The sequence below is a fragment of the Colias philodice genome, chromosome 8, assembly GCF_061535455.1.
Source record: "Colias philodice isolate Cphi_HAF_F1 chromosome 8, ilColPhil1 Martin Lab GWU primary, whole genome shotgun sequence".
Lineage (NCBI taxonomy): Eukaryota > Metazoa > Arthropoda > Insecta > Lepidoptera > Pieridae > Colias > Colias philodice.
The window spans coordinates 3,557,502-3,701,680 of NC_143093.1; the positions used below are offsets into that span (position 1 = coordinate 3,557,502).

Genomic DNA, 144,179 nt, shown 5'->3' on the forward strand with positions numbered 1-144,179 from the left:
TCTACATAAGAGGAAGACCAGATGATTATCAAAAATGGGTAGAAGCTGGGAATCCTAGTTGGAGTTGGAACAATGTTACGAAATACTTTAGGAAAGCGGAAAGTTTACAATCGAAAAGACTAATAAATGATCATTTATCGAATGAAATCTACGGCCACCACGGACCACTTATAATAGATAATTATAATAGCACCTATCGGAAATATACAAACTGTGTACTGAACGCATTTGATGAGTTAGGAGTACGTAAAGTTAATGATATAAATACAGTGGGAGATGTTGAGGGTAAGGGATATGCCGGAATATACACTGCAACTGTCTCTAGCGGCCGCAGACAAAGCACTTACGAAACTTATTTAAAACCTGTTAGAGGCAGGGAAAACTTGAAAATTATCACAAATGCACTAGTAAATAGGATATTGATAAATGATAGTTCAGTAGCATACGGCGTAGAAGTAGAAATAAATGGAAAAATTACGACGTATTTAGCCTCAAAAGAAGTAATTGTCAGTACAGGTGCGATAAATACTCCAAAGTTGCTAATGCTATCTGGAATAGGCCCTCAGAAACATTTAACGTCAAAAGGGATTCTGTGCAGAAAAGATCTACCAGTTGGACAAAATTTACAAGACCACAATATGGTTCCTATTTTTATTTATGGGGATGAACCTGGAACAATAGACGAAGCACAAAGACGTTATGAAGAAATAAGATATCTTGTGGATGGCTCCGGTTATTTGGGTCAAGTCAGTTTTTCTGATATAACAGCATTCTTTTCTCGGTATGATAATATGTCCATGCCTGAATTTCAGAGCCATTTTGTGTTGCTTTTTAAAAATACATCGCAAAATGCAAATAAGCGCTTCATGTCATACAGTCTATCCGTACAGCGATCAATAATAGAATTTAATTCAAAAAAGGCAATGTACTTATTTACGGTGCACTTGTTACATCCATATTCGAAGGGATCAATTTATCTCAACACGAGTCACCCCAACTATGATCCTATTATAGATGCAAATTATTTTAATGATCCGCGAGATTTGCAAGCTATGGCAGATAGTATTCACATGTTAACAAAGATTATTAATTCGCAATACTTCCGATCGATAAACGCGTTCGTACACAAAATAAACTTGCCAGAGTGTGAGGAATTTGAATTTCAAAGTGATCCGTATTGGAAATGCTACGCGAATAGTATGTTGTTAACTTTGTACCATCCCGTGGGGACTGCAAAGATGGGACCAGATCCCTCTGATTCAGTTGTTGATAATTACCTGAGAGTGCATGGTGTGCGTGGTTTGCGTGTTATAGATGCTAGTGTGATGCCCAGTCTAACCAGTGGTAATACAAATGGTCCAACCATTATGATTGGAGAAATGGGAGCAGATATGATTAAAGCAGACTATCATAAAGATATCATTCGATGGTGAATTATTGAATAAGCCGTGGTGACAGACGTTGTCAGTATAAATAGAAGGCTATGTGTGTATTGTATATCTATAAGCCAGTTTCAGCCAAGTTCAGTTAACGTATTTCAACATACATACTTTCTTTTTAAAATTTATAAGATTTTTATTTCAAGGCAAATTACAATGTAAAAATATATTTCAAAATATTGTTAACGATTAGACTATAAGAATTTATTGCAGCCGAAAAAACGGCGCAGTTCAAGCAAAATTAGGGTCGAATAAAATATTATTAATAATTAACACAGTCTATTTTATTATAACTCCCTGTATCGAATGATATTTGCACAAATCGATTTCTATTGACCTGCTTTTTATTATTCATGGGATTTTCATTAGTTTTATTAATTAAACAGAGTTGTGATAAACTAAGAATAATTTAAGAATGTATTTGTACATAGCGTATTTACTTAATAGATTCTAATCATACAATGAATGGTTTTATTATGTTCATATTAATTTAACATTTTTATTATATTCTTATAATAAAAGTTAAATATTTAAAGAATGAAAAGAAACCAAGCCCATACAATAATTAAAGAAAAATAAAAGAGACATTTAAAAATTAACAAGGAAGTTATTAGACCCAAGTTTACGCTGAGCATACATATTGTGACGGCAAATTCTTTATTAATTCTCAGATTCATAATAAAATGAAAAGGATCCTAATGATATAAAGGCTATTATAGCCTTCCTCGATAAATGGGCTTTATACTGAAAGAATTTTTCAAATCGGACCAGTAGTTCCTGACATTAGCGCGTTCAAACAAACAAACATATAATAATTATAATAAGAGTATAGATTTAAGAGTCATGATTCTGTTATTTGAAAATATGTCTTGAAATAAATAAATCAGTCTTATTTTAATGATTAAAAGAAAATAGGTACATTTACCACCAAAAAATTAATGTGTATGAATTTATTTCATGCGTGATGATAAATTTGAACGTCAATAATATTCCATAAAACATACATTTTATTATAGAGTGAATCCCTCGTTAGCCTTAATGACGATGCCTTCAAAGTGTAACTTGAATGAAAACTTTTAAATTAAGACTTGGTCCCGCTCCATTTTATCGTGTCCTACAACCGTTGGAATAGTTCGATTCAATTGTATTAAGTAAAATGGTTAGACTGAAAAAATATGATCGCTCTCTAGTTCCGGTTAATTTAATGCCGTTTTCTGAGAAAAAAGGTCAAGAAGAATGTATAACAAAGTTTACGATCTGTAAAAATTATGAACAAATGTGGAAATCCTTTTATTTTATGCGTTACTAGCTGTGCTCCGCTCCTGTTGGTCATAGCGAGATGATATAAAGCCTATATATAGCCTTCCTCGATACATGGGCTATCTAACATCGAAATAATTTTTCAAATCGGATAAGTTCAAACAAACAAACTCTTCAGATTTATAATATTAGAATAGATTAGTTAGAATTTCATTAAATTTTATAAAATGTAATCAATCTAAAATCTCTACTTATCTACTGTCGTACATCCATCATCACTGCGCTGAAATAATGTGCTAAAATTGTTATTCTAATAAATTGGTTGGATTATCTTTGTTAAATTAAAATTAGCTTTTAAAAATAAATTTTTCGTTTTATTTTATCCCATTAATTGCAATTTTTGTACAAATACAGCCTGAAAGTTTTTTTGATATACTTATTTACTCTGGAAAATATAAATAAAATGTCAACTACCTAAATCTATTATCATACAAAGTTGTATAACTTTTACTATGGCAATAAAGATCCGAATTCAGTGTAATAAAACAATTCCTGAACTATAATAGAGTCTGTAATGGCTACTTCAGAGTTCCCTGTTACATAGTAATATATGTTGACCGTGCATTGTGTGAAGTAATGAATGAATATTCTTTATTATCTGTTGAAAAAGTCATTACGATAGCGTTGCAACATTATATTTAGTATTTTTTTTTTGTAATTTTGCGCGCGAAATACAGAAATAACGTTGTGAATCTTGAGTTTACTTTACCACATAGGTATTAAGTTTGTTTAAATATAATAGGACATAGGTATGTTATAACTTTTGTAAATTTACGAGTCGTGTTCCATCATGATAAATAAATAAATAAATAAATACACTTTATTCAGCACCATGTAAATACACGTAAAAAAAGAAACAGACAATATGATTATAAAGCTAAAAAGGCGGCCTTATCGCTACTAAGCGATTTCTACCAGGCAACCTATGGGTAGGATTGATGATTTTAAATTTAGATTTTTATCTTTATTATCATTTACTTAAATAAAAAGTGTTATTTATCATTAAATTATATTTATTTTTCGTTCTTCTTCACGTAATTTTATTTTATTGAATTCTTCTAGTGTCTGTTCAAATTTTAGTTAATTGTTTTTGGTTACTGTTTAAATGAATTTATCAAATTATATGATAGTGTAACAAACTTTCATTGCGAAGCATTTCATTAAATTGCATACAAAAATTATCTTTAAAAAATCTCACTGCCCTACTCACTACCCTCTTTTAATTGGTATTTTATTACCAAAATAACAAACTGCAGAAATAATAGTGTGGAAAAATATTTGTTTTTCATCGTATATTTGAATAATTAATATAAGCTTTTTAAGGATTCCCTTCTTTTAAAATATTATAGGAGAAATTTATAAGAAAAGCTCACTTATCTTTTGAGCACATAAACTATGATTACTATTCACTTAAACAAAGTTAGTGACGAAAAAAAAGGAAGCAATAATATTATAGTGCACTAATAAATGGGAACATTTTTTAATGTAGATTAATAAACCAGAACTTGTAACTGAAGGTTACATTCCAAAGAAGTATAACAGTTAATTTAGCAATTACCTACTCGTTCTACCTACCTACTATTTATTTATATCTAGAGATATTTTTTTACATGCGAAAATCTTCTGTAAGTAATAAGTATATACATGAAAGTGTATATTGTGTGCATCTTAGGTGTGCATGCAAGTGTACACTAAATATTTTTTTTATTACGAATTAAAAAATAATCAGCTATACCGAAACAAAGAGATTATTATAAACGGGTTTACATTAGATATCTTAAACTCCACAATTGACCGTAATTCGCAGTTCGCAATGCAATATAAACCCAATGTTATTTGAAGGACCACGAAACGTATCGTGGGATGTGAATTTAACTTGTTTGTCTTTAATTTACGCCCACGTTTCGTATCTGTTTTACAAATGGAATATCGACGAAAGTTTTCATAGAAATCGTCTGGAAATTGGACGTACGAGGTATCCCGAAATACTAAGAGGTATTAGACAAAATTGATTAATAACAAATAGTTAACGCCATCATCATCATCATCAGCCCATATACGTTCCCACTGCTGGGACACGGGTCTCCTATGAGGGTATAACAAGGTTGTAACGCCATGCTGCGTAATAAATATATAAAAATTGGAAAACCAAATTTCTTATACATAATATTATAGTATTACACATCATCTTATATTTATTAATTAACTTGAAAATCGTTCATTTTTTGTTCCACTTGTTTTTAATAACATGCAATGATAACATTAATTAAAATATTATTCATAAGGATGTTTTTATTTTATGGAAAACCCCTACACAATGAACCCTGGAGGCGATAAATTACATTAAAATATGCAAAATAATATAATATCTAATTTTAAAGTTCATTTTTAAGGCAAATAAAAATAATCTATCTTCATATTATAATAAAATACGATGTCTACGAATAAAATGCTCGTTTATTATAATGAATTTAAAAATAAATCTTAAAGTTTTTATAATAAACTATACTACCATCGCGGACTTTTCTGTAGACCTTTTCAATGTGTACAATACATAATGCAGTACATTATTTTGATAAAACTCGTAGGGTTCAGCCTGCGTTTGCAATGTAGGTAAGCGGAAAAAATGTAATTTTTTACGACATCACATTAGAAACCTCAAAAATAACAGTACTTCTCCACTATTTAATGGGTGTTATTATACATATCCTTCCTCTTGAATAAACCTTCCTCTTGAATCACTCTATCTATTAAAAAAAACCGCATCAAAATCCGTTGCGTAGTTTCAAAGATTTAAAATTTACAAAGGGACATAGGGACAGGGAAAGCGACTTTGTTTTATACTAAGTAGTGATCTGCTGTTGTGGAACGCTTTAGAAAGTGTAAGAAACCAAATAAGTATAATTACCTAATTATTTTAGATTCATAAATATTTTATCCTTGAATCCTTTTAATGTATGTTTGCTTCTCAACTACGCAACAGGGTCACGAGTGTGCATGCACCACGACGCATGGCGCGGTCTGAAACAACATGTGCTATAAATTTGGTGTTATCTGTATCGGGCTATGTGAATCGAAGCATAATAACTTTTTGTAATTCTTTTGCTCTACTTACTTTTTAACCCATTGAGCCCCGAACGGCCCGATCGGTCCACGAGTCACGACACAATAGATTTTCTATTTTGTCTGTGATTCCGGGGCCTGAGTTATTAAATGTATCTATTTATTAAAGTACTATTTTTTTTTCTTTCAACAACGACATTTCAACGTTCTTATAAAGTAAAAGCTATAAAAAGAAACATTTAAAAATAACCCAACAATTATTACACTCAACTTTGCACGGAGACCGTTTCGAATTAAATATTAATTAATAATGGAATGTAAAGGTAATATTTCGTATTTGACTTTATACAAAATGTCTTATTTTGAGTATTATTCATGTGGATTTGAATATAGTATCAATAAAAGAGAATTTATAGATATTGAGTGAATGATTTTAAATTAACTCTGCTGGTAATCATTGGTATACTAAAACACATTACAAGTTATTACCAATAGCAATTTACCATTGATAAACTCATTTTTCAATTTTATGTACAAGGTTTTGTTTTGTTCCTTAAGTAAATGGAAGAAATAAAAAGCAACAAAACACAATTTGTTTCATGGCAATACTACAATGTACTGACATAATTATTTAACATGTCCTTTTACGCCATTTCAATAAAACCTAGTTCCCTTAAATGGCTGCAACATGATCCAAAAGGTATTTAGTCGAGACTAGAATGTGTATTAGGATATAATTAGGGTATGTGGGCTTCTTTGGCATTAATCAGCATTAGCTTGTTTTATTTTTAGGACTTATGTTAGTTTGATCTTTTTCTGAATGATTAAGTATACCTACCGGTACCAAAGTTAAGGTAACGATTATATTATCTAAAGATTTATCTGTATAGATACTGTTCTACCTAATTAAGTCATATTATATTTATATGAATGTAATCCATATTAATATTATAAATGCGAAAGTAACTCTGTCTGTCTGTCTGTTACTCAATCACGCCTAAACTACTGAACCAATTTGCATGTTTGGTATGGAGATATTTTGATACCCGAGAAAGGACATAGGTTACTTTTTATCCCGGGAAAATGACACAATCCCGGAAATCCCTCGGGAACGGGAACTATGCGGGTTTTTTTTTGACTGCGCGGGCGAAGCCACGGGCGGAAACCTAGTAATATATAAATACGAATACAATAAATGATTAATTGAGCGCCACAAGTTTGATAAGTTGTTATCTCTATCTATACTATTATTATAAAGCTGAAGAGTTTGTTTGTTTGAACGCGCTAATCTCAAGAACTGGCCCAATTTGAAAAATTCTTTCGGTGTTTGATAGCCATTAGCATAGCGCAGCTAGTATGTATTGACTTGACATTATAATTTTAAAATACATATAAAAATAAGCAAAAATATTTTATTTAAAGCACATCAATTAAAACTTATAAAACCATAAAATAATCTGGTTAAATACACGACCACAATCACTTAGGAGGAGGTTATTACGTGTACGTAGTATCGCAAAAGGATCCGCTGTTATCTTAATAGGCTCCCCGTTCAGCCCGCGGTCAGCCTACTGCACTACATACGGTAATTATAAATGGTTAGCACAAATAAATACATGTGAAACGAGATTGAATTAAAAAAAGCTGTGTGTGTTACTGAAAATAATCGCTCTAAAGCGATAAGACCGCCAGTAGTACTTAGTTTAATCTATCTTTAAATTAAGTGTTTATATCCTTTTCTCTCTGTTCCAAGTGCATTCAAGGCTTAATAAATAAATAAGTCGTAATTCTACTATTGAGGAACGAATGCGTTTTCAAAATCAGGGTGCAAATATAATATACTAGGTTTCCGCCCGAGGCTTCGCCCGCGCAGTCAAAGAAAAACCCGCATAGTTCCCGTTCCCGTGGGAATTCCGGGATTGCGTAATTTTCCCGGGTTAAAAAGTAGCCTATGTCCTTTCTCGGGTATCAAAATATTTCCATACATTTCATGACAATTGGTCGAGTAGTTTATAGGCGTGATTGCGTAACAGACAGACAGACAGAGTTACTTTCACATTTATAATATTAGTATGGATTTGTACTACGAAAGCTTCGATACTTACCCCTAAGTCGATTTTGAAAATTATTTTGCCAACAGAGAGGTACATTTTTTTTTCTGGGTCAACCCGGGCGAAAACTGGACGCGTGGCTATTATGGTGTAAATAAGATACAGTAGCATTGCTCTTTAAAATAAATATAAAAACATTTTATACAAATAATATTATCTTGAAATTTTGAGATAATCCTATTATGAAACAACGGTTACAGCTGTTTTTGTAAGCTGTTGATTTTAACCAACCGTAAGTATTATAATACAATCTAGCTTTGTTAAAGTTTGATATTCTGTGTGGGTTTGGGTTTTTGTTTAATCTAAGTACAGCATAAGCTTAAACTATGCCTCTGAAATTTGACACCTACGCAGTTTCGAACTTTATGTAATAATGTGTATATTACATTATATGGTATTGTAGAATTGTGTAGAATATGAATTATTCATTAGGATAATTTCTTACATGATTTATGAATGTGTTCACTACGTAATAAAAAAAAAATACTACAACTGAGCAAGTACCGTAATCTTGGGAATATGGGAAATTGAATAAAAAACTAACAATGTTTTTGGCATTGAAATGAATGAAATAGGATATATGCTGTGGATATATGTATGTTTACCCATGATTCTTGGAAATACAATAAATTGTTATATTTACAATATAACTCACATTTTTTGTTCACAAAAGGACACAAAAATATTTTTTGAATATTTCTTGAAGTACGAATATGGTCCTAATCGAAAACGTCAACATGTACCACGGGCGAAGCCGGGCGGAACTCTAGTGATATAAAAAATTATAAATAGTAGACATCTCCTAGGGAAAAAGATAATATTAAGTCGTATCTTACAATCATTGATGACAAATTACATTTGCTAAAATGAGTACAAATTCTTGTACGCTTTTTTCTCCTTAAAAGTTTCTGTTGATAGGGAGGTGTAATGTCACCTCCCTATGGCAATGTCCACATAGAAGATGACTTCAGTCACCAGTTTAAACCACATTTAGTTGGCTCCATATCTCACAGCGTTACTATTAAATCAAGAACTAAGCCACCCACCAACTTTTACTATTATGTGCCACGATTGCCGCGGTCAGGCTTAAAGTTTATCTCAAGTTTAAACCACTTTGCCGGTTAGTTGAATCTAAGTATTGACGTTAAAAACTTAATTACGCTGTAACAATAAATTCCCCGGGTTTAGATGTTTAGTTTTAATCAGATCTTTGAACTATTTAAGGGTTACTTGCTTCCGCACTAATTTTAGCTCGCTAATATGCTTCCAAAAGTTTGGCATGGATGTGAAGATACATTATTAACGCAAAATCCTTTAAGAATTTACATGAAAATTGATATGCGGACAGATTATGGAAATGACATACAGGCTCTTAAATCAGATATCGTGCGAGTAAAAGCCTGCGGGCTGAAATTATATGTATAAATGTGAAAGTGTTTGTGTTAGTTTTTTAAACAGCTTCTTTGCAAAATTGCTCAGATTTATGATACAACCAACTTTTCGGCTTTCGCCCGAGGTTTCGCGCGCCGTGTCATCCGGGTAATTAATAATATTGTTTTTTGATTCAGAATAACAATTGTTTGCAAATATAATAGGTGATCATTCATACCTTTAATAAAAATAATACGATAGTCAACGGGTATAATCCAATAAAATATAAGTCGACCAAGTTTTCTGACAAACAATCGTAAAATAACTATAAAACCGAACTTCATCATAGACAAATAGGTAGGTGACTATAAAAACGAAAAAAATAGTCTGAGGTTTATGTAGTTTGATACCGGGGAATAAATGTTTGCTGTCTTATATTGGTTTCTTGAATTACCTGTTCTATGTACTTATAAAACAGTAATAGACGCAAAAATATTCATGTCAATGTAATTCGTAAATAATAATTGCAAGATCTTTGCAAGATATTAGAATAAATAAATAGGCAGATTCTAGATAAGCTGTTAATAATTTGTTATTCCATGTACCCAATATAATGATTTTAAAATAAGATAATACTAAAATTAGAGCAATAGATAGTGATGGGAATGTCCGAAAAAAGAATATGAAAAGATGACATTATTACCTATTTATATTTACATCGCGCATGCAAGTTACACATATTAACTACCCTTCTAGCTTTTTATAATTTTTATTTACAGTTGAAACTGATAAGCTCCCTAATAATTATGAAATTACAATTACATGAAAACAACGTTCCTATACACTTGCTATCATGATAACAACGTTCCTATACACTTGCTATCATGATAACAACGTTCCTATACACTTGCTATCATGGTACAATGTTTGATGAGATGACATTTGTAACAACCAACTCTGATGAATGGAGGATTTGATCCGCCTGTCATCACGCTTAGTCGATGCGGGGCCATGATTTGAATATTAATAACTTAAAGCTGAACATTCACTGTGCGTAGATTTTAACTCGGTTGGAGTTAAAATCTACGGACAGTGAATTAAAAACTACGGAAAAAACAATTTTGGGTGGATTTATAGACGCCTAGAGTATTCTAGGCATCACAGCCTAGATCAGCATGACCGCCTCCTTGGTACAGTGGTTGACGCGTGAGCCTGGAAAGAGTCCTGGGTTCGATTCCCGGTGGAGACGAAGGAAAAAAAACGATCAGTGAAACAGATATACCTATGCACAATGCATCTTCCCCTTACTCCACTTGGGGATACTTCACTTTTTTTAGGGTTCTGGAAAATTTGGTACAAAATATCTGATTTTATAAACTTTGAGGGTTTAGTAAACGCCTCAGCTGTTGGGAGAACTATTTCGTATACATATATCGAAATCAATAAAATTCACGTTACATTACATTTTTACCTTAGATGTAATCTAACGGACTGCATTTGTAGCGTTGTGAAGATTTTTTAAAATATTGTATTTCACATTCAGTTTAGGACTCTCAACTCCGTGTAGTTTGAGTGGAAATCGGAATTTGTTTTAAAAAATAGGAATATATTTACAACGAATTCTGTTTGTTTGTAACACGAGTATCTAAATTTTTAGTTTTTATCGTACATTTATTAAACAATACCTGAGAGTGTAGTACCGTTTAAATTTACAATGGTAACTAAAAGATGTCAAGTTCCCTTAAACATTTATGTTTGTAACGCCTTTTATGATATTTATTTTTCGGTTGAAAGAGTTCGTTATAGCATGTTTGATTTGTATCTTATATTGTTTCGTTAAAACCGCTCTTATCTCAAATAAATCCCGATTGAAATCACCCTTCTTGCAAAAAATTGAAACTCTTTAGGAAATAATAAGCGAGCGGAAAGCGAAGAATTAACCATTACATGAGATTTTTTCGACCTCAGAATATTCGAACGAGGAAAATTGTTTCTCTGTTTACTCTGTAACGATGTACGTTCTAATATTAGCATTTTATGAAAAAGTTACTTCATTCAAACAATTTTTGAATGGAAAGTTGAGCTGGCAATGATTAATTATTTTCTGGGAACATTAATGTAATCTAAAATTTTTGAATATTAAAATCCGGTCCGTGATATTGGGTTTTGCGACTTGCGTTCCGTTACTTAGCTAATTACAAATGTCTGGAATATACAAAGAGAATTAGTAAGGAGCTTATTAAATCAATATAATATTGTTTCTAATGTTTGCTGTCCCGAACATATAAATAACTACAAATGAACAACGAAAACAAGATATCTTTAAATGTTTGAATTTTCACTTTAATTCTTTGCTGAAATTTTCGAATCATAATTTTTTTATAAAAAACTTAAATACGTTTTTCCTGCGTATTTTTTCCAGTTTCTATTTTCCGCAGTTTATAAAGGTATACATATTACAGTTATTTCATATTATAGTTAACAGAAAGGTTTTTTGATACTGGTTAAAAAAGCTACTAGCAATAAAAACAACGTTGCAATTAAAAAACGTGTTCATTCAACAATTCTGACGAGAGCTGAATAACTAGTATAATTATACGATTTTATTCATCATATTTTAACAGTTTATTGCTCTTCAAAGTACTTATTCCATGTACTTACAATATAAATACATTTATCAATATGAAGTACACCGAAATATTATATTGAATATTTTACCGTCCATTGGCTCCGGGAATAAACGATTCTTCTAATCTCAGTTACGTCGTGTTTGAGCACGTTTTTGGATCCTAGATAAATAAATTATCACTGCTTTCTTATATTTTCCTATCGTTTAAGTGCTTTTGCTTTATGTGGAAAGATTATTTGAATGTATTTAGAATTAATTCGTTTATTTATGACGTAGAGTCTCTAAATACGCAGAGGTTGAGGACCTTTAGGAAGGTAATGTTTTTGTTAATTTTTACATCTGTATTATCATGTTTCATAGAATATTATGCTTACGTCCAATTTATTTGTTTGTTAATTTCTTACTTTCTACTAACATGATACTTATAAATTTTACAAAAAAATAAATAAAACACAAACTGCATTAAAAGATTGAATTGTATCTATATTCTATAACTCAAATCGTTTTACTGATTTTGATACATTTGATAATGGATATTTTTAGAACTTTTTCATCGACATCTAAATTTAAGTATATAGATAAAAATAAAACAAAAAGTATTCTGTATTCACCGATGCTATTCAGGTGAATTACCCACGGTTGCAGTGAGGAAGGAAACTTAGCTGTGCAATGCAATTTCACAGTATTTTAGGGCGTGAAAATCTAGGACTTATTGTTGCATTTTTACTTTCTTTACTTAGTTGTATTTAAAAAACAGAATGATTTGAAAACTTTTTGCAGACTTTCGCAACATTTTTTTGTGCAGTTTTTATGTTTGGTAAAAGGATCGCGTATATTTCGTAAATTGTCTTTTTCTAACTCCGAGTTTATCATAGATTTTCTAAACTTTTATCTGGAGTAAAATTTTAAATCTATTTGATCCAATGCTCTATGTAATGGGATAATGAATTGAATTCTGTGATTTACTCAATCTAGCATGGAAATAGCTTCGTTTCACATGCGACCTAGATTCGTTAACAATAAACAAGTTTTATTCCTCCGTATTATGTTAAGCTTCCGTGTCTATTGGTAATTGTTTTTTTATAAATCGACTGACATAAATTGGATTACGTAATGTTAAAGTTCGTTGATTCATTGTTCATTTGTTATTTTTGTAACTTATTTATTTATCTGTACTCAGCAAATACCAACGAGATTCAAAGTTATACGAGTTAATAATAACATTTATTTTTAATATATTTATTTAGATACAAAACCTATACATTGTCACATTAGGTATCTTCTGTTATAAAACTTCATCAAATCTTCTTTGAGTGCATGGGGAAAGATTTAATTTAAGAAAATGTAAAAAATGTGCCTTGTCTCTTATTAATACGAGCTCTATAGCATATTGTATGTATTGCAGGCTATATCATAAACCTAGTCTAGACTATAACCTAAACGTATGATTACTGAAGCAATCAAAAATTTACAATACACACAGGAAGATATTATATTAGCGAAGTAAGTTCAAATATAATAACTAAATACCTCAATGGAATGGCCGTTAACTTATTTTTATCAAGGGCTGTCGATATTTACAGGCCCATAAACTGAATTTGTGTGGCATAAAGTGCTGTGGGCATCTATTAAAGTGAATTTTGATTGCCTAAATGTAATTTTGACTTGTATTGCCTATAAAAGTTGTTTGGTTTTGGTACAGTTTAATGGGTGTTCATTGGCGGCTAAAATATCGTTAATCGTTTCAAAGATCTATTTACGTTGATTTTAAATTGGGACAGCTTGGATTTGGATCAGAATAGGGTTTGTTTTAATGATAGTATGAAATTCTTTAGGTATGTAAAATTATGTACCTATATCTGCAATTGAATGAAATAATATCACGATTACTATTGAATTTATTGTAGCGTAGATTGAAGCTATGCTTTTAAGTATTAATTAGGTACCTACTAGTAATTTTTTTGTTCTTAAATCATAACCGTTTTTTAAAAGCATGTGGTGTTAGCCTGTAATTAATTGTTGCATTTGATATGTTTAATTGTATTTTCGTTGTATGTCTATAATTAGTGTTAACAATTGTTGGCTATCCTTTTTTTTTAAATAAATAAATAAATAAATAAATACTCAATAGAAGAAAAAATATTTTGAAAATTATGCATTTGTTTCACGTGAATATTTTTACTTGCAATCATTTAGGAATTTTATTACTGAGATTGTTACTAAATAACGATAAATAATTTTAGGTATATATTTTGCCAGTAAATTACATCAAGGCGAAAAAGAAGAAATTAATGAAGCCTCCTTAATTTCCCAACCTTTCCTCTTAACTGATTAAACAAAGCATTGGAAAAATTTCGTTATTCCAATAATTTGGAGTAAAACGCAATTAGTAAGGGTTCATTTTTCTTTTATAGCTTCATTTTGTTCTTTAGAACAATGGCAGGGAAAATCTGAAGGAAAGGAGTGAATCTTTTATACTTTGCCCGTAATAGAGTAATTAAAATTTAACAGTTATTAATTGGTTTTCAGACGCTGACGTTACTCTAAAGTCTAAGCACTCGTTATAAACATTCCCTTTGTAAATGATTGAACAGGTCGCAAATTAAAGGAAGGTAATTAAGACGTTATGTTTTATGTATTTCGTTTTATAAATTCATAAATTTAATAAAAGACACCGACAATAAAATCATAATATTGTAACTCGGACATCAGCCTTATTACAGTCTATAATATTTTTATCTCAGAAATGCTTACTGAAAATTGTTATCATTACCTGATCAGTTCAAAAACAGGTTTCTACCAAACAACCTAATAAAACGATTAAATATCAAACAACCCACAACACAGTTCATCCATCTAATGAAAGCGATCGATTCCCACATCTCCAACATACTTACATTTCTCGCAGCAAATTGTCGTTCCGACTCATTATAAAATCGTATTTCCCTAGGCGTAGTACGTGCTGCAAATGTTGTTTTGTTTATTCAAACGGATCCGACACGGATCCAGTGTCGTGACGTCGGAAGTAATTAAAAATGAAACCGCGAAATAAAAAAAATATAAAACAAAACAGCTGGCGGAGTCGTGTATTTGCTTTCAGGAACATGGTTTAAAATTCTTAATGTACATTAAACTCAATGCGGTTTGAATTAAGATTATTTTGGTTTTGTTTCGGCGGCTGTGGAAGAGTTTTTGTAATATATATTAATGATTAGGACTGCGGTTATAAATTTGAATTATAACGATATAAGTATGTACTTTTAATAATTCACCCAAATCCAATTAGCAGTTACCTAGTTATAGCAGTCATATAAAAATAGAAAGGAATACCTTTCACACCAACTTATACTAATATTAGTACTTAGATACGGAATCTTAGTAGGTATGGGTAAATACAGATGCATAAATTTACATCATATCAATTAAATTTAATTCATCAATCTGCATATTTATGCTTATCCTTTGTGTGTAGGTAAGCGCATCTGCCTTACAATCAGAGGGCTATGATGTCTTCTAGCAGTATTATTATTTCCTGTGGGAGAGTGATGGCACTAGATAACCTACATACCTCTGTCATTTTTCCACACTGGAATAAATACTGCTTTAAAACATCATGGTAAGGCGCAGCTCCTACAAATAGCTTTCATAATATCTCTATCTATCTATCATAAATCTATAAAGTCGAGACAGACTGCGAATTGATTTGCTCAATTATTTTAAGAAAATAAAATATATATCCACTCGCCTACTAATAGAAAAATATGCTTAATTGCTTATATTTTTTATTTAGGCTTTAATTTTACTAACATATTCCGACGTGGAAGAAACATTTTTGTATCGAAAAAGGAAGCTCTTAAGACTAAAGAAAAAACGGCTTATTCAATGGTTTTTAGAATTTCTCGCTTCGCCTTATCAGCGTTAGATGAGAGATCAGATAATAATCTTTGCAAGACAAGCGATATAAGATAGGCAATTTCTTGTAAAATAACATGTTTTTACTGAACACTTTTAAAGGTATATAAAATGTTCACATATTGATTCAAAAATCTGTGTTGGGTAATTTGTGATACTATAATAATCATTTCAAAATTGTAAAAGGTGATGAAGTATCGAACTTTACTTACAATTTCATTACAATATTATGCATTATTATAGTAGAATTACAAAATATATTGATTCTAGTAGTACGATCAATGTTAAAATAGTCTTCAATACGGCATCTTATAATCAACTAGCCGCTCCGCGCGGTTTCACCCCCGTGGCTCCTCTCCTGTTAGACCGGGAGATACTGACACAAAATTTCGAGTCATTTGTAACAGGATGGCGGTTCTACAGGGGTCTTAGTATGCAATGACAAAAAGAAAAATGATGGTATGAACGCTGGTACCGGTGGGTTAGTCGCGTGGGCGTTAGTCGAACTCGTCGGAAAAATAGCGAAACTCAAACGATTTGTAACACAAAAATTTTAGAATTTACCGATAGCCCATAAAAAAGAAGTAGGCGGTAGTGTCATGCCATACTTTTCCGGTATGACTTACAGCCCGCCATACCGACGCGAATGTGTTGATTTAAAAAAAACAATTATTCAACCATTTGTACCAAGCTAACTTTTGCACAGGTAACCATCGTCGTGCAGCCATTTACGAAAATCGCCATGCCATACTTTTCGGACGATTCCAAATGGTCGCCATACCGCCGAAAATCTGCAATTTTTTTTTATTTCGCCTATCTTTTTGTACCAGTATTGCATTTGGCTTTTTGGAGAGTATTTGATAAAATGTGACCATTATTATATTTGCCATACTTCTAGTAGGGGGAAAAAGTGCTGTCATACTTGAAAAATTAATTTATTATTAATTTATATAAGTGAAGATTTCCAACACCTAGATCTTTGAAATTTTGTATTTATATTCGTTGATCCTCAAACTTACAGGAAAAATAAGTGCCATACTGTTACAAATCGTTTGACTTTCGCTATTTTCCGACGAGTTCGACTAACGCCCACGCGACTAAGCCGCCGGTACCAGCGTTCACACCATCATTTTTCTTTTTGTCATTGCGTACTAAGAACCCTGTAGAACCGCCATCCTGTTACAAATGACTCGAAATTTTGTGTCAGTATCTCCCGGTCTATGTTGGTCGTAGCGTGATGATATTATATAGCCTATAGCCTTCCTCGATAAATGAGCTATCTAACACCGAAAACAAAATCAGCCTCACCTCAAATCGGACCAGTAGTTCTCGAGATTAGCGCGTTCAAACGAACAAACAAACAAACTCTTCAGCTTTATAATATTAGTATAGATTATTATAAAAAATATGCCATACTTAATTACTTAAGTTATCTTACCACCTCTATCTAAAAGTATAATAAAAATATTTCGATCCAACATTTTTCCCTCAATTCGTATGACAGCATAAACGCTTCTTAAATAAAAAAATGTAAAAAACATTACCAAAATCACAATTGCAGTAGATATTGTTTCAACAAGCAGTTGGTTGAATAAACTTCAGCTTACACAGCAAAATGTGTATGATATTCAGTACATCGCCTGTAACATAGCTTTAAATAGATTTGCATTCCAACTCTAGGCGACAGAGCGTCTCGTTCCGTGCAACGTGCTAATTTTGACGTACGTGGAACAAATAGATAAGTTTTAATAGGAACTACATGTTCATATTTAGTATATTTTACAGCAGACAGAAGAATGCTAGAAGTGTAGCAATAAATCAGAACATTTTGCTGTTGGCGTATTCAATAGTGCTGTTGTGGTGAAATTTAAAAGAACCATTCAGCTACGGATTATTTACCCTTATTCACACAAATAGCGTTACACTATATAATATTGTTCTTAATGCAGCTTAGACTACTATTTTTGTAGATACCTATTATAGGAATTATTAAATAATTCATCGCCTGATCATGCCACGATCTTCTTTGGTGTCATATGGAAATAATATTATGTCTCGTGAATTTTTTTTCCGAAACTAGAAAGATCCATATTTATAAACTTGTAGACAATACATTTCTTGTTAAAGATAAAAGTCGTATATCATTTTAAATACCTATTCTTCTTTGTCAAATATCAATGAATCTATATTATTTTCGTGTACTTTATTATAATACTCAGTAGAGAAATTCTCAGGATTCCAATACTTAGTCGGGTTTTAATTTGAAATAAAACACATTCCTCGTTGCAATTGGCTTTGCTATTTACGTAAATAGAATAACGCATTTCACACATTGCTAGAATATTCTCTGGTTATTTAAGTGTTAAATTGTTGGACTAATTTTATATACCTACCTAGTTGCAATTATTAATATTTTTTGAAACAAATTGACGATACAAATTTAAATATGGTTAAGGAATTTCATAAAATAGTTATTTTGATAGTAACGTTTATTCAATATTCAGTTTTACCACTGAATCTATCACAAAAGTGTACAATCATTATATGTATATTTGGCTTTTATTCAAATAATATAAGACTAAGAATAAATAAATAAATTCTTTATTTTTTTCCTTCAGAACTTAGTACAACTGTATTGACTAAATAGCATTTTAGTTATGAAATAAGTCTGAGAATACGAGAAGAAAATATTATGTAGAAACGATTGAGATATTTCATACGTGCTACCATATCTGTATTTTACATGAATATAAGGTAGATAAGAACGCACAGACAATTTTCCAAAGCTTGATCCTTTATAATATGTTGAAAGGTGGTTTCATTATAATTTATATTAACAATGCTACGTTTTACAGCCACAAAAGATAAGACTCGTAGCTTTTGACTTCGACGTCTAGACATGTTAAAAGTCATTACTTTCATATCCATACTATTTATACATATATATATTATTATATAATATTATAAATGCGAAAGTAACTCTGTCTGTCTGTCTGTTACTCAATCACGCCTAAACTACTGAACCAATTTTCATGAAATTTGGTATGGAGATATTTTGATACCCGAGAAAGGACATAGGCTACTTTTTATCCCGGGAAAATGACGTAATCCCGGAAATCCCACGGGAACGGGAACTATACGGGTTTTTCTTTCACTGCGCGGGCGAAGCCGCGGGCGGAAACCTAGTATTATAATATAACATGATACGACTATATGAACTGTAATTTTAAGATGCTAATCTGAATCACAATGGAACAGAATTCGTGTAATGTGTGATATGTTTTAAGTCACGACGCAGATAAGTGCTTAGTCATATAATTTTGAACGCTATATGTGATCGTGTGTTTGTCTGTAGCTGTCTTCTGGGTCTTTTTCAGAAGTTGCAGCCTTGCAGGGGCCTTATTATGACCTCTTATTTCCAGATAGTTTACGCCGTGAATTGAACTGACTGAAAAATACATATCATGAACGTAATAACCAGCTGGCAGCTATGGTTAATTATTATACAGTTTTGTCTTTTAAAAGGAATTCATGATTATGTTAAGTGAGCATGATAATCATGGTTTTGCCAGGAGAGCTTTCAAATGAAAGATCATTTTGACTATAAAAAAATCTTGACTCTGCAATGAAGATCATCTGCATCAATTTGGGAAGACATTCATTTACTTGTCTCGCAAAAAAATCGAATCGGATTTGAAAGAAATTTCGTACAGCGTTCGATTACCGTCTGGAATACTGTATGAGAGAATGCAAACATCCAATCATGCTGTTTACTCTGACACAAAAATATATAAAAAAGTTTATCAAGCGTCCTACGTTCATTCGTTGAGGCCTTAATTTCAGGCCTATCTCAAAATGTCATTCACATTGTAACAAGCGGAGCGGCCTATCTCAAGCTGAATCTTTGCGGTACTTTAATCAAAGGCGGCTGAGGAATTACCCCGATTTGTTGCCGTCACGGTGACATGCGTACGAACTTTTTATTATTACCCGTTATTGGAGAAACAAAAACAATTCAACTTTGCCAAATTCAAAAACGATGTTCGGAAAGTTCGATTGATATGAATCGGCTTGCATTTTGTGGCTTAGAAGGTTTTGATATGTAATTAATGACTTGTATTTATTATAATTTTGAGTTATATTTAAAAGGGAGAAAATAAGGAAGAAAGATCTACATGTTAGCAGTACTGGTTCTCCAATTTTGTGCCACCATTAAGACATGTACCTAACATCAGTTTCTTTAAAAGTCTTTAATATCGATAAAAAACATTACTCCAAGTCGGTTATAAGTTGGAAAATATACAACATACAAATAATATATTTATGAACGATGAATTCTCCGAAAATAGTTTGACATAAAGAAGCACAAACAACTTGCGCAAATACCATTACGACGTGTCAATACTAAATGTTGCTATAGCAATTTCAATTTCACCGCAACTTTTCCCCGACTTTCTTTCCCTGACATATTGCAGGTGATTCCTTAAATTTCTGCCCGTTTCCGACGAATGGGGTAAATTTAACAAATTGCCCAAGATGAAAACATTTTTTCAAACGCTTAACATTTCAACAAATGGGCTATTTCGTGTTTCTTATTTATGCCGGTGTTTAGCGAACATTGAATTGTAGAAGTTGTTTTTATGATTTTAATATTTTTGTTTTGTATCCAGCTAATTTGAGTAACAAAAATTAATGTTACGATTACGACTTGTTTATTTTGTTGATTACTAAGCTTTGAAATAGAACTTGCGTCTATTATTATTTAGATATGGCCGAAGGATAAGAGCCGAAATTTATTTTTGTTTATCATAATTACCATTCTCATCATCAGTCTAATTCTATTCTCAGTACAGGGATGCGGTGTAGATCTTCTATGAAAGTTGTCTTTTTCTATGTTTCCAAGTGAAGGTTCTTAGAAGTCATATTATGCAGTTAATTTTTTTGGTTCTTGAACGTAGCAATAGGGCATACCATCACGATGTTTTCTACAGCGCTTTTAACAGTGCTTCCAGGACAGTGTTCATTAATTGAAATTCCAATTATTCCTTTACATTCACGCATAATTATCAGGGCAATGTAAATATATCTTTGAGTATAAAAATCAACAGCGGACCCTCATACACGTTCAATTACGTTGGACCACTTTTTTGTGCAAGTAATCCGATTAATGTGCTGATTGCTTACGGTACGTGATGTCTATTAATTAAATTATTTCACAGGTACATCACTAATTGGACAGCCTTTGATTTTTGATAAAAAAACATAAGCAGGAAAATATAAAACAAAATTTTAAATATTCTAACAAAAATATACTCATTTTTATAGTACATTTACATGATTTAATTAAGACGGGAAAATTTGATTTTAAAGCTAACTATACTGTTCCTCCACTTTCCTTATTAATTTAAAACCTTTTGGTGCCTAAACAACGTACTTGATAAGTCCCTTCTTCTAACTAAAATCAACGTCAGCACATAAAAATTTACATTAAGTTTTATAGAAAACCACACACAGCTCTTAACTACGCGTTCCGAGCAATTTATACCCGGCTGTATAAATTTCTCTTCGCATTGTTTTCTTGTTTAATTTTGACGTCTTTTCCCAGTATTTGTTTCACACTTCTACGGCAAGTTTTTAAATAAATGAGTGTTATTTTTCATATAATTTTTAACCTGCGTTTCTTACACCTTACAGTGTGCTCATGTTGCTATATAAATATTTTGAAAAATTAATTTAAACTGTTATAATATTACCTACCTATACATGTCGCATGAGTTGAACGACCATCTACAGAGGTACTTTTGTCTTAAAAATAATAAAGTTAATGACCTACATTTCTCCGAAAAACTTTCTCATTATACGCGGAAGGATTCACATCAATTCCAGTAATTAATAACCAATGAGACTTAATGTAAAACCGGAATCAAGCAGATAACACTCGAATCACGCAGGACAAATTCAAGATGAATGGAGTAATTCGAGCCGGCTGCGATCGCTGACAGCTGACGAGCGGCTGACAGTGACACGGGGCCATGTGTCCCATGTGGGAGCGAAACTTTAATTTTTGGTAACTAGTTTTTTATGTGTTGTGGGGTGTTGAGCATAGTGGGTTATTTATTGTAATAAGTACGTTACTAAATATAACTATAATCATCGGATAGCAAACGGCATATGCATTTTTGATTGCTGCATGCAGATTTAGCTGACTTTAAAAATTGTAATTTAGATTAAGGCATTTTGACAAACATAGGAAAATAGGTACGTCAATAGTTCGTTTTATTACCTTCAACCCGTAACTTGTTGAAGGTAACTGTTAAAAACATAGTGTTACTGTTAAGTCAGTCTTTAATCTATTTCTGTGCAAAAATCCATACGGAATATCCAATCTGTGCTTTTGGCGTGATAGAGGAACAAACTTTCATCCACCATCGCAAACTTTCGCGTTGGTAAAAGTAGGATTCTAGTCTCATTAAAATTAAAAATATCATTAGCAGACCCTCGCAATTTCATCAGCATATAATGATAAAAATTCTGTTTTTTTTTAAACTACACAGGAAGGTTATTGCTAAATAGTTCCAATATAATATTATTATGTATGCTTACCTAAGGATAACGCTCGTCACCTTTTAAAATTCGTTTTCACGGCTTAACTTGTATTATTTCGTATTCCCACTTTTCCTTGAAAAGATGTTCTTTCAGTCATACGTTGTCTGTTAGCCTTTGTGATAAAATCTTTATTTTGAGATCTTATGTTGAATTAAGGTATATTTCATTGTTTTGTTGTTAATCCAATTATTCTTTCATCTTTCAATTACTGATCTAACTAAGAACAAATATTTCTCGTCAAAACAAAATTAGGTACAAATTGAATAATCTTCTGTTTAATTTTCCGTCCCAGACTATAGCGTTAAATTAATTTGAGTAAATCTCTAATAAGCATCGTTCTAGAGCTCGCGAATGTAAATACACCGTTTTTAATTTAATCTCTAACTTTTATAACGGAATAAAAAGTTACGGAGTAGGATATTTATTAGTATGGATAACGTAAAGGTTTTATGGGCGTTGCTGAATAATACCCGTAATGGCACCTTCAGGCTGTGAAAAGAAAATTATTTCCAGAAATTCTTTGACCCTCCTAATGACGACATTTGCCTTTATCATTTTCATCTGTATAGAGGATGAGTCGTCATCGCTGTCTATTTCCTATAATAATGGCAGCCAGCCAAATAGGTTCGTTCTGCTGTAGACCGAGAGCTCAATTTATATTTTTTATCGTATTTGATATAAAAAAGTGAAATAATTAGATATTATGCTTATCCTTCTAAGTTACCTGATTTTAAATAAATTAAGCCTGACTTCAGAAGTTTCAGTTTATTTTGACTATTAATAATAATTATTATGTTTGTTTTTTTGTATGTAGATTTACAATTTTTTATTGAGGTGATACACATTGTACAATTTAACCCTTTGGTATTATATTTCTTCCTAAATATCTATGAAAATTTAAAAAAATAGAGACAGTTAATTCATTCCAAAATGCCCAGCTTTGTTATAGAAGATGATTTTATTTTACAGAGCGAGTTCGTGACATAGTCCTATGAAATGGACAACCAACACGGTGAAAGATGGCCCAGTGCTTCGTAGCTTTACGTGCTCTTCAAACCACGGTCACTTCCACTAGCTTACTACGATTTATCGATTAACTAAATCTCAAAGGAAGGATTAAGCATTGACTCTTACGCTATACGCTCTGTTAGGGGTGCTTAATTTTATCTTATGGTCTTACTATAATTATTCGGACATTGGCTTTAATGAAAATACTAGAATATACTACGTATATAACTCGCTTTTAAGTAAAAGACTTGATGACTCTACATAAAATTATTAAAGTGCTGAAATTAAGAGAGCATTCGAACAAGCACTAACATAGTACGTTCTTAGTACGTTACTTGTAATTATATATTGTATTTGTCGCAGAATGATTATCAAAATCTCATACGATAAAAACTTAGGTAACCGCGAGATTACAAACTGTCGGGAAATTGTGACCCGTAATATTTGCTTGCGAGTTAACTTTCTATGTTTTATTGCACGCCTCATAAGCGAAGCGTTGAGGTGGGTACTACTGTCACTTCGCGCAAAACATCTGATTTTTCAAACTTAAAATGTCTTTATGTGTCATACATTGCACTTGTAAGATAATACATACACACACATATTAAGAAAAAACACTATTTTTAACATTCATGATATTTTTGATGTCATTTTTGTTATTTAAACTAGTTAAAAAACAGTTTAAAAAAGTTCTGTCTTGGACGTCTGTCTGTATGTGCGGAGGATTTTCTTGTTAACACGATAGCGACCGAAATACTTTACTAATCGAGTCTTTTTTTTTTCTCTTACGCTTGATTATGCTCAGGAATAGAACCCTTTCATTTTTCAGGGTCTGATTCGATGTGGTTTAATTGTTATTAAATAAACAAAAATAATAATTAATAAATAATTATTAAAAAAAATTATGAGGCGTGCACTTTTGGATTTTCCAAATTATTTTGTAATATACATATACCTACATTATGTTGGGATTGCGAAATCTAAAAAGATATCCATGTTTTACTGATATCGCCCATAAAATATGTCCTTTTTATTATCTTCCTTATGCACATTAAAAAACATGAGCCCGCAATTATGCATACGTGTACCGGGTTCATAAATTAATGTCACCCATAGGCATTTCCCGGTGTCGTTTATAAAGTGGATCTGATTACGATGGTTCATACAATGGCTGATGCTGAAATAATGAAGCTTTGTTCCAAGCTAGATAGTTGAAAAGTTCCCTGATTTGAAATGAATGAGTAGGAGATAAAAGGTCCATAAATTTTGCGGGAATTCTTTACAATTGCATTGTCTTTTTTCTGTAACTTCATTTTATACTTAGATAAGATGTTAAATATTATTCGTTAGAGTATGTCGTGATATCCGTAGACATTAGATTCAGGAAATAAACCAACGAATTTATATTTAATAATATATTTATTATTCATGCCTTTTACCACACTGGTGCCTTACTAAGGCTTTGGGTTCGACACAAAGGTTAAGTATTATTGATTCTTTTAAAATAGAAATTCTATTTATATCAAATAAGACATTTATTGATAAAAATATGAGCTTAAAATGCGAAATTTTGAACCAGACTTTTCATAAATAGGTATATTAAATGCATAAGAGCTGGCCATTTTGATCTTCAAGAGGATATTACAGTGTGAACAAAATGTAAAAAAATATATTTGTGTTACTCATAATCCTATACACACGTTAAATATACTCTACTCACGATATAAACACGATTTTTCGTGAGGATGGATTAATTGGAAATGGATGAAATTTTGGACAAATGTACACTACAGTCTGGATTTTAATTTAATCCGGGTTCCAATTTGCACATATTTCAACATTCTAGCATAATCTTAACTAGTGTTAGGAACATGTTACTTAAATTGCCTACCAGTTATGAGAAACCTATTAGAAAATCGTTAATGAATGAATACAAAGTTAAGGGTGCGTATAAAGCAAAATTATTCTATAAGATGATACGTGTAATATTCAAGACCAAATCTAAAAAATAAAATATATATCAAACAAGATGATATGTTCAACGATTCTGTTCAATCAAAAACATAAAATATTAAAATTGACTCTATAAAAAAAATCACCAAGTTAGCTCTAATTTTCACACTTTTACGTTTTCTACTTGACATGGTAATACTTATTATGATTTTTTGATCATAAACAATTATATTAAAACATTTGCAAAATATTTGTCAGAGCATTTTGTGTAATTACTTTTAGTTTTGGTTTTATCTGCGATAAACCACTTTTATCGTGACAAAACCAAACGTTTATCTCGAGAAAAAAAGAGCGCCAAAAGTGGTTTATCGCAGGTAAAACCAAAACTAAAAGTAATTACACAAAATGCTCTGACAAATATCTTGCAAATGTTTTAATATAATTGTTTATGAAAAAAAAATCATAATAAGTATTACCATGTCAAGTAGAAAACGTAAAAGTGTGAAAATTAGAGCTAACTTGGTGATTTTTTTTATAGAGTCAATTTTAATATTTTATGTTTTGATTGAACAGAATCGTTGAACATATCATCTAGTTTGATATATATTTTATTTTTTAGATTTGGTCTTGAATATTACACGTAATATCATCTAATAGAAGATTGGTAATTTTGCTTTATACGCACCCTGATAACATCACGTTTGTTGACGAAGATAACCCATTTTATAACTTGTAAAACAAACTCCGTCACACGTGAAAACCGTAATCCACAGGGCCACCAAACAAACAATGCGATCGTTAATATGCTGTGGTTTTACTATTTCCTATTGCTACACAAAAACTAGCTTTAAAACTATAGCAAGAAAGCCTATATCTCCATGATGCGGAAATAATTTAATTTTATGTGAGGTTTATGTATTCTATGCTGGTCTCAGAAGGGGTTGATATATTGCAGCCAGGTGGTCAATGCTGACCTGCTTTGTGGATAGTTCGGAATTGGGTTTATCTTCCATTAAACGTTCGATGCAAAATAAATCATGTATTATTGATGTTTTTAAAACATGCATGAATTTAAAAGATTTTAATTTTGTAGCAAAATGAAATTATCCTTTGTATCTAGTTATACATATATGGCAAATTTCACAATAAACGCTTACCCAACTTCTTGGAATTGACAAAATCCAAAAGCCGTTAAATTTTTCTTATGAGTATGAATAAATTGCGTTTTATTAAAACCCCTAAAATATTTTAATTACCAAAGCTGTAAAACTCGCGTAAAAGCTAACATTGTTTTTCGTTTTTGTTTTAAAATTTTATTTCTGTTTACTGGTATTCGTACATTATTTTTTATTATGTATCTCTCGCTCATTAGCACAATGACCAAATCTTATTCCCTCGACGTCAAACCCCTTCAACAAAAACAAGCTCGAACTTACTGAAGATTAGAACAATCTTCAAGCTATAGTTAACCATACTTATAAGATCAAACGGCACTCTAATTGGTTATGAGATTTCCGCTCAATCATAATAATATTACGTCAAACTTGTTAAACAACAGGCTAAGCATTTACAGCGATAAATTGTAATTACAAAACTCATTTAAATTTGTGCCCTTAATCTCAAGAGCGAGTGCTTTAAATATTTTCTATAGCATTGCTTTACATCTTCGTTAAAAAAATTCATTTAAAGTCATAGAATATTTTTCTGGAACATTGTTTTCATACGTCGCTAAAAAGCGAACGGAGTGTGTAATGTTTAGGAATGTATTCAAATGTCCACAGTATTTAGAGATACGTTTAAATAGATCTTTATACAATATTCGATGCAAGGTTTCTCTTCAGCTTTAGCAGTTTTATTTCAGGTGTCGACTTACAGTTTTTAATTTGCGTCAACCTCAGTTGCGACTTAGTGAAGATCCATCTTTGTCGGTGTTTGTGAATCTCATTTGAAAATAACTGAAGGAATTTTATTTATGTCTAGACTCTGGGGATTTAGTTATTTTATCAAATTCAAATTGTCTTTGTTTGTGACATCGAATAATTTCGTTTGTTTATTAGTGTAAGGTATTTCATTATACGAGATATTGGTGAATATTAAGAGTTATAATCATAAAATAATAATACTTAGTCTTGTGTTATTAAATTGTTATTTACAACATGGTTTTAATTAAATGACTATATTTTTAAGGAAGAGGACGCCAAAAGTAATAATAATTATTAGTAAAGTTATAACAGTGAAAGGAAACGATATTATTATGATGTGATTAAGTCTTAAAATATGCACCTATTCAATTGCAACTAGCATCGCTATAAATCTTGCATTTTACTCAAACAAATTTACTAATTCATACAACTAGGTATATAGTTAAACCCATAAGTTTCACTAGTATGTCTTCCATATATAACGTATTACTAAAATATCTTACCCAAGCATAGTATATCGTTAGCCATGACACCTGCGCTCGGTTAACTTCCCCACAACACCTATTAACAAAGGTTTACTTAAACACTGATGAGTTACGGTACGAAGATACGAAATAATTCACTTAATCGATACAATCTATCGATAAGCGTACAACACTACGCTTGTTTTGTTATTTATGTGACCTCTAATAACAGCTGTGCTTTGTATAAAATAAATAAAGTAGAACGTTTAAGTAAAACTAAATAAAATGTATAGCTTTCAACGTCACTGGAATTGCAATTGCGTGGGACTTTTAATTAACTATTACCTCGTAAAATAGGTCACTTAATAAAACTTGTTCTTTATTTACATTATTGCTGTTTGCTTGCAAGTAATATCGATATCCTTTTTTACATAATATTAAACATAAATCTACAGGAACATGTTTATCGACATAATGAACATCACTATATTGTACAATTTGTATTAAGCTGTACTTGCCTATTCTGACATAAAAGCTCTTCCTCTTCAAGTTAATTAAGGAAAATAAAGAGCCTTAATAGGCAACATAATATATTTCCTTATAATTATACTGGTTTTCACAGCGCACGTCATCAAAGCTCCAGTTGGCTTAATTACTTGCGATTATTTTGTCATTCATCGTCAAATCCTTTAAATTTCATAACACCTTAAATAATTATACAGCTAATCCGTCCTGAACCTATTAAATAATATTATGTTTTGCATTTTATGACTTTATAGAGTTTACAAAAAACAGACAGGCGAGCCGCGAATGGTTTTATTTGTTTGATAATATTATACCTAGTTATAGGTAATATTATGTTTTATTGTTCGACGTTATGCGATATTCGAATCGATAGGTTGTCTAAAGCCATTAAAGGAGGCATATTACCTAGGAAGCGAATAAATATGGCCTGGTAATGATGAATATTACAAAAAAGTCTATTTCACTAGACAGCCAGTCGATTTTACATGCTTAAATTACTAACTGTTATAACTTTTATACACGCAGGCTTCCACAAACAAATCTCGTATCAAACCCATTTATCGTGCGAAAAACCAGTTATCGATATAACGTCCATCACTACAGTCTTGTTCTGTCGCGGGCTATTACTAGAGTCGTTCGTTTTATCGTGACACCTGCTCTTTGCGAGCATTTGGCTGGCTGCCTGCTCACCATTGTGTTAATGGTATGATATCTTTGAATGAAACTTGTTATAATATGATTTTTTAGGTAACGTCTGTAAGTTTATTTCGTAGATTACGATCGACGTAATTGTGAATAAAAAAAATCTGTAAATAAAACTCAACGAAGAAACATTGAATATCAGATAATATTATCGTGTTATTTTTAATAATCTTAGCAAAAATATTTTAATATTTTATGTGGATTTTGAGAAGCTTGTTATAAGCTGAATGCGTGGAATTAATTTAGTAATTTTATAATCTAAAAGAGTTTTATGAAACAAGCTCTAACTTGAATTCGCACTGTAGTAGTAATTAAATGTTAAGTGAAGGTTTCTAAACAATTTACACATTTGATTCCATTCGATCATTTTTGAGTTATTCGAGCATCTCAATACAATTACATTAATTATATTATTATTAGTTAACATTAGTTTTTATCTAATTAAGAAAAAGCATAATCTTTTACGATACGTTTTCTCTTTTTCATTATTAAAAAAGCAAGTCGTATATATTAGAAGCAATAAAATAAATTTTGAACCGTTAAAATATCTGGTGATTTTTACGGATTAGAATTTTTATTGAAAAATTCTAATAGATTATTCAATTATTGCTTTATTGAGAAAAAGATAAAGGCAATTTCAAAGGCCATGTGGTTAATAAATTTTAAGGTGTTTTATGTATTTTATTTTTCCAAGCAATTATGAGAAAATATAAAATCTTATAATATAGTCATTTTACTTCAAACGTCATGTGGCAAAATTAAAATTATAAAAATTTGCAAGTTAAATCTACAAAAAATAATATTTTAGAATTTATTGTAGATTCAAGTTGCAAAATAAAGTTTAATCTTAAATAATAATATACCTACTACATAGCAGCACGCAGTTAAATAATCCGGTACTGCCGACATCTTGCTCTTTTTATATCTTGAAGTTTACTCCGGAAGTTGTCTTAGAAGTCTCTAATAATGTTTATGTTTGAGAGAGATGTTGTTGTTGAAATGTTTCTACTAATATTGGGCTTTACCTCAACGAAAAGTCAGTAGATTGTTCTTACAGTTATTCTTAATTTAGAAGTCTAAAACATTTGTTTATGTACGGGATAATGAACATTTTCTAATGTACATATTAGGAGGATGTTAAAATAAAGCGCAAGTTATACGCCCCTTAATTGCCACTCAAAAAAATATTTTTTAGTACCGTGTTATCCCAGTCTTCCTATAAACTTTCTCGCATAATATTTGACTCTATACATTCCTTAATCAAAAAACTGATAAACAAGGTTTAGTATTTAAATATCTCCCTTAATACTATGGCTAAATAAATATAGCCTTTAAAATCGATCCGGGGTTCAGTGACTTCCAGTTGTAAGTTGATTTGTACCTACTTGCGTCCGTGCCAACCAATTTGCGAAAACAGCTTTGGTTCTTTGTCATCGTGTGAGTCAATTTAAATATTATTTTAAAGAAATTATGAATATACATTTCTAGTCACTCAATTTTGTATGCAAATCAACGGTTTGGTAAAAACTTTGTGTAATGTAGATTTAAAAATTTAATTAACTTTGTCCTCGAGGGCAGACGCTTTTATCAAGTAATATCGGGTTAAATAATACTATTCATAAGTATAATGAATTTATCGCTTTCAAATTAATCCCAAAGACTTGAAATAATAGCATTATTCGCGTAAAATTTGACGGTTGCTAAGAATGATAGAATAATATTTTATAATCCTTTTTACTTTGTGTTATTGTTTTATTAGTTGTTATTAAGATAGAGATATTGTATTGTGTCCAATATATGGACTAAGGGTAAAATAGGTAAGAATATACCTTATATGTGCCTTAGGAGAGGCCTATGTCCAACAGTGGACGGATAAAGGCTGAAGAGAGAGAGAGAGAGAGAGATACCTTATATTATTTACAATTCAAATAATATCAGCAAAGATATACATATCCCTCGGATAATTTTCCATAATAATAGGGATATGTAAGCATTGCGCTGAAATGTTAAGGGTCCAATACAACTGAACGCTCGCAGGTACATTTATCCGACCCTTCAAAAGGTCCTAATAAAAATCATTAAATTGTGGGTACTTTACCGGGTACCGCAATATAGTTGGGCTTACCTTCAACTATTACTAGGGTAAACACATATATCTCATTTTACGGGACATTTTCATACCAAACCAATGAAAATTAATCGACCCAACTCAGATCTGACACTTTGAATAATCCACATAAACAAAAGCTCTCCAAGTTTTTCAAACGTTCCAATTTCCGGACAACATTTTCCAACTTATTTGCATAGAACAATAGCCAATTCGGAGAAGCGAGTCTCAAGTGATGCGCTTGCTAACAAGCTATTTTTAATATATTTTTATATGGGAAAAACAATCTCCATTTTTTGCTTTTCCTCTACAAAGATAATTTCTCGACAATTGATGCCGTTTTTAGCTCTGGAAAATCGGTGCGAGATTAGAATATAGCTACTGAATGATAAAATACGGGACACTGTATTGTCTCGTATTGGTTCACTAAATTGCGGACTGCGGCCGCTATTCATGGCTGAAAAAAGCGTTGTCCCGTAAAATACGAGCCATCTGGACACCCTAGCTATAACGTTGATGTTTGACATTGCCTTCTCGTGTAACTACGTGTTGAGTGCAAATGGAAAATGTAAGTGGTTAATTCTTTGCATTATAGTTATAGCGGCACTAATATTATGAGTAGATTTTTTTACGTAACTCGTACCTACTGGTAATTATGTTTTAGATATCATTCATCAAATTAGCTTATAAGATAATAGATATTGTGGTTTGGTTTTGGAATTTGGCAGAGACAAAATCTACGTATCCGAAGTGATTATCTATACTATCTATACTAATATTATAAAGCTGAAGAGTTTGTTTGTTTGTTTGTTTGTTTGTTTGTTTGTTTGTTTGAACGCGCTAATCTCGGGAACTACTGGTCCGATTTGAAAAATTCTTTCGGTGTTAGATAGCTCATTTATCGAGGAAGGCTATAGGCTATAAACCATCACGCTACAACCAACAGGAGAGGAGCACGGGGGTGAACCGCGCGGAGCGGCTAGTATTTCTATAATGAAAAAGATTCACTTAAAAAAATAACGAAGCTAAAGAACACTGAAAACTGAAACGAACGAACAAAGATTGACCTTCTGTAAGTTTTATCTAGCAATCAATTAGCTACCCCACTGTGTTTATTACTAAACCTATGCTATTCAAGATATTATAGTGCATAAAAATTCCCGAACCATTATAATATTTTCTAGCGAATTGAGATCATACTAATTATAAATGGAGAATCTGCGAGTTTGGGTTATTAAGTTTTGATAACTGTTGAAAATTCAGTATATTTTACATCCAATTTTACATAAAACTACATTCGTAGTGCGGTTATGTTAATAATGTGATGTTTTCAGAACGCAAAAGCAATGTGTTCTATGCAATTTAAATTGCATCATCATTATACAAATGCATGTAATTTGGAGAATAGTATGAATTTCAATTTATTTGCGCCTGTTAATATGTTATAACATCACTGCTGGAACGGTGAAGTGAAACATCGTAAGGAAACCGACATGTCGAAGAATCAAAAGTTCAACGACATGACGACTATGATGATGACTACGCTGGCCAACTCTCACTTGGCCAGCGTGATCATGATGATGATGATGAATCTAATGTAACTGTAATGTTATACTTTGAGTAAGTGACAAATTGAAATAAAATCCGTAGTTTCAATTTTACGTTCGCGCTAAACTGTAATAAATCAAGAAGACGTCTCAAGTGATTTATGGCCGTTATCCGAGCATTAAAAATTAATACAAGGGATATTTTCAAGTGTTTAGACTTAATATATTGCATTTTTGTTCTCATAGTTAAATTTATTATCGAGAACAAGAACTCATTTTAGCTTTTGTTGCAACCCAAGTTGAAGAGCCTGGCTTAGCCTTATGAGCTAATCAAAGAATTAGGTTAGAAATGGCTTTAGACTTTCGAATAAATATATTATAAGACTAGTTCTAATATTAATTGTTCTAGTGTTCTCAGCTTTAAATTGCTTCAATATGGAATATTAAAGCTAGAGTAGATTTTATAAATTACACACCCTATTATAACATACAATTTCTAAATTATAAGACGAAATCAACATTAACAGTAGTTTAAGAAACGTCTAGAAACACAGATTTTAAATTTAAATCTAAAACAGCACTATATATTCATCAAGATAACTATTCTCCTAAGATTTAAATGGACGAGATTTCAGGAAGATGATTTGCATATCATATCCTGCCTTTTAAGATGGATTAAATTGGACTAGAACATTCCTTATCTTAAAATGTATTTAATCTGTATAAAGGGGTTTCTATTCCCTTTGAATATACTAAAATATTATCATAACTCATCTTTCATTTACTGAAACACAAAGGACATTTTTATCTGAAATAAAACTGATTCACGCTGCTTCACTTACTGTTCATTATTTTTTGTTGCCGTAACCTTACTGCTGTTTGTCTGCAAGAGCATTTTATTTATTCACAAAATAATTATCATTGTGACGAATATTAAAATGTTTATGCTTATGATATTTTAAAATAAAAACGTCGCATAACTCTCTTCTCAAAATTAAAAAGGCATTTTATTTGTTAACATTTTTATGAAAATAAAAGTAAAATTCACAAAATAAAATGAAGCGTACATATTATTATTTTCCGCTCTTTCAAACCAATTAACACTATAAAGTTAATGAGGTAATTGGTGACTGTTTGTAGTTACTATATAATATGATACCTACTTAGGTACAATATGTTATGATTTAGCTCCATCCGACTCGATTTTAATTGAATGTCACATTTTGAATACATTGCCTTGAAATTTATTAAAAAAATATTTAAAAAAAGTTTTTTTTCTTAAAATAAAATTTTCGTTTCTTTATTTTTGATTCACAACTTAGTACCTACTATTATACAATTGTTATGGGTAAGGAGCAATATCGTTGTGAACGGCTAGTGTCTGAGATAGTTATTTCTAAGACCTATGTCAGATACTAGCCACCCTCGCGAATAGCTCTACTAATATAGTTACAGTTAATTACAAACAATTTGCTTCACTACATTAAGTTCTGTCTTTTTAAAATGTGCTCAGTTATTTCAGTCGTGTTTGTTAATAAGTATGAAAACTAATTGCACACACTAAGTGGGTACAGTCTCGCACACAAGTCACGTAACTCGAGGGTACATTTATGTAGATAACCTCTTTGCTTTTAATTCTTCGAGGAAACAAGTTAATTACGAATGCCCATTATATACGAAGCTTTTCATCTATTTCATTTACGAGATAATGGATTACTTGTGTGTATGTGTGCTTTTATTGAGTTTTTTTGGCAATGGAAATCCCGATATATGTCATGGAGGAAGGTGATTTTGGAAGTTTCACTTTTGATATGTGTGCTCGGCACACACGTTCTTTTTTTATTGATATGGCTGTTGTGAGCTAGTAAGATATACAGGCATTATCAATGTCTGTGTATATCGTATCAATATAGAGATTTTTTTCAATACATTTTGTAAATAGGAAAACCGTAAAAAAGACCTAATAAATACATAGTTTAACGATCATTTTCATTTCATTCTTCATTCGAAATATTTGAAAGTCGAAATATTATTCGCTATACTGCAGTTTTATTGAAATTTGCTCGTCGATGTGGAAGTGGAGCTAAAATATATCTTTTAAAATTTATGTTCGAGTCGGGTTGGTTTGAATTCGCACATGTTTTGAGATGATACATATTTTGTATGTAAATGGCATAGTAATAGAAGACTTAGGTTGCTGTTTTTATCTTGCTACTTACCTTGGTGTAGTTTTTAATGACATAGGGAACTGTCATCGGAATAGGAGATATAATTGAAATAGGCGTTTAAAAAGTGCACATTCTTCTTGCGGTGACGGCATTTTCCTGACGGAGTGCAGCTATTGAGATTTTACAAAGTGATAGAATTTTGAGCCTGACCTTATACAGCAGTAAGATTAGAATGTATAATATAATATGTACAGCTGTACCTACTATGTACGTACTTAACTAAGTTCCTTTTTTCAAGTAAAATAAACTAGTTAAAAAGTTAAATGAATAAGTATTAATGACTTTAAATGTAATAAACACATTTTTAACAATTGGTCGAGTCATCTCGAACTAAAACAAGCTCTTATACTTAATGATAAATAACATAACAATAAATTAAGGATAAATTATCACATACTGATCCCAAAAAATACACTTAAATTCAATACAAATTCAATATTGGTAACGAGAAAAAATATTTTTATTCCTCTCATGGTTCCTATACTTACTACAATATCTATACACGATCTGTACGATGAAACATCGAGGAGCCTTGAATAATTTAAGATTTGAGTGAACGATCAAAATTTATTGCTTCACATGCGGGAACTTTCAGCATGGCGATTTTATCTTGTCGCATTGCGTATTGTTATTGTGATAAAATATGCATGGTAAAAACAGAAGGCTACTATATCAGTATGGGATTTCCTATATGAACTCATTATATATTTTAACATAGTATTATATTTAACTTTTGTAAGTTGTTATCTCTATACTAATAATATTATAAAGCTAAAGAGTTTATTTGTTTGAACGCGCTAATCTCAGTAACTACTGGTCTGATTTGAAAAATTCTTTCGGTGATAGATAGTCCATTTATCGAGGAAGGCTATGGCTATGTATTATCACGCTAAGACCAACAGGAGCGAAGCAATGCGGGTGAGACCGCGGAGCACTGCAGCTAGTCTCTGTATATAAAATAAATCCCTATTTCCCTTGGTCACGGCATCACGCGTGAACTGCTGAACCGATTTCGATAATTCTTATATTGATGTTTCCACGGTTTTGCATTCGTTGGAAAGGTCTCGGGCTCTGTGAGGTTTATAGCAAAGAAAAGTTGTATCTGGTGACGAAACGGAGTTCGCCCGGTTTGCTAGTTTAATAAAAAACATTCAACAAGTAATTTGCTTTATACATATTTTCAATAAACAATTAATGAACTTACATTTTTCGCTCGGTACCTATGTTTTTAATCATGTTATTAATTATCGAACCGCAACAACAATGTTTTAATTTATTTTATTTGAACAATAGCTTTTAGTCCTGGTATTTACGTTATATAGAAAGTAGTAAGAAAGATTAAAGAGTATTTCGTAGTTTCAAATATTCTAATATATAAATTGATAATCGTATTCAAATGTATATTCATGTCAAGCAATTAAATTGATATGTTTTGAAGATTTTGCTCTAAAAGAAAATCTATTTGCAGTTATAACATAATTTTGTGAAACGTTATTTAATACTAGCTGTGCCCGCGACTTCGTCCGCGTGGAATAGTGACTGCATAGTAAACTACTTAACACACAATTATTGAGTAAACACGTACTACCATAAACAATTAAATAATAAGCACTTGCAGATTATTTTACAGTTAAGAAATAAAATAAATTAAATAAATAACAACACAAAAGAACTGTTAGTAAAATTTATTACTAAACTGAGCTAAAAACTTAGGTACAAAAGAGTTCAAAATTTCCAGAGTATGGCTATTCTCCCGCTCCCATATCCTTCTACTTTCACAGACTTTCAACTTTTCCCTTTCACCCCTAGTAAATGGCAGAACCGATTTTGATGTAAACCATGTCTAATTGTACCTATATGTACACGTCATATCCTTTGATGCTTCATTTGGATTATTTATTTGAACTATATGTAACCTTAGGTGCACTATATGTAATAAGCGGATGAACCGATTTTGATAAAACCAGACTAATTGTAATTCACACGTCATGCCCTTTCATTTGATATGCCGCTTGAGTGTATTATTTGACCACATTCGATTATTCATTCCCACTTTTACTGCTATAATCCAATAAATGGATAAACCGATTTGGATAAAAATATGACTAATTGTACTTTCACACGTTATGCACTTTCATTTGATATGTCACTTGGGTATATTTGACAACATTCGTTTTTTAAATTCCCACTTTTAACCCTATTGTGAGAAATTACACGCGAGGCCGGGTTAAATATTAGTTTGAATGTAATAAGGATGTACTGCGATTCTACTCAGCTACCTAATTGATGCAGGTAGTTGATAAAAAATCGCAGCTAGCCAACGACTATTTACAAAGTGAGGGTAGTTGGGTCAAACGTCGTATAAACAACGTCCGAGCCCCTAGGTACGATTCGTACGAATGCGCCACGAGTCAAAGGAAAGCTTTTTATAGTACAGCTAATCATGTTCAGACATGAAATAATGACAACTACATTGACAATTATTCATCCACAAAAATTTTAAATCAAAAGTTACGTCTAACCCTATATAATAAATGGATGAACCGATTTTGATTAAATATGCCTGATTATACTTCACACGTCATGCCCTTTCATTTGATATGTCACTTATGTATATTTGACAAAATGCATTTTTTTATTCACACTTTTATACCTATATCCAATAAATGGATGAACCAATTTTGATAAAATATACCTAATTGTACTTTACACGTCATGCCTTTCATTAGATATGTCACTTGGGTAAATTTGATAAAATTCATTTTTTAATTCTCATTTTTACTCCTATATCAAATAAATGGATGAACCGATTTTGATAAATTTGACTAATTGTTCTGACAGGTCGTGTACTTTCATTTGATTTGTCACTTGGGTATAAATTACAACATTCGTTTTTTTCATTCCCACTTTTACCCCTATATATAATAAATGGATGAACAGATTTTGATAAACTGTATCTAAAAACCAGCGCGTCGGAAAATATTCCCCTTCACAAATACCGCATCTAATTCTTATTACTCGTTAGCGGGCTACGGTGGCACAGACAGACACACAAACACACGCGTTGGGGGTTAAAATATAATACCTACGACATAATTTAAAGGAAATTTTATGTAGAAAATTTAACTACCTAGAAGTAACTATAATGCAATTTGTGCAGGTTTTAGACTTAGCAATTTGTGCATGTTTTAGGCTTAGCAAAAATCTAAATAAAGGTCCTTTGAACTCCTCCCCCCCTACTGCACCCTCAGCTTACCCCGCCCCCCCCCTTGGGGACTTTCGATATGACAATCTGGACTTGTCAAGGAATAACTGTAGCGTATAACTTACGTAATAAATTTATTTATGTGTTTTTATCGTACACTGTACAGTGTATCAATAGAATGCCTTAGCAAATGTTCGCCGTGATTACTTAAATGGTCATAACTTTTTTATTTATTAACCGATTAACATGAAATAAACACTAAATGTTAAATGAAGCTTACCACAATATATTCGTGAAAACCGCATCTAAATCGGATAAGCCGTTTCTGAGATTAGCGTGCACGAACATACAGACAAACAGACAAACAGACAAAAAATTTTTTAACTACAGTTTTGGGTTCGGGATCGATTTACTAATAACACCTGCTAATTTTTTTTACATATTTTCATTGTACAGACATCACTTTTCTACAATTTTATTATATGTATTGATGAACAACCAATTAATCATTAAACAATAGAACAACACCAAGGCTTATAAAAATTGCAAACCTCTATTAGGATAAAATCCCGTTAATATGGTATGTAGGTTAGTAACAGAATAGTTCAGAATATAAAAGGCTATTTTTAGCATATGGGTTAGAAGCTATTCACGTCTATTTTACTGATCGATTGGCCATACGATCTAGTATCTATGACCTACTAGTTTCTATTGATAATTGAAACTAGGCACCAGTGTTCATAGTTACATCAAGGTTGATATCTACAAGTTAAGTACCTATTATGATGTGTGTTGTTCGTTTAATGTTTAGTTTATATACTTACGTGAACCATAGAGCCACTCGAAGATGTTGATTTGGTATGAAATTTCATCTGGAACCTAAAATCTTAATGCTTGCAATAACAAACTGCAAAAATGACTCGTGAAGTTTGGGGAATATATATTATTACATAAAATGTGACTCTTATCATTATTTTAGATGAATAGGATTTTTATAAGTGTTGTTAGAGAAGCGCCTGACCACAATCTGATGGAAAGCTAAGTGCTTACCATCAGGCGAGAGCGTGATTCTCTTTCCTTGAAGACCTCCATATTGTACTCGTCAAGGAAAACAGATTCAGGGAGCATGTTCCAGTCCCTCTCGGTTTTAATGAAAAAATGTAGAGACGAACCGCTTTGTACCTTTGCACATGGAACGTCCACCATAATATACGTAGGTAATTTTTTATACCACATTACATTTAGTTCCAATCAGATTCAACTGTTTTTTGTGAGGAAACAATATTTAAATAAACATATATTTAAAAACAGTTACCTATAGTCAAAACAAACAAAAAGTAAAAACGAAGTGAAAACCACCTTTTTATGTAGTTGATTAATAAAAACCGCCAGATTAACACTTAACAAAATAAAGGTGATTATTGAAATTGCATTTTAATACATCTCGGTTTGTATGTGGTTTTAAATAACACACGCACGTCAGTGAAAATCAATTTATTCTCTTCATAAATAATGAACATAGTGAATTTTAAGCATCTGCACGAAGTTAAATAATTATGTTCAACATTCAGTCATTTGCTAAACTAAAACATTGATACCTATATTTTTGTTTCATGCTCATTGAGCAAACGCGTTTCAGCTACTGCATGTTTTTGATTGGTTGAATAAATAATTAATATTATTTTAATCATAATATAATACAATATTAAGTTATTTGGTAAACTTAAGCCGTAAAAACATTAAATGTATAATTTCTGTTTACAAACCTATTAAACCTTTTCGATGTTTACTTAAAAATCGCTGTTCAAAGCTTTGTTGTGAAAAAATAATTGTATCATATAATAAAATAAATAAATTATGTTATATAATCACAAAGTTACTCAGTCAATATGACACAATAATGTTTACAGTACCGTATTCATACACCGTGAAATTGACCCATGGGAACTTGAGAGATAGTCAAGGTAATATTGGTGCTTATATTATTTTTTGTGATTAGTTGTGTTTTCATACATTACAAACAATAAATCAATCTTAATATAAATAACAAATACAAGTTGATTCGAAACAAGATAAATGGGGTTACAGACCAAGAGCCAATAATTCAATCATAATAGTTAAAACTTAAAAGTTAACACTTTATAAACAGTTTTAAGTAAAACAATATTATAGTATATTATTCGCGACTTTTAAATCCCTTTAGAATTCACATTGTATTGAAATACATGATTAATTCAATTGAATGTTCTCATCACAAAATAACACTATTAATATAAAATGTTAACATTAAATTATTGTATTTTAATTTACTAACAACATTTTATAAATTAAAACATCTTGTCAAGATTCATCCAAACTCCACAGGTATTTAATTATTAGGCATAATATTATATCTCACATAAACTTATAACATGCAGTAGCTGGAGTAAAAACGAAAACTATACAATACAGTATCTATAATCTAAAATTATCAAGTGATATAAACAAAGGCAGTCTAATTAATCATAATTCTACCTTACACAGTAACTTTTACACTTATATTTGTTCCCTAACTATAAGACACGAAAAAGGCACTGTGTTTTTTAATTAAAACCTATATTCTAGCACCTAGGTTTAAAAAAGTATAATCATAATAAACATGTATTATAATATATTTTATATGTAACAATAAAAACACTTTATGAAAGAGATTTTTTTCCTACAATTTTAATTACGTAAATTATATTAAGTAGTTAAAAAAATTTGAAAACTCTTAAAATTTTACTATTCCTATATAAATTTGTTTCCTTTCCTTAGGATGTTCCTATTCAAATTATCCACGATAAGTTCCCAACTGGATAAAGAAGAATTATAGAATTTATAAATATAACAAATACATAGATATCTCAAGCTATTAATCGTAAATTCTCTAAGAAAATATCCCATACTTAATGCACCCTTTAAAATAGACGTTTTACGTAAATTCAATATATAAGTAATATTATATAATAATTTATATGTAACACATAATATTTTGAAACTACCAGCTTACAATGTTTAAATTGAAAATGAAGTTAGCGAGATAGATAAATAATTTAATGTGCAACAAACAGTACAGAACTTTTCCGTGTCTTCAGTTGGAGAACAGCGCACAATAGGAAAGTTTCAATTAATATCACAGTTGTATTTAAAAGTAGGACAAGTTCTACACGATCTAGAAACAGTAAGTCCGCGATACATCCGAACACTGGCCACTGTCTTGATGTCACCCGAAGTAGTACTGCGCGTTCGAATATCGATATAAACTCCGCGCGTTAGGGTCGGTTTCGGCTTGCACTTGAACTCTGGGGAGAGTTTTGACCGCAACTCCACGACCTAATGTGCCATGCGGCATAGTCCTGAGGGGCATTTCTATAGGGAACTCGGCGACTTGACCATACATGTTGGTACTTACGTGCGGGTACGTGTTGGGAACTGGGCGCCCGACATATCTATTGATTTTGGGGCTGAGCGCAACGTTCGAGATTTGAATGTCCTGTTTCATGCCGTCCGTCATGTCGATGGGCCCGGAGAGGCTGGTTATGTTGATGTCGTTGTCCACTTCTGATATGCTGTCGTTGAAGCCGTTCGGAATATCAGTTGTGGCGGACACGTCTGGGCCTTTTGGTTGTTCTGTGTTTTGCTTTTGGAGCACGCAGCGTATGATGGCGATGATCATGCAGAGGAGGAGAACTGCAGCCACGCCAGCTATTATGTACACGTACATGATGTCGAATTGATCTGGAGACAAAATTTATTAATAGATTTTGCTATTAGTTCCGATGTCTGGCTCTACTTGATAATGCAAGGTAACTAATTTTTATTTAAATCTTTTGCTCAAGAAGTGCAGAAAACGTGCAAATTTTAAATTATAATGACCTGAACATTCATAATTAATATATAAGATAAAACAAGTTTTTAAAATATTTTGAAGTTAAAACATAAGGCATTGGTATATTTAAATGTTACTTTTCAAGAGAAAATACAGCTGCAGACAATCTTTAAAATAATAAAAGTATTAATAATATTATGGAATGTTATTCAAGATATTTCCAAGCAGCGGACTACTAAGACAGTAAAATATGTAGTATATTCCTCTCATAAGTATGCACCACTTGCAGATTTTGCCTGTATCTTATGAGATAAGTAATCTGAAATGGTATTGGATAAAGGAAGAGGTGTTAACTCTGACTTTTCCAATACTATTTAATATATCGATCGCATTTCCATGCATAAAATAACAAATAAAAAATAGATATTTTAGTTCCTCGTATGTGTTGATAAGGTTTTGATATAGGTACGTCTGAATTTCGAATTTAAATATGATTAAATTGATAACCTACGTTAAACAAAAAATAATAAAACAGAAGATATTTAATTAATTAGACGTAAATGTAGCGGCGCTTACAGCACAACCCTTTACATTAAATGAGTTTATTAAAATTGCCTCTCCTACAATAACACGTGTTTTTAAAAGGGTCGGAGTTATCTCGATCGATTTGGTAAAAGGCAAAATGAATAAATGTTTGACCCTTCCAACGTAGTTTGTCCAAAAATATGTAAACAAAAAGCGAATAAATTCAAGTCTGAATGTTGTTTAACGCCCCTTTGAAATTTAACAGGCACGATTGCGGTTTCGTTCGGGATCAGGTACACGATTTTATGCCCAAATTTCGAAACACATAAATATTATATGTCTTGATTAACGGCGGTAAAATTAGACTCGTATAATTATAATTAACATTGACGTATTTATAAATACTTATAAATTTATACACAATTTTATTTAAAGATTTTCTATAAATACCAAAATTAATTAGGCAAACCTACTCAGACAAACTATATTCTTGCTCCAGTATTGCTTTCTCCTGTGTTAACACACAATAACTAATTGCATTATCATTACCAAAAATTATTTTCATTAATCAACTTATTCTCTTACCATCTTTTGGCAGGTGATGCCGTGGAGGAGCTAGCGATGGTTCTTCCCTGGTGATGTTGATGGAGTGAGCTGGTCGCTGAGGTGGTACTGCAGCTACTGCTGGCGCTGGGGGTACTGCTGACTCCCCCCACCAGCGGTCGCTTGATTCATCTAGTATGAGAGAATTGTAGACTTGAGAAAGACGCCTTTTTTGTTGAGTTAGGAGTCGATACGATATAACATGAATCTAGAAGTGATTGTTCAGTATCCGGCACACTCAAAATAATGAGACATTGCCAATGTGGGCACCACATTTGAGATGCCTGTATCATTTGTGCCATTGAGTACAATTTGTCAATTAAACTGATCGATAAGCAAAACAGTATATATACATTTATATTATATATTATATTATGAGCCATGACTGTCCCACTGCTGAGCAAAGGCCTCTCTTCCCTCAACATATCCTTCCTATACATTTAGGAAGTTGAAAAACTGGCTATAGATAATGCAATAGTAAAAAATGTGGAGTTAATCTGACGTAAAAACACGTAAAATAAAATAAGGAAAGGTTATTTTTTAACTCACGCTACAAAAACCTCTTTCATATTTGACTTTGACAAGACTTTGAATTTTACGTACCCTCAAAGATCTTAAAAGGTATGCTTTTAGGACGAGATAAAGGTCGATTGTTTAACAACAATATATATTGAATATTATCTAAGAAACCTAAAACAGCGGCAAAGATTGAAATCTAATAAAGGCCAAATCCATGTACAAAATAAATACAGCAAATAACAGAGTGTTATATTCTGATCCAGTAATCCGTTTTCACACTGACGTAAGCCAAAGGAAGAAAGGCAAACAAATCTTCGAGACTACTGGAGATAAAATTATGAGCGGATTAAACGAACTCTTAGCTTAATTATATTTTATCGCGTTAGATAATTCTTGACAGGGTGAAGATACAATTTACAATTACTTTATCTACTCTTTATAAAATAATGTGCAATTTAAATACAAAACACGGTAATAGTGATTCCTGCTTTTAAAACTTATTTCTAATGCTTTACCTTTCATATAATCTATTCTATTTAGAGAATTCATGTTTATCAATTCATGCTTTTACACTATCCAAGTACCCTACTGTATTTGTAGAAATTGCAAAAAAAAATATATCACCTTTTCTTTTAAGGAGACAAATGTGTTAAGCAACTTTTCATGAACATTATTAAAATAAAGCGAATACCCTTGATTTTCTGAATATATTCATAAATGGTACAATATTAGGTACTCACAACTGAATATTACTATGCAAGAATATCATTAAATTTATCTTTAAAGCATTGAGTTGATGTATTATTAAAATGTTTCCTCCGAGATCTGAGAAGAATCACCTCTTCACCTCATTTATGAGGCGTTGCGTTGAATAAAAACATTCCCAGTTGTTTCTTCTTATCGGATTCTCGTTTGTATAATATTTTATGCCATTACAATTACAGATTTCGCTTATACTAGGAAGTCTTTAGGGTATGTAATGATGTTCAAAATGACTCGCAAACTATTGAACCAATAAACTGTATGTAGTCTTCTCTAAATCTATTTACAATAATAATAAGTAGGGTCGTTTTTCGCCGCGGTTTTGATAGAGGTTACAGGATTTTCTGGAAATCTTTTGCGTCAAAATAGTTTATCGGAGATAGGATTGCTTGAAGCCGGATACGTAGATAGCTTCAAGGAATCTTACCCGAGAGTGTTGTTATATAAAACGGGTTCTCTTAACCAAAACTGCTTGTGGGAAAAGGATGGTTATGGCATAGTAAATGAATGCAAAGATTATGTAGGAGAAATTGGGACTGATTATGATGGCAAATATTTTGAACGAATAAAACGTGTTATGCACTGAGAAGTAGTCATTGTCATGTTGTACAGTTTTCTTTTCTAGTAATAATTATAAAATCGAATAAAAAAATCTAGAAAATTATATAAATATTTTGTTGAATGATTACAACCAAATTTATCTGATGATTTCTATAATACTTCATAAGCACATCATGTGCACTTATTAGTTCGAGTACAAACAGAATTTCTAGAAAGAAAGAAAGAAAGAATAATTTATTTGCCAAAAGCCAACAACAGATATAATAAAAAGATTAAGAATTATTTATTATTTTCAAAGTTAATTTGAATTTTTTATTTCAAAGTTAATTTGAATAAAGGGCTTTTGGGTGTGTGATTTTTTGTCACCATATTTGGTGAATCTTGCAAAATTTTCAAAATTATTTAAAACATAGAACTTCATGTTATTTAAAGCAGACTGTCTCATGAAACAAACTCCTTTTAAACTTTCTAGCTGCATACGAGTAATTATATTCTGGAAACTCCAATCCTTCGTAATAATTTATTTCAATTTTTCATTTAGAATATACATATTATACTGTGAATATTCTCGAATACTTTAACATTTATGCGAAAAATTTCTTGGATTTGTTCGAGAAATTTTAATGAAACCAGAAAATGTAAAGTAGAGCTAAGATTTGTGAAATTTATGTTGAACCACCATTTAAATAGCTTTGAATGTAAAATAATTTTACAACAAATGTACGCTATACTGCAGCGTATATATTTTATCATGTCCACGTCCTAAATAGGTTTAATATTTAAATAATAATAAATAATTAGTTGTAGCCAGAAGCTCTTTCGAAATTCTATAATTATATGGTTGCATTTTATTTTTATACTTCACGGACTTCTTGGAGACCCATATTAAAAATATTAAAGCAGCATTTTCATTACTTTTAAAAGTCAAATAAAACATCAGGTGAAATTTTGGATTAAAATTAGCAATTCTCCGCTTGAAGAGTATTAATAATTTAGTCAAATTCTAAAACTCCACTGAATTTTAACTCGTTCCTGCTTAAGTTCTGCAGACTTTTGTCGCATTTTAAAGTACATGCATATTGCACGAGAAATCCGGTGAATTAAAAAATGTTCAAATGATTAGTTCGGATTTTATAATTTTATTTTGTCTCATTACCTAGTTAATTAACTTATGATGTAAACTTATGTACAGATATCGTACAACTAGTTATAATAATTCAGTATATTTCAACCAAAAAAGTGTAAATTTTGATAATTTGGCATAAGATAAACAGTCAACGAGTAGTTCAGTTTCTTCAACTAGGTCCTTATTAGGTTGATCTTTAGCTGATATGTTTTGTCTTATTATAAGCATACATCAATATGTTTAAAAATGAGCATATTCTACGCTATATTATTATTCAATTATATGATGCTAGAAGCTAAAGAAGTATGTCTAGCTCCTAGAATCGGTCACTAAATTATCAAACTTAAACATACTAGTTTTATCCTAAAACGTTCAAATGCAAGGCATGAATATCAGTTAACTCCAAAATATATGAATTCTGTGTAGCATGTTATATCATAAACTTTATAATTACTGTGAATTAAGCAACATTGCGGTTTTGATAATAATATTATGAGTCGGTATCGTGATATGAATTAAATATGAATGTTATTCATAGTTTATTTTAAAATAGATTTTTATAATAGTGTATTTTACACTGTCATTTGTAGGGTGCATTTTATAATGTGTAAAGATTAAAAGAAGCTTAACTAACGCGGAATTTAGTTATTTGAAAATTGTACTAGAATCTTTAGCTTTATTATTTTTCTTATTCGCATAGCAGTCGCATAGTCGAGATTAAATTAATAAAAAACTTCCATACTTCTATGGATTAATAAAAAATATGAAATATAATTTGGAAAATCCAAAAGTGCACGCCTCATAATTTTTTTTAATAAATATTTATTAATTATTATTTTTGTTTATTTAATAACAATTAAACCACATCGAATCAGACCCTGAAAAATGAAAGGGTTCTATTCCTGAGCATACTCAAGCGTAAGAGAAAAAAAAAGACTCGATTAGTAAAGTATTTCGGTCGCTATCGTGTTAACAAGAAAAAGGATCCGCACATACAGACACACGGACGTCCAAGACAGAACTTTTTTAAACTGTTTTTTAACTAGATTAAATAACAAAAATGACATCAAAAATATAATGAACGTTAAAAATAGTGTTTTTTCTTAATATGTGTGTGTATGTATTATCTTACAAGTGCAATGTATGATACATAAAGACATTTTAAGTTTGAAAAATCAGATGTTTTGCGCGAAGTGACAGTAGTACCCACCTCAACGCTTCGCTTATGAGGCGTGCAATATATTTGTACCTACCTACAGATTTAATTAACGTGACGTTGGCATAAAAGTTACATAGCATTAATTTAATTTCCATGTATGACATATCAGTATAGAGCAAACTGTACAGTTATTGTTAAACTCCTCATTTCCGCAGTCTTGTAACAAGATATTTGGTTGAATTAAGCACGCTTTTAGCGATGTTAAAATTTAAAAGCACTTACCGACATCTTCGTGTTCAAGATCAGACACATCGTGGGCTACCTCATCCTCTTCAGGGGCACTCTCGTACCGTTCCTTCAGGACTGTCCGAGGCACTGAAACGAAAATTTCAACTCAATACCCCAATAATAGAGTTCAAAATCAACTAAAACTACTCTCAAGTGTGCTGAGTCCTGCGCTATTAGAGGCAACAAAAAAGGGACGTTAATTTTAGATTTTGAGGGTGATTTGGGTTTAAGGGTATTCGTGTTTTAAGTGCCTTTTATTTTTACAGTATTAAGTGATGCTTGAAAGTACGTGACTTATCCGCTATCAGTTTCGATCTACGAAAAGTGGATTTGTTTTCAATTAAGATGTCCAAATTTTAGTTATTTAAACAATTACGACGTTTTTAAAAATAGTGGTTTTATCTTAGTAACTAAGGCGTGCTCTATTGTTAAAATATCTTTAAAATAAACGAAAGATCCAACGAGGATGCTACATTATATCTAATTTCATAGTAGCTATCACATATCCCATCATATTTTGATTTTTATACAGAAATCCCACGATGACGGGAACTATGCATTTTTCTTTGACTACATGGCCGAAGCTGCGAACGAAAAGCTTTCAACGAGGTTATATTATTTGCATCGATCTAACTACACAAATATGCAAAATCGAAAGCATATTAGTCTAGTACACCGTACATTTGTGAAATAATAGTCGTATATTATATTATTTGGTTCACTTAACACGTTCCCCGTGCAAGGGGCGCACGACGCTCGTGGAACAATAGTCAGTTAATTCTGGCTAACCAATCCTGTATAATTCGGCTGAAATACTACGAGGCATCTGTGTATTAAGGAATAATGCATTTGTATTTGCATATTATTAGGGTATTCGATGCAGTGAAAACATTAACATTTGTAGGTACGCTTTAATATAAACTAGCTTTCCGCCCGCGGCTTCGCCCGCTTAGTCTCAAACCTAATAAATTATATACTAAAACCTTCCTCTTGAATCACTCTATCTATTACAAAAAACCGCATCAAAATCCGTTGCGTAGTTTTAAAGATTTAAGCATACATAGGGACACAGGGACACAGGGACATAGGGACATAGGGACAGAAAAAGCGACTTTGTTTTATACTATGTAGTGATGATAAGACGATATTTGCATCTAAAAAATTCTTATAGACACATGAATATAATATTGACTTAAATCTAGCTGGTACTTGGCACAAATCACAAAAAAATTGAAGTTTAATAAAATGGAATGTTTACGGAACAAATCATACCTAGGTACACACAATAATCTGAATTGAAAATAAATTATTTTCCTGCGTTTAAACAAAATATGTAGATAAATTTTAACTAAAATTGTTTCTATTTTCACATCAAATTATTATTATAACAAAGAATTTTGAGTTATTGTTTATATTGATAGTTTTAGGTGGAACTGCAATTCATAAGAGCAAAAGATAAATGAAACCGTACTCAAACTCAAACCATTATTTCTACTTACTTTTATTTAGGTATATTAAAAATCCAGTTTCGATAGAGCCAACTCAAAATCACAGTTTATTGTCTGAACCTTGAAGATTTCTACCAAATACAAAATATTAGCGAATACTAATGTTCCCGCTAGACTAGATAATTTGTGTGAAGGTCAAGGCTTTACTATAACTCTATCATTATCCATCATACATAACACATGAGTGACACTGATCGATTTCTCTTCAAGCTAGTAAATTGTAGACCTTGTAACAAGTATTCAAGATTCTTCCTAATTAGTCTGGAAACGTCTGGAACTTGTCTGTTACTACTTATTATTAAAACTTCTTAAAAGCCCGTTATTTTAATGTTATTAACAATAATTTCAAGAACAAAACGACCGCACGGAATTCCTCTTACAATCTAAAGGAGTTGTCGTCGACTAATTTAAAATTAATTCTTGAATTTTGAAGACTGTTTTCAATTGACGAAAGTAGGTGTGAAACTGTGAATTACCTCATTTTGTAGATATAAGAAATATCAATTTATGATGTTATGTTTACGTCATGTACTTAACATTTACCTATATCGAATTTGCAACTTTCTATTAAATCGTATAGTATTCATACATACTATATACTATACTATAAACTGATACGTACACGAAGCATACACAATATAGTATTGAAATAAAAGTAAAATGTTCTTTTTTTTTCTATAAATCATAGTAGAATTTAAAAAAATGTTGTGTGGTTTTATGAAACCACGGTAAAAGTGAAACTGTTCGAACGGTTCCGAACACTGCTTTGTGTAGCGCATGTCGCGTGACGTTCGGCTGCCGTGTAGGTATACCTACTCGGCAGCCGCGGTACACGCGACATGCGCTACACAGACCAAAAAGTTTGAGACGATGTAATAAAAGTTTCACTTTAATAACTACATTGAATTTTAGACTAATTGCAAGTCAAAAGTGAAATGCCAAAGTGTAATTGGTTCTAATAAGTATAGATAACAATTTTAATTTATACGATTGATATCAAAGTGTTAACTAATGTGGGTTAATTGAATATGAATGAATACCTACTTGAACATGTTTTACACGAACAAAATACATAAGTATATACCTGATTCCAAATTCTTCAAAAATCAAACCTCCCTCTGTCTTGCTATAAAAACCTGTTCACTCATTGAAAACATAGCTATTAATTACTGAAGTTTGACCTATAAAGAACTATACACCATCATGTTCAAAATAATATTACCCCAGCATCTAACTGTCTAACTATGAACTTCACAAGTTTCAAAGTTCAATTAAATTGAACAGAAACCGTTTGGAGAACATTCTGGAAGTTTCGTTTCATTGAAATCGGATTGCAATGGATCAATGTTCAGTCATTTCGGAGAAGTGGCTAAATCGTTTGGCTAACAGACACTAGCCGCGTTGGCCGAATTAGTAAGTTGGAAGCTTTTGATTGTAATGCTTTGATGAGTTACCAAGAATTTACCGAGTTAAGTTATAATTATTAAATGATTCTTAAAAAATGTTTTTGTTCTTGCGTTGTGAGCCTCGCTAAAATTATAAAGAGTTTTATTTTAGAAATAACAAAAAAACAAACGAAATACACAATCACATTTTACAAAGTAATCGCATATTTAAAGAAATATAAATAATCATATTATTTACTTTTATTGGAAGTTAGAATATATTTTTCCATTATTTCTACGGGAAAAGTTGGCTTTCATTTATTTATGTAAATAATTAATTATGTGTTTACACAATAAAACAGATGTGACATTGACTAGAAATTACACTATTCATTTTGCTAATAAAATGTAACTTTTGGAGTGAGCATTTAGATGTTTTTGTATCAGCCAAGCGAAGATGCTTTATTAGCCCATTAATTTGGCTGATACTCGTTGATTAAACATAGTCTTTGTCACGGATAACTCTAATAATAAATATTATATTATATTATTTACATTAACAAGTTATGTTATTAATGATGGTACGGTTTTGCCAGTACCAGCTTCATTCAAATAATATTTCAGTGCGTATTAGTAGGCATTCAGGAAGTTTCATTTTCAATGTTGCTTTAAATCTCGTGAATCTTTATTTTGGTCACAATATGTGATATTTAATATTTATCCAAGTTCTAAGACTGTATTATTTGTTCATTCAAACTGAAGCTAAGAATATTTCGCTGTGAAAAGTCGGGGCACATAAAGTTTAATCTTTCGATTGTTTTGTGTTTGTTGGGCTTTGAGGAAAATCTTGTGGAATCGGTTATGTAAATTCTTTGTATGGTATTGACGTTATTTACACAATGACGTATTTATTTGTTATATTATATGTATAATAGTAACGAATGGTGCCCTGTAGCAAAGGTAAAAAATGTTCACAATGAATACCTATAGTCTAATTTCTAATTTGACAATTGGGAGGGTTTTGTTTCGCACAATAGGATAATTGGCAGTACAATTTGAAGACCAATGCTGGATCAATGTACAAAGTATAAGTGGACATTTTCAACGATCCGTTCGTTTACAACATGACCACAGCTTGAGCCGGTAATGAAAAGCCTGACATCAACCGCAGAATACCACAGCGTGACATTAATCAATCCACTCTAACTGGTGGTAATGACTCAAAACATAGCATTAGTACTGTTGTTAATTGATACATCGATTGGTACGTCGTACGTCGTACGTCGATAACGAACCTTTATAAACTAGAACACAAATATTTATTTATCACTACATAGTATAAAACAAAGTCGCTTTCCCTGTCCCTATGTCCCTATGTCCCTTTGTACGCTTAAATCTTTAAAACTACGCCACGGATTTTGATGCGGTTTTTTTAATAGATAGAGTGATTCAAGAGGAAGGTTTATATATGTATAATAACATCCATTAAATAGTGGAGAAGTACTCTTATTTTTGAGGTTTCTAATGTGATGTCGTAAAAAATTACACTTTTTCCGCTTACATTGCAAACGCAGGCTGAACCCTACGAGTTTTATCAAAATAATGTACTAAGTATTATACACATTGAAAAGGTCTACAGAAAAGTCCGCGATGGTATATGTCTATCTCTTATGGATAACCCACAATAACTTTTTTTTGTCATTTACTTTTTACGACAAATAATGGCTAATTTTCGATGCGATTTTAACCAATACAGCATTAATCCTTAACCAATTAAATACCTTGAATACATTGTTCATTTAATATAGATCTATATGGCCGTTTACACCGTATGATTAAAGTGAATATTTTCGAAGATATTACAGATTTAAAAATTGCGGGACGTAGCGTTTGCGGCGGCGGTACCGGCCGGCCGCTATCTATTTTATACCCGTACGAAGTCGGAGCGGGCCGCTATGTTTTTATATACAACGTTCACAGTTTTTCTGTAGTGTATTTAGTGGTATTTAGTATCAGCATTGCACCCGTGCGAAGCCGGGGCGGGTCGCTAGTTCTATCTATAGAAGCTCTTTGAAATAGTCATACCATACTTTAATCATATACCACCGGTTGAGAAAGCAGTTTCTACAGAGAAGAGTCGGCAAGAAACTTGGTAGTTGCTCTTTTATAAAGAGGATTTAAACATTAGTCTGATAGAAGCAAGAACCTAATACAAGAACATACTTTAAACATTCTATACTAACTTCGATAAATTCGAAGCGAGCAATCATGTCGGAGCGCAATAAGTTGGTAAATTTCCCAAAGCAAGTATGTGCTATAACTGTTGGCATCTTAACGTGTTCTTTGTGCATCGTGATTCATCAATGATTCAGAAGATAAATATAAGATGTATTTTAAACTCATTTGGTATTTCAATTTGTACAACAAATGTGTATGCAGAGCAGTAGACATTTCTGCATTTGATATTATTATGAATGGATAATCTGGATGAAATCTAAATAATAAATATCCAATTACAGAATACAATATATCATATATATTTGCGTCGTGAACAAGACCTAGCAATTGAACACAAGGATAACTAGAATATCTTCATCCAGAAAATGGCTTAATCATAGAAAACGGACATCGAAGACATTGCGTTGAAAAACACGAACAACTGAACAATAAAATGAGGATGCTCGACCCCGGGTGGCGATTCACATTTTTATATCCCATATGTATAAGTACGACGCCAGTCTGACTGGATACTCTATCTAGACAGCATGATATTATGTTTCCGTATAAATTTAGAGATCCGGCTATTTTGTAGCTTAGAAAAAACATGGAATTGAAAAAGAATAGCCTCGTTGTTTGATGTTTGGAGAGCATTGTGGCCGCTAGGTCAATGAAACTTCTGATTGTTTGGCGCACATTATATCTGGGATTCCATTTTGTTATCTGATATCATTTCATATTATAGTCATGAAAGTTATCAGAATATCATATTATGAATTATAAACACTAATTAATCCTCTGCATAATGATAATTGAATATAAAATGTCTAAACTGCAAAAGTTAGCTAAATAACGATAAAATGATTTTCTAATTTCACCACCAAATGTCGCAAAACAATTTTAAGGCTACATTATTTTGTTATTGCAGAATTAATTTGCCAATTACGTCAACAGGAAATGGGAAGTGATATTTTTATACAAAATATAGAAAATACTGGACTGACCTCGATAAAATGGGGACAATTTAACCAGTTATAATTTTTTAAAATAAATGTTTTTCTTGATGAGGAATAAAATGACAACTTTAACGAAAGTCGAAACCTACTAGTTTTCAATTACCTACTATATACTTTATTTATTGATTCAATCTTCAGTCTTGCCATACCACATCTCACGTAAACACAGTTAAAGTAAATAATACTAATAAGCCACAGTAAAGTATCAAAAGTACACACGAGTGATGTTGAAGTTTGAACCGATTGCACTTCAACAAGATACGTGCAATAAGAGCTTTGTCGATCAATACTTCACGTGCAAACTTTGAACATTTTTATATCGATATTGCAAATAAGCAAATACAGCTCGTATTATGATATAGGTAACGATGAATTGTATGAATAGGATATGAGGTTTCGAATGAAATCAGTGGGAGGTATAATTGGTTACCGACGGATATTCGTTTAATAATAATTTTATGCCTTCATAATACTGTTAAAAAATAATTTGGAAAATCCAAAAGTGCACGCCTCATAATTTTTTTTTAATAAATATTTATTAATTATTATTTTTGTTTATTTAATAACAATTAAACCACATCGAATCAGACCCTGAAAAATGAAAGGGTTCTATTCCTGAGCATACTCAAGCGTAAGAGAAAAAAAAAGACTCGATTAGTAAAGTATTTCGGTCGCTATCGTGTTAACAAGAAAAAGGATCCGCACATACAGACACACGGACGTCCAAGACAGAACTTTTTTAAACTGTTTTTTAACTAGTTTAAATAACAAAAATGACATCAAAAATATCATGAACGTTAAAAATAGTGTTTTTTCTTAATATGTGTGTGTATGTATTATCTTACAAGTGCAATGTATGATACATAAAGACATTTTAAGTTTGAAAAATCAGATGTTTTGCGCGAAGTGACAGTAGTACCCACCTCAACGCTTCGCTTATAAGGCGTGCAATACTACTAATATTTTTTTTTTCAATAAAAAAATTATATTGTATTAACTGTAATTGAATGATGAAAGATACTATTACAACGAAGTCTTCAATCAATCAAAATGTAAATTGGATAAAGGATTATAAAGTAAAGTAAAAGTAGGTACTTACTTTTCTGATATAATTCAAATTTTTATTAATAATTTACTTAGTTTTTTAACTTTCAGAAAGGGAATAATTTGAATACACCCACGACCTGTTAAGTATTATTACAAATTAAATTCAGTTATTTCAGGAATTATTTGAAACGTACTTTCCGTCAATCATTTGTTTTCAAAATAGAAGAGAAAAGGAAATGTTGGAATTATTGAAGATTTTCATTTCAAAGAACAAATCTTATTAAACGGTTTATTCCTACATAATGATTCTAGTCTAGACATTTAATTTGTTTGTAAGATTGGTTTTAATCAAATTAGGAATAGGTACGCAATAGGGAAATTTGTGACAAAATAGAAAACAGTATGATATTTTTAAGTAAGTCTTTTTCGAAATATTAATAAAGAAAATATTTTAGAAAGTTGCTTACATTAAAGGTAGGTAATTCACATTTGAAAATATTTAGACAGTTGATTACAAAAACCACTAAAGTTAATTCACATTTAAAAGTGATCGTTGATAAAAAAAGCTAGATCGTTCTTCTCTCAAGGCAATCCATTTTGATTTATCTCCGTTTATTTGGATCGTAAATAACTAACAGTAATTGTAAACGGTACAAAAGTTGTGTCAACAAGGATTTATTTCTTCAGTGTCCTTGAGGCTTCGGACACGTTTCAGGGTCCCCTTTAATATCCGGAGATAGCTACGGGCCAACGATACTAAAAATACAACGAACGAAATATTGCAATTAGAACTGTATAAACGGTTTTCGATTGTGGAACAACAAGCTGAAATGAACGTGAGCGAATGGTTCTTGTTGAAGGATTTTTTTGAATTTGTTGAAGTTAATGGTACTTAGACATTTTACGTTAACAATTCTTAGCAGAATATTTTTACTTGTGTGTGTTGGTTGTAGAGAAGAAGAAGATGAAATTTTTCAACTCACGCATTGTATTATATAGATACTTTTTTTAAAGTATAATGTGTTGAATTAATACCCACATATTTGTATTCCATATTGAATACTTGAATAAAATGGCTAAAAGCATTGATGTAATACTACATTAGATAAGGCACTTCACCCAAAAATGCACTTGAAACTTGTCACCTAATTGATGATACATGTACATTTTTAAAAGTATTTATCTACGAATAGTAATTTTAGTACCTGATAGCAGATAATTTTATAAAATTCAAGCTTGACTGTAAAAGATTTGGCAATTATATTTCTCGGGACACTTCAACCCTAACGTTATACTCAGCTTTATTTTCCAAATAGACAACGACAACAAAAATATACTCTACTAGCTTTCCACCCGCAGCTTCGCCCGCGCAGTCAAAGAAAACCCGTATAACCCGTTCCCATGGGATTTCCGGGATAAAACCTATCCTATTTCCCGGGGTAAAAAGTAGCCTATGTCCTTTCTCGGGTATCAAAATATCTATATACCAAATTTCATGCAAATTGGTTCAGTAGTTAAGGCGTGATTGAGTAACAGACAGACAGACAGAGTTACTTTCGCATTTATAATATTAGTATGGATTAAAACTACCAATAATGTCCACTTACCACACGTATACACGACTTTCAGGTACGTCCTGCTGCCGGAGCGACACGGCTTGCCGAACATCTTGCTGTCCGCTGACAGCACGCAGCGTCGCTTGCCGTGACACTCGCGCATTGCTGTTTCAGTTGCGTATGGTTCTAGACAAGCTGTAATGTAAATTTATATCAATACTCATGAAATTATTGTATTGTCACAAATCGTTGATAAGTATACAAAATTTGAATTAAATCTCTCGGTTTGAAGTGGGTTTATTTATTTTATTTTATTTATTGAAATTATTCTTACAAATTATTACAATAACTTAAGTCTAAGTCCCACAAAACTGCACATTTAATTTGTCTAAAGGAATATATACAAACATTTAAACGGACTACTAACAAGTTACAAGCACACAGGTGAAACTCATAATTAAAATATAATCGTGTAAAAAATAAACTTCTATAAACAAGTCTTACGTACCTACAGTACCTAATTATGTAAAACATTATTCATTGGCCTTTCACCGTTAAAATTACTTGAACATTTTAATGTAGATCAAATTTCAAAGCTCTTCACTTTTCCCAAAATAATATAATATTATAATTAAATCCTTATACTTGGAGATAAATTCATCAAAAGCGCCATTTAATGCCAAAGGTCCCTTCCTCGGCCGACTTAAACAAGTACATAATAAATAACGCAGCAAAAACTTTTGGGCTCATTACTTTAGCGTATTTTATAAAGCACTCAGAATAAATATGAAATAAACTGATCTTGGAAAAGAAACGTAATATTTTGTAAAGTGAATTTACCTTCGGATTACAGAATATATAATATTTTTGAATACAAAATTAATTTTCTGCCTAGTTTCTGACCTTCATTACAATTTCAAACTCAAAACTCAAACTCAAACTCAAACATTTATTTATTCAATTAGACTACTTTAAGTAGCACTTTCGAATCGTCATTACATAAGTATTTTTAACATTTACCACCGATTCGGAAAGCAGTATCTATGGAGAAGAACCGGCAAGAAACTCCATAGTTGCTCTTTTAAAATCATATTGTCAATATTACATAATCTGTAACTTAAATCTAACTACATAATATATCATAATATGCCAAAGAACTGTCCTGTGGTTCTTACGCGACAACCCTCCATGGATTTTCATCTTCCATATATTCCTTAATGCTATAATAGGCTCTCTGAACTAATATATTTTTTACATAAGTTTTAAATTTAGCACTACCAAACTCTTTAATATTATGAGGGATTCTATTGTAAAAGCGTATACCTTGACCCATAAATGAATTTTTAACTTTAGCTAATCGGAAAAATGGCATTTCAATTCTATTTCTGTTCCTTGTGCCATAACAGTGTCTATCTCCTACTCTTGTGTGTACGTCGGCATTTTTGTGTACATGCAAAATATTATTAAATATATACTGTGATGGTACAGTAAGGATACCAGTATTCTTAAAGAGATCTCTTAGTGAGTCCCGAGCACGTAAATTATATATAGAGCGAATGGCTCTTTTCTGTAAGATAAATATAGTTTCTATATCTGCTGCCCTGCCCCATAGTAGAATTCCATAGGACATAATACTATGAAAGTAGCTGAAATAAACCAATCTAGCTGTATCTTCATCGGTGAGATGCCTTACCTTTCGGACTGCATATGCTGCTGAACTGAGCTTACCTGCAGCGGTGTTGACATGGGCTCCCCACTGTAGTTTCTCGTCCAATGTTAACCCAAGAAATACAGTCGATTCTGTAGGGTGTAATACCTCCCCGTTCAAGGTAATATTTCTGCTCAACTTTTTAACGTTAGGTAGTAAAAATTCAACACAAGTTGTTTTTTTGGCATTTAATAATAAATTATTAGCAGTAAACCAGTCGGATATGTGTAAAAGAGTACTGTTCACTTCGTCAACATTTGGGTCATGCCTATCCACATTGAATATTAATGAGGTATCATCTGCAAACAGAACTATTTCACACCTATCCTGTAAATAATAAGGTAGATCATTGATATATACCAAGAACAAGAAGGGTCCTAAAATAGATCCTTGTGGAACACCAATGTTAATTGACGCACCGCTAGAACGTTCTCCATTAACAACTACAGTTTGTATCCTATCATGCAGGTATGAGGCTATGAGGTTCTGAGCTTGTCCTTTAATCCCATAGTGATTAAGTTTACGCAATAATGTACAATGTTCAACGCAGTCAAATGCCTTGGAGAGGTCACAAAATATCCCCAAAGCATTTTTTGAGTTTTCCCATGCCTTATATATATGTGTTAGTAGTGCAACTCCAGCATCTGTGGTTGAGCGCCCCTTTGTGAAACCAAACTGTTTGGTGTGCAGCAAATTATTAGAAGCAAAGTGACTAGTCAATTGGTTTAATATTAACTTTTCGAATACCTTACTTAATGTTGGTAAAATCGAGATAGGTCTATAGTTGTTACAGTCTTCTTGATCGCCTTTCTTAAATAGAGGTATAACTTTACTAAGCTTTAGTAAATTAGGAAATGTACCATAGTCACAACACTTATTAAATATGAAAGCTAAATTGTTTGCAATATTTTCTATTATATTATTAACTAAATTTACGGACATTCCCCAAAGATCACAAGTGTTTTTTAAATTAAGTGTCTTAAATGCTGTAACAATATCATTAGCAGTTACGTGACGCAATTGAAATAATGTACTGCACCCCGCAACATGGTCCCTCAAAAAGGTCTCTGCAAGTACTGAAGACGAGTTTAAATTATTAGTAATGCTAGCAGGGACACTACTAAAGAAATCTTCAAAAGCAAGCGCAACATCAGCATTTTTGTCAATAACCATGCCATTATGTACAAGTTTTATGGTATTACTTGATTTGCTTTTACCCATTTCACCATTAATAATAGACCAAACTGTTTTAACTTTATTATCCGAGTCGCGTATTTTATCTCTGATATACAAACGCTTCGCAGTAAAACAAACAATTTTAAAAGTTTTTGAGTAATTTCTAACATATCTAAGAAAAGATGGGTCTTTATTATATTGCTTCATACCATATAACTCATAAAGAACGATCCTACACCTATGTATGCTAGGTGTCGCCCATTTACTAAATGGTAAATCCTTGGTAATATTTAAAGATTTAACTTTAAATATTTTTTCAAATTCATTATGAACTAAATTAAAAAGATTTTTAAACATTTCACAAGGATTATTATGACAGGATTGATCATTCAGTACGGGCAGGTTTTTATTAATATTATCTCTAAATTTATTAATGCCTTTTTTAGTTATAGGCCTAACATTAATTCTTTTAAATTCAGGTAAGCAATCCCATTCAAAAACTACTTTCTGGCCACAGTGATCCGAAGTGAGTGTATTGAGAATATTTTTCTCTAAACAGATGCAGTCGCAGTATATATTATCAATACAGGTTGCAGAAGTAGGTGTAATTCGTGTGGGTTCATTAAAAAGTTTATACAGATTAAATGACTGAAACAAATTAACAATTCGTGTTGCCGTTTGTGTTTGTAAAAGTATATCAATATTAAAATCACCACATACTATAACTTTTTTTTTACTCCTACTTAAACGCTTTAATATTTCTTCCATGACTGTCTCAAACATATTATAGTCACTGGAAGGCGGTCTATAAACGCAAACAATAATGTAACGCTCCAGTTCAACACAGGACAGTTCAATGGTCCGTTCTACAGAAAGACTAACAATGTCAGTTCGTTCTTTGCATTTTACACTATTATGTACAAAAATAAGAGAACCTCCATGAATAGCATATGTCCTGAAGTATATACTTTTTAATTTATAATTATCAATATTTATTAACAACTGACATTGTTTAAGCCAATGTTCTGTTACACAAAAAACCTTAATACTATTATGATTTAAAAACAATTCTATTTCTAATAATTTGCTAGCCAAGCCTTGAATGTTTTGATGTACAATAGAAAAGGTCTGCTTAGCTGTTGTCTTATATACTAGTTTAAATCTAGCTTAGGGCTAGATTTTCTGTCAACACTAGGTTGGTGTATATAATTACTACTACATAAAATTATAGTAGATCCAGGGTCTGATACCGAACATGTACCAGACTGGTTAATATTATATGCTATTAACATAGCAAGTTCTCGCTTATATCTAGATGGCAGATACACTGTATTCTTTGTCAAAGTAAAAGATTTAATACACAAATTAATGTCAAAGTAAATAAATGCATCACGATGATGATTTGTTACATTATACAATTTTAAATTCATATTATGAATTAATCTATTTTGTTCTTGTGTCAAACCAGGTAGGTATGGCAATGTACACAACATAAATTTACATTTAGTCTTACTACTAATTTCCAACATTTTTTGAAATCCTACATCAATATCCTTATTTTTTACATTTAAACTATCTCCATATAGTATAATTACAATATTATTCTTATTAAAGCTGAAATGATCAAGTGATTTGATTATATAATTAAATGAACTGTTAGGAGTGCAAATATTAGTGACTTTAAGCCCTAAATTGTTGAGCATAGCGCCAAAACCCTGACCAATATTATCTGACAACACAAAAATTTCCTGCTCGGAAAGGTGTTTAGTTTTACTAGTTGAAATTGTTGTCACGGGTTTTACACTATGTATGTCTGTGCAGTCAAGCTTATGGGGCGACGTTTGCTCATTGTCACTTTTTGAACACTGACATACATATTTATTGGTCAGCGACTCAAAGCGATCCATATTTTCAGTACTCAACTTAATTAAGTCATCTGCCTGTTGTATATGCTCGTTTATTTGTATTTGAGCAGCAGAATATTTTTGGTTGACATCATTTAACATATGACTTAAAGAGTCTATCTTCTCCTTTAATTCATTTGTTTCTACATCATACAAAATTTTATAATATTCTAGATCCCTATGATATTTGTCTAACTCTTGAACCAGGTTTTTATTTTCTTTCTCTAATTGAACTACATTTTTTAAAGAACTCTTTCTAACAATTGATTGGGTACGCTTGATAAACTTACTTAATCTAAGGTATTTTTTCAACTTCTTATGTGAAGAGAAATTGATTTTTTTAAAGTTTACAGAGCCACTTAACTGTCCACATTCAACTAATTCATCATGAAGACTACTTGGTGTGTTGCATTGCCGCTTGGGATTGTCCTCTTGCACTTCCATTAAGCTACATTCCAACTCCGCGATACGGCTGAGAGCTATCTCATGGTCACTAGAGCACTGCTGGAAGCTGTCCACAACGTCTTGGAGGGCTTTGCACTTGTCTTCACTATAAATGTATTTCATGTGTAGTTCAGCCAGCTCGGCCTTTAGAAGAGAGTTCTTTTTAATTACTTCTTGAATTTCTAATTCACTATCATCCCGCTCTTGTATGAGTTTTTCACATAAAGATTGTGAAGCTTTCAAATCATGGAGTGTAGCTTTTAATTTGTTCTCCATGTCCTTAGCTACTGCCTTGCGGGTCAGCATGTTGTATTTTTTAGTTGCTGAAACAGATGAAAGAAAATGTATGAGATAATTATATTTGAATACTATTATGATAGTACTAAATGTTGATAAGTGTTTAACGGTATGATGTAGTAAAGAGTAAAGAATAATATTGTCTGGGGCGATAAGTTTTTGTCTTCTAAATTGCTTCCAACTTGTCAAGCAAAGTGAGACGGTAACTTTTGTGCCAATGTACAGGGTGTCTAGCAGCAGATTTCAATGTTTGAACGCTTCTAGTTTTAAAACGCGACGTGCGAGGGGGACGCGGGGGGTGTCATTCAGCGCGTGAGTTCTGCGGATTTTTTAGTCGCCATAGAGCAGTGGAGCGGAGAGCATCGCGCTTATGCTATTGAGGCATACTTTTCGGGTGATTTCGCTGGCAAAAACACGCCGTCGGTTTAATAACCATTATCAAATTCATCGTTTAAGAGATGGACCTTCGATAAATTTGATACAGTCGTGGCTAGCAAGGTTTAGGGCTACAGGTTCAGTCATTAATAACCCTAGGCCGAGACCAGCACCATCAGTATCCACGATAGAAAACATTAAACTTGTTATGAATTCTGTAATTGAAAATCCTCGTTTATCGCTTCGCACACGTTCGTCGATATTGGGAATTCCTAAATCGTTTTTCAGGTCATTATGTGAAAAAAGGTTAAGCTCCATCCATACTAAATTCAGATTATTCAAGATTTGCTACGGCTCATACTGCTAATGAGTCAATGAATTCAGTGCGGCAGTTATTTCCTGAAAAGCACATATCCCAAAACGGCAACATCCCGTGGCCACCCAGGTCACCAGACCTAAGTCCATGTGACTTTTTCTTGTAGGGCTATCTAAAAACTGTGGTTTACCAATCAAATCCAACAACCATAAGACAACTGAAGGAAAATATCCGGGCTGAAATAAACAGAATTCCCAGTTCCCTTTGCAAACAAGTTTTTCTCAACATGCGGAATAGATTGAGGAGTGTGTGAGAGTAGAAGGGCGGCATTTGGAAAATGTAATTTTCAGAAGATAAAATCCGCACTCGTCTTCTTTTGACTTTAATAAAAATATTTTGTTTAGAAATAATACTTCTTTTTTTACAAGCCCTCAAACATTGAAATCTGCCACTGGACACCCGTTATTTATTGTGACGTAGCTCATTAAATATGAGCGGTGTTGGTATAACAAATGAATGTAGGTGTTGTTTATAATTAAATATGAAATTATAAAACTAGTACTCCCCTGGTTTATGGAAGAAGTTTGAATTTGGATAACCGTTGACACGTTGACCTCCGCGTTATACAAAACGTTGCGTAGATCCCATAGAAGGTGTGTTTCACAATAATTTTCACTTGTACATCAATGTAATGGTTAATAATTACTAATATTTTCTATTTAAGTACTATACAATTCGTTTTAAATAATTTTATAATTTAAAATCTAACAGCTGATGTTAACTTTGCTGTTGACACCTGTCAAAGCTTGGGAAATTCAAATTGGGTGAGAGAGTAGGCTCCATTTTGTTACAACGTGTATTGTTTTAACGGATACGTTAAATGGAATTATATATTTGTTATTTGGATACGACTATTGTAATATTCAAGGTTTACTTAATAGAATTTTGGAATGAAATTAAAGTTTCTGGTTAGATTTAAACCCTAAAATATAAGAGATAAATAAAATAAGAAAACTACTTAGCCAGTCAAAGGTCCCATAAAATTTATTTATATTTTAATATTCAGATGGCTTAGGTATGCCTTTGAATTATCTTGATATTTTAACCGCAATCTACATTGTCTTTCTATATTGAATAATAATTCGATCGATATTAAAAAAAATACCAAAGAAAAACACATTTAAAAACGATAAAACAATATTTTAAACGACAATTTAACTTCTCCACAGTTCAATCGATCTTCCAAAATCACATACTATCAGACAGGCTATTATCACAATAAATAATACACTTACTTTCTTCCTTCATCCCCCGAGGCTGGGGACATTGTATCGAGTCATACTCCGTCCTGCCATACTGCGCCGAATATATAGCAACCCTTGAGTGCGGGTTACAGCTCAAATGAAGCACGTCGTTCTCACAGCCCACTTTACTCCGGAACTCGTCTGTGGGATTTGCGACTTTATCCTTGAGATGTAAGGGCTGGTATTGATCGAAGGGTGGTGTTTGATTTGAAAATACTTACGTGTAAATGTTTAATGAAAGTTGCGCTTGAAATAATTGTTTTTGTGATAGTCAATATTTTCATGTTACTTTATAAAATAAATGGTATTTATAAAGACTACAGCTCTAAGGTCACGTAAATGTTATCCAAAAGCTAGTGCATTTTTTAAATCAGTGAAGTAGTTTACAATATTATATAAGCACGTTCAAACAAACATACACGCTATTAGTATTATAGATAAGTATATACGTATTGGATATAAGCATACCTGTATATGTTTGCCTACATAATGTACAGGACTATGTTATACTGTATAATACGATATGCATTTCATGTGTAGATAATTCAAAATGTACAATAGAGTGTAGCTCATTGTACACTTACAGATAATTTACATGTTCACAGTATAGATGTTCATTAATCTTACTGAATAGGTATTGAGGCAACTATTGGGGCCAATAACATCAAATAACTCTGTATCGATATAATGAAATACTATTTTAAGAAAATAAGTAATATCTATGATGAATATTGGCATCGAACTCTATTAATTAAATCATAATCCCATTTTCCTTCAATACCTTCTTCCCACTATTCCAGGCATCAAATAAAAAGCTCGTTTTATTATGTTCTGTGAAATTGTATGAGTAAAAGTGTAATCTTACCATATTAAATTATACAAAGAGAAACAGCAATAAAGCTACCCTAGATATTTTAAATTAATAATTATGGGTAACCTATTAAAAACTCGAATTTCTATTACCCGAATCTTAAAACCCCGAAAACGGTTGTTAGAACTTTTAAAAGACAGATGTAATGAATGACAAATTTTTAAAATTCCTTTTTTAATTTCCCAGATGAATCAATTTCCAGATGCACCAAAACCAGATTTTTAAAAAGTATTTTTTTGTTTCCCGTATTCTCATAATACAGATCTCATTATACCAGATTCTCAGAATACTTTTTTTTGTTTCCCATCGTACCATTTTCCAAATAAACTATTGCCAAATTTTCATAATCTTTTTATTTGGTTCCCATATAATCGTATAACAGATAAACTATTGCCATATTTTCATAATCTTTTTATTTAATTTCCATACAATCGTGATTATACCTTTTCTATCGACTGAAAATAAACATTGTCAGTAAGTAAATTTATTGTTTTACTTGTCCATTACAGACCGGTTTTAGTGTCAAAGTCGACTCAGTAGGTTAGGTTTGAACTACGACCCCCACGCTACAACTGACTCGCTATTGTTTTACTTGCCTATTACAGAAAGGTTTAAGTATCAAATTCGACTCAGTAGGTTAGGTTAGGTTTGAACTGTGAACCCCCAGAACCGACTCGCTATTGTTTTACTTGACCATTACAGAAAGGTTTAAGTGTCAAATTCGACTCAGTAGGTTAGGTTAGGTTTGAACTGTGAGCCCCCATGCACGAGCCGAGCGAGCGAAGCGAGCGTGCCGCGGCAGCGGCCGGCGAGTGCCAGAACCGACTCGGTATTGTTTTACTTGCCCATTACAGAAAGGTTTAAGTGTCAAATTCGACTCAGTAGGTTAGGTTAGGTTTGAACTGTGAGCCCCTACGCACGAGCCGAGCGAGCGAAGCGAGCGTGCCGCGGCAGCGGCCGGCGAGTGCCAGAAGCGACTCGCTATTGTTTTATTTGCCCATTACAGAAAGGTTATAGTGTTAAAATCTATTTAGAAGGTTAGGTTAGCTTCGTGCTGCGTCCCCCTGGAAGGATTACGTTTTGCTGGATATCGTTTATTTGAATTTCAAAAATCTGGACATTGTTTGTCTGGATATCAATTAACTGTATTTCAAAAATTTGTGTTTTCAAAATCTGGCTTTCGTGCATATGGATTACGGTCATCTGGATTTTGTGCATTTAGATTTCGTATGTCTGGAACTCATTCGTCTGGATTGTAAAACGTCGTACAAATAAAGAAATGGGCAATTGAAATTCGGAGTTGCGATTATATGGCAAACAAAACTTCGAAATTTTAAAATTCGGGGTTATGAAAAAATGTCCAAACGTTTTCTGGATTATGATATTCGGAATATTAAAATTCGAGATTAAGATAGGTAACCATAATTACTATGAGTTCATGTAGTTGAGAATTTGTTTTAATTGTGAACTGTTCTGCTTATTAATAAAGGAAACAATTATTATAACACTACGATTTAAGAACACATTTGGTAAAGAAGGTTAAAATTAATCATTATAACAAGAACACCATTTTGGTAAAGTCGGTTAAAATTATTTCTTATAACTCACATGGACGGCACTTATAGGCGACTTCAACGAATCTTCTAGAACCGGGGCACGGGTCCACGCCAAATGCTTTGGGACTTGTGTGGAACTTACATTGGCGCTTCTTTTGACACGCTTCCACCACCGTCTGCAACAAGGAGTACTACATACATTAGTTAGTATGCCGATTCTTTTATAATAGTCTCGTTCTTTGTCTAGTGAAAATTACTTATATTTAAATGACATTTCTTTTAAAGAGGAACATCACACTTCGTATGATTAAGTAAATTAGTTAAATACAAACAAACAATTGCACTGTGTGATCTGAAATTACCTTGAGTAGATCTCCAGTGTAAACCCCTAAGAAACAACATTAAACACCTACAAGTTGTGTAAGATATAAACTAATAGCTAAACTCCAATATTACTCGAAAGAACTTCAACAATATGTTATCCATACACAAACACTGACTTGAAAAGATGTTGCTTCTCGGTTGATACAGTCAATTTAATCATACAAATATTTTATTCAAGTAAAAACTATGCTCAAAAAATATCTAAAACTATAATAGATTAATCACTAATCTTGTAACATTGAATACACAATACTTAATTAGTAAACACGTAATCCTGATCTCTAATAAACTTTACCTATTAAACGTAACCGCAAATATATCCATCCCATTACCTTTCATATAAATTTGGTGTTTCGCATCGTTGTGTGGTGAGAGCATAATGTCTGTTATTTCATATGAATCCACATTTCACTAAAATACCTACTGAATTGTTTTAACAAGCAACTAACGAATGTTGAATTGTTTTAATTGGTTACCAGGTAATCTCGATATCACAGTATACAGAATTTTTACCTATAAGAGTATTTTAGATTTTATTCCAAAAATGGAATCTCATCGTATTACTGAAGCAGAGATACTTTTCTTGAATTTTTAGCTGTGTTGAATAATAATTTATATATTTTATTCTTTTAAATGTGTAGGTACTTATCAATGCATAGGATGATGTAAATTAGTAAGCTAAATTAGTAAGGAAATTAATTCAGGTAAATTGGTTTGTTAGTACGAGTATTAGGTATAAATACATACAGTAGGAAGTACTGTTAAGTCTATATGTTTGGGTGTTTACAGCGCAATCAAGCACAAGCAACTGAACAAATTTGTTCGTTCTAGTATTGGAACTAGGTTAAAAAATCAAATGTTATTTATATCTCCGATACTCTGGCTAAAATTCCATCAGATGGCTAGCATAAAAGTTACTTAATTTGGTAAAGAAAAGCTCTATATAAACGCTAAATTCTGATTATTATTGACCATTCATATTAGAAACAACATTATTCGTCTCAAAAATCATAATAAAAAACAGATCTGATTATTATTGCTCATTTATATAAGAAACAACATTATTCATCCGTCATATTTCCTATTCTATAGTTTATGTCCTCATCTGACTTAACCATTCACCAGACCAAAACGATCATCTACCTACTACATAATATATAAAAAGGAATGTTCCAGAACAATGTCGTCACACCTGCAAAGCGCTGGGCCAACTGCAGCTCGTATCTCCCACCACTTCAACAGCCACTGGCTGGTACTCCGCCAGTTCTGGTGAGCAGGAGTTCTGTGACGCGGAGGCTCCGTACTGCGCCACTTGTATACTGATCGTGGTACCCCTTGGACATATGAGCGTGACCATTTCTTCGTCGCAAGCCGCCTTTTGGTGTGTACGGAGTGTGCCCAGGAGGAGTTCTGTAAATAAAATTAATGATTAGTTTGGATGTGATTGACTCTTATATTTTTTAGTTGTGACTCTTTAGAACTTAATTTCATGTTTAAGCTCATAACAGCGAACAAAGTACCTACTTTAGTAAATATCCTATTTTTTGTTTTATATCTTTAAAAGATATAATTAGTCTACGTGGAAACAAATTTTCTAATAAATCATCATAATAATAATATAATAATAAATTTATTTATTTCTTTCCAGAACTTACATGTACAGTATATAAATAACATCATAAAATAATCCCTGTCGTTCGAAATACAAATTTAACAGCTAATATTAATTCTCTATGCAGTACCATCATTAATAATGTTGAGAGAAACAAATCTGAAATAAGTTGAACGATAACTATTTATCATTTCTCTTAATACTCTTAATAATGTTAACCACTTTTATCAGTCCCCTCTAGAGATATAAGAGTAATTATTCTAGACCCAAAATGTGTTAATTACATTAAGATAAACTTTTAGTATTTGTGAAACGAAGGTACCTATGTCACATAAATAATCAATCGATTTCCTGTCCTTTTGTGAAAATAGAGCAGTGTATATTGTAATTTATTTTAGGACTAGCAATGCCCTGCGGTTTCACCCGCATAGATAGCGATATCTTTACAGTGAAAAGTCTACTATAGGTCGGACATGAAAATCACCTTTACCCCGTCCCGCACTACGGCCTTTTTTTTTTTTTTTGTTTTAGTGGGGAAATCTTTCATAGATACCCACGGCCTCCAGGGGAGGGGCTGTGGGTTATGTCGGATTCCTACCGACCAAAACCCCACTGTGTTCCGTCAAGACGCATATTGGTAGAATTCCTCCGTGACCCCCGCACTACGGCCTGCTCGAACAGTATACCTACTATTTTCTGTAGATTGACACTTTTAAATTCGTTATATCTTTTGAATGGAATATCCAATTCTTTTCATTTAAAAAGTATTTTGCTGGTATTGAAACAGTCTATAATAAAACATCATTTAATGGGATAAGGATTAATATATGTGTATGGATAACATGGTTTGATTACTGTCGGCACTTCTATTTACTTTGAAAACGTAAAAAAGTTGTTGTAGTAACATAACTACTGAAGATGGACATATGGTATCGCGGACTTTCATGTAGATATTGATCCATTCTATAATACTGTAGAACATTTTTTTGTTCTATCTTCAATAGATTCCGCAGCGCACGCGATGACAGAAGTTTTATTGAGGATTTTTTTACACCTTGGGTTACATTATTGCATTTTTGGTAAGGATCTCTAATTTTTTTGAAAATGCAATATAGCCTATGTTGCTCAGTAAACATGCAGCTTTCTAATGGTGAAAGAATTTTTGAAATCGGTCCAGTAGTTTTTGCGTGAAAACATACATACATACATACATACTTACATACATACTTACAAACTTTTCCTCTTTATAATATTAGTATAGATAAGTAAGTCTATTTTTTACATAAGTGGTAATATTTTCTGAAATGGAGAGCACATTTTCTTAATAATTCTCGGTGTGTCATATGCATTCTATGTGACAATTAATGGAAATCAGTTAAATTCCGATTGTTCTGGTACAAACTGATAATAAACTTAATTACTATTGGCAGACATTAACACAATTATCTTATTCGTACCGGCTATACGTCCAATTATGCAATGACAATCACTGATTTGTAGCATAATGCATAGTTCATAATAATGAAATAAGTACTTACATTAAATACCTTTGTAATTGCTTTAACCTTTTACATGAAAATAGAATGGAATTAAAAAAAGAAAACAAGAACATGAATATAACCTAATGGTAATATTCTTTCGTCACCCACTCAAAAATAAAAATACTACATAAATTTTCCTCTCTAATAAACATTATTATCGTATAGTTTGTGCACATTTTATCCTAAAATTCACAAGTCTAGAGTACACAAAGCTAATTAGGTGTCGTAAATGTACTAACACTATTTGTCTTCATTGATCAACCAACATTATACACAGTTTCGTAAGTTTACCCAACGCTAGCTTCTAGGTAATTGATTGGGTCCTATCTGAGCAAACAGCTTGCGAGGAGGTTAATACCGTCAATGCAAACTAATGATTATGCTATAATCGCGTACGTGCCGCCATGGACACGTACTTACTGGTATATTAGCGACCTAATAATGCATATTAATTACTTAGGTTAATCCGTTTCTGTACTAACGATAGGTACTCCAGTTCGACTGATTACGGCAATTGTTGAACTAGGCTGGCTTAACTTCAATGCTATCTAATGGTTATCGATAATTTGGGACGAAATTACGACATAATATTATAGGTACATTAATTTTAAGAAATATGAACAAGTTATCGTCAGATTAGACATTATTTAACTACCTATTAACATTTTTCTGATTTATTTAAATAAGATCTTACGTGATTTCATACGAATGTTGAGTGGAAATACGATCATAGATCGGCAGTCAGTACTTGCAGAAGATAAAGTTGTAACTGACAATTATTTAAAAAAATATCGCAACTTTGCTGTCTCAGTATTCATAATACTCTCGATTTGTTACGTTCAATGGACCAGTGATATAATAAATATGAAGAAAAATATACAAACAATTTATCACAACAAGATAACTCTGTTGAGATTTACGGTTTATCCATTAAATTTACGAGTTACCGGGACTTCCTTCTTCGAGAGTTATAGCCCTGAATGCGTCTAATCACATTTTTTATAAATTGAGAAATCGCGCGTAAGTAACGCATAAACATTCAGTTTATTATAAGCTACTAATACTTTAAAAGGAAAACAAATATGTAAACATGATTTGAATTACTGTGAAACCCAACATTCCATTGGTAGGTAGAGATGCTGAAAATTCTTCGAATGAACTCCCTAGTTCCATTTGAGTTATTTTGAATAGTTGTCGTCTAAGAAAATCAAAGGCAAGCAAATTTTATGATAACTGCAGTACAGAGTAAACTGTATATGTAACTAATATTGACCGTTTTATACCGTCGATTAAAACACGGAAGTTGGTGTCTAATGGTTCAATCGAAACTTTGTTCAAGTTTCAATCTTTTGCGAAAAAACAAGAACTGTATCTAAAGAAGAAAAATAAATAAAAATGAAAGAATCTTTACCCTGTCAATACAGAAAAAAATTAGAAAATGTTAAAAGCCAAGTTTTATTACATACTTTGTATTAATAACTTTGAATCCAGGATAAAATACAGTTATAAAATATGCGTATGCTCGTTTTCTTTGAACATTATAAGATTATTTCTGAAAGTAAAGCGTGTAATACTCCCATTACTGGCTCTTTAATGTAAAACATATATTATTTTACGTAAACCTAGTTCTCAAGAGTTCAACGCGGATTAACGGTAATTTTTCTACAAAATGTTTTAAATATTTGTACCAATTACTATACCAGTTTAAGTTGAACTCTATGTAACATATTATTATCAACATATATTTTGTAGTTGATGTCAAGTTGCAAGTCTATTTATTTGCAATTTAGATTTTGAGAGGTATAGTCCATTGAAATGTTACATTTTTTAGGCCTGACCTTGCGTCCTCTAAGAAACGCAACCCCAAATGTAACTTTTCAATGGACTAATAGTTACATATAGGTTTTTAGATTTTTGACGTTTTTAGAGAGAATCATGAAAACGAGAACAAAAACTGAGTAAAGTCTCGGTTATGAAGTGTAGATACATATGAAAATTATGAGTATATTCATCTCTCATTGTAGGTATGTATTTCAATAATTAAAATTCAATTTAAAAAAAAACGAGTAGATTTTCGAAAATGAAACCCTAATAACATTTGTTTCGAACATGTTCTAGCAATAAAATCAAAATATTACACACGAAACCTATAAAACAGGGCATAAAACACACCCTATCGCTTACGTATCCAATTAAACAATCGATATACAGATAAATCCAAATTGTAAACTAGTTTATACCCATCACGTCATGTGCATGACCACACAGTTCAGTAATAAAATCGGATAAAAATATTTACAAGAACCAACTGTTGAACCCTTAAGGGGCAAACAACGGGTCATTAAGGGGAAGTCGTTTATTTTTAGAAAGATGTATTTCATACGAAGAGAGGCGTAATAGACAGCACGTGGCACGCATCCCGGTATTGGTTGCAAGTTATGAGTTATGGCGAAGAATGAATGAGCATTTATTTCTCACTTTTGGTGTTCAATTTTTGAACGATATTTTTGAAATTCGTAATTTTTTTACAAGGTTTAAAACAACAATATTTTTCTTGCAATTTGTAGCTTGCAAATGGTAAAACCTGTTAAAAAACTGTTATCTTGTTTGATATGTACCTACATAATATATAAAGAATAATGATAATATAATGTAGCGACAATTTTAGGTATTATTCAAACGAAGAAACTGTCACGGAAGAAGAGCCTTCAATTTGCGCACCTAAAGATGAACAAATTGATGTTGAAACATACCTAACTAATAACCAAAAAATCCACACCCAATGCAAAATACGCAAATAGCACCACATTTTTCCAATACGCTCAGATTGGTTGTATACAAAAATAGCCGAGTCATCGCATTTATACTCGGGTAGCATGTGCGGTTAACATGCATCCTACTTGAGGGGAACGCTTTACAATAATTAAAGTCGAAACGACATAGTTAGCGCGTCATCTATCTCTGTCAACTCAAGTATGGCATAGAATTACAGACATGGATACGTAACAACTTTTATATATTTAAATTGTCGAGCTAATGCGTTGAGAATGCGATTCTTCCCTGGATTATTTATGTACTGTTTCTTTTAAATGAATCACGTAATACGGTACGACAGCTTATCCGAATGTGCCTGAATGTTTGGTATTTGTAATATGTCCAAATTCAATTTGAGTGTATATCGTAAATGTAGCAGACTGGGTAAATGAATTAATCCAAAATTATTTAAAACAAGATACAAGACTTACAGAAATTTTCATAAGACAAACCCGCAGATTTAATTTGGGTTTATTCCTTTTTTTATTATAGCTATTATAGATTCAATGTTCATTTACTTTTATATACAGTAGCGCTGATTTCAATTGATTGCACTTCTGAGTAATTACTAATTGTCATCTCATTTGTAATTATTTTTGGAAGTGGGGTTTTAATTAATTATTTTCATTGATAATATAAAAGCAATGCACTCAATTATTAACATTAATTAAAATACATTATATAAATTGTTTTATTGATCTTGACATAGCAAAACTTTTAGTGAAAGAAGATGAAAGTGTTTCAGTTACAAATATTTATAAAAATAACATTATTTGTAAACCAGGAGATCGTTTCACGCTAAGTTCATCCGCTCCATTCCTAACCAATGAACAATGTAACACTAAAGAGTATTAAAAGCACTTCGAGATCAAAGCGTAAAGATACCCATGAGAATGAAATGAACGCCACAAAAACATGTTTGAATAAACGAACAATACTTCGTTCGTTTGAAGTCAACCGTACTAAACCAAATTATTTATGTTCCCAGGAATCACTCAAAGAGAACGTTTTAGGCGCGGGTCAAACACAAGCGGTGCGGGCGCGGGCGTGCCATAAGCGCGCCTCTTCAATCTGTTTTGCACCACATCCTTCTTATACATTTTGTATGAAAGAATTTTGGACAGGCGTCGAGGCGGCACGCCACCGTTGCGCCGCGGGCGTACCGCAGGCGTACCGCAGGCGCGCTTCCCCCATCGCATCCAAATCGAGGTCAATTCACGGTCATACACAATCAAAAACAAATCGGGTGGTAGGAGACGGTAGCCTGTCAGTCAAAAATGTGTTTTCTCTTTGTGTGGAATTATATAGAGCTGCTATTACATACCCTTCTTCGTTTTGTTTTTAAAGGTGAATTGAATTAATCGATGAAATGATTTACACAGGTGATGGCAGTAGGGAAAGTGAAAATGAAGAAGAGCATAATGAAAGTTCCCATGTATTTACAATGTCAGAAATAAAGATAATCCTGATTTTGATTGTGTTTTTTATTTATTTGTAATTGTAATAATATTGTGGAATGATCAGTACTGTAAATACTTTTGAACTGAGATTTTAATGATAAGATTTATATGGTTTAAATGTAAACCTGTGTTTGAAAACCATATTTTATCTATACTAATATTATAAAGAGGAAAGGTTTGTATGTATGTATGTATGTATGTATGTATGTATGTATGTATGTATGTATGTATGTATGTATGTATGGTTTTCACGCATAAACTAGGTACTGGACCGATTTTGATGAAATTTGGCACAGATAATCTTTAGACCCTGAGAAAGAACATAGACTACCTTTTATTGCGAAATATGTACCACAGGCGAAGCCGGGGTGGACCGCTAGTACAATATAAATTTTGTGTTATTTTAACCTTCTTTTCTTCCATCATTACACCAGTACTACTTTAAAATTACTTTAAAAGTACTATAAAATTTTCCAAGTAAATTCCAACATTTTCAACAAAGATATATTTGCAATCGTGGGGTTATCCTCGCTATTTACTTACAAGGAATTATCAAACAAAATCGTTACTTTCAAATTAATGTTAATCTCTTTTAGCACAAAAAACATAATTTTACTAAATTATGCATGAAGAAAATGCATTTAACCACTCTATATAAATATCATTTTCGGACGCCAACAGCGCGCCCGATGCGCGCCGGCAGCGCGCCCGAGGCGCGCCGGCAGCGCGCCCGCGGCGCGCCGGCTGGCGCGCCCGCGGTGCGCCCGATGCGCGCCGCGCCGCTTGTATATGTCCCGCGCCTTACGGCCGTCGGGGAAAAAATCCTGGGGATCTCTGACTTTTATGGCGAGAGAACGCACTATGTTATCCATGATTAACGACTGCCATGTATGGTCAAACTGACGATTCAAACTAGCTGTAATGTAAACAGGAGACACATGTACTTTAATGACTTGTTTCGAGTAACAATGCTACTTTGTTCAATGTAAGGCTTCATTTAGTTGTAACCGCTTCGACTACGACGTAATTATTATGTTGCTGATGTATTATCTGAGTGAATTGCGACTTTAAATTATTTTTTAAGTAAGAAATTAATTTAAGTACACACTACACACATATAGGTACTTTCCATTTTTTGAGATATCAGTTCAACCACATACACCTATTGAGGTCTCTCGAAGTTACCTCATAATATTAACCTAATGTTTAAACTTCTGTGTAGCATTTGAGCTCTTTAAATAATTAAGCTTAATAGTTGACTGCACAAGAAGCAAAGTTTTCAGAACTTATTGACTGAATTCCGCTAGACGTGAAATATGTCCATCACATCCACACATTTGCTGGGAACTTTCTTAGCATTAGTTTAACAAACTCGTGTATAAGTGTTTGACGCAGAGACCCTTACGGCTAATTATGGCTTCTTCATATTCACACCGTGTGGACCCATAATTATGTTCAGCTTGAGTGGCCTCTCTGCTCGTTGTCTTTGAACCTGTATAGTGTATACAATATCTACGTACTTTAATAGAGCTTAGAATATTTCAGTAGTTAGTGATATGTTACCATGAGAGGATTATTTACATAGATATACAATACTAGACATCGCATAATCCTCTCTACACCTTTTATAGACTACTTCTATGACGTCATTCGAAACTCAGTTATATGTACATTCTTTATGCTCAACTTTACTTCCCATATTGTTTTACTATAAATAATAACTTCTACGACGCTTTGGCTGAGCCTATAGGCGGCACATTCGTAATCCCGCTTGTTCCTAGTGAAATATCTTACCCATTTTGTTCGGTCGAAATATTATCAAACTGCTATAACTGTTATTTATTTATATCAATGGCTTTAACATAACTATTCAGATAAGCAGTTTGGTAGTTCTATACACGAGTTGAGATATTGGGAGTTGTGTAGTGATCAATGCAATATAAAACACATACTTTAACAAAAACCGAAAGTAAAATAAAAAAAGTAAATAACATAGAAAATAAATCGCATTATTGAAAAAGGGATTTGAAAATTCACATTGGTTTAAAATGCTTATAGGTAATAGCCTAGTATATAATACCTATGTACTACATAAATTGCTTTGTGAAATACCTAACATGTGTTTGCAAAAAGGACCTTAATAACAACTACTGATAAAAGCAACAACAAACGTAGGTTGTCCGTTGATTATCTGATAAATCAGGCGAACCAAAATATATTCGATTCTTTTCCTTCAATTCACAAAACACTCAGAACTATTGAAAGGGCTCCATTGTTTATAAACGAGATCAAGTAGAGAACTTTTGTACATACTAAATAACATTTCGTCTAATCTACTGCTGAATACGCTTTCATTTTGATTGCTTTGTACTCTCTTTAGTAAATCACTACAATACAAAACAGTTCAACAGTGGCAACATCAATCTGAACTATTAGGTTAACTAAATTTTAGTAAGTGGAAATAATATATGCTCAGTTTAACTTTGAATTAGATTTTGTTGAAACTGCAAACACGTTTAATTAAAATGATTTGCTACGGGCCAAGAGAATGCAGGTTCGTCGATGTACAGGTCAAATTTTTGTTGAGTATTTTCCAAAATAATATATAAGCCCAATTGTTAAAATTTACGAAACATAAAAGATCAAATGGTGGTGATCAGGCCAAGATAAATAGAAGAACTATGTTATTGCGCTTCATATAAGTGCCTTTAGAAGAAATCTAATCAAGTAAATCTTTGAGTTTTAATAAATATCATCAAGGACAGAGTATCTCAATTTATCAAGGCATGTTATGGAAAAAACAAATATGCTACTATATTATATTTAAAATCACGTTTTCATACAAACGAAAGATAAAATAGTATTCCTAACTATATTTATATATATTTACACAACGTCACACTGAAGTTTTCACAGCAGATACATAATAAGCCAGCTCAGATGAAAAGAAAAATCCCCGAGGCGCTACACAAATATAAATGTACGTGACATGAAGTACTGGGTTAAAATGTAAAGGGTGGTTAGTAAGTCGCTTAGTCAACCCTCCCCTTGTATCAATATTTTCTTTGCTACGTGAATTTTTCTATTCATAGCTGGCGAAACCGTTTTACGCTGTATTTAGACTTAGTATTTCATGTATTCAATTTTGTAGAATTTATACTACGAACGTTTTGTTGGCTTTCACAAGTGAATAGAAAGTGTGTTTCGTCTCTAAGATTATGGGCATAATACAATGATATCATTTTACTTATATGGTCTAGCAGATAAATCTCCTTTTGATATAGTAGGAGAGCCCGTGGGAGATCGTCCTTCACCGATCTGATAACCAGATGAGACGTATTTTTTATTAAATATGTTTTATGTCTATAATTGCTTGCCTATCGAAAAGTGGTCATGGCTATTTTTAATTTAATTAACTTTTATCGATTTATTTCATCACCTACATACTTTTGATAACCAAATGAAATTTATTTGACTGAAAGTTTTTGATACACAGAATATGCCTAGGTATGCTACCTATAACTATCTGGCAACCAGTAATGAGCAAAAGCCAAATAAAACGTTAATAAACTCATCAATTTGAAGTTTCAAATAAGATAAAATCGACATTGCAGATTGCTACATTATTAAAAGTTTTCAATATAACAATGTCATATTTAATAATATTATACGATTACTATTAAATAATCCCGATGTGGTCCAATAATATTTAATTAATCGATTGCGAATAGCGATAATATTATAGATTTTAATGATATTGAAATGGGAATTTTTCGATAAGTTATGAAGCCGAGGTATAATGAGAACAAACACAATACCATGAAAATAATTCTGAAAATAACAATAGTTTATTTTTAACAAACAAATCTATTTTTGATGTTTTGTACAGTTTCATTCAATATAGTGGTTTATATCCAATTTCGCATTTTAGCTAACAACAAAATCAATGTTTCTATGGTAAAATATATTTTATGAAATGTTTTTGTGACAAAGGAAAGTTTTATACTACCTCTATATTAATTAATGGCTTACTTATAACATAAAATATGTAATAATATTATTGCAACAACCTTAAGCCATAATAATTATGATTTTGATATAAGAGAAAATAATGAGATGCGTAGGAAAAAGGTTGTTGTTGAGGTACAACAGGAGATGAAAATAATTATAGATATAATAAATAAAATATTAGGTAGGTATATAATCATTTAAAATTTTATTATGTTGTCTATGGACGGATATAAAACATAAAAAATCATAAATATATAACATTAGTTCATTCAGAAAGGTAATTTTCACACTACTACGCATAAAATTAAGAATCAGTGCATTTTCATTTTCCAAGTAATATTGGATTTTATAAACCATTCGAATCTAATCGAATTTATAACAAAATACATTGTGCCGCGTCATTTGAATACAAATAACAATTGCCGAGTTCCACTGAAGTGAACGTGTTTTGTGGAGTATGAAATTCATCTCAGTGAAGGCTTTATCGAATGAATTAAGTCCCCAAATGTATGGGAAATCGTCAATATTTCTGTGTCATATTGATTTGACGGTACAGAATTTTAACATTTTTACGTGTCTATTTGTTTTTTCCTTTAATAGCATCTTTAAAATTCGAAGTACCTATAATTGACTTATTTAGAGAAACATTTTATCCTACTATAGTATGAAGGCGATGAGTAATTAGGGATCAATAAAATAGTGATAGTAGTAATTACTAGTACAATAATGGTAATAGTAATGGCTCGATCCAAGCTCGTTCTAAAAAGCAGGCTCTTTCTAAATAGACATTTTAGACGTTTATTTTCTTTCATTATTCAAAATGTAACTACGGGTATATTATATATGTACTAGATTTCCGCCCGCGGCTTCGCCCGCGTTTGCAAAGGAAAACCCGCATAGTTCCCGTTTTCGTGGGATTTCCGGGATAAAAACTATCCTATGTGTTAATCCAAGTTACCCTCTATATGTGTGCTAAATTTCATTGTAATCGGTTCAGTAGTTTTTACGTGAAAGAGTAACAAACATCCATACATCCATACATCCTTACAAACTTTCGCCTTTATAATATATATTAGATATTAGATATTAGAATATTAGATTATATGTCCACTACTTCAGAAATTTACGTACCTACATAATATTATTTTAGGTAAAGGAAAACATCCCGATTTATTTTCGAAATAAAAACCTATAGGGGACGTATGGAATGCTTTAAGTTTATTCTGCTTGTGAGTAAGCAATATTTCACTTTGACAGATAGCAATATATAACTAAATTTTGTTTGATCGAAAGAATTTTAGGGGAAGTATAAACAAATGTGACCTACTTCCGATATTATTGAGAACATGAGAAATATCTTGATGAGATGTATCAGGGATGGCAAGAGATAAGACGTATACTGTAGCTAAGCAAGCGTAACAATTATTGTCCAAGGATGTGTAGACTAAAGGATTAATTAATTATTATTTACTAGCTTTCCGCCCCCGGCTTCGTCCGTTTTTTCTTAATAAATTATAAACTAAAACCTTCCTCGAGAATCACTCTATCTGTGGAAGAAAACCGTTTCAAAATCCGTTGCGTAGTTTTAAAGATTTAAGCATACATAGGGATATAAGGACAGAGTATCGACTTGTTTACTATGTAGTGATGATGATGATTATGCTAAGCTGTGTGTGTTCAGATGTACGTTTGTCTCATAATAAAGGCATAAACATAAATTCAAAGAAATTCAGAAACGTTCAAAATTTAGTTTAGATTTTATTTCAAATTTATTGCCGTATATTTCGATGGATAGATGTTTACGATACAACAAGCTTTATAGTCGATAAATAACAGAACCATCAACTTTCAATTTTAGTTCGGTTCGCGTATTTTTGTGCGAAATCTATATTAAAAAATAGTTGAGTTAATTCAAAAGCAAATAGCAACCTACATTCCGGTATTGTGTTTAGAACAATTCTCGTTTTTGAATGATTCCTTTTATTTTATGAGTGTATTCACGACAGTAAAGATTTCTGCAGCATTAAAGAGATGTTTCAAAGACTGTAGAATCATTAGTAGGTATGTTATATAAGAAAGTACATTGTTCGTCTGTCCGTTTTTCTGTTAATGATAGACTCAAAACTGCTTCACTTATTTTATTTCTGTTTTCACCATTGGATAGCGATTTGTTAAATTTTTAGATAATGTACGTGAGAAGATGCGGGTGCTATTTAAGTATAATGAAATTAAATAATTTTTCTTCTTATTTTTCACTCTCGCGTTATTTTTACAAGTGCAACTTTTTAATTTTGCTAAAAACCAGAGCCAAATAGGAGTAGTTGGAGCGGAACAAGAAATATATTGTAGTACGCGTTAGTCGGTGACAGAATTGTAAAGTGAGCATTGTTACGTAAATTGTTGAACATTTTCCGATACGGTTACGGTCGTGATTTGGTGCGAGATGCATAGTATTTTATTCTAAATAACGCTTGTTACTATTTCGATGAAAAATGTTCGAGATTTCTCCCTTTATTCTCATAATGGTTCGGACTTCAAATCCGCTTTACTACTATCGCGGTAGAGTTTTGTCATCATTTTGCAAAAATTGCATGCCATATTTGTAAAAAAGTACATAAAAAAATGATTATTGAAGTTCCTTCTGCGTTTATATTTGTAAAAATAGGTATATTAAAATATGAATATGCTAACATTCGCTATACCGAATAATTGTAACAACGTATTTTTGTTAGCAGTAGAGTCAAGAAACATGCTGAGTACCTACTTTAAAAATCATGCTACCTATAATCTCAATAACTTAAACCAGAATCTCTTTCGTTCAACGCATCTTATATCTTTACACAGCCCTAACCTAAAATAGAGTAAAAAAATAAAAATAGAAAACCTTCCTTTTCTCAGACCGCATCCAAGAAACCCAAAGCATTAGACCACAATATTCCCCAACAAATAGTGCATTATCTAGCCAGTCGATTACGTGGCCAGTCAGATAAATTCGCTCCATTATTCTGCCAAAAGGACGTTTGTTCTGAGGAGATTATACGCGCGTCTTGTCACGTACATGCCTTGCCCGGTGCCCGATTCCGTCCGGAAACATGTTACGAGAGGCTAAAAGTATTATTTCACACATGAAGAGGAATCTATAAGCCGAATGTCCATTTGAGGCAGTATTTGGGTCGTGTGCGGCATTTAAGTCTCTCTTTACGTCTTAAAACATTTCGTTTGAAGATCGATTTCGACTGATGTATTGTAATAGCGCGGTGTAGTGTGTTCTTATCACGGACATGTATCAAGATAGACTAAGCGAGTGTATGTACTTCCCGTGTCCAAACTAAGTTTGTGAAACTTAGTTGACGCTGGCCTACACTCAGTCCGCGCTCGCAGTTCGCCAAGGAAAGACGTGAAGCTGAATAAAGTAAAATGCCGAATTGCGCCGTTATAAACTGTAGAAACTCCACAGCTGTGAGTGGCCGAGTTAGCAGAGATGTTTCCTTCCACCGGTAAGTAATTTTCTAATCAGAATATGCACTATTTATTTTAAAATCAAATAAAGAATATCTGTGGAAAACGATCGTGACAAACACGGATACCAAATCATACGAAATGATTCGGAATACATTGCGGCTTTTACTTGGCACGGTAAAGATCGCGTTGTATGATAACAAGCAATGAATAGCGTCTTCTCATTTTTCTGTTCTCATTTTTCTGTCCAATTTTGTGGTTAGTGATGTTCATTTGATGCAACAGTTCTCGATTCTAATCGATTTTATAATCGAACAGAAAAATGATAATTTGAAGGAGCAATTTTTCAGAAAAAAAGGCATAGATTTTTTTTGTCATTTAATACGACTTGACCTAGAACTTTTAAGTATTTTAATACAAAGGTACTAAAAATAAATATTATGACATGGACGCCATTAGTTAAAGTGTCATCTTGGGAGTTTTTTAAGAAAACTCCTTATTGCTTAGACTATGTTTGTTTTTTCAGTTTTCCAAGTAACCCGAACATAAAAGGAAAATGGATCAATGCAACGGGACATAAAGATTGATTGATTGACAGTTTCATTACTTTCTTTCGATGGCCTCTCTAGTACGTAGTACATGGTAACTCAATGGGCATATGTAAGAAAAAGCTAAAACACATTAGTTTACTTGTTAGAATATTAAAAGGTTTATAACTTTATTTTATCATCCCTCTGTCTATGGTAATTATCATTTTTCTGTCTTGAATCGATTTAGTAATCGATTACGATTCATTTATTTGACTACCTCTTAGACATAGATCTAGTTTGATCTGATTTCTTTCGATTTACTTCGATGGGATAGGACGATACTAGAATCGCCGCGCGAGTGGCGTCCTAATCGATTTAGCGTAAAATGAAATTACCATCACTAAAAAGCGCTCGTGACGTCATAACGCTTCAAGGTCAGTACAAAAAATATGACACGCTTGGTTTTCATACAGATCGCGGTACTTGCGTAGTCTATCTATGTCTGTGGTTCTTATGTAGGGTACATATAAAAGTGTCTTTGATCCATTATTCCATTATATCCACTTTACGTAGATTTCAAAAACTAATAGATTCAAAGTTAAAATTATTTTACGACGTAATACCGAATTTTCGGTATTATATTAAATTAAATAAAATCAATATGAAATCAATGTGAAGAAGTGAGAATAGTTCTAACTTCCTTCATTCATCCAACCTTTCATCATTCGTAGAAATATTATAAATGTCTTTATTAATCTGCTTATCTTCTTGAATTATGTTTTAATTGAAAACTCAACTTATTGCAATTCTCCGAAATCTTATTTTTAAAAAGCTCTAATACAATTTATTCTTAAATAGACTCACGGGTATTATGTACATCATATTGAAAGCAAAAGTTGAAATGGGAAGAATTTTCTGGAAAGGCGTTAATTACATCAAGTTTTATTTCTGAGAATTTCATACAAACTTGATGGTCCGGGAGCCAGCAGCAGATTTTATGACCAAGTTCCTCTCAAGCGGTAATTAGTAAAATGCATCAAAGTATAGTATTATGAAGCCTCGTGAACGTCAGCTGGAGCTCGGTTGGGGGGAAGAGCGGTTGTAGCCTCCCGTATCAGCTGACGGTTTTTCCACCAAGATACAGCCAGCTGACATATATATTTATCCACAGTTACATATAAGCTATCATCAGGTAAATTTTTGTTTGAGAGGAAATAACGGAAAATAAATTTTTCTTTAAATTTAACTTTCATGTTCGAGACACCAGCTGACGTATAATACACCATGTTGTAACCAGCTGACTATTTTTTTTCGTTGAGATATTGGGTTAGCTACAATTTGACAAATTTTTAGCTGAGAGGAAATGAATGAATGAATGTATTTTTTTTCCTATGTGCGTGGGAGGCTACAACCGCTCACCCCCCCAACTGAGCGCCAGCTGACGTTCACGAGGCTTTATAATACTATACTCTCATGCGTCTGACGAATTATCTCTTGAGAGGAAATAGTTAACCAAATTTGCACCTGGCTCCCTAACCATGAATACTCTCTAAATCACCCCTTCGAAAGTATTTGAATTTGTTTCTTCTCAACAGATGGAAGATACTTTAAAAAGGGAATGTCAAAAGTTTTGTGATCCCTCCATTTAGGCTTCGCGATACGGTCTGACTTTTTAAATAATAAATCATAGTCCATTATGATTAATATCCTTTTTTTGTATCGAGTCGTAGATTTATCAATACTGGCTAAAGTAGCTCACAGATATTTATTTCTCTCGCGATAATTACGACGGTAATAAATATAATTCAGAAATATTTATGTATCGAACGCATAAAGCAAATATTATGTGCTGAATGCTGATTGTATTCTTATTTTATAAAATTCACAGGAAACGTTAGAACCCAAAGAAAATGTTTTGAAGGAATTGTCTGAGTTGGGGTTCGTTCAAGTATTACGTAACACAATTATTAGAATAGAATAGAAACACATTTATTCCCAAAAAATGATACAGTACATTAGATAACAGAAAATACTTATAACTTAAAAAAACAAGGTATAACTGGGTAAAACAATATGTGTAGACTTAATAATATTAGACCGGACTCTCAGTGGAGTTTCGTTTGCAAAAATAGCGGATTACTATTATAGACCTGAATAAATTAACGATCACACACATTTAATTATAATTGAATCAAAATATTTCTCAAACGACACATAAATAAAATCAAATGCAGGCTTCAACGTCTATTTGCAAAATTTAGGGTTAGGTTAGTTAAACAATCTCCGGATATAAAGGGATTTGCTACAACCGCAACATTTTGTGCTAATTCATTTACCGGTGAACTTCTGAATCCCCGATTTAGTGGTTACATAACATTCAGAGAACAGAGAAACTACCCACGCAAGTTAATGTGGCTCTAGTAATCCGCCCTTGCAATGTTTCTATGAAAATTAGTTGCCATTTACAATTTAAGTTATCTCGAGGATAATATGTGGAGCGTGGGTAATGATAACGGATATTAAATGTTTCCAGTCTGTTTGCTGAATATCTATAAATATAATTAACTATAGACATTTCAAAACAAAACATTACCCTACAAGCTTCGTAAATTGAATTCTTAAAAATAGAACAAAGACATTTTAGTTTACAATGTTCGTATTATTCCACTTTATTTCAGCAAATAGTTGCCCGCCCACGATGGAAATGGTATATTTATAAGTATATAATACTTTAATTTGAAAATAAATACTCCCATCAATTGGAAAAGAAAAAGTACATTAATCAGCAGTGTTTATCTTTCTTAATTATGATGAGGCGAAGGTTTTCCTTTTCTTTCAGACTAATTGGGGCATTATTTTCGAGATTTGTCTGCTTACTTACATTTAAGATATTTGTGCTAGTTAAGATATCTTACAAAACTTTTATAATAATAAATAAATTGGACCAATAATCTAGTGAATAATAATTATTATAATAATTCTTATAATGTTTACTTTTTACTCTTAGCTAAATATTTTTCAATCGCAAATAAGATGGCAACAATTGAAACTAATTGAGAAACTACTGCTCTAAGAGAATAATGAATGCTATTGTATTACTGAATATAAATTAACAGTAACAAGGAATTTAAATGAAAATAGTTGTTATTCCTTGAAAGTCACTACTTGCCTTATAAGTATGATTACTACTTGCCCTATAAAATAATATTAATATCACAATGATTATAATCTGTATTCAAGTATGTATTCAGAAAAGTTTATTGTCATCAAATTAGTACGTTATGAGATTTTGAGTTGTTGATTCAGTTATCTGTTCTGTTCTGAGGTACGAGCTAGGTGCGGCCAAATATTATAATCGATATTGAATAGGTTTTATATGATATAGACGAAGTTGTACTTTTCGCCGAAGATCGAAACAAAAATTTTACTTTTATTGACTCTATTTTACTTAACCAAGCAAATAATTTATACTGTCTTAGATTTCTCGCATATCTATATATAGAATCATGTAATCGATTTTCTATCAAATCCATATTTTTGAAATTAGATATATCCCATTTTATTTATGTCAAAACCAGGTCTAGTATGAAAAATTGATAGTTGACACTGATCTAATCCCCAGAAGAGATTTTGATAGAATTTCCTTCCACAATATTATCAAATACATTAAATCTTTATAAAACTCACCCAAGTTATCAGCTCTATGTAGAGGTATGATAGATATCCACAGCACAAACCAGAGGCCAGCCTTTTGTGCCATGTTTCACAACACTACAGTACATCTAACATTTCTGACTACACTGACACTATAATGCTGTTTTATTCTATAAGTCCAAATCCGGAGTCACTTTCCACCTGAAACAAAATAAGACTAAGTTAAAAACACAATACGTATTTTTTATATACTTCATTTATAATTTCGAGAAACTAGGTGTTATAATATAAAAAAAACAATCATAGAAAGCTTTCTTCTCTATCTTTTATCTTTTCTTCTTTATCTCTAAAAATAAAACCTTTTTCTAGATATTAATCTATTATTTATGCGAGGAGGTTAAACTGAGTCTAGTCAGTAGAATCCTAAGTTGATATTCCTAGAATGTTCTATTTCAGACTTTTTAATTTCAAATCAAACTCTTAATTATTAATTCTTCAACAAAGATCAAAGTTCCCTCTTCATGAATGAATTGAATATTAAATTCTATACAATACAACTTAAAATTAACATGACAAAAGATCAACAGAGTAAACAACACGAAAAACAACTGTGAACAAACTAACATAACTAAACAAGGAAATGATGTGATCACGCGGAATTGGCAGCGCGAAAGATATTTCATACTGATTTTTGTGTCTCTATCCTTTCTCACCCTTTCACCCATCTATTCATATTTTACAAGGAACTTATTTATTAATCTTTCCTATGAAATATTAGACATTAAAAACTACAGACTACATACGGTTAGTAATTACACGAAGCCTATAAAATTACGTTCTTCATGTACATGTACAAATAATCTTGTATTCTTTTCAACTATATAAAAGTTCATCTAAATTTTATATTTCACAGATAATTAATTAAATTAATTTGATAATACATAGTACACTTGAATTATAATTATCTATTATTAGATTTAATTATATTACAAGGACGACATACACATTACAATTGTTTCTCGAAGGTCCCAATATTGTAACTGTTTGTCAACACCACAATTATAATTGAATTGCTCTTGTTAATAATATTAATTCGATATAGTTTCAAATTGTTATAGTATGTAATCATAATCTTCATGGTACAATTGTATTCAGACTGTATGGACCCTATAATATTCCTATTAGTGATTATCACACATGAATTCCGCTCTATAATCGATAATAATATGTGGAATAATATTCAGATGTATATGCTGCAAACTAATACCTATATAATATATCTAGGCATATTATAAATTTCTCAAGTTTATTTTTTTATTATATTTTATAGTTTATTGTTATACTTAGGTACTTTTATTATATTATGTGAATATATATACCTAAATATCGTGTTTCATACAGTAAAAAAGAAACTGCCCTCCTAGATTTGTATCAGGACATTCTTTAAACAATTAGTATTATCGACTCTTTCCCAAACAAAGGCAGCTAAAAAGACCTCGAATCGGCACATTAATTGTTTCACAAACCAACGGCAAAAGGATTTACTGTTAAAGAATTGGGAAACTTCGAGAAAACCGCGCCCGTATTGTGTGCGCGTTTTTTAAATTGGCAAAACAAAATACGAACGCCAAATCTTTCAATTTCCACCACGCCTCCTCGTTTTATTTGGGTTTATAGGTTACGGCTTTGTTTTTATTGAATGTTCTCAGCGATTCTTGGATGCAAAGACAAATAACAGTTGAGACCTGAGAAACATAGAATATGAAAATATAGCGTTGACTGTTCCTTCAAAGGGAAACAACAATGAGTTTAGCGTCTCTGAAAATGTAAAATATCATGAAATATGTCGTATATACGACGGCGAGTTACATACTGTGATATTTTTATATAAATTTATATAGCCTCTAAATACACTTATCTAATTATGCTTACACAAACCATTCCATTGAGAACATTGATGCAGAGGCTTTGATACCTAAAGAAGATTAACATGTTACATAAAGGGTCACGCGTTGTTCTGAATTATGAGCGCAAAGCAAGATATTTTCCATGCATTTTTAATAATTTTAAGTACGTAAGAGTTGTAGAGACATGTATGTTATTATCCATGAAACACATAAGTAAGTTTGAATTAATGGAATTTGATACATTCAAAGCAAGTGAAACCAACACGAATGAATTGGGTACCTATAATATGAATGCAAGTGACACGAAAAGACATAAAACCGCATTAGTTTCATTGCTTCAAGGAAACTGAATGATTGAATGATAGGGGATTTAATGATTGGAAAGAAAAGGGTCTTCCGGGATTTGGGTTTCCAGTTTTCTCACTTACGTCGATCGAATACCACCTTCGGCAAGATGTAGCCAACCTTTTAATTTCAATGTTTAGAAACTATTCATGGTTCAGAAAATACGATGAATAAATGTTTTTGTTTATTTCACCATTTAATCGTGTCCGTAATAATAATGAATAGACCCGTATAGTTACAATCAAATATTACCTTTTGTATACAATGAAAGCTACAACAAAATGGGTATGGTGATAAATTTATATTATGTATAGACATACTCAATTAAAATTTTAAAAGCAAGGGTAAAGAATAACTCTATTTAACGCATACCCAACAAACAATTATGCGTTGGTTGCAGGCTATTTTAATGTTTAAGGTACTACTATTGATTTATAATGGATTCAGTTATCACTAAAGGTGGTTCAGTACACTTATTAAATAAGTTCAGCTCTTCAAGTTGCATTACAACTGTAAATAACGAATCACAATTTCCTTAGTAGTTAGTGTAGTATCAGTGGCTGCGTATATACTTAATCCATCAGTCCTCGGAATCACAGACACAATAGAAAATCTATTGTGTCGCGCCCCGATCGGGGCTTACGGTGGTCAATGGGTTAAGACGTTAAAGCTTGTTTCTGCTTACAACGTTAAAACCTGTTGAAAGATCTTCATTAACTCTCTTTAACTCTTATTGCTACAAATCTGCTATAACGGAGTTGCTTTTAGATCATAAGACTTTATTTCAACTTCAGTAACGTTAGCGGTTCTGCAAGGGAGTTAATTAAGAGTGTAGTAACACCAAACTCTACATTCGTTGTATAACCCTTATATACAGTTTACGCCTGTTATACTAAAGGCAATCATAGGTTAAATAGTTACAGTGGTTTTGTACGATCCTTATATAAAAGGTTTTGGTGTAAGATGAATTACTTGTAACTCTGTAAAAACACCATTAAATGTTTCGAACGCTTAAAGAGTTTATGCATAACCTAACCTCAAATTCTGAAAACATTTATCGAACTGAGCTCGTGACAATATTTTTGTGTATCTTTTGTGTTTGTGAATGTATGAACTGTAAGCTGTGCATTTTCTTTAAAATGAAACCTGCGCCTGGGGTGACTTGAAGATTAGGGGTTTCATTACTTTGTGAGGAACCCTAATCCAAACATGTATAAATAAAGCTAAAATCAGTATTTTAGTCTCCACAGCAGGTAAATGTCTTCGATAAGTGTATAATTCCTCTCTTATATCAACCCAAGACCGTATAATACTCTTTACCACCGGCGTTGTAGTTCATCAAGTGTCATAATTGATTTAAGGGAAGACTGTAACTTTAAGAAAAAATCGCCATTTTGATTACTTTCTGTAAACATAACCTAAAAATTTATTGGTACAAAATCACTTTCTAATAACGATATATTTACATTTTTCTAATTATTTTACTTAGTTTTATGTATATAATCACTAATAAAACCGAGCAACACTTGAAAATGACGTTTAAAACTATTTTAGGTTATTTTCATTTTCAAATGTTATCCTTTTATTCCTCTAATTCATAATTTTATGAGGGCGCGTTAAAATTGAGATGAGAAACACGATACGCTATCACAGTAAACTGGCAAGCGCACTAATAATTAACTTAACACTTCAAAAATACTTTAAATCCACAATACATTTTGTGATGAGAATATTGCAATGGCGGCATACTGTCGGCAGATAAACGAAGCACTCATTTGGACAAATAATAACTTAATAAATTAACAGAATTCTTTTTACTTTAAAGCTTTTACAATCTGATTTTGACACAGAAAACTTTTCAAATGACTTATAAGGTATCAACGTACCGGTCTTAGTTCTAACTAACACCACTATAGATATGTTATATAACTCTAGGTTTCAACTTAACTCCATTCTAAAGGCGCTATAAAGTTTCAAACTAACATTGACGTTCTTGTAACACCTCTTACACACTTCAACTAAAGGCTTTGTAGAACCACTATATAGGGCTTCATACAGGCTTAGCCTGCAAAATTTTGTGCCAAAATCGAGGGTATAAAGGTGTTATTACACTCTATAACTCTCTTATAAGAAATACGCTACCTCTTAAATATCTAAGTAGAACCGAAATACATGTCTATAATAAAGCTTGTCTTAACGCTTAATTGTTTGTTGGGTATGTAGGCGTTTAAAATCGCACTAATTAGCCTACTTACGGAATTAATGTCGCTACTAACAATTTTAAGCTTACGAGTATAACTAGGAAGAATATCATTTATATCAAGAGTAAAAAATTATATTATTATTTTATTTAATTGTAATTTTTCAAACACAACAACCTTTTTGTAGAAAAAAAGTGTGTATGCCGAGCCCTCGTGTTAGAAGTGAAACTTCTTTGGCAAGACTAAAAGATATCAAAATCGTCGCCTTACTCAATAACGTAACGATATTGCCATGACGCAACCGTGAAATTTTACTCTGAACGCGCCAAAAGTAGTTTCACTTTAAAAAGCTTATGAAAATATTAATAAAGCACTTTACGTTATGATGATGACGTTTTTCCTCGTGTTAAATTTGCTTACAAAACGTTGTATGTTTTGCCAGATGCTCCTCCTAGATACACATCAATAAACATACATTAACAAATAGACGTCTGACGCAAAAACAGACGGTCATTACAAATGTTTGTAGGAGATAAACAATTTATACACAAACATAAAAGTCTAATCGCAAATTCCCGCTAATTTCCCCGAATTTCTGAAGCGAGATATCAGAACAAACTTTATGAATTACACAGATAACATAATCGTTCAAAACTGAGGTATAATTAAAGCGATGGCCCCAAAAATTAATTGCCCAAAAGGTTTGGCACTAGTGTTGGCCAATTTCGTATTCAATTAGATAGGAATTTTATGCTTTCAGACTCAAAACGAGTGGACGGAATTCGAAATGAATCGGTATTCCGCACGGATCACTAAGGGCCCGATTTCCTATTGTACTCTATTCTTTTACTGACTTAATTCGCTATTATTTAGTGGACTTTTGTTACAGTTACAGGTTTAAAACGGTTTTGGCATTAGCTTTGGGTTTTATCTAGTTTATTTTATCCCTATTGGTTGGTACCGTTATAATGGTATATTTATTTTAATCTTTTTGGAAAACTAACACGCTGTCGTGCAGTTTAGTTGTAGTGTCGATTTTAACTTAGAATATTTTGTCTCATAATTATTTTATAATTAGCGATGACGTAATGTTTTATAACATTTATTTGAATACTAGATTTCCGCCCGCGGCTTCGCCCGCGCAGTTAAAGAAAAACCGGCATAGTTCCCGTTCCCGTGGGATTTCCTGGATTGCGTCATTTTCCCGGGATAAGAAGTAGCCTATGTCCTTTCTCGGGTATCAAAATATCTCCATACCAAATTTCATGAAAATTGGCTCAGTAGTTTAGGCGTGATTGAGTAACAGACAGACAGACAGAGTTACTTTCGCATTTATAATATTAGTATGGATTTATCACTGTACCTACACAACATTAATTGATACCTATTTTTTCTTTGTTACACTGGGTATTGGTAGAACTATTTTAATATTATGTCTGAATTCACAATACCTTGATTTACGTTAAAAATTAATTTTTCTCATAGTACGTAGGTCGTAGAGTTACTTATGTATACTAAAATCAAAGACTTAAATACATAATAACCTTTCTCATTAAATAAAAAATAAAATGTTGTGTGGTTTTATGAAACCACGGTAAAAGTGAAACTTAGGCACAAAATTATCGTATTTGTACGATAATAATTATCGTACGGTTCGACCGTCACGCGACATGCGCTACACAGACCAAAAAGTTTGAGACGATGTAATAAAAGTTTCACTTTAAAACGCTTTTACGTTACACACACATCGAAATAACGGAAAAACGAAAATGCTTAAATCCCTATAAATAAATAAAAAAATGTTATTATACACATTATACTTACAAACATACGTTATTTCTAATTTAAAAACTGTTTTTGTTTTACATAGTATGAAATGAATAGAACTCAATTTCGCATTTTCCGAAGTACATTTCACGATTCTTATTTTTATCATGTATTTTAATTTATGATTTACGCTAGTTTTCGCTCCATGGTCATAAATTATTATGAGTAGGTAAACAATTGATCGTCTATCGAGGCTACGTAAGAACTATCAACGCAAAGCGGGTGTCTTGTAATATTAAAATTTCCATGACCATCTCATGATTTTAAGAATATATTTACATCCTCTTTTATATTATATTATGTAGCAACTAGAAAAGCTTTATATTTCTTAATTAAACATTACCTAAGGATTATGGAAGCAATTAAGACCTTACACAAAAGAAGTCTTTACCATATGGAGAGAATTTTATAAGCGTGTTTACGCTGTAGGCGGTTTTATAGTACAAAGATGCCTTGTAGCAATTTGAACGGATGGTGTCGGTGGAATATAGTTACATCGTTGTATGCGGTTCAGAAACATTGCTTGAGTTTCCAAAAACATGAACAGTGTTGTGTTTAAATGTTTATTGTTCGACTTGTCTTATAACGCGGTTTTAGCCTTACATAACCTTAATCAGTGTCAATAAAATTGAGATACAAATATACGCTTTAACTTGAATTTATATGAAAGTTATGTTTTCTCTAGCTATGCTGTTAAGCTACTGTATACAGTGAACAGTCGTATATAAAATCAACCAATTACAAAATTGCTGTGCCGCTGACAAACCCGCAGCAAAAATAAGGATTTTGATTAGGTATATGTTACTCTACCTACATCATTTCCAAATCTCATCAAAATCTGTTCAGTGATTTTCATCCGAAAAAGTACAAAACATTCACGCGTTTAAAATAAGAATGATAATACAACATTTAACATTTTGTTCTTAAGTATCAAGTTACAAGTAAGCTCATAAGCTATATAAATTACGTAAAGTGCCTATCTACTTATACAATAACCACAAAATCACAGTCCTAATATATTTAAAACAAGATAATTACTCTTCAAGGAAATGGACCTTAATTTCCTTCCTCAATGAAAACGTGTTTCTTAAAACTCTGAGGGAAAAATGGGTGTAATCATGGCTGCTCGGTGTAGAATTTCTAAGTCACGGTTTTACTTTATGTAATTTGCATTTTGTCGTAGTTACCTTTTGATATTGAGCACGCTACAGGATTTTGTTAAAATAATATTATCTGTGTAAAATTATAAATTCTAAATACAAAATTCGATATTTTACCAACTAACTTGGAGGATAGAGGATTTTTAAAATTAATAATTATTATTTTTCTTAAAAGACATTCACAACAATAAAAAATAACATTAATTTGCTTACCCTATAGAACATTTTTCCTCGTATCTAATTAAAAATAGAAGTCAAAGAAACAAGTCACTAGGTTCCTTTTTCTTCAAATATATGGAAAAACAAATATAATATAACACGTGGCATGAGATTTATCGTTCTGGGAAATAAAATAATATTGCCGCCAAAACACGCTGTTTTTTCTAACCATAAGCTTTTTTTTTGCATTTGCTTTTTTAATACAGCTGGAGCGCCGCGTATCAAACCAGCCAGTCGTATCTTATATCTCTATAATTTTTTTATACAATATTCAACCTCTTTTGTTGCGGGTCACGAAGGAATAATATTATCGTTGTTTATTAAAGATGTATTAATTTAGAATTAGGCTATATGCAAGGAATAAAAAGATTTATTTTCTATCAAAAGATTAATGGCATTAAAAAATATAAAAATAAATGTAATAGACCTGATTATTTGTTTTTTCATGTTTCTATTCAAATAAAAATAATCTATTTTATAGAATAATCATTTGAATTAACAAATCGCGTGCAAATGCGATAATACTGCGGCGTTTTGATTATAAATAATTACACGAATAAAATAAAGCAGACTCATTTGTGGAAATGGCACAATGGAATAATTTTCTTGACTGTTTAGATTTAGTGCTGCCATATCACAATTGGTAAGGGTGGAATAAAATGTCGTTTTAGTTTTTGAAATAAATAGAAACAAATAGTGTTATGCAATTATTGAAATGTTTATCATTTAATTGCTACCTTTAATTTTTATTTAATAAAATATGTGATACCTACTGTACTAAGAATTTGTTTATCCCTGTATATTTAAGATTCATAACTGCTAAATACATTGTTAGATTGTCGTTGTTTTACATTGTAGACAATACATGTTTTAGATTGTAGAAATATTTATGTTAAAGATAAAGTTCGTAGCAAAATAAATCATCACTATTTTATAAGAATCAATGAATAATAAAAAGTAACGAAGGACTTTTTTAGCGTCGAAAGTTATAATTTATCAATCTAGAATAGCCGTTCCTTTATTACCACCGCTACTAAATCCCAGATTCACAACAAAAAAACGAATTATAATAACAAGAGAGGAAAGTGACGGATCACTCTATCACGGAGTCAAGGCTATATCCGCAAGAATACAGGGTGCTTCTTTAGATAGGGGATGATATTACATATTTTAATTTATAATATTATGAAATTTAATTCAGTTGAGATTTTGAAAATGTATTACACCACATAACAATATTTTGACATAGGTACTAATAAGATATTAAATAAAGACTTTTAATGAATTAATAGCTTTTAATATATCCAAACGGAATGTCGCGTCACACTGCTTTCTTCCCGCGCAATAGACTGACATCTGCCAGCATTAGGGAGGGGACGTGGCCGCGACTAGTGATGTGCGTTCTTGATTTCATCTAACAGTACCTATGTAAAAACAATACTTAAAGCTTTCATAAAAAAGATATCATTCAATAAAATAGTCTTGCTTTTTTTAAAATTTAAACACAATAAACTCTATAACATCTTTAGAAACATATCACATACCGCTTAGCTTGTATGCTACCAGAAACCGTATAACAAATATATCTTTAAATAGTTCGGTAAAGCTCTCAACGCACGCTTCGTGGAAGCCATCAAGAGCGCAGTAAACTCGAGATTGTGGACACCCTGTATATTTTGGACAAAGTATAGGGGTGGTGAACTACAGAATGATTAATCACTGTTCACCGCCAACAAGCGGAGCGTATTATGTAAATGTAGTATTACCATATTACCAAAATTACGAGCGTAGACCCTTGCACATAAATAATAATATAGGACAAATAATGCTCAGCCAAAACACTTTAGACTCAATTAATATTATGTTTGCATTAAAATTTAGTTGGGATATTCGAATATATGTTTGCTTTACACAATAGTACTTACTATTCGCAAATATTTGCTATGTTCGTAATTACCGGATTAAATGTAGGTATGAAAATAATATTGGTTAACATTATTAATTAATAAAATATGCTAGTGGGAATTTGTGAGATAATTCCTTCATAAGCTGCGTTTTGAAAACTGTAACGATAAAACAGCGCGTTCTACACAGCTACACCAATGCAAGTTGACCTTATTATAAACATATCCTCTTATTTATAGCCAGTTGTTTATTTATCCTTTTCTATCTGCAATAAAGACGGGACAACAGTTAAGCTTAGCCTACATTTCAGATCCAACTCGATACAGAGTTTAAACCTTTTTCACGCTACGTAGCATATTGTGTTCACGGGCTAGTCTGATTTGCATGCACCGCCTGCTTAGAACGGAGACCTGAACATAAATCTAGGGAAAAATACATGTGAAACGTGATCTAGAAGCTTCGATGAAGTGTGGAACTGAAACCGCTTCAACATAATAATTATCCTCCTAGATTTATTTTTGGAAAGCTATAAGGTTTTGTTCATAGCAGTTTTTTTAATGTTAACGTTTTTCTCGGATTTACCCCTCGGACATAATATTTAAAGATTATGTAAGAAAACATTTGTAAAATATTTAATAAACAACAAAGATAATCAATTAGAATTCTTCTTTTAACAATCCTTCAAGAATCGAATCTTATAGAATTAATTTAAGAAGAAGACTTAATTTTAAATAAATTTGTATTGAAATTATGAATGCACGTGAAAGATGTACCTACATTTTTCGAATTTAATATTCTGAAAGAGAATTTTGTCTTAGGTTTCAGGCAGAAAATCTTAAAAATTGTTATTAAGTTTTATACAAAATATGAAAACGTTTACGCTACATTTGTTTGCGATATATTTTAAGCGATGATCTGTGTAGCCTACATAGACAATAGCTGGTATCTGGATTAAAATTATTATCCCTTAATGTTTTGATTTATATTAGGATTTCTCTCTCTATGAATTTGATACAAATCTGAAGAGTAGTTAGAACGTGAATAATGCATGTACATACATTTTACTACATAATTTCTATTTATAAATTAATCTAAATTCCTATTAAAAAACATCCATGAACACAAAATATTTACAACAAAGGATTTTTTACAACAGATTAATTAATTTTAAACAATATGGACTGCCGCATATCTCCAGAATGTGGGTGAAACTTCTTCAAGGTTCTTAGGTCAATCTTGTTACAGAAAAAAATCACAATAAGTTAACCTATTATATTGTATTATCAGAACTCTACAAAACACACTGGTTTTTACTAAAATTTTCACACCTAAATCATTCTGTTAAACATTAGTAGGTAACCATTTTCTTGCCTTAAGTAAACATTTTTGATGAAAATTTCTGTTATTATAAAGTTTACAATTTCATATTTTTAGAAAGAATTATGAATATTAATTAAGTTACAGACTTTTCGTATACATGAGTGGGAAGGTACTGTGTGTGTATATCAAGGTGTATATAATATATTATCTATGTTATGCTAACAATCAACCTTTTTGGTTCCATTACCCCAGTCCTTTTTGGAAGGTTGATGAATATTACATGTTGCGTATTATTTTCTTTTATTTCGTCAACATATTGAAAAATATTTTCAACAATATTTGTATGCCCATCCAGTTTGTTTTATTAAAATGTGTAATAAGCTTTATTGATTTTTATAACACAATTTCGAAATATAGATTGTATGAATGTAATGTTTGTTACTTTCAACAAGGAACAAGTTTGTTACCTACTTTTGGCTTCATCATCAGCCTGTATATTTTGTTCCTACTATACATTATTCAGCAAGCAAGCCATAATATACTACGCTAGCCAAGTGCGTATTGGCAAATGGCACATGTCATCGAACTTTTGATTCTCTGCTTTTGCCTTTGCCACCTAATGTACGTGGTAATATATTACCTGCAGATTGAATTATCGATTTCATTTATCGAACTCCCGACTTTTTTATATAAGTCTGAGGTCCTGATTACTGAGCCACTACTACTTCCTTGAACTTTTCGTTACTGATGTTCTTTCATAGCCTTTTTACTATTTAATTCTTCTCTTTTACTATCAACGTAATACACAAAACGATGATCGTGACGTCAAAGCTTAATATTTTAATTAAGCCCCTAAAATATAAAAGAGTTGAAAATAACATTGTTGGAGAGCCTAATTCAATTTTAACGTTGGATCTTTTTTACGCCTACACGGCGCGTCAAACGTTACACCTTTGTAATCAAAATATCCAGTTTGCCTTCTAGCCGACAAAAAAAAATATTTCAGTTAGTCAAAATACCGTATTAAATATCATTTAATAAACATTTTTAAAAGCTTACAAATCAATTACAAATTAAGAAGCAATTTTTGTAACATTCCCACTCTGTATGAAAAATGTATAATTACGAGATACCCATTAAAACAAATTAACAATTTGTAATGTCATTGCATCGATTATATTCATTTTCTTTTTTGTAACAAAAAGTGCGATATAGAATCCAAGAACTTAAAGTGACTACTCATTCATTACATCTTGCTGACCACTACATTGAGAAGTTTTGAATTAGTTGAGTAAAAATTCAGTAGATAATTCGCACTCAGAATCTTCGAGTGACTCAGAAACTATGTGAATCTTTCAATATTAACCGATAACCATCCTTTTTTTTCAGTTTTAATTCGTTACGATAATTAGATTTATTTTTATGCAAATAGTTACCATAATCATACATTTTAATACTTGAAATAAGCATAATATCTGTGATGACTCTTATTAAGCTTGTTACCTTTAGCCCCAGTTGTCTGGAAGAAATCAATTCTTAGTGTAGAGTGATAAATAAAAATAAATAAATCAAACATAGAAAAGAAAATGTTCTAAAATGTTTTAGTACAAGAACAATCATTGCTATATACACATAGTAAATACAAGTCCATATTAATCTATTTGGCTGTCTGTCTACATGCCAATCCTGCTAAGAAGTTAAGTCCCGTTCTCCCCAGGGGCAAGGGGCAGACGCTCTCACTCACTTATTTCACTTATCGATTTTATTACAGAATGACGATATAATCCATACGTTTAAGTATGTATAATTAATAGATACATTATTTGTTTAACAATATCAACAATTATGAAGTGAGGTAAAGAAGAGCAATTCATAAGGCTTAATTCATAATTTTTATAAAACTTTATTAGAGCTGAAGCAACACCAGGGCGCCATTCCCCATAAAATTATGTTATTTGCAGCTTACATTGTTTGCATGCAAGTTCTTTTTCTCGTAAGTTATGAACACCCAAATATTTTAAGATTTTACGTTAGCACTAGCAGAAATGATGAAGGTTAATTCATTTTAATTAATTTAATTCTTTGCACTTCCAACGAAACAGTAATTCAATTCAAAGAAAAAACTTTATAATCTTAATAATTAAACTCGCTAAAGCCGGATTAATTTTCACGGATTTTCTTTTCCATCCTTAACGCGAACAATATCTAATAATTCTCTGGTTTCTATAATTCTCAGAATTGTGTCTTCTACAAACGGGATAAATCTCTATTAATGTACTTTAAAATTCTCGTGTCACAGTGTTAGTAACCGCACTCCGAAACTGCTGGACCGATTCCTATGAAATTTATGCCTATTGGCTAGATCTGAGAATCAGCCAATATCATTTTTCCATACTTCTAAGTGACAAGTGTACGGCAGAACAACGTTTGCTGGTAGCTGGCTAGTAGATATAGATATAGATATAGATATAGTATATATAAATAGATAGTCCAATAATGTGCATTCAGCTGTAAAATGTTCTGCTTTGTCAGCAAAAGCAATAATTAATTAACTACAATACTGAGGATGCATTTGCACTCAATCAGCTAAAATGCAGATAATAAATTAAATTTGAATAAACTGATTCGATGGACGGATAAAAAATAACAAATAAAACTGACAAAATGTAGATAATAAATTGAATTATGTTGAAATATGAATTAAAGATTAATAGAGGTAGATTTAACCTTTTCCGTAATTAAAAATGCTCCCAATAGGAAAGAGGCGGTGAATACATCTCTTAACGATTTTCTAATTGAAAGTGATCAGCGTTTTATTTTTGAGGTCAGCTCTATATTTTAAGACCTTATTATTTAATATGTATGCGATTTAATTATTTTTATAAAAATATCAAGTGTCTTTTTTCAATTTACAATTGAATCAATCTGCTCTATGATCAAAAGAAAATCTCTTTTAATTAAACACCGTCTGAAAAAATGAATCGTTAATTTCTGAAACTTACGAAATAATATTATTTGAAATTACATTTAATTATAAAATTATATTTATTAAATAAGTCCAACTTTCCATTTAAATCTGCGCTTAATCTAAATAAAATTTGACAACGTAGTAACTTCAACAGTCTTTTGAAGTCTAGATAATTTTGCACTGCTTCAGATAGAGTAAAAGCTGCAAAAACTGCAATATTTAACTGTTACAACGACCCCGTTCACACTTTTAAAGCCCAATACGACGTGCGAACTATTTATTTAAACCTTTGAAACTTTTCACAATAAATATAAAAATACTTACATAATTTAAAAATCCATTAACACATTATTAAATCAATAATCAGTTCAGAGATCCAACACAAACCACATAATTGTAGCACATCACTCGCGAAACAATAAGTTCGTCACTACGTAATTCGGATCGTGAAAGCTCACCGTGAAAGCTTGCGTCACGGTCGAAAGCGCGAGGCCGACTGTCTCATTCAGACTTTCAGCGCTTCGGGACTCGTCTCCCAAACTGCGCAGCCATCGTAACTTATAAAATATAAATTGATATTGTATGCTCAGTATTGTTATCACCCCTGATTAATAAAACACTCGCTTTTAATACCTTTGGAGGCCTTAAATTTTTCTTGCGCAGCCATTTCGCTTGAGGGCTTGTCGGTTTCTTATTAATTAGTGCTATCGTTTCGTTTTTGCCCAAACATTATACTATCTGTATTTTTTACGGTTCGATAGGTTATTATTTCGCTTGTTAGCGTAATTATGTTGCGTAATATTAAGGTTTAAAGACAGATATTATGTTTTATAAAATATTGCAGGATAAAATATTATATAACATGACAAAAAAGTGTTGTTTAAATTTTTGTCTTTGTTCGGTTGTATTTTTTAAAGTATTTTAATTTAGAAAAAGTAAAAGTATTCTGCTCGGTGAAGGACTTTTATTGAAAGATTTTTTGTAGATGATTTTATTTATAATACGACTTTGAACTCTTATAATGAATATATATGTAATAATAATAAACACATATCCCATTACTGATTAGCATACTAGCTAAATTTAGTAACTATATCCATGGCAAAAGAGGGGTAAATATTAAGAGCCCTAGGCTGACATGATCCTAAAAATGTTAAGCCTAATTAATATAGCTTATCCATACTAATATTATAAATGCGAAAGTAACTCTGTCTGTCTGTCTGTTACTCAATCACGCCTAAACTACTGAACCAATTTGCATGAAATTTGGTACAGAGATATTTTGACACCCGAGAAAGGACATATGCTACTTTTTACCCCGGGAAATAGGATAGGTTTTATCCCGGAAATCCCACGGGAACGGGAACGCCGAAGCCGCGGGTGGAAAGCTAGTAAGTTATAATTATTGTGAAAGGGATCTTAACTATATTATATTTCAGACTAAATTTTCTAAGTAATTTCAGGCACCAATTTCAAAACGACGTTTAAACGGAGTTAATGTGTATTTAGAACGAAAATTATGGTTGTTTCACTTCTTTAAAAAAATATATGAAAGTTAATAAATTAATTCGGCCGTCTATAGAATTAATAATGCTATATTTCCTAATATAAAACTTCTCAGCTATTCCAATTAGCTTTGTCTCAAGTGCTTTTTGTTCTTGAAGCAATGAAGCTAGGTTATGTAAAACAATCGTACATTCTATGGATACTAACTTCAGTCCCTAGTGTAACGAGTTGCAAACAGTATCACGTTTCACCGATACTTGCTAGCTAAAACTAGTAATTGAATAGAATATACAGTGAAATACAAATTAATACCACGTATACTGACGTAACTTTTCATGTATGTATGTGTTTGATTCCGACGAAATTCAGCCTAAAAATACACATACCAGCTGTTATATTTTCGACAATCATTTTCTCGTTAGAACATTATTTTCGCTAAATCTGGAACTCTTATGTGATTTTATTAGACCATATTAACATATCAATTTCGATTTTCGTCGTTTGATTTCCTTTTACGTTAACACGAAATAATGCTAAAAATAATATGGCGGTCCATAATGTACTAAATAGTACTTAGAATCGTGTTACACTTCGTGACAGAGCTTATTACTTTCAAAAGTCTAGGTAATGGCGTTATAAGTCTCTAGACTTCATAATTTGATCAGAAACTTCCAGAAGTGGTGATTCAATCCTTAATAACAGTTATGAAATAAGTTAATAACTAAGTGTGTACAATATTTATCTAGACCGCGAGAGCTGCCTTTATAGGTTAATATTAAAGGGCGGGAGTATGCCCTTGTCCCGCTTGGATTATATTCGAGACTAGAAAACTAATATCTGAATAATTATTTCTGCATTAAGGATTAATATTTAAAGTCAACTTATTACTATATACTATTAACTATTATTATATTATTACTTATTATGAAATACTAGATTTCCGCCCGCGGCTTCGCCCGCGTTTGCAAAGGAAAACCCGCATAGTTCCCGTTCCCGTGGGATTACCCTCTATATGTATGCTAAATTTCATTGTAATCGGTTCAGTAGTTTTTACGTGAAAGAGTAACAAACATCCATACATCCATACATCCTTACAAACTTTCGCCTTTATAATATATATATTAGATATTTAGTCCGGGATACATCGCCCATTTTTGCAAGTGATTACTATCAAGCTAATTTTTCGTGAGTAGCTTTATTTTGATGAGATGCCCAATAATTTCATGTACAAAACTCTCGATTGTGGTAGCTACCAGAGGAAACAAGGATAAAATATTTTGATTTGATGGTTCTCAAATATTAATTACTAACTGAATGTTTTTTTTTGTTCAATCTCAAGATAATTATCTAAATTATTCGAAAAAATATTTGTCCTACAAAATCTATGGTTTGATCAAAGAGTCCCCCTTTCCAATGTGTATCGATAACGAAGTCATCATAAATGATTACTAACCAGCTGATTTTTTTATTTTCACTTATTTAATACTTATATAATTCAACAGACATATTGTCCTACAAATTGCGTAATAAATATTTGAGAACCGTCAAATTAAAATTTTTTATCCTTGTTACCTCTGTAAGCTACCACAATCGAGAGTTTCGAACATGACATTATTGGGCATCTCATCAAAATAAAGCTACTCACGAAAAATTAGCTTGATAGTAATCACTTGCAAAAATGGGCGATGTATCCCGGACTAATTAGATTAGTAGGAGGAAATATTCGATTTTATTTTTATAATATAGTCTGAAGAATCTGCTCCTTTTTTGAAGTCTAGTAAAAAGGAGTTTTGGTTCGCCTGATGGTATTATTCCACTGCCCATAAATATTTGCAGATGCGTAAGGTTTGCATACGACCTAACGTCTCTACATATTGATTGAATTAAATTTTAAATTTACATTTTATCATACTGCTTAAAATTTACATTTTATCATACTGTATGGGGACTACTATGTCCTATTTCATTCACCATATTATATTAACCCACCAGTAACAACCGTTTTGATTTTAACAATTATTTCATTAAAGCACATCTCTTGTAAACTTAATACTAGCGCTATTAATCCATACTAATATTATAAATGCGAAAGTAACTCTGTCTGTCTGTCTGTTACTCAATCACGCCTTAACTACTGAACCAATTTGCATGAAATTTGGTATAGAGATATTTTGATACCCGAGAAAGAACATAGGATAGGTTTTATCCCGGAAATCCTACGGGAACGGGTTTTTCTTTGAAAACGCGGGCGAAGCCACGGGCGGATAGCTAGTTATCTATAAAGTCGTTCTAAACCGTTTATAAGACCATATTTCTACCTCAATTGATCTATTATTATAATCGCGTTAGATTTTTATGTTCCAGCGCAGCTATTTAATTATAGATGGAACGATGGACGCTGGAAATTGTCGTCTGAAGCTAAAATCGTTTTAACTGTAACGTTCAAATGGAATTAATTAGAGGCATTGATTTCAACGTAAATATGAATTACAATGGGTTTGTAATACTAATGTATGATCAGTATATATGAGAATTAATGTAAGGTATGTTTTATAGACGCCGCATTTGTTTACTTATTGATATTATTTACTTTATACTTTATAGACATAAGTGATAAGATCAATACTGGGAGAAGCCTCTGGCTCCTGAGACACAGTATTAAACTAGTTCGGGAGCCGAAGGATTATTTTTACCTGTATTATTGTGTCAATAAAGATTTTTATTGTTTTTTGTATTTATGTTTATATTGTTTCTATATTGCTACGGCTGGTTCATCTTTCATGGCTGCGACTCTTATTAAATCATAAAAGATAACAATTAACAAAAAAGCATTTTAAATAATCACGCAAAATTAAACAAAAACATGTTATAACAACCAACACGCAATTTGAACTATAATCAAACTCAACACACTGAATTTAAAAAAGAACTGCAAATATAATAAAAAGCGTACAATAATTAAAAATGAAATAATTACCGATGTTAAATCTAGCTGAAACATCCGCATCCACTTAATGCCTGCAAAAACAATCTCGAATTATACAGAGAGATAAAGGACGATAAATATTAAGTAATATTAAAATGTTGGCATACAATCGTTGCAGATAGTGTTATCTTGCATGTAAATGCTGGAGTTTGCTTTTGTCTTGTGCCAAGTGTGTACATCCTGGTTAGTAAGATACTACTTTTTGTTTATCTTAACAACCTAATGTATTGCTGCGAAACCGCTTTCACGTATGTTTATTTAGGAGATCGATAAAAAAACCACATCGAATCATATTTGACTGACCTGGCTTGGTTGGTAGTGGCCCTGCTTTCTAAGCCAGAGGTCGTGGGTTCGATTCCCACCCGGGGCAAATATTTGTGTGATGAACATAGATTTTTGCCCTGTGTCTGGGTGTTAGTTAGCTATATAAGTATTTATTCAAAAATTATATATGTATGTTTATCAGCCATCTGGTTTCCATAACACAAGCGAAAGCTTAGTATGGGATCTGATTGTGCCGTGTGTGAAAATTGTCCTGAAATATTTATTTATTTATATAAAACTTTGTATATAAAAAAGTTAGCATTTACTCACACAAGATTATTTAAGTACAAGTATAGCTCTATAATTTTTTTTCAACTGAAATATTATTACACCAAATTCTATGCATGAAAGATATCTGTAATTTCCGGAATCTTATTTGTTACACAAAATAAATCTGGCTTAAAACAATGTTAAAACCTCAATTATAAAAATTCAGCTTATAGATGAAAAATAATAATTGTACACAAAATTGATACAAGGACACTATATTTGATAAACACAAACGCTTAGTGCAGTTAACACGTGGTCGTTTACACGTAACAGCATCGACGACACAATTTATGGTGATATACCGCCATTTCTTCCGTGTTTAGGGCCATTCCACGAGATAAACTTAGCTCGAGCACTTAAAAATACATTATAACAATATGCTGACTAAAAACTTCATAATTTTGCGTTTTCTTGTATTATTATAACAGCATCTACCTATATAGAAACTTTTAGAAATTAAAAATGTTGTCGTATTGTCCGTAAGGTGTCGGGTAGGTAAGTAATCTATATAAATTAATAACTTTTTTAATCCGTTCAAAAGACCTCTAAGTCCAAAATTTTGGCATTTAAACTGTTTCATGAAATAACAATTCTTTAACTTCAAATCGAATAAAGGTCTATTAATAATATCTTTAAACATACTTTCTTGTTAGCATTTCCCTTAATTTTGCGCTGAGTGTTGTTCTTTGACCAAGTATCTTCAGGATTCAAGTCCGTACTCGTTTGAGAGGAATCTTTGAATTCAGCTGACCTTTTTTGATTCAACTTAAAGTGCCTTCCGATTTCTAATGACTTGGGTTAACTATAAATTCTCTTTCGTAGGGAATTTTAAAGATAATAAAATAAAAATATAATATATTGTTTCGAAAAATTTTAAATATAATAATATATTATTTAGATATAGGTATATGTAAGTATATTTAGTTGTAATAGTTTAAACTAAATTATTGATAAGAATCTGATAGAGTCTGCGGTAAGGATTAGTTTCGAATATACTTTTTATCAGAATGTTATGAAAGGCACGTTTATAAGACCAACATTTTATATTTCATTGCAATAGCAAATAGTTTTTTATTCCACAATTAACTTCGAATCTGGCAGAATTACAAAAACATGAAATGAAAATATATTCATTACATACGAAATCGCTGATTCGACTAAGTAGGTTTCGTTGTGAGAAACTTGGCCTAACTTGTCTTCATTAATTTATAATTCGTGACTTTTCCAAGGGCTTAGCAAAATGTTAGACGAAAGTCTGGCCTCATAGGCTAGGGACGGATCTAGGGTAACGTTCAGTAGAATTTTTTATACCAAATATTACTTCGAGCTTTTCGCAAGTTTTTGTGGGTGGAATTATAATTTTCACTTGTTTATTTAAATAGGGTATAGGATTACTTTCTTACTTCACTGAAATGCGTAGGTAGCTCCATTTTCCAATGGGTATAAGAATAATAATTGTCACAAATTGAAAGGGAACTTAAATTTAATAAAGGTTTTGTAGGTCTAAAATAGCAAAAGAAGAAGTAGTACTCTTTTAAAATAAAATTTACTGCCCTACATCAAATGTGTTTCTTTAAAAAATAGACAAATTGAAACCCTATTCACACGTTATTATTTTATGACTTAAATATTGTAGTCTCGTCTCATAGACTTATAACATATACACATACCTACGTTATCGTCACTTAATTTAACGTGATTAATCTCTAAAGCTTTGTATCGATGTGAAAGGTATTTGCTACGTTTGTATCACAGTTTTCTATCACATGAGTTTCTATTTACGTAAGTACGTGATGCAATCAGCGGACAAGAATTGATTTATTAACAATGCCATTCTCTCTCTAGATAAACGGCGTATAGACAAATACGCTACCTTGGCAAGAAAATATTTTTACAATTCATTAATTAAATGCTATAGGTACTTTATTAAATAAAGTTATGATATTTAGCGCTTATACAAATTATCAAACTAGACTTCAACCTTAAATCTCAGTCTGTTTGAGTGTTAATTTTATATTCAACTAGCGGTCCGCCCCGGCTTCGCCCGTGGTACATATTTACGTTTTCTCTACATAAAAACCATCCTCGTACTTCAAGGAATATAATAAAAAAAGAATTATCGAAATCGGTTCAGCCGTTCTCGAGTTATGCGCTTACCAACACATTTTGCAATTCATTTTTATATTTGAGAAGAAGATTATAATTACGTTGATATTGATTGTTTTCACACTTCATCTGTACCTATGTATGTAACTAACTTTAAACTTTTTTATTTATTTAGTGTTACGAAAACCAGTTCATTCATAATAGTTCTATATCTACTTCTATGTTCTTGGACTTTACCTAACTACTTTTAAATGTCCGTGTTAGCACTTTAAACACATCCTCGGTTTCATAATAGAAAACTAAAAGAGAATATAACTGAAAAGTTCGTAACATTTTATAAGATGACGAAACATTGGCGCATTTTCATCGCTTTGATTTTTATATACACTCATTTTAGTAAACGAGAACGTTGAGACGACATCCATGTATGTGGTCCATATTTTTATATTATAGTGTTATAGCCGTTCCTTGCTACGATATTATAAAAGTGTCTTTACTGGTGTTTAGTTAATAGCAAGATTACAAGACATGAAACAAAGTTGAGTACCTCGGCAATATTCAGGGTCCTTAGTTTTTCATAAATTGTAGTAGTCAGTATATTCTTGACTAGCTTCCGCCCGCGACTCCGTCCGCGCGGATGTCAGTCTTCGCGTGGATGGTCTCCATTTTGATTAACTCTGACAATGACATCTTATAAATATCTATTGGACCCAAATACGGCTAGGCCTATAATAATACGCAACGTGTGTTCGCAGTTCTACAGAACAACGTCTATGGATAAAACTGAAAAATTAAGATTAATTTTTTTTCTACGTATTTTTCCAGGATAAAAAGTATCCTATTTTACGCCCAGGATAATAAGGTATAATTATACCAAGTTTCATCGAAATCGCGGAACCGTTAGTTTTCACGTGATGTCTTCACATACAGACAGACAGACAGACAGACAAAAAATTTTTTAATCACATATATGGGTTTGGTATAGATCCAGTAACACCCCCTGCTATTTATTTTTTCAATATTTTCAATGTACAGAATTGACCCTTCTACAGATTTATTATATGTACATATAGAATAGATAAGACTTTTAATATGAAGACTCTATTTATTGGCTTTACAGCTATGGTAGAATTAGAGTGGTAGGTATTAGAAGAAATCTTTATTGATCGTTACTATTTTTACATAATGTTACTCATCCTTAATAATTTCAGTTTCACTAATTACATACGTCTTCCTTTTCATTATTCTGAAATGATAACTTATCTATCGATATCATTGACATAATATTATTACTACGTATGGAGGAGACACCACGAACAAAATCTGTGCGCCATTTTTTTGCTCTAAGTTTTAAAAATTATTATCTAGTTAGGTACTTACCGGTAAAAGTTATTCCTTTGCACTTTTCCGCATTATTTGTATTATTTGTGCAATATCGTAACACACACGAAGGCATATTTGATGCATTTCACTTTAAAACAAATAAAAAATGAGCGTGCAGTTACGCCATATGGCGTATTTTGAGCAGAACATAAGTGATGTAGGCGGTGTCGTCTCCATATTATGTATATCTCAATGATCGATATCACAGTATTACAATATATACGAAATATATAGTAATACCACAGGTAATACTGTGTCTCTCACGTCATGTACAGAAAGTATGCAAAAAACACACATAGCGTCAGTTATTTTAAAACTACATTTCACAGATTTAAAGTTGTGTACGCTTTATTTACTACACGTAATTCTCTCGTAAAACATTTTACATGTAAATACGAATAAAACGATAAGAAATTGACACCAATTTACAAAAAGTGATGAGGGTAATGAAGGTACGATTTACATAACACACCTGTATCGAATGAAATGAACGCATTAAATGTACTGGCGGATATTAATTCTGTTCACACAATCATGTAATGGTTCCAGTTATAAAACGTCAGTACGTTTTTATATTGTTATATAAGTTGTTATAGTATATAACAATGTAGGTTCTTTAGATTTAAATAGATAGATGTAGGTATAAAATATCTTTAAATTTTCTTTAACTGAACAAGAATAAAATCTGCTTGGATGTGTAAGAAATGACTGACTTTATAAGAAAATTATTTTTTAAAACAAACTGGAGGAAAAAAATAATCTACAACTTCTCCAGAAATATTTTGTTATTAAATAAATAAGAACATCATCAATGAACAGAGAAAAAATTTTGTCTTATTTATATATGATGTACTAAACTTTTAATTAAAATTGCATTCATTTCAAGAAACAGTAAATTGGCGTCGTCATAATGATATTTATATACAGGAAAGTATTATTTCATTTAAATTATTTGGAACAAACATTTCTACAGGGAACTCCAAAAAAATACCATGTACCCGAGTTCATTTAAATTTGATGGGCTTATATTTGTACGCTTCGTGTTTCATTGATCAATTATTGTTGAAATTGATCAATTTGGCTAATATTTTTGCCTTTTGCCTTACTGTAATGAAGCTAATGAAATTAGCTTTCCAATAATTTGGCTTAATGCAACAATAAACGTATTTTTACTCTATGAATATCATGAAGATAAGAGTATTTTTATTTATTTATTGACTTATGTTGTTTTATTTAAGACATATTTTTTAATATTTATGAGTACCTACCATCAAAATTTGTTATATTTTAATTCTACTAGTTCCACCAAAACACTGGCAAAATGTTCAATTAACATTATTATTCCCTTCATTTTTTCAACTTTTAAACTATAAGAAGCAACAAAGATAAAATAACAGGTAAATCAATTAAATGATAATATAAATTCGTCGGGGGTAAATAAACAAAGAAACTCAAAATAATCACAAGCTCGGTACATCAAATCGTATAGGAGCTACCAACGTTGACAAGAGAGCATTTTAGTATAGTTGGTTCTTTGATAAGGTGGGTTCCCACGGCATGTTTGCTTCACAAACCTCGGCAAGCGACAAGCGCCTGTCGCCGTCCGTCGCGATCTGAACTGAGCGTTCCCACGGCATGTGTGCGTCCGGCGAGGCGTGTGGACGGTCATACCTACTGATTAATAATTTAATTCAACGATAGGTATATTTCTATGTGTTAAGTTGGTTTTTATTCGTAACCACGCATCATTAACATAATTTCTATTTTTATGTTGAGGTTTTGAACAATTCCATAGCGCTGGTTCATTTTGGTATAGAGTTAAAAACTCGAAAATAAGTTCGTTCGTCCACTCTATCAGCACGTGTACTCGCATACGCGGCCGCAGGTGAAATGAATGATTACAACCGACGCATACGCGCTACAGACGGCACGCGCCACGCGCGCCGCACCTTTGATCTTACCGACTTCCAATGGATAGCACGGGCCTCGGCAGACGTCCACAGGCGCACCGATTCCCACGGCATGTGGTCTGGTGTGGCGCGGTCGGGTTTGTGAAGCAAACATGCCGTGGGAACCCACCTATATACTGTTCCTCTTGCTATTTCGGTTAGAGTCCGGGCTGTCTGGCTGGTCGCAGTGGTCGCAGTATATCAAAAACCCAACTATACTAAAATGACTTTTTTTTAAACGTTAATAGCTCCCGTACCAAAAGCTGTTTATTTATTGGTAAATGCAATGTTCGGTCTGACGTCTGTGTTCAGGCAATTTTTATTTCACAAAAGATTGATTGTGATCCATTACCGTGAAATTGTTTCATGGAATCAGGAGTTTTTGAACGAAATTTTAAAAACAAAATTATTATAAGGGAAACTTTGTATATAAATCCTATGCGGCGTCGTTGATAATTGAATTTTATATTTTGACCAAAATTCTTGCGAAATGGATAAGCGGATAATCGCTAGACCTAAATTATAATTGTAACAAAATATTTGTTGAGGTTCTGGTTCTAGTTTCAATGAGAGTTTAAATTGATCATTAAATACAGTGGGAATAATAATTTAAATAATTTGGAAAATCCAAAAGTGCACGCCTCATAATTTTTTTTAATAAATATTTATTAATTATTATTTTTGTTTATTTAATAACAATTAAACCACATCGAATCAGACCCTGAAAAATGAAAGGGTTCTATTCCTGAGCATACTCAAGCGTAAGAGAAAAAAAAAGACTCGATTAGTAAAGTATTTCGGTCGCTATCGTGTTAACAAGAAAAAGGATCCGCACATACAGACACACGGACGTCCAAGACAGAACTTTTTTAAACTGTTTTTTAACTAGTTTAAATAACAAAAATGACATCAAAAATATCATGAACGTTAAAAATAGTGTTTTTTCTTAATATGTGTGTGTATGTATTATCTTACAAGTGCAATGTATGATACATAAAGACATTTTAAGTTTGAAAAATCAGATGTTTTGCGCGAAGTGACAGTAGTACCCACCTCAACGCTTCGCTTATGAGGCGTGCAATAATTTGGAAAATCCAAAAGTGCACGCCTCATAATTTTTTTTAATAAATATTTATTAATTATTATTTTTGTTTATTTAATAACAATTAAACCACATCGAATCAGACCCTGAAAAATGAAAGGGTTCTATTCCTGAGCATACTCAAGCGTAAGAGAAAAAAAAAGACTCGATTAGTAAAGTATTTCGGTCGCTATCGTGTTAACAAGAAAAAGGATCCGCACATACAGACACACGGACGTCCAAGACAGAACTTTTTTAAACTGTTTTTTAACTAGTTTAAATAACAAAAATGACATCAAAAATATCATGAACGTTAAAAATAGTGTTTTTTCTTAATATGTGTGTGTATGTATTATCTTACAAGTGCAATGTATGATACATAAAGACATTTTAAGTTTGAAAAATCAGATGTTTTGCGCGAAGTGACAGTAGTACCCACCTCAACGCTTCGCTTATGAGGCGTGCAATACACAAAATCCTACGAACAAAATAGTGTAAGTACACACAATTTAAAAAGAGCGTGTGTGCCGAGCGCACGTGTCAGAAGTGAAACTTCTTTGGCAAGATTCAAAGATACCAAAATCGTCGCCTTACTCCATGACGTGATGGTATTGTGATGACGCGACCTTGAAATTTTACTCTTAACGCACCTAAAGAAGTTTCACTTCAATAATGACGAAAATAAAGAGACATACATAACTATGTACGTTGAATAGTGGTTGAATATAATATATTTTGTTTGCGTCAAGGGATGAAGATGAGATGATGCCAATAATATGCAATCTGTATAATATAGAAAGTTTCTTTATTCAGAAAATCGAATAGCATCGTGAAATCATTTTTAAATCCACCGAGATTCGAAGCCATGCCATCAATTTAGAAAATAAAAAACTAAATATAATTCTTACTTATAGAGCAGGCTCCAAGGAGATGTTCGTTTGCAAAAATCGCGGACCTAAATCTGACTTCTGATATATTATATTGTATAGATCCCAGACATCCTATAGACAAATGTTGCCAACCAGTTTTGTGGTCCCCCTGCCCGCACCCCGGTAATTAAATATGGCATACAAAGAAAAAAATAAAAATTTCCAAAACATGCCGTGTAGGGTATCAAATGAAAGAGCTTATTGAGTATATCACGAATATATAGCATACTATATACATTTCTTACACTTTCTCTAAGATTTTTTAGAAAATTTACGAAAATGGTCCATTTTTGAGTTAACTTTAAACCACTATAGATTGAAAACTCATGAATGTATTTTTTAAATTATTATTTTAAATAATTAACAATAGTCCATTGTTTATGATTCAATAGTTCGTAATATAATATAAGTGAGCTATGTGGTGGATTTGATGAAAATAACTATATACTATATGAACTTGAAAATATACTCGCCATCTTTGAATGCTCCCCCCACTCCCCCATGCAACTATTTCACTGTACGAAATATTGAATCGTAAACAATGGACTATTGATAATTATTTAAAATAATAATTTAAAAAATATATTCATGAGTTTTCAATCTATAGTGGTTTAAAGTTAACTCAAAAATGGACCATTTTCGTAAATTTTCTAAAAAATCTTAGAGAAAGTGTAAGAAATGTATATAGTATGATATATATTCGTGATCTACTCAATAAGCTCTTTCATTTGATTTCCCACACGGCATGTTTTGGAAATTTTTATTTTTTTCTTTGTATGCCATATTTAATTACCGGGGTGCGGGCAGGGGGACCACAAAACTGGTTGGCAACATCTGTCTATAGGATGTCTGGGATCTATACAATATATATCAGAAGTCAGATTTAGGTCCGCGATTTTTGCAAACGAAACTCCACTGAGAGTCCGGTCTATTATAGGTACTATAAATTCACATTTTACGGTAGGTACACGAGTTTTGTTGTCGAGATAGAGTGATAGGTATAGAGACTATTTACAGCTGTGAACCTACTCATTCCCATGGGTTTTACCTTTTACCATGCGAGTGAATCTACGGGTATATCTTATCTTATCCTATCCTTCCTACTAATATTATAAATGCGAAGGTTTGTGAGGATGGATGTGTACCTGTATCAGAAGAAATTCATACTATGTGTATGTTTGTTACTCTACGCAAATACTACTGAACCGATTACAATGAAATTTAGCACACATATAGAGGGTAACTTGGATTAACACAGAGGATAGGTATCATCCTGGAAATCCCACGGGAACGGGAACTATGCAGGTTTTTCTTTGAAAACGCAGGTGAAACCGGAAGGAACAGAGCGGAAAGCTAGTATTGATATAAAGATGAAATTATCAATTTAACCATCAGACCATAACGCTATGATCTACAGTTTGTGGTCAATAGCTCTGCTCACTAAACCACAATGAATTTTAACAGTCAATCAGTGCTGCCAACAAATTATCGCGATTTAGAATATTATTTCATTGAAATCAATGTTTAGCTTCAATCAGCTATGTAAATTACAAGTGGTATGAAAATACAACTAATTAAAGCTCGTTGTTATACCGATTAAATGGATTTATCCATAATTATATGTGACGATAATTAGTACTGATGTATGTTTTGCATTAAATGTACTTAGCGTGAATTTATTGTGTAATTTAATGAGATAATTTTGATATAAATCAAAGCGTTACATCTAATATACTATAAAATTCTATTGTCGCGGTGTTTGAAGTTAAACTCCTCCGAAACTGCTAGACCGATTCTCATGAAATTTTGTGTGCATCTGCAAGGTCTAAGAATTGAACAACATCTATTTTTCGTGATAAGTGATAAGTGAAAGGCAGAACTTTTGCCGGGACAGCTATTCTAATACATAAAATTCTCATGTCACGGTGCTTGAAGTTAAACTCCTCCGAAACTGCTAGACCAATTCGCATGAAAATTTGTGTGCATATCGGGTAGGTCTGAGAATCAAACAACATCTATTTTTCGTAACCCTAAGTGATAAGAGAAAGGCAGAGTTTGCCGAGACAGCTAGTAATCTTATATATAAAAATGAATCGCAAAATGTGTTGGTAAGCACATAACTCGAGAACGGCTGAACCGATTTCGATAATTCTTTTTTTTATTATATTCCTTGAAGTACGAGGACGGTTCTTATGTAGAGAAAACGTAAACATGTACCACGGGTGAAGCCGGGGCGGACCGCTAGTCCTATATAAAAATGGTGTGTGGGTTACGAATAACGTAAAAGATGTAGGCTTAAAGTTGGTACCGCCTCTTTTGTGTATAGATCCAAATGAACTTCTTCAACTTGACCTTGAATACATAGACCTAGGGCCTTTAGGGACGAGATACGAGACACCAGACAAAGCTGTGTGAAGGTTAATAACACGAACGTTGTTTGAAATAATTACTGCCATAGCAGAATATACGCAAATTATGTTTTGGTTCAATAAATATATGTACTGAGTGCGCATATTAAAGGTTGTATGATAACGAATTGATATTGAATAATTTAATCTGTTTTCTGTTTTTCTAGATTTCAAGTTATATGCTTAAAGAAACAAACAATAATTAGTGCTAAGTTTAAAATAAGGTAACGTATACTTTTTTTTATGAAGTATAAAAAGAAAAAGATAGATGAAATTGGTGCTTCTTATCTATCTAGTGTCTGTTTACTGATAGATAAGATGTAAGAAAGCTTCTGCAAAGCAGCCACTCACACTAAATAAATCGCTGAGAAAAATAAAAAATGGAAGACTTGTTTTATAGGTCAAGAACCACTTTGGACATCAGAACCAGCTAAGTACGAAGCAAATAATCTGTTGATTTATTTCAGAATTGAGAATTTTTGTTTTATTACACATCTCATAAACAATGCTAACAAAATAAATCAAAGATATCGTACCTTTGTCATATACAGATGTTCACTTATACGACAGAGGTTCGCAATTCGTAGCATATTTTTGTTTGAACGTTGGTTTGTATATAGATATCTCTACCTATGTTTATGTCAAAAATAATTATGTAGGCATTATTGAACACCATCTTCTAGTCGAAGTCGAAGATGAAACAGAATTATGTACACATCTGCCCCTTACCCCACTAGGGGACATGGGACTTCACTTATTTTTAATTATTTTTTTTATAAGTAAAACACCAAGGCATTCATTACTACTAGATTTAGTTCTAACGAAATAAAATTGGGATTTCTATGAAAACTGAAGTTGTTACATAAATAAAGATTTTCAAGAACACACGGTGTTATTCTAATGAAGATAGATAAATGATGATGATTGTTAAAAAACTATATAATATTATAATATTATCTAGTTTTTTAACAATCATAAATTAAACAACTAAAGGAATACTTTAAAACGCGTCATAATCCGCAGCAATTTTTTTGCCGTTCCGGTGAACCCGTCATCCGTCTTGGTCAAAACCAATGGCTACCGTGAATTTATAGCAAACACCGATAAGGCGGGGGTCAATTCAGCTGGAAGACGGAATGATAGCGCGTCATTCGCTACCCTTGTCAGTCCCTTAAATACAAAATACAGATACGTTGAAATTAATGATGCGGTTGTGTTATTGTTTAAAACGAGATACGTTTTTATTGTGGAATTTTGATGCTTATTTTAATAATCTAAAAAAATGTGAATTCGTTCTAAGAATATCGTCTCGCCTGTTCATCGACTGTCTGTCATATTCACAAAAATAGATGAATATAAATTAGATATCAGATTTTTTTTAGTAGAGAGAAACATTACAACAGAAAGAAAAATAATATGAATATTAAATAATATTAATATCTCATAGGACCTATGCGATATGCAACTATTGCAACAGAATTGATTCTGATTAATGAACATTTGAAATTCTTATTTTACCACACATCTACTAATAATTCAATGTAATAAATTACAAAAAATCTAAAAATAGAAATGTATTTTAAACCTTAAAGCATAGATTATACAGCAAATGAGTGCCTATCAGGCAGCAGGCTCATATATTAAATAGCTGAATAAATTTTGGCGCGACGCTGACCCTTATCTTAGGGTAAGCGTACACATTCACGTTTATCGCGTTTTATTATAAAATTGTATGAAGTTCTCTCTATTACTTTGATGTAGGTATGCACGTGTTTAATGAATGAACCCTGAAAATACCTATGACTTTTATGTTTGCTATTTCGAAATACTAATGAAGAAGGTTAATGTAATTTTGTACCAGAAAGTATGGTTTATAATCTATCTGTATGCTTGTAAGGGTACGTGCTAAAATTACTGAATTTTATTAATTTAAATAGCACTTAAATTTTAAAGGATGTAAATTATATTTATTCAACAATCATTCCTCTGAAATAACATATTCAAATTTATACTCCATGAAGTTGCATTCAAAATTCATACCCAAGAACGTCAATTCTTGAAATCATCTAAAATGTATTCATAACCTTTATAGAGATACCAGAATCCAGTTATTCTTCACATTAAATGAAAACTATCTTCATAAGAATAACACCGTATACAGCGTGTTCTTGAAAACCTTTATTTATGTAACAACTTCAGTTTTCATAGCAATCCGAATTTTGTTTCATTAGAACTGTACCAAGCAGTGAATTTGGTGGCCTTGGTGTTTTACATATAAATTTTTTATTAAAAGTAAGTGAAGTCCCGTGTCCCCTAGAGGGGTAAGGGACAGATGCATTAAACTCTGATCCACTGATCGATTTTCTTTAGGGACATGTAGGTAGCCTTCTGTGTCCTACCAGACCGAGACATTTTTTGTTCGTCGTCACCGGGAAGCGAACCCAGGATCGGTGCTGCGCTCACGCAACCACTCTAACAAGGAGGCGGTAAAAATTTCATTTATTTCCTTATATTAATAAACAAAAATAGAAAATTTCGCAGAATGAGATGTTTGTCTCTTGTCTTGTCGAAAGCTGATCCTTTAATCCTGGAAACCAATCATCATAATTGACATTAAACTCAACTCAATGCGGAGTTAATACAAAATAATGTTGAATAATGTATTTTCTATTATCTAAAGTGGTATTTATTAAATGCAACTCATAACCAGATACAAAAACTCGTATCGACAAACACATATTACCTATATATAGTATTATGAGATTCATATAGTCCATATTCCCCATAACATAAGTACCTGTGCACAAAATGCTAAAGTATTATTCAGAGTAAAATATTTCACGATATACAGAACACCATGTATCACACAGCCCCTAAAAGCCCATTACAAGCGTATGTTCGGCCTAATGAGTAAAAATATTAATAGCCTGTTATTAATTACTATAGGTACAATTTATTACAACGCTAAGGCGGGCTTAATCGCCTGTTTGTTCTCGAATATATTTTTACGTACAAATGCAAATGTGTTCTATATTTTGGTTGGATATTGAACGGGCTTTTTTATTGCATAGCATGAATAACGAATGCGAAAATCATATCCAACTGTAAAAATGTGTAAGCGTGTTGCTCTTTATTTATGCATTTTATATGTTACTATGGTTTTATGCGGATTATAAAGTAAGTTTAGTGTATATATTTTTTTTCAGGCAGACACAATATGCATTATATTTATATTCCAATGAAATATTATGCAATAAATTGTGTTTTTACACGCTAAAAAGAGTCCACAAAGTCACAATTAATATTATGTATGACCATTGACCACGTTAATATTTCCTGTTACATTAACAGGGTCACAATACTAAATTCAACACTAAATTAGGTACATATTTAAAGAAAAATAAAATATGTACGGAAGGGATTACCAAGAACAAAACACGGTTCATTCTCGTTTTATTTTTTGAATGCAGAAAATTGCATCCGATTAAAATTCCATCAAAACTAAAATCCATACATTTATAAAACGCGGCTCAAATGGTTTTCAAATAGTTATGCAAAATTGATACGTTCCCACATTCGTTATTGAAAGGTATCGCTTCAAGCGTTTGTTCACACTATATTAAATACGTAAAACCACTGTTAAAAATGTCTTTAAAATAAGAAGTGAAAATAAAATATTTTATTGCAGTGACGACGCATATTGAATACTCGGTAGTAAAATTTAAAAATATTTGACACATTAAAATTTTAAAGCGTCGTAAAATAAAATATTGGATGGGTTTTTATTTCGCATGGAGTTAAATGTTGAATATTCATAGATGGTTTGATGCGCCGTTTCAACGTTCACATTTCGAGTAATTTTTGACTGAAATAAATATAATATCGAATCGACGTCATGAAATTGGTACGTTATATGAATATTTTATATGCATTTAATGAAGTGCTCGCTGATATTATTAAACTAAGCACGTGCGCTCTTTGATTATTATAATTTTCACAATCAAATATGATTACTCGCTGGATAAGGCTCATGTGACTCAGTATGGGAGAATAATAAAATGATACAATTACTTTATTTGGGCTTTTATATTCATTTGTAAATTACCAACATATTTTCTGGATTAAATTATTGTTTCATTAATTGTATTAATAATTGTGTATCTGGGTGTTTGTAAATAATCTATCCGCCATGTTGACTGACGGAAAGTTAATATTAAAAAAATAAGTCAATAAAGTATTTTTTAACTGTTTCTTTTTTTCAGCAACCGATACACACAATAACATTGATGACAGTTATATCCATAACCGAATCCATCAGACTCCATAAGCTCTTCCAACTTATCGACGGCTTCAGATCTGAGCACAATCTGCAAGGGTTCCTCCACGTAGGGAAGGATTACGCCGTGTTTGTCAAAAAGCCGAAATCGCACGACAAGCACCTCGTATACGAATTGTATGAGACGAGAAATTTCAATGATGACGGCTATAAGCCGAAATTGTTAGCCGTGTCGAAGGTGCCCGTGGCCTACATTAGGGAACAATTGAAGATCTTTCGAGATGAACTGTACCAAGCGAAGTATGTAGACGGTAATGTAGTACCGGGCACTCGAGTGAAAACATTACGGGAATGGCAAATAGAGGGGGCGTTAAACTCCCGAAATAAAGGCTTCATTGTCGGGGAGCCGTCTGTGCTGCGGACTCTTGTATTGTAATGAATTGCAATTTGCTTTGTCTTGTTCTTATTGAGTTCTTAATCGCTTTTTACTAGTGGTTTGTGTGCAATTTTTTCTGTTGATAAAAATTATGGAATTATTTTTTACTCAGAAATATAGAGGATTTAAGTGCTATATTTTCAACAAAGTACTTTTATAAGAATTGAATAAAATTATAATATTATTTCGGTACTTTACGGCTTTACTGCACGTAGAGTAGTTTTAAGGGTAGGTACGGTAAGCTCTAGGTACATTGCATATATAGGTACACTACATATTTATGAGCCTAAATAACATCATTGTGTGTCTTATAATAATTTATCTACCTATTCGCAATTAAAATTATTATTATCTACTGTTTTTTAATCATATTAAAACAAATATTTGCATACTATAAACACGAATGAACAATAATTTAATGACAATTTGACAAGAAGTAATAAGATTAAATTATTAGTAATTATATTTATTTTGTACTGAACTTTTTGCTTGATTGAAGCTACATGCATAATATGTAGTATGTTGTAATTTATATTTGGCAGTCGAGATATTTTTATAAGGGTAAGAAAGGTCTCAACTACTCGTATGTCTGTGAAGGCTAAGAGGCCTGAGGTCGATGCTCAGAACCTTTGAAAAATGACTTTAATATGGCAAAGTTTAAGATTCTTGGCTGCGTACTTAAATATTTTGGATTTTATTTAAATATTGATATATAGCTACGCTTAAGAGAAGATAATTAACTTTTTTTTGAAGATTATTAATATTTATAACTTCATGGAATAGAAAGATATGAGTTTCAAGAGAATTTGATCAATGAAAAATAAAATTTAACCGTATGTTGTAGTGGCTTATGGCAATTTAAGTGAAATAAAAATCTTTATGTTGAGATTTTACTAATACCTAGTACCTATGTGTTTCAAATATAATGTGTGTGAAATATATTATTTATGTACAATTATATTATTAATATGATAAATTCACAATGCATTAAATAATAAAGTAAAATAATAGGTGGCTAATATCACACTTATCCAAAAATGTTGTCAACAAAATCATAAATAATACACGGTTTATACATACGATTTTCTATAAATACTGTCTCTTAAAAATATTTATGTATTTCTATTTAGATAATACCACAGAATACATAATAGTAGCTAAACGCTACAGAACGGACACTCCGCCTCCCTCCAAAAATTAAACACTTAGGTACCTCACCCCGCAAGATCAGGCTATAAATGGTCCACATTTTTCTACAAGGACGATACGCAACGAAGATTGACAACATTAATAAAATTGACTTAAAGTAATTTTATTATTTTTGATTTGTGATTATCGTTTTTCGTAGAAAATGGTTAGATATTGTGCTGTTTACGGATGTATTTTATCAGAAAACGAGATTTTTTTTTACGCTAGTCACAAATGTGCCAACCAGTGCCAACCATAAAGCGTTAACACACACATTTGCAGTCTCTACAGTGTGACTGTCAAAACGATCATTTTGTATGGAGTGTCCGGGGTGTGATAATACTTTAAGCTTACCCTTTTCCAAGGTACTGATAAATATCCTACGATACAGCATTCCTGTCACATCATCCATCATGCAATTGCTGACATAGGGCCTGAAATAACTCACGAGTTAACGTACCGTGAACTTAGGATTTTGTGTACTATAAAATAGTTATATTGTATAACCATTATTACGTTTTGATGTCAAATGGTACCTGGGGGCTGGGATCACTCGTGTTGTGAATTAGGAATAAAAATTGGTGGCTGTTATTCTATCTAAATCATGCTCTAATCTGACGATTAGTTTTTGCATTCTCGCAAAGAGAACTTTCCTAATAATACAAAAGGATATTATATTAAAACATAGGATTGTTTAGCTTGTCCAGCTTAGAATTTTGAAATCAATTCTACCTATGTATCATTATAGAGGTATAAATATGTAAGAAAGAAAAAAAGAAAGAAAAAATATTTATTGCCACAAGTTACACACACTTAACAACTACTTACATTACAAAAAAAAATAGAGAATTTACATGGCAATCGGGTCAGACTCAGCCATGCTGTCGGGCTTTAACACCTGAACAGCGCTGATTTTCAGTCTGCCCGTAAGTTTTTATTTCCGAGGCTCCTAAGTCTACATTAAAATACATGATGTACGTATTCATCGTGCATTTATGAAATGATAAATAGTTACAGTGAACATTTCGTTTTTCATATTACGATATCTCAATTCACGCACTAAATTATTCATTAACATCAACACCAATTTCATTTTTGAATAGCATTTACAATTAAACTGTAAATAAACAAATTTTAAAAATGCAACGCTCGTTCAAAGTGAAATATTCATTTTTTGTTCAATGGATGTTTTTATCTCAAGTTCGACGAAAAGTGGACAAATAACGTCTTTCATAATATTTTCCTTCCCTTTGTTTTTAATGAGTTTCAATACTTTGAAGTTTCGTTAGATTTTTTGTAAATTTTTCGACGCTCAAAGGTTAGTGGATTATTTATAAGGTTTTCGGGCATTAGTGTCCTGTAAATAAAAAGATCGGGAGCACAGAAGGAATAATAAATATGTCGCTTAATTTTGCATATATTGTCGCAGTAAAAGAGCATTCCTAAATTAAGTAGGAATAAAAATTAGGTTCTGTGTACGTTTAGGTATACATAATATATGTAATTTATTTAAGTAGTATGTTAATCTTATACTAATACATATTAGATATTGTGTCAGTTTAGTTGTAGTGTTTGTAATGTAAATGTTCAATATCAAAAACAGCAGATCTTTCTAACATAAGTTACATTTTTTATAATTCAGATTCAAAGCGGACAAAACCGGGGAAAGCGTTATAGTTCATAATAACCACATACAAAATTTCCATTAGCATTTATGTGAACTAACAAAATCACATAAAAGTAAGTTTTCAGCAACATAATACTACAATACAAAGAGTATTTCTACAAAACGGCACACGTATATCCCATACAAATGTTAGATCCACAGGGATACGAGTTGCAGCACAGTGATCCGGGCTAAACGTATTCTGTTATAATAAATTGTAGTTAAATTGATATGTCTTTGAATAGAAAATCTTACTGCTTCTTGGATTTGAAGATGACATATAATCAGAATGCTATTTGTGCTTTTGAAATGGCTTGTAAATATTCTCTATAAACTTTAAAGTATTTGTAATGGTAAGAGATTTTCAGGACTTGTTTTATTCTTGTTACGACTAGTTTGCGAAATAGCTGGAACGATTTTGAAGAGACTGCCACTAAATAATAGGTAACTACTGCAAAGAGGAGTAAATTAAAGCACAGAAGAACTAAATTAGACTATAACTGTAGTTCTATCTTAAGAAAATAAATACTATCTCTTGAAAAAATTCGTGCAGAATTGTAAGCGAAATAAATAATGCAATATTATTCAAACTAGATAGTATACTTAAATAGCAAAAACTGCAATGAAATATTGTTCGATAATTGAGATTAAGGTCCTGAAAACCGGCTATATACAAAAATAATTAACGATGTTATACAACTTCCCAACAGAAATATGTAGTCTTGTTCGTCTGAATAAGTTGTTGCCAACATCGTAAAAATGTATGAACATGTCGGTACTAAATTTTAATGTCACCTAAGATACATTTACCTTCACGTATTCTCGCAAATTACAAAACACGTGGACACGTGCGTCCAATTAACTCCAATTAGACCTTAGAATTTGTCAAGTCAAAATAACCCATATGCAAATGTCACAAAGCTTATAATTGTATAATACTAAGTTGTACCTATATTTCCTTAAGTATGTTTGTATATAAAAATGTTTACCAAAAGGGACCCAGTTTTCATGAAGTTTAGCATAAAATGAAGTTTAAAATAGACGTAGACGGATAAAGACAACTTTTTGTTGTGGAGAGACTACGTAGAATCGGTTGGTAATTGTTTTAAAGTGAACACAAGCAAATCCGTGGAAATCTAATACCAACATTAGAAGATTTAAGCCCATAATATTAAAATAGTTCTATGCTAACACGTTGTTACGAACAAGCATAAAGCTGCATATAGTTTCTCATAAAAACTATAACAGTTAACGACACGTCCATTAGAAAAGTCTACAAAGCTTGGAGTTAGTTCCAAAATAAATAAATAAATAAATAAATAAAAATCGTTTATTTAGAAACAATACATACAAACAAAAACAATTTAGACACGACGATCGCCTCAACTAGGAATATACCTGTGCTAGAGACGATCGACGCCTTCCTCTCCAGACTTAGCCAGTATTGTTAATTTAACTTATATACTATTACATAAATTTATAAAATAGAGAATCATTAAGAACTTATTGAGGTTAAAAATAACATTTCGGGCATGCAGTTTGTGTGTGTGTGTGTGTGTGTGTGTGTGTGTGTGTGTGTGTGTGTGATGTTCCCCTATTTGAGAGATTGAGCGGACGAGTGTGTAAAATATTTCAATATCAATATGCGGTTCTTTATAAGTATTTATGCGTATTAAACTTTCATGAAGTCTTCGGTCTCGCTGTACGATAAGGTAAGTAAAAAGATGAATATTTTATTTTTCAAATCGGATAAGGTCAAAGTACGAACGTTTAATATTTTATTAATTTTATTATACAGGAGTGGGCTCAAAAAAACACAGAATCGAAAGTTCCAAAATAATAGTGTTTTAAAGGATTTGGATAAGCTAAAGCCATTTCTAAATCCGCTTAGGCTGTGCCTAGCCTAACGGTAGGAAAGTTTGCTATGCTTTGTATGTACTCTATTTAAATGTGAGGTATATAAGGGCCAAATCATACAGAGACACTTTTGTGGGATATGGGCTTCAATCGTGAATAACAAAATTGGATATCTATAATGTTTAATAGATAATTGTAATAATAATGATATGTTCGTTCAATTGATAATGGATGGATGGGTGTTTCATGTTTGTTACTCTTTTACGCAAAACCAGTCAATCGGATAATAATGAAATTCTAATTATTATAAGGACTCGCCGACTTAACGTCGTCCGATTTAACGCTTGGAATATACATAATTAAAAATTTAAAAGTTACCGTTTATATAACATCAATCACGCTAATCAATACAGATTACAGGCCCAGTTCTTTGAGACGTGTTTTGTAAGATAAATCTATCGACCAAACTTCGACACGTCAACTCGAATTTACGTAGCAGCTTAATATCTATTTTTACTGAACTGCGTCAAAGTGAGAATTTTGTTTTTTTGAGTGTTTATGTGTGTTTTATTAAAACTGTGTGTGTAAAGTGTATGTGTGTGTGCTTGTATATTTAAAATAATGTTTTATAAGCTTTAAAAATAATAATATATTATTTAATATTTTCTAATATTTGATTTTACGCGAGTATTATACAATATTTGGAAATTGAAGATTTTAACGGATTTTAAACGCTATTTATTCATTATATTATTATCCCGTATCTACGCTCTCTGCAAAGTGTGCGAAACGTCGGGATAATAATATAATGAATAAACCGCGTTACAATCCGTTTAGATCTTTAATTTCTAAATAATAATATGTTTAGAAGTTTTCATAGACGCGTTTTTCCCTATCACTCGTGTGCTAAATGATTTGACGCTCCTCCAGGATAATCCATGAAAAATTACGTTTCCCCGCAGCTTACACAATACTTAGTACTAATTGAATTAAGCAAGGAGCAGGTAGACGTGCAAGACAAATTGTTTTGTATCACGCTTCACGCCACTAAATTCTTGTTAAACTATAAAATATTGCGCGGCTTCTCTTCCTAATGGTGTAAAGGACCCGGCCTTTGATTAATACTTCCATTGAGGGATGTTGTTGTTCTTTTGTGAATTTGTATGAAGTTTTATTTGAAAATACCTTATCTTACACTTTTAAATTGGTACTTATCTAAACAAATCACAAACGAATGATTGAATAATTGTAAATGCCCCTTATGAACATACCTATAAAAAAAATCTTTTAACATTTTGAGTCTCTCGTATGTTTTTTTTTTTTGACGTGACAACGTCTTATAATTCGATAGAGCCGGATGCACGCACGAAAAAACATGACTCATGCGGCGTTACCTCGCTCTGAGGCGTTCCATGTAAGGCTTGAAGTGCAAGCGAGAGCGCGGAACGAGCGACAAAGAAGCACAATCGGACGTTGTCACGTTCTACTATCGTCAGTAAACCGACTTTACAGACAACCAATTTGTTTGTATAGTAGAAATAAAAACTAAAATAAAATATAGGTATAGTGAACAACCCAGAAACTATGGTTCACTGGTTATAATATTATTACCAAGGTAGAAAAGCCCACGCCAATCAAACGCTTCCAATATCATTGGGATATCACTTTTCGACGTATACATTTGGTTTAGCAATCATCAAATATCAACGAATATTGCCTATCAATGCAGTATGTTAGCAAAATATTCAATATCAGTACAACACCTGCATTGTTTCATAAAGATTTTATTGGTACAATTCTAGGCTCTAGTAAATGGAGGCTGTAGCATATTCGATTCGTATTAGTATTCTTATATAATTAAAGACTGATTTTTTGTAAGATTTGTAAATACTTTTGTCTTAGATATGTAGTAATATTTAATCATCTTTTGCATAATTCTCCTAAAAAAGAAAAAAAAGTTAATATAAGTTTATTTACTTTGAACAAATTCATTGATACGTTCAAAAGTCGAAAATTTTAAACTTTTTAAAAATTGGAAATTTCACTTTCGCGATAAAAATTTCTTACAAAAATTTACATTAAGTTCTTGTATTGTATAAAATGAAACGCCTGATACTATCGTAATTTCTTAAGGTCGTTATGTGACACGACACTCATTTTTCTTTCTCACAATGTCAACTTCGATTTATTAAGTGAAAAAAATGATATGGGTACGTGATTTATATTGTAGTATTTTAAGACAAAAATGGAGATTAAATACATTTCATAAATTATAACACATTATGTAGGTAATACATTTGCGTCATTATTTTTTCTTATGTTTCGTTTATAGCATCTTTTAAATTAATTAACTCTATAAATAAGGGATTATTATTAAATAATAAGTCTAATATTTTCCCTTGATTTTTCACTTTACAATATTGTAATACCCTTAATACAACAAACACAACGCGAAATGGCAACAAAGGCTATAAAATATCACCATGGCGGAATTCAGGAAACGAGCACAATTTTAAATCATCGTATAAAAACGTGCTCTAAATTGAGACATTTCCTAATTCTTAAAAGCCGTAAACGTGACGCGTTGTTAAAGCTATGTTCAAAATACACATGCACAGTTCAATGAAGCCTACGTACAGACTATTCCGCTGCCATATTATTACGTAAAATTAAGGGTACGTAGAAAAGCGTTTTTGATGATCTTAACGGATATAACTGTTTTTCGCAAATCGGTGTTTGTATAAAAGAAAGAGATTTTCGGTGTTGAAAACGAATTAATGATTTTCTATCGCTTAAGTTTTTTATTAGATAGATAGATTAGATAGAGTTTTACGAATTCAACGTTTATTGCTATTTTAAAGTTAAATGTAACGAATTCAACGTTTATTTAAGGTTTATATGCAACAATATTGTACAATCATGGCTATCGCGTTACGTAATAAGGCAGCCGATTTTATTACGCGCCCCCGATTTCTTTGGGCTCATCAATTCAAATCTCATGTTATTGGAACAATTCTACGTGATCGCGGCATGAGGTTTTGTAAGAGAATTTGCGGATGATGCAGAGGATTCCATTGTGGAACACAATTATATGATAATGAATGTTAAACATTTTAAATTAAATTAAAACCTCATTTAAATGTTATATTTTAAGACAATATACAATGCATCGTCTGATTTAGTTACTAACAACTTTTGAATGTTACTTAAAAATCAATAAATTTAATCTATACTATTAATATTATTAAGCTGAAGAGTTTGTTTGAACGCGCTATTCTCAGGAACTACTGGTCCGATTTGAAAGATAGCCCATTTATCGAGGAAGGCTATATTATATCATCACGCTAAGACCAACAGGAGCGGAGCCACGCAGGTAAAACCGCGAGTCACAGCTAGTTCATGATAATGGTGCCTAAGTCTTAAGCAGTCATTTAGTTTTATTATTGCTACTACAGAAATTGGGTATAGTAATTTGAATATTTGATAGCCAATGTAATAGTTGTAAGCATGAGGTATACATATAATTATATAGGTTGTAGAATCGCACCAAGCCGAAATAGCGGGTGGCTTCTACTACATTAGGGAAAATTACGTTAACACAAAATCGTAAATAGGTTAAAATACTACTAAGTATCATTTTTATAATATTTATATTTCAGAATAATACTGCTACGTTTATGACTTCTCAAGAAATATAAGGGTTCTAGGTTACAAATAGGTCTTCCATTGAGTCCTGATAAAATCTGCCTGTAAAGATCGATTGAAATGCATTAGTGTGAAAATCGATCACGACAATATAATAATTTATATATTTATTTATTATAGTCTGTCCACTATAAGAATTGCTTTTTGACAGCTCGACGGGTAATACCAGAAGTGATGTTCAAAAGATTATCGATTGTGATACCATTTCAATTATAAATTCAAAATATTATCATAAATCGAATCAGGTACGTAAATAATAATTACAACGTAAACGTACATAAAAGATATGTAATAATAAGACCACATATCTATGCATTGTATGTTAAAACTAAACTAAACTAATATTTTATTATTTATTGGTTTCTATCTTACAATTTGGTTGTCTTTACGTTTAAATTTCAAAACATAATAGAAGAGTTTTTCTGTATCGGATATATTTTACAGAGTATTTCTATCGATTACTAGCGGTCCGCCCCGGCTTCGCCCGTGGTACATGTTGACGTTTTCTCTTCATAAGAACCATCCTCGTACTTCATGGAATATTATAAAAAAAGAATTAACGAAATCGGATCAACCGTTCTCGAGTTATGCGCTTACCAACACATTTTGCGATTCATTTTTATAGTATAGATTATAATCTATCGACCCATCATTGAATAATTCTGTGTAGACATCACTAAATGGGCGGGACCTGTCCATGAAGTACGATAATTATTTGTATGACATTTTAACATAGACAATACAATCCTACATAGGCGTGAAGCTGTCAAAAAGCAAATAATATAATGGACAGAGTATAATACTATATAATACTAGCTGTGCCCGCGACTTCGTCCGCGTGGAATAGTGACTGCATAGTAGTTACTACTTAACACACAATTATTGAGTAAACACGTCTTGAAACACGTACTATCATATACAACTAAATTATAAGTAGGTACTTACACATTATTATAAAGTTAAGAAATAAAATAAATAATAACACAAAAGAACTGTTAGTAAAATTTATTACTTAACTGAGCTATAAAACTTAGGTACAGAAGAGTTCAAAATTTCCAGGATGTGGTTGTTCTCCCGCTCCCATATTCCTTCTACTTTCACAGACTTTCAACTTTTCCCTTTCACCCCTAGTAAATGGCAGAACCGATTTTGATCTAAACCATGTCTAATCATACCTATATATTATGTACATGTCATATCCTTTCGTTTGGTACTCCATTTGGATTATTTATCCCCACTATCACCCCTAAGGTGCCCTATATGTAATAAAAAGATTAACCAATTTTGATAAAACATGACTAATTGTAATTCACACGTCATTTGATATGCCGCTTGATTATATTATTTGACCACATTCGATTATTCATTCCCACTTTTACCGCTATAAATCAATAAATGGATGAACCGATTTTGATTAAATATGCCTCATCATACTTCTCACGTCAGGTCATGCCCTTTCATTTGATATGCCACTTGGGTATATTATTTGACAACTTTAATTCCCACTTTTATACCTATATCCAATAAATGGATGAACCAATTTTGATAAAATATGTCTTATTGTACTTTACACGTCATGTCTTTCATTAGATAAGTCACTTGAGTATATTTGATAAAATTTATTTATTTATTCCCACTTTTACCCCTATATCAAATAAATGGATGAACCGATTTTGATAACATTGGACTACTTAATTGTTTCTGACAGGTCGTCTTTTTTCATTTGATATATCACTTGGGTATAACAGACAGCATTCGTTTTTCTCATTCCCACTTTTGCCCTACATATAATTATTGGATGAACCGATTTTGATTAAATATGCCTCATTATACTTCTCACGTCAGGTCATGCCCTTTCATTTGATATGCCACTTGGGTATATTCGACAACTTTTATTCCCACTTTTATACCTACATATTATATCCAATAAATGGATGAACCAATTTTGATAAAATATTATGTCTTATTGTACTTTACACGTCATGTCTTTCAGTAGATACGTCACTTGAGTATATTTGATAAAATTTATTTATTTATTCCCACTTTAACCCCTATATCAAATAAATTGATGAACCGATTTTGATATAATTTGACTTGTTGTTTCTGACAGGTCGTCTTTTTTCATTTGATATATCACTTGGGTATAACAGACAACATTCGTTTTTTTCATTCCCACTTTTACCCCTCTATATAATAAATGGATGAACCGATTTTGATTAAACACCTATGCCTCATTATACTTCTGACGTCAGGTCATGCCCTTTCATTTGATATGCCACTTAGGTATATTTGACAACTTTTATTGCCACTTTTATACAATAAATGGATGAACCAATTTTGATAAAATATGTCTTATTGTACTTTACACGTCATGTCTTTCATTAGATACGTCACTTGAGTATATTTGATAAAATTCATTTATTTATTCCCACTTTTACCCCTATATCAAATAAATGGATGAACCGATTTTGATAAAATTTGACTAATTGTTTCTGACATGTCGTCTATTTTCATTTGATATATCACTTGGGTATAACCTACATTAACAACCTACATTAACAACTAACATTCGTTTTTTTCATTCCCACTTACCCCTATATAATATAATAAACAACAAAACAAACAAACAAACGCATCTAATTCGTATTACCCGTTAGCGAGCTACCGTGGCACAGACAGACATGTAAACACACATAGCGGACATAACACCCCTCTTTTTGCGACGGGGGTTAAGAATATAATACCCACGACATAATTTCAAAGACCTTTTATATAGAAAATTTACCTAGAAGTAACCATAATGCTATTTGTGCAGGTTTTAGACTTATGAGCAAAAATCTAAATAAAGGTCCTTTGACCCCCCCCCTACTACCCCCTCAGCATAACCACCCCCCCCCCCCACGCTTGGGGACTTTCGATATGATCATCTGGACATGTCAAGGAATAACTTTAGCGTATAATTTACGTAATAAAGTAATTCATGTATAGAATGCCTTAGCAAATGTTCGCTGTGATTACTTAAATGGTCATAACTTTTTTATTTATGAACCGATTGACATGAAATAAACACTAAATGTTAAATGAAGCTTACCACAATATATTAGTGAAAACCGCATCTAAATCGGATAAGCCGTTTCTGAGATTAGCGTGTTCAAACATACAGACAAACAGACAAACAGACAAACAGACAAACAGACAAAAATTTTTTTAACAACAGTTTTGGGTTTGGTATTGATTTAGTAATAACCCCTGCTAATTTTTTTTTACATATTTTCATTGTACAGACACGACTTTTCTAGAATTTTATTATATGTATTGATAAAACATGCATTTGTTCCATAACCACACGAGGAAAACGTACTGCACTTGAGAGACGTAAACGTGAAAAGGTCTAAGGATTATTACTTTTTAAATCTTATTTCTTGTCTTGTTTCTTAACATATTAGAAAGTCAATCTTCCTTAAAACAATATAAAAAACGGTATCAAGTTGTATCCATAATGACGAACCCATTCCGCTTTCTGCTCTAAATAAAATATTCAATTCATATTTTATTCACAAAGGGACTGTCTGAACAAAGTTTGCAAACTAACGCATCCCCTCAACTGTTATTTAGAATTGTATATAAATTACATGAAAACGCCGTAAACTCGGAAGAAAACGAGATACAGATACCATCAATTCTTCTCTAATGCGCCGGAGGCAGCTATTAATTTTATTAGCGCGATAAAATAATAATTCACGGTGGCATGGCCGGAAATAATATCTGACCAAAAACAGAGGGCGAATAATGATCCCCATTCAATAAGCAATATTGAGGGATTCACGAGGTGTGGCAGCTATAAGTCTCCAAAAGAATTTTATGGAAGAAAAAATTTGATTACTATTGGACTTTAATCAAGTTGAGTACGCGGATTCCAATTTATCGTTTTGCTTTGTAATAATGCTAATGAAACCAAGATCCTCGTGACGTAGCTGCGTGACAATTGTTAAATACGTCATTTAATTTCGATGGAGGAAATGTTTTTAAATTATTATTAAACAATTTACAAGTAGATACATATAATATGACTTAAATCAACATAACTTCAACATAATGATAATCATTAACGATTAACGTATTTTAAAGACTCTGTATTTACCCATTTAGAGGCTCTAAATGCATAATTATTAACTCACAATAGGGCATTTTTAACCTAATTCTATTGTCTTTTATCTTATGGATAGCTACCATGTTAATATAAGTTGTAATGTTTTCATTACAAATAAACCCTTCGTAGGAAACAAATGTTCTCTCTATTACGTTAAAATGGTAGGCATCAATTCCTAGTCTGTCTACGAATACCTATTCTACTCCAAAATCAATAGAATTAATTTCCTTTACAATTTATGCTATATTTGCTACATAAACTGTAAGTAACATATACCTACCTATTATTTTTATTTGTTATTTGTGGGTTCGATTCCCACCCAGCGCAAATATTTATGTGATGAACATAGATGTTTGTTTTGTGTCTGGGTGTTAATTATCTATATTATAATTATTGATTTAAAATTATAAATGTATGTTTATCAGCCATCTGGTTTCCATAACACAAGCGAAAGCTTAGTATGGGAGCAGATCGTGCCGTGTGTAAAAATTGTCCTGAAATATTTCTTTATTTATTTACTCTTGTCTCTTTGTTGAACATTTCTCTCTCTACGTTTATTAAATGTGAACATTTTATTTGCCAAAAAAGTCAGACTTTAGTCTGATTTAGGATAACAATTTATCATCATCTATCACCTATTTATCAAAAACTTTTTGCGTATTCGTAATCATGTTAAAAAGTTTTTTATAGGAAAAATGTTGAAAAACTCTCGTGATTTCAATTACTCGAATAAAGTATACAGTTACAGCGTTTATTTTTAATTTACCTGTTGCTTGTATTTCCCTAGCGGTTAAAGTAATTATCTGAATTTTAAATAATTCGCCGGGAATTATTTTCGGAGTTCCAGTCTTGGTTGGTTGGTTTTTCAGATATTTTTGTTGAAAATACAATGTTTAATTTTATTCAATATTTAATTGTTAAATAATTTTGTATGACATTTAATTACTATCTATCTTCTAATATTTATATTTTTAATGTGTTAATTGAGTGTGTGAGTTTCTGCATTCTGACCAGATTCGCGTGGAGACGGCACCACTCACCACTATTGCTAGTGCCCACAGCACGAACCAACGTCCTTGCCAAAGCACCAATGGTACGAGCCACCCGCATCATAAATGAAGCGCACGAAAGAGCGGACTTATTTCATTATTCTATGAGTGAATTCGCAAGGGTGATTTTACGGTTAATCTACGGTTAAGTACCGAAATTAAGTGTCTGGGGATTTGGATTGATTCCTGTCTATCTTGGAATCGTCAAATAAAGGAGGTTCGTAAAAAGGTTTTTGCTGCTGCGGGTTCGCTCCGTCGCTTACGTAATTTTCTGCCGATACCGACTAAGATTGCGCTCGTCCAAACACTCCTTTTACCTATCATAGATTATGCTGATGCGTGCTATCCTGACCTCTTCGAATACCACCTAGACTGCCTTGAGCGCCTTCAGAATTTCTGCATAAGATTTGTGTTTGGCTTGCGCAAATACGATCACGTCTCCGAGTTTCGCACTAAGCTCAAATGGCTTCCCATCCGTCTTCGCCGAAATACTCATATCCTTCACCTCCTGTACTGTGTTCTGTTTGATCCGAGAACTCCGCTATACTTAAAAGAGAGATTTGAGTTCCTTGTGTCTAACGTCAACCCGACGCGTTCCTCTAATAAACACCGTCTAGCAATGCCACCGCATGTTAATCATGTTTATAACTCTTCGTTCACTGTGCGTGCCATTAGACTTTGGAATGCTTTACCCTTAGACATAAGAGCAGCTCAATCTCTATCTACGTTCAAAAACTTACTGAAGCAATTTTATTTATCCAATTAGTCGGTAATTTCATTGTTTATATTATTAGTCAATTGTGTTGGTGTGCGTTTTCTATTTTATGTATGTGTAAATATATATGTATGTTTATTTTCCTATTATAATATATGTATATGTTTGTATGTATTTATGTAGTTATATTATGTATGTACATTATGTATATGTATATATGTGTATGTTTATGTATATTTATAAGCTTATATTATTATCTATTTAATATATGTAATATGTATTTTTATTTATTTTTAATTTATTTATTTTATTTTATTTTTCTGTTCTTAGTGCACTTTGCCCTGTTTTTAATTACTTTTGCACTGCGTCTCCTTGTCCACCAGGTTGTCTGGAAGAGATCGCTGTCTGAGCGATAAGACCGCCTGTTGTGCTCTTTTATTAAGTAATGTATTATGTCCTTATTTGTACTTTTCTCTGTGGTGCACAATAAAGTATTTTTGTTTGTTTGTTTGTTTGTTTAATCTGTTAGAAAGTTATTTAAATCATCTATTTCTATGTTAAATTATGTTTATAAAATAATATGTAATTAGTATTTAAGTTAGTTAAGTATGTTTCGTTTAAAAAAATTGTATCTCTTTCGTATTTAGCATGACTTGTAATGGCAAGTGATGTTTTTTAAATAAATAAAATAAAATAAATTTTATAAGCAAACTAAGACTATTCGATTCACTTATTTTAAGTATTATCGCATCAAAAAAAGAAGCTTCGAAAGCTAAAGCTTCTTGCATTAACGTCGTTACTCGTTGCATACAGTATTGTAAAATGACTGAGAATTAAAAGGAAGGATAAATTCTATCCATATTCCATAAACCTACCATAACGCATAGATGGTACATGCGTGAACAATAATTAATACCGGTCAAGTATCTCATTTATAGAAATTACAAAATCTTGGCTGCAGACTTGTTTCTTTTCATCGTTTATAAAATTTTATCGGAAATAAAAACATAGTCCTTTTTAACATTAATATTTTTTACATAATTACGGTGCCTTTTATAACATTTACACACAAACAATACTTGGCAAGTCGCAAAACATAATATTTCCAAAGCAGACCGGCTAGGAAAGTAAGCATGGACTATATTTCACCGCAACCAATAATCGGAGGTGGGTAAAGCGACATCTAGCGACTGTTATTACCACCAGGTGTTCCTAAGCTTCCCGGCTTTGAATTATTAGCTCGCTTCGGCTTTTATTGTGTTTTGTTAAATTATCTAATGGGTAATTTGATTAACCAAATAGGATTTGGAAGTTTCGTTTAGTATTAATGTATTTATTGGATTGTTAGGTTTGAATTTGTTGTTTGTAGAAAATGTTTTGCGTCTGAAATCTTGGAATCATTAAGAGTTATTGAAAAAGAAAATTTAAATACTGGATTAAGGGAAGGTAGGGGAAGAATAGATACTTGAGTTCGTTTTAATCAAAATAAACACAACACGGTTGTGAAACAAAATAAGAAACAAAACGTTTAACGTGAGTTATCAAACATAGAGATTTAGATTTCGCTCTATCATGTTTATATCTATTTATTCAGATAAAAGAAAATTAATTAAATAATTAAAAAAATAGCTTGGGTATATAATAGAAAAAATATCAACTTCATTCATTACCAAATGCAGACCGAGCAAATATTTTTATTAAAAAACCTCGCTGCCAAAAAATCAACAATCTTCTCTCTTGAAACTTAGAAAAAGTAAATGAATTTAAATGTGTGTCTGTGAATTTCAAGTAGATGTTGACATTCGTCGTCCTTTAATATATATATAAAACGCAAGGAATGTCGAAAGACTGATTAATAGGGTTCTTTATCCTAAAAATGTGCATACCCTATGAAAAAAGACAGGCGTTAATTATAGAGAGACGCCGAACATCGGGGGTGGCTAAATTTATAACAAAATCTGATGCTTAGACGCGTTGGAGATATTTTTTGTCTTTGACAAAATGGGAGAAAATAATTAAGAGAGACGGAGCGAAGCCACATCGTAATAAAATACGCTGCGTTGATTGACGGAATATTTTAATGCGTGTCGCATACTTAGAGCCTATGTCTGTATCATTTTTAACGATGTAAAAAATGTGCTTTGAAAATGGTATCATAGCGTGGTATTGGTTTTTTTTTTTATAATTAGCAGTGCATTATAAATACGAATTTAAATAAAAACATGGTGCACATGGAATAATAGTTTAATTGTATTTACGAAATTTCAACTTATTAACATTATAAATAAGAAAGTGCGTCTGTTTGTGTTTCTTTAACGTGGCATCGCGTCGGAGCGATTTTATGGCATGAATAGCTTTTTCATTGAACTAGTCAATGTTTTATAATGTAATTATTGAATTGGTTTAATTATTAGTTACTTATTCCTGAAATGGCAAATCAACTTTTAAACGTAAGTTATTGCAATGGAAATATGATAGTTTTAAAAGGTAAGTAAAAAAAGTTTGTAAAGTTTGTTTCTTTCTTTCTTTCTTTCTAAAGGTAACACAAAATACAGGAGGAAAACCTTACATAGAAGAAATCAAACCAAAGCATATTTACCTCGGTTATTATCAGTAAGTACGTCATTGAAATGCTTTTTAGAGCTTAATAACTCATCTGTATGCATACAATAAAATTTATATTGTAGCCAAAAATAGCGATATGCAATATGGACGATAATCTTTATATTATGATAGATAATAATATAATACAGGAAAATTTATAAAAACCACATAATGTACATTATATTTATCCTATATCCATAACCTAAAACAACACCATCAAAATTCCTGAAATTTAATACTTTCCATGTTGTTATGGTAAACATTATATTATTTAGGTCAAGCCATTTTTACATTATATAACTATATTACAATAAAATATTGCTTCCATTTAATATTATAATTGTCCACTTTTTGCATTATATATTTGTAAAAGTAAAGTCTTGATTCAATTTAATTTGCTATTGTAGCTGTGACGTTGCTAGTTAAAAAAGTTTAAATTAAAGAAGTATGAGTGGTTACAGGGTGTAGAGTACATAATAAAAATAATAATAACAACATGATAAACAAATACACCATAAGATTGCAGTTATATCTTATACATTGAAGTCTACATAAGCACTTATTCTTACGACTATAACTCCAATATAGCGCAAGAGATAAATCCAAATTATTAAGTCTTTAAATCAATCAAAACTTCGTATTCAAAAGCATATACATAATATTATACTATACATAGGTAATATTTGGTACTAGCTGCACTCCGCAGTTTTACCCGCGTGGCTTCGCTTCTGTTGGTCTTAGCGTGATGATATATAGCCTATAGCCTTCCTCGATAAGTGGGCTATCCAATACCGAAGAATTTTTCAAATCTGACAAGTAATTCTTGAAATTAGTGCGTTCAAACAAACAAACTCTTCAGCTTTATAATATTAAGCATATATTACCAAAACCGTTCGAGAATGTTCCAGGTACGATGTGGTCTTGCATCTAGATTCTATTAATCGCTCTCACCTCCTTACTATATCACTGAAACTCGCAGTCATTAACATTCGCTTCAAGTTTAAACTATAAATTTTGGGCAACTCAGTGGTCAGTGTTTGCTACTTTGTTCCGGGAAGATTTATGCGATGGACTTTTACTATGCAAATTGTTTTAAGTGGAGTGTACAAATTGGTTGCACTTTTTAAGAATTTTGTGGAGGTGCTTTATTACATTTTGAACGTAAAGTTTAATATAAGTAGAGATATGAACACGCTGAAAATTCAAAATTATATAAAAATCTCTAGCTTAACCAGAATATTCCCTGTGAAGAACAAAATTACGGTTAAGCAGTAGGTATATCAATAATACCTATGGAAACCTATCATAAACAGAAGAACTTTAAAAAAAACTATTTATTCAAGTAACTGCATACAAATTGTTTCGTCCGTTTGATATCGCTGCCACACAATATGTCAAACTGTGGTTAAACTATACATGCCTCGTACGATACAGAGATGAATACAAACGAAGAAAAATAAGTTTATTTGAAGGTACAATGTTACAATACAAACATTCTACGTCTTTTGAGAAGTTGGTTTAAGATAAAATCAATATCGTTACTTAACTGCAATGTCTGCAATAAAGTCTCCAGTTTTAATAATTTTTCTACGGGTTCGAATCTCTGAATATGAGAATAAGTTATATGTAAAACGCTTCACGCTATCACAATAATACGGATTAAAATAAAATTACGCGTGTAGACTGTAGAGATACCACTTACCTGCAGTAGAATGCTGAAAATTCTATTAACACAGTAAACAGTAGTTTCGTAAAAAGCTCTACATGAATAAATTATTTCCATATTAAATGCATGTTCAAATATGCCTACGTACGTTAATCTCGTGTAATATTTAGATAAATATTTTAGAATGAATTCCTAAATTCCATTCTATTAACAAATTAGGTACAATTTTATTTAAGAGAGAGGGTTTTTCGTTGTCCCTTCTCTATAGAAAAAGCTTATTGGAAATGGTAGTATCTCATTGTTACATAAATTCGATAATTCAGTCGCCTTTCTACATAGGAAACTAGTTATTAAACAAATGAAATAAGGCCCTTGAGGCAAAAATAAAATAATTTGGAAAATCCAAAAGTGCACGCCTCATAATTTTTTTTTAATACTTAAATATTTATTAATTATTATTTTTGTTTATTTAATAACAATTAAACCACATCGAATCAGACCCTGAAAAATGAAAGGGTTCTATTCCTGAGCATACTCAAGCGTAAGAGAAAAAAAAAGACTCGATTAGTAAAGTATTTCGGTCGCTATCGTGTTAACAAGAAAAAGGATCCGCACATACAGACACACGGACGTCCAAGACAGAACTTTTTTAAACTGTTTTTTAACTAGTTTAAATAACAAAAATGACATCAAAAATATCATGAACGTTAAAAATAGTGTTTTTTCTTAATAGGTGTGTGTATGTATTATCTTACAAGTGCAATGTATGATACATAAAGACATTTTAAGTTTGAAAAATCAGATGTTTTGCGCGAAGTGACAGTAGTACCCACCTCAACGCTTCGCTTATGAGGCGTGCAATATAGCCTAGCCACTTAAATAACATAAAGCAAAGAATGTAAGAAATCGGTCAAGTAATTTTTAAATTTATATTCGTTGATATAGACATTTCAGCATCATCATCAAAATATTATAGATTATTAATAAAATTAAAAAAAACATATCTCTATTTAATGTTGGTATATTATGCTAGGCGTCCATTACAGGCGGATCGGGCCGGGCCGCATCGCAACGGGCCGTCTCTAATGGACGCGCTGTTTGCTCCTGCGTCCACCTGTACGGGGCGCGGCGGACCGCCTAGGCGGATTTTATCTAACAGACACTCGCCGCTCACATCCGCCTGCCTGCGTCCACTAGACGGGTCGGGGCGGGCCGGGTCGCAGCGCACCGCCGGCAGAAATCCGCCTGCGAAGCGATATCCACCAATGCGTTGCGGCCCGCCCCGGCCCGATCCGTCGCTAATGGACGATGTTTCATACAAAACATAGGCCGGCGTATTTTTGCGTTGCGATGCGGCCCGGCCCGATCCGCCTAGTGGACGCCAGCCATTATAGGTTGGTATATTATAAGCAGCGTGTATTATCTTGGCTTCCTTTGATGATTGTAAACACCTGTGAATGTTAATTTGAACGTTTTATGTTGTTATCACTGTCGTGTATCATGTTTTAGTGTCTCTTATGTTACAGCGTGATTTATGAGCTTGTGAAAGCTTATAAAAGTTATACAGTCGTCATATAAAATTTGAATGATCGTACTCAGGTTTAGAGGACTATTAGATTTATTCGTGGTACTAAATGTATGACGGAGATAGTTATGTAATAAAAATTGTAATAAAATGTGACAAGAGTATTTTGATAAAAATATCGTCAAGGAGCGATAACTAGATTATCATATTATATTTATTATTGCATTGTGTAATAAAACGAGAAATATAATGTTATATAATAATCAAAATTTAATAAAGAAAAGCTCGAGTAATAAAAAATTCCTGCAATATATTATTTTATATATTTGATATAAATTATGACCTAGTTTTAAAATATGTAAGCAAGAACCTAACAAAGAACTGCACTTCTAAATTACATATATACACTATGTAAAGAAGAAGTTTTAAGATTGGGTACTGGATTTAGTACAAACTCTGCTTAGAACTATTAAGAGTTAACAACTTGTACTCTCAATAGAACACAGACGTAAAAACTTTTCAGAACTTCTAGTGAATTACTCAAAGTTCCGCATGATACGGATGAAAGAGCTAAACAAAATAATGCAAAAACAGCACTAAATTTGTTGAAACATGCATGGATTGCTTACTTAGTTTCATATTAGTAGTTTTTACGATTATAACAAGCTACTAAATAAACTTAAAATCGAAAACCTTTTTATTAAGCTAAAATAGTAAATCAGAAAGATTTTGTTTTTCTTATCAATATTAGTTTTAGTTTTTTGGTTTCTACGACAACTAGTCTTCAACGTTATAGATTAAGATGGATTATAATATTATTATTGTATTGCTTCAAGCAATTTATTATCTATGAGTAAAATATGCTAGATATATTTCATCTAAATCGATTCAATGGTGTTTGGAATGTAGAGTCAATAATTGGTTACAAAAAAAAAAATTTTTATAAAATATACCATATTTATTTCTCAGTATTTAATAATTACACTACAACATTCTGTTAGTGTAAAACCATGTCTCAGCCGTAGCGCATACCATTATCATTATCATTTTCGCATGGACCCCTTAATTTAAAGTTTAACGGGTGAAGTTAAATGTCTGGTAATGGACGCACTTTGCAGATGAAATTTTCACCGGCTCAAGCACTTAGCCAGCACTTCGTAGGTAAGTTAAGCTCTGAGCTAAATTTATCTCTATAGCATTTCAATCGAATAAAAACGCAGTAAAATTTATGAAGCGTTGCATGTGTGGTGGTAAATTTTATTGTTTAGTTTATATTTTATGCTTGAGAATAGTTGGAGTTAATTTAATTAGTGTGGCGGTTGTTATAAGTACCTATAACCAACTATTATCATTTATTGGTAATCTATACTCTATACTAATATCACAAACTAATAATAATATACTACTAATATTATAAAGCTGAAGAGTTTGTTTGTTTAAACGCGCTAATCTCAGGAACTACTGTTACGATTTGAAAAGTTCTTTCAGTGTTAGATAGTCCATTTATCGAGGATATCATCACACTAAGACCAACAGGAGCGGGGCAATGCGGGTAAAACCACGTGGCACAGCTAGTTAATGTATAATTGTCAGTTGAAGAGCATTAATTTATTCTGTTTTAAATTTGACTTAGGTATGTGAAAGCAAGCTTATTACGAGTTTTGCGAACTCAGATAAGATTTGTCTAACCTAACCTAAATCACATTACGTGAACACGAGTAAACAAAGGTCTCGAGAACACAACTGGTATAGGGGAGTTTAAATATTGTGAATGCACTTGTACGTACATTAGAACAATACTCATACTAGTTTACGAAACGAATGAATAAGTATAAATAATAGGTATCTTTCACCATCACAAGATAACATCATCTTGATTCTACCATGCAAGGCTATGAAAAGACAACATAGGTAATTTATTTTAGTGTAGTAAATCTACTATATAAAAATAAGTCGGGTTTTCCTTCCTGACGCTATAACTCCAGAACGCACGAACCGATTTCCACGGTTTTGCATTCGTTGGAAAGGGCTCCATGAGGTTTATAGCAAAGAAAAGGTGTCTCTGGTGGCGGACCGGAGTTCGCCCGGTTTGCTAGTACACATTAAAACTAAATAAAATGCCTAATCCTCTAGCCTAGTCGTCACCTCAGACACCTATCAAAAATTGCCCACCACAATACTCAATCAACGTTGAGATTGATTGAGATCGAAACAGAGCTATCCGCTCATCCGATAGCGTTATTTCTCTAATATATCACGTTACGAATATCCCCATTGATTCCCCTCAATATGTTGTCACAATTCCACGGTTTGATCGACGCCGCTGACAGGACCTTTTCCGTAATATCATCCTCGACGGAGTGCTGGTGTCATCTTTGAAGATAAAAGGGTATTTTTCTTATTTACGCGACGTTGTTTTAATTGATCATGGGTAAACAAAGCATTGAGAAAAAATGAAGTCCCGTCTGCTTTGTAGAGAGGGGCAGATACAATATACATCTGTTTAACTGATCGATTTCTTTATGGACAAGTAAGTGATCCAGCCCATGGTTCTTCAATCATGCGTTAACGTATGCGTTAACTATGATAATATGATATGCGAAGAAATAGGTTATAGGTTCGTTAATTTTAAAAGAAGTTTAATCGAATATATACACAGATCGACCTAGTAAAAACGCAAAAGCAATATAATCGCAAGCCAGCTAGGTCAACCTAGTTATGCGTTACTAGAAAAACTGAGCAAAAATATTCTCCCTAACTGATATTTAAGGCCTCAGATTCACAGAAGTTGGGCAATAAAGTAGCGAAGTGCAGTTCAAAGCCGGATTAAAAGTTGTTATTTACTTTTTCCGATAACATCCACCGAGGCTTACCGAAATTTCAATTCGGCAACATTTATCGAGTTACGACGCTCTCTTGAATTACCAATGGGATCTTTAATCTTACTTACTTTTGTTGCCAGTACTATCCAACACAAATGGGACTCTTTTAAACGGGTCGCTTAGAACATCAATTCTTATTAAAACATCAAAACATCCAACAAAGCTGAAAGATTTACTTAAATGTTTAAACACTGGTTAACCTTGCTACATTTATGTATCCTTGTAATATTTGAATAATTTAGCCGACCCAAAATACGTACCTCATTTAAATATTTCATGTTCGTTCAATGCAGCATACTTTATTCAGGGAATATTCAAAAGTTTCAGAATTGGTAACCATTTGGATTAGAGTACGGACGACAAATGTGGCGTAGCACTATTAAGGCGAAGCTTCGAATTTCCTTGGAAACGTATGAAATTTTCTCAATAAAGCGGTAACAGGTTTGGAGCGGGTCCAACGAGACTGTTTCTTATCCGGTCTCACGGGTGGCCACTTACGTCGTGTTGCCAGTTAATTAAAACATTTTAGACAAGATAACATGGTGACTTGAATTACGCTGTGTTGTTTCTGCGAAGCTGCACTGCAAGGATCCTGGTTTTAAATTATAATGTTTTAATGAGTTTGCGGTTTTCAGAGAGGAGAGTTTCGTATCGGATTAAAGGTTCGTTAATAGCAGTTTACACTAACGTTTATTTTACGTGTAGTTGGAACGATAATGTAGCAAAGGATGTAAACTAATGTTTTATGATTTTGCGAATTGGCTTATGGATCGGGATTTAGGTACACGGTGTAACAAGTAGAGCCCATCTTATATTTAAAGATATCCCGTCTTAGTTCCGGTCAAATATTTTTTTCTCACTAAGTTAGATACTGACGATTATAATATTCTAATAAAAACGACCTACTTTAATAAAAAAAGTACTGGAAATAGTTCAAATTAAAAGCAAATCAAACGAAATACATTTATTTGACAATGAACAGCAAAATGACGGTAGAAATAAATGGGCAGAGGTTCCGCGATAATGTGCGCGCGAGTAGCAGACGAAATGGACGACTCCGCCGCTCGTTCGTTGTTATAAAGGCGCGCCGCACCGCGGTGAGGAAGGCGCGGGGGGTGGCCTTCCGGATTTTACTCCAACACGGCCTCTCCTGACGGGGCAGCGTCCTCGCTGCCTTCAGTGGCAGCTGCAGCTCGTGTGGAAGGGCCAGCTTCGCAGTCTTCAGCGTTATGATGTGCATCGTAACCTGGAGTATACAAAAAAAACGACATTGAAAAAAAAATACTTAAACCAATGCAAATGAGGAAAGCTGAACCGGAAAACCGAACCGTGTAACAAACTTTACACAAACATTAACACTAGCACACGTGGCTATTACATACACAGGCTTTACACGGATCTGTTCCAGTGTAACCAAATACCGTTAAATGTGTGCGCAACCAGGCTTTACATTGGTCTACAAAGGTCAACCCAGATACCTATTCAGTAGGCTTTACACAGGTCCCTAATCGGTGGGCCCACCGATGTCACCCAGATACCTACTTACAACAGGCCTTACACAGGTCCCTAGTCGGCGCGTCCGCCAACGTCACCCAGATGCCTACTCACAACAGGCCTTACACAGGTCCCTAGTTGACGCGTCCGCCAACGTCACCCAGATGCCTAGGTAGCACAACAGTGGTGCAATACCAAAAGGTCACCCCGATGCCATGCGCACCAGGCCTTATTCGGGTCTATTCCAACAACCAGTACAAATAACAAAAATACTCCTTATCATACTAACATTCAAAAAATCCAGCACAGGTATCCGGCGTCCACTCGCCGCGCCACAATACCATGTACCCAGCCGCCGCGTGACTAGTTTTCCCATAGAAACCAACTAGTAGTTTTAGTTCGTATCTATCGTTAGGCAGTATTTTGTATAGGCATCTACCATTATTAGCACATATTTATAGCCATCAGATTCGCTAAGCGGTCCAAGAACATCCGCATGTACGGTATCAAAAGGTACAGGAT

The 144,179-nt window shown here is 32.0% G+C and overlaps 4 protein-coding genes and 1 long non-coding RNA gene across 5 annotated transcripts in view; 2 read left to right on the forward strand and 3 right to left on the reverse strand.

Annotated features, from left to right (window-relative positions):
• LOC149486415 (ecdysone oxidase-like) overlaps nucleotides 1–1,620 on the forward strand; it is a 3,860-nt gene extending 2,240 nt beyond the window's left edge. The window contains exon 4 of the mRNA XM_089698007.1: nucleotides 1–1,620. This exon is cut by the window's left edge and continues 154 nt beyond it. Within this exon, the coding sequence (XP_089554133.1) occupies nucleotides 1–1,433 (1,433 nt within the window). The 3' untranslated portion in view covers nucleotides 1,434–1,620.
• A 39,371-nt stretch (nucleotides 1,621–40,991) lies between these two features.
• LOC149486416 (uncharacterized) lies at nucleotides 40,992–99,999 on the reverse strand. Its single transcript, XM_089698010.1, has 9 exons — nucleotides 99,827–99,999; nucleotides 85,684–85,851; nucleotides 67,762–67,979; nucleotides 66,238–66,376; nucleotides 63,750–63,899; nucleotides 56,286–56,429; nucleotides 47,500–47,592; nucleotides 43,073–43,222; nucleotides 40,992–41,871 (listed from the first exon to the last, which is right to left on the reverse strand). The coding sequence occupies exons 2-9, from the start codon at nucleotides 85,754–85,756 to the stop codon at nucleotides 41,357–41,359; spliced, it is 1,482 nt and encodes a 493-aa protein (XP_089554136.1). The 5' UTR covers nucleotides 85,757–85,851; nucleotides 99,827–99,999; the 3' UTR covers nucleotides 40,992–41,356.
• Nucleotides 59,927–61,978, reverse strand: LOC149486417 (uncharacterized). The gene has a single exon (XM_089698008.1). The coding sequence runs from the start codon at nucleotides 61,770–61,772 to the stop codon at nucleotides 60,270–60,272; it is 1,503 nt and encodes a 500-aa protein (XP_089554134.1). The 5' UTR covers nucleotides 61,773–61,978; the 3' UTR covers nucleotides 59,927–60,269.
• An 18,340-nt stretch (nucleotides 100,000–118,339) lies between the features above and the next one.
• On the forward strand, nucleotides 118,340–119,156 carry LOC149486418 (uncharacterized). Its single transcript, XM_089697867.1, has 2 exons — nucleotides 118,340–118,348; nucleotides 118,707–119,156. The coding sequence occupies exons 1-2, from the start codon at nucleotides 118,340–118,342 to the stop codon at nucleotides 119,154–119,156; spliced, it is 459 nt and encodes a 152-aa protein (XP_089553993.1).
• Nucleotides 119,157–143,112: 23,956 nt separating this feature from the next.
• Nucleotides 143,113–144,179, reverse strand: part of LOC149486419 (uncharacterized) — a 2,727-nt gene continuing 1,660 nt past the window's right edge. Inside the window, exon 2 of the long non-coding RNA XR_016315950.1 lies at nucleotides 143,113–143,409. This is a non-coding gene — a long non-coding RNA (uncharacterized LOC149486419). The remainder of the gene's footprint in view (nucleotides 143,410–144,179) is intronic.

Bases quoted from the DNA above. Each gene is read 5' to 3' on its own strand.
- LOC149486416 (XM_089698010.1), bottom strand. From the start codon at position 85,756: ATGGCACAAAAGGCTGGCCTCTGGTTTGTGCTGTGGATATCTATCATA. The intron at 66,377-67,761 runs GTGTGACGACAT...TAATGTATGTAG, and splicing joins GTTGGCCCAGCGCTTTGCAG to TACTCCTTGTTGCAGACGGT. The intron at 63,900-66,237 runs GTGAGTTATAAG...CAAATCCCACAG, and splicing joins CGCCTATAAGTGCCGTCCAT to ACGAGTTCCGGAGTAAAGTG.
- LOC149486417 (XM_089698008.1), bottom strand. From the start codon at position 61,772: ATGCTGACCCGCAAGGCAGTAGCTAAGGACATGGAGAACAAATTAAAA.